We start from the raw sequence: 144,179 nt of genomic DNA on the forward strand, positions 1-144,179 counted from the left end.
ACCAGTTAGGGGCTGATTTTCCCATTGGCCTACCAGTTAGGGACTGATTTTCCCATTGGCCTACCAGTTAGGGACTGATTTTCCCATTGGCCTACCAGTTAGGGACTGATTTTCCCATTGGCCTACCAGTTAGGGACTGATTTTCCCATTGGCCTACCAGTTAGGGACTGATTTTCCCATTGGCCTACCAGATAGGGACTGATTTTCCCATTGGCCTACCAGTTAGGGACTGGCGGTTAGGGACTGTGTAACGGTGGCAGGGTTAGCTTCTGATTCAGTAGTAGTGCCAGAGGATAGATTGGCTGATAATAGATGATATGAGACTATTCTCACAGCTCAGCCAAGTCTCTCTTCTTACAATTATCCCTCAATCTCTGAATATAGCCAGTGTCTATTTCACACAGTGTATTAGCAATACAGTCATTGATAATATCTATAACAAGTAACCATAGTAAAGACCATAGTTTCACCAAAGTAGGTCTTAGGTATCGCAACCGTTAGATGTGGTTTATCTGTGTAGTAATGTCTAAAGAGAAGCAGGTAGTGTCATGATTATAGTTACACACCAAAGGTCAGAGCCTCTCAGAAACCTGCTTTTTCTGGTGTAGTGACAACCCACTTGTGTACACACCAGAGCCACGCTACAGCAGCCACATTACAGCCACATGAAAGCAGTGCCTCAGTGGTCTCAGAGCGGTATATGAATAGTATCAATGATGCAGTGTGCTGTAGTAGATGGCATTACTAAAGACTCCAATCTGTGGTCCAGAGAGGAGCCTGGGTAGCAGGATGGGATGCTAGCTATGGCATTCCTACAGACAATCCCTGACCCTTGGCTGCCTTTCCTGGACGAGAGAGCAAAGCAGGGAGGTGGTCCTATTGGCTGGCTATTATTTGTAAAGTGAGAATCTGTGAATCCCTAGACTTAGTCCCTCCAGCGCTTCCGACAGGGGTCGCCCAACTGTGGCTATTTCCTGCCCAGGAACGGAGAGTTATTTCAGGGTACATCAGAGGCCTGGGAAGGACCTCAGTGAGTCAGGACTTATGTCCCAAATGGCACCCTATTTCCTATATACGGTGCACGTCTTTTGACCAGGCCCCATAGGGCTCTAGTCAATAGGGAATAGGGCCCTGGTCAAAAGCAGTTTACTATATAGGGAATAGGGTGCCATAGAGCCATAGGGCTCTCGTCAAAAGTAGTACACTAAATATGGAATAGGGTTCCGTTTGGGAAACAACCAGGATGTTCCTAGAGGAAAGCCAATCAGCACAGCTGGTGTCGAACTTACTTCCTTTACTTTTTACTCCTACTGAAGCATTAGCAAGACCATGGACAACAGCTTTCAGCTTGTGTCAAAGCCACAGGGAAACGCCACTGCCAGCCCAGACGTGTATGTGTGGTCTGGTGGTGGTGGGCACCTCTGCTGCCAGCTTAGCCGTGCCAAGTGGGCCTCTTACAGTATCCTTGTGGACCATGTCCTTAGGTGGTCTGATCAGGTGTGGAGGGTCTATCCGGTATAAATCCTAAGAACCCCTGGTCGTGACCACCTAAAAACAGATGCACAATGAAACCCAGCTGTGTCACAGAATGACTCTAAACTTGCATTCCAAATGGCACCCTAGTCCCTATTTAGTTAAAAGTAGTGCACTACATAGGGTATAGGGTGCCATTTTAGATACTCACTAATACTGCACATACTAATACTCTTCTGTACTTTCTTTAAGTAGATATAAGATATGATTACATTTGAAGCCTCTACAGTTCCTTTTAGTCTGACTTTGGTATTGCCTACAGCGTTAACCTGATCCATACATCTAGCCTCCTTTACTATGGTATCACTGAGAGGTCAGACAAAACAAAGGTCAAGACAAAGTAGCACCAACTGAACAGACTTCATTGAGTTGACTAGACAAAAGCTAGTTGTTAGTGTTGCACACAGTGGCACTCAGCCCATTGACCCTCAAGCACCTCCTCTTTATGGTCCAAGCCCTAGCTGCTAGCGTCACTTTCAGTCTGGTGCAGACGTTAGTTAGACACTGGGTTAGTAGCCCTTGTCTGACCCAGCCCTCCGATTATGGCCTTCTTCCTGTGTTCACTCTACCATCGTCTGGTCAGTGTAGTGGTCTGGCTGTGTTTTAAAATCCACTGTTGCGCAAATAACAGAGATATGCACATTAAACCACTCCTGTGTCTAGCCAAGCCAAGCACACAAAAGGCACTGAGGCAGACATGAGGTTGAAGGGCTCTTGAAGTGTCTCAGAGCATTGAAAGATGTATTAATTCAGGGAAAGCTGCGGTGTGGAAGAGGATGAAGTGTCTTTGATTATTTCAAGATCCTCACGTGAAGGAAAGAGTGTTGAGACTGTGTTTGAGACTGGTTGAGATGGTTGAGAAGTGTTTATTTGTCAGGATACTTTGTTTCTATTCCTATACTTACTCCTTATGGTACTAAATCTTTACGTTCCCGTCTGTTTGGGTGACTAACCACCTCTGCAGCTCTCTCCTCTTCCGCCCGCCTCTATTTTTAAAACCGGAACATATTTAATCATTTATACTTCAGAGGGGAATTGAACTGGCTGTCTGGCTGGGGATACATCTTCCTGTGAATGAAGGAGGGAGGAAGGGAAAGGAAGGGTAGGAGGAGAGGAAAGGAGTGGGTTGGTAGGGTGATTAGAGAGATGTATGCTTCCAATGGAGGTCTCTCCGTCCAGTTTGTACTCAGCTGCGCTGTGGCTGGCTACAGATTACTTTATTCCGTTTCAGCTTCCTTCCGTGCGGCATCCTCCTCCTTAAACCTCTTAGCCGTTGTAATAGAAGTGGAATCACATATTGATGACCTCAATACAAAGGTTATAGTTGATGCTTCTCAAATGACATGCACTGTGTGTGTGCGGGCGTACCAGAGTGTGTTTGTGTGTGCGTGCATGCATGTACGCAGTCATTCTGGATCCACAGGTTCCAAGGTGAGAGTGAAACCTGGCAGACTGTTCGCTCTTAAACAGTCCCAGCACCCAGGCAGTCTCTTTCTTACTACATACTGTACAGACCCACTACAGCCCTGTCCTCTCAGGCAATTTCTTTATTGCTATGGACCAATTAGTGTTGTCACGATACCAGAATTTTGACTTTGATACCGATACCAGGTTTAGTATCATAATACTCGATACCGTCACGATACTCGATTCCAAAACGATACTACAACAAAAAAAAGAAGGCACATTAGCCAAAGTCACCGAATAGCACTTGATAGCATGGATTCCCTGTGGCTCAGTTGGTAGAGCATGGTGTTTGCAATGCCAGCATGGTGTGTGCAACGCCAGGGTTGTGGGTTCGATTCCCACGGGGGGCCAGTACAAAAAATAAATAAATAAATAAATGCATGAAATGAAATGTATGCATTCACTACTGTAAGTCGCTCTGGATAAGAGTGTCTGCTAAATGACTAAAATGTAAAAAAATGATCCAGACAGATGAACTCAGCTTCTGGTCTGTTCAATCATTGGGCATCTTTTGAGTTCAATATTTGAACATTTGTATGTCTTTTTTTGTTGTTGAGACAACCATGTATGCATTAATGAAACAATTATACAATCAATTTGTTTTTACCAATCTAACAACAAAATCACATAATGGTTTTCATTTATTTAATAGGTAAATATATTGATAAACTGAGTAAATCAAGATGTAGCATAGGTCTTTTCACAATACAGGTGAGTGCATATTATTCAATAGGAGTGTGTACATGCAATGAGTTATTGAGCTTGTTTTAGCTGATTTCATGGGGCTACAGATGACAAACAATTCCTTCCATTTAGGACTTATTTCAATGGCAACTGCTAGGAGAACATATTATTTGATTGTACTGATCAACAACATTGATCACCGTGTGCTAGCTAGCTAACTAGCAAGCTATTACACGGTGTCGCTAACTAACAAGCTAGCTAGTTAGCTAACACACGGTGTCGCCCCTGCCTCCCACATACCATAGCTAGCGGGAGGCAGGGAGACCGGTAGACAGTATCCTTTGCCCCTGCATGTCGGGCACTGTTTTTCCGCAGTTCTCTTAACGAATGTGAGGGCAGGTGTTCAGCAGGCGAGAGCGAAGGACACTGTCTACCGGTGTTGCCCCTGCCTCCCGCTAGCTAGTAAGGAGGATGCCAGTACACAGCAGACGTGCTAGCTAGCTAGCTAGCTAGCTAGCAAGGAGAACTCCGGTACATAGGAGGCGGGGGCGATAATGCTTGTATTTTCCTTTTGACCCACATTCAAAAGTGTCACACAAGCATGAAGATGTCATGATCAAGGGGGGGGGGGCATTTATGCAGGAACCAATGAGATGCTCGAGGGGGGATGTTTATGAAGGAACCAATGGGATGCTCAAGGGTGTTCCTGTATGCAGCCCGCATTCACACACTATTGGATTTTACTGGAAACCAGACTGGAAGTGAGGGAGTGAAGAAGTGAATGAGTTTTTGGTGGCGAGGGAGACGAAGTGAATTAATGTTTTTTTGTGACAATCAATCAGCTTTGAAATCAGCATATTTTGCAGTATGGTTTGCACAAACAAAGTACTAGGGTAGTGAATTGATGTTGCTTCAGCTGTAAGCTAGCAAGGAACGTTAGCCTACAATTAAAACCGGAAGCTACCGGCATCGTCTTGCATTGTTCTAGCCTGTATGGACATTGTTTTGCGAACAGTTTCAACACTTCTACATGCCGTGTTGCATTATTCAACTGTGTTAATTTCTGTGCAGCATGAGTGGGGAGCTAACAATGCAGCCCAGACAGCTCTAGCAATGAATGAGTTAGTGGAGCAGGCACTTTGCTCTTCACGCTATGAAGGGGCTGCATTTATACACAGACTTGATCCTCTCAATCACGTGAGACACATTTGACAGAAGTATCAAATGTAATTTTTTTGTATTTTTTGTGTTTGTATGTTCTGTTAGGCAGCTTGTCAAAGTTATGTTCCTGGCACTTAACCGTCTTGGGTTATTCTCCAACACACCATCTGCTGTACAAAGACGTAAGACATGCCTGCTGATGTAGCTGGGATATCTTTTATGAGACTGTTATACAGGGACTGGCTGTTCTGCTGCCCTATATGGATGTACCAATGATGATTTAATGATTGTTTATTGTACTTTTCTTTAGTTTTTCCAGATAAAGCCACACACAAAAATTGCCAGTACTCCAGAATTGTGGAAGGTATATTCATTCATTTATTGTCAGTCATTCTTTTCCATAGTGTTATACAGTACTGAGTCCAGTATGTGTGTTTTAACACAGGTGTGTGGAGACCATCATGTCTTCAAAGATGCAGAGTTCCAATAACACTGCCCATGCCAGGAGGACAGTCCAGCAGCTGAGAATAGAGGCCAGCATTGAGAGGATTAAGGTACGCTTCTCAAACATAACCCATAATTACCTAAATAGACTGTACGTATATGATATTACATTGTTCATCCTGCAAGAACTGCCTTTGCTGACCTTCTCTTTAACAATTCCACAACGTATCCACACTACCGTTCAAAAGTTTGAGGTCACTTCGAAATTTCCTTGTTTTAGAAAAAAAGAAAAAGAAAAAAAAGTCCATTAAAATAACAGAAAATGGATCAGAAATACAGTGTAGACATTGTTAATGTTGTAAATTACTATTGTAGCTGGAAACCGCAGATTTTTTATGGAATATCTACATAGGCGTACAAAGGCCCATTATCAGCAACCATCACTCCTGTGATGGCACGTTGTGTTAGCTAATCCAAGTTTATAATTTTAAAAGGATACAGACGCCTCACAAGTCCTCAACTGGCAGCTTCATTAAATAGTACCCGCAAAACACCAGTCTCAACGTCAACAGTGAAGAGGCGACTCTGGGATGCTGGCCTTCTTTTGTTCATTAAATGTGTGCTTTGCTTTCAAAAACAAGGACTTTTCTAAGTGACCCCAAACTTTTGAACAGTAGTGTACATACGAGATGAGTAATGCGAGATATGTAAACATTATTAAAGTGGCATTATTAAAGTGACTAGTGTTCCGTTTATTAAAGTGGACAATGATTTCAATTCTGATTGTAGGCAGCAGCCTCTCTGTGCTAGTGATGGCTGTTTAACAGTCTGATGGCCTTGAGATAGAAGCTGTTTTCAGTCTCTCTGTACTGACCTCGCCTTGTGGATGGTACCGGGGTGAACAGGCAGTGGCTCGGGTGGTTGTTGTCCTTGATGATCTTTTTGGCCTTCCTGTGACATCGGTGCTGTAGGTGTCCTGGAGGTCAGGTACTTTGCCCCCGGTGATGCATTGTGCAGACTCCACCACCCTCTCGAGAGCCCTGCGGTTGTGGGTGGTGCAGTTGCCGTACTAGGCGGTGATACAGCCCGACAGGATGCTCTCAATTGTGCATCTGTAAAAGTTTGTGAGGGTTTTAGGTGACAAGCCAAATTTCTTCATCCTCCTGAGGTTGAAGAGGCACTGTTGTGCCTTCTTTGCCACACTGTCTCTGTGGGTGGACCATTTCAGTTTGTCAGTGATATGTACGCAGAGGAACTTAAAACTTTCCACCTGCTCCACTGCTGTCCTGTCTATGTGGATAGGGGGTTGCTCCCTCTGCTGTTTCCTGGAGTCCACGATCATCTCCTTTGTTTTGTTGACGTTGAGTGAGAGGGTATTTTCTTGACACCACTCCGAGAGCCCTCACCACCTCCCTGGAGGCTGTCTCGTTGTTGTTGGTAATCAAGCCTACTACTGTTGTGTCGTCTGCAAACTTGATGATTGAGTTGGAGACGTGCATGGCCACGTAGTAATGGGTGAACAGGGAGTACAGGAGGGGGCTGAGCACGCACCCTTGTGGGGCCCCTGTGTTGAGGATCAGCGAAGTGGCGATGTTGTTTCCTACCTTCACCACCTGGGGACGGCATGTCAGGAAGTCCAGGACCCAATTACACAGTGTGGGGTTGAGACCCAGGGCCTCAAGCTTAATGATGAGCTTGGAGGGTACTATGGTGTTGAATGCTGAGCTATAGTCAATGAGCAGCATTCTTACATTGGAATTCCTCTTGTCCAGATGGGATAGGGCAATGTGCAGTGGGATGGTGATTACGTCGTCTGTGGACCTATTGGGGCGGTAAGCAAATTGAAGTGGCTCTAGGGTGATAGGTAAGGTGGAGGTGATATGATCCTTGACTAGTCTCTAAAAGCATTTCATATTGACAGATGTGAGTGCTACGGGGCGATAGTCATTTAGTTCAGTTACCTTTGCATTCTTGGGTACAGGAACAATGGTTGCCATTTTGAAGCATGCGGGGACAGCAGACTCGGATAGGGAGAGATTGAATATGTCTGTAAACACACCAGCCAGCTGGTCTGCGCATGCTCTGAGGATGCGGCTAGAGATGCCATCTGGGCCGGCAGCCTTGCGAGGGTTAACACATTTAAATGTCTTACTCACGTCGGCCACGGAGAAGGAGAGCCCACAGTCCTTGGTAGCGGGCCGCGTTGGTGGCACTGTATTATCCTCAAAGTGGGCAAAGAAAGTGTTTAGTTTATCTGGAAGCAAGACGTCGGTGTCCATGACGTGGCTGGTTTTCCTTTTGTAGTCCGTGATTGTCTGTTGACTCTGCCACATATGTCTTGTGTCTGAGCCACTGAATTGCAACTCCACTTTGTCTCTATGCTGACATTTTGCTTGTTTGATTGCTTTGCGGAGGGAATAACTACTCTGTATTCTGCCATATTCCCAGTCGCCTTGCCATGGTTAAATGCGGTGGTACGCACTTTCAGTTTTGCACGAATGCTGCCCTCTATCCACGGTTTCTGGTTAGGGTAGGTTTTAATAGTCACAGTAGGTACAACATCTCCAATACACTTCCTTATAAACTCACTCACCGAATCAGCATATACGTCAATATTATTCTCTGAGGCTACCCGGAACATATCCCAGTCTGCGTGATCAAAACAATCTTGAAGCGTGGATTCCGATTTGTCAGACCAGCATTGAATAGTCCTTAGCACGGGTACTTCCTGGTTGATTTTCGGCCTATAGGAAGGGATTGAGCAAAATGGAGTTGTGGTCAGATTTAGAATGCATCCCCAGTACATTGCTTCATAATAAGTAGTAAGCAAGTGTATATTTCCACTACATAATGTGTTGAGGATCGATTTAGGGTAGTCAGTCTTTACCAAGGATGTGCATCTCTCAGGGACACAAACTACATTCCTTGGTGAGCCTCCTGACTGTTTCTTTGTGTTCATCTGAGGCTGACAGTAACCTGCTGTATGATTCTCTCCCGTAGGTGTCCAAGGCCTCAGCAGACCTGATGCACTATTGTGGAGAACATGCTAAATACGATCCTCTACTCATGGGCATCCCAGCCTCTGAAAACCCCTTCAAAGACAAGAAGCCGTGCACTATATTATAGTAGCGGGACAGCTGAAATCTCTTTGCTTTTTTATTTGTATATTATTTTATAGAGAGAAATATGACATTAATACCGGTACACTATTTGCCTTAAGGCCAGCCCAGCCCCACTCCCCCTATTGCCTTGTGCTTTCGGTTGATTTCCAAATGTTATCCTTGGGCCCATAGGGCTCTGGTAAAAAAAATGGTGCACTATATAGGGAATAGGGTGCCATTTTTGGACTCTTGTAAACAAGTGCCATTTTGGTAGGATCAGAAACATTGGTGTGCTCTCTCTTCATCAGATACAACTAAGACCAAATAGCACCATGAGCCAAAATGTAACAGGTCATCGGTAACCCAGAAACAATGTTTTAGTTTAGTTCAATCAGTCATGAATGAATGAAAGCTCATTCTGAGGCTCCTCTCAACAGAGACAGGTGTTCTTTCAGATTGTTATCTCATGTTATGCAGACTAAATACTGGCTTGGTTTGAACTAGGGGTTCCCAACTCTGTAATGTTCACATCAGCCAGAGCATAAATAATGCCAATGGCCCTAAAGTATAAAGCATTGCACTTGCACCACACTCTAGTTAAACCTTTCAGCTCCTGATTTTGTCATCAGTCCCCACACAGTAGCTTTTTTGGGAAACAATCAGTCTAGTTTGTATGGTATAAGCCTGTAATAACCCCATTATGTAAATCACCCAGTCCCATGACACAGGAGGACTCTAAAACCAGTGCTGATGGGCTGGTAAGCTATGTCTGTTTCCCAAATGGCGCCCTATTCCCTATAGAGTGAACCACTTTTGATCAGAGCCCTATGGGCCCTGGTTAAAATGTGTGCTCTAAAGGGAAAAGGGTGCCATTTGGGACTCAGCCTGTGAATGTCCCGTCACAACAAGAGAGGGTGCCTGTCGTTTTGTAAGGGAAAGCATATGGCTTGCAGCAATAGCCTCATAAACTGGCAGGTTTAACCAGCATTGTTTTGTTTCTGCAAAGATGTCAGATCGTTTCATTTTCAGGTGGTAGTAGATTCAAACTATCCCACTGTCTATGTCTTTTGTTATGAAAGAATGACTCTTTAAACTTTAAGACTAATATTTATCTCTTGTGAATTTGCCATGCCTTTGCCTTACAAACTTTGTGACTTTGCATAGTTGTCTTATTTGTATGTGGTACAGTAGATAGGTAATGTAGCAGCAATATAAAGTGTTGCAGATACCATGTAACCCTTTAAATTATTTTACTATGCCTTACATTGATGTAAAAGTTGTTATTCCATAATGATGTCTCTACTTGGCTGAAGGAGAAGAAGTTAAGATCACAATCACGTCTATCCAATGTACAGATGTAGGATCATAATTTGATCACCCTGTTGTTGCAGGACATTTCCTGCACAGCAAACTTGCAGTGTATTTGAGGTTTAAAAAGGGTTCTAACGTTTATAATTTCCACTTTAAAATGTCAGATTTGATTAAAAATGTATTTAAAATGTCCATGAACTATAATCCACATAATAATTCACATTTCCTGTTGCTGCAGGATTATTTTCCTGCTGTGAAAAACTGTTCAAATTAAGATCCTACATCTGTACCAGCACCAGAGGAAACTGGGTGCTAATCTGTTTGTGCTATCATGCCAACTCCTTCACTCATTGTAGTGGCAAACAAAGATAAAAACTGGCTTGACAAGGACATCAATGGAGTAAGCAAGAGCACAAACAGATCTGGTACCAAGCTAGAAATGTAAAGGTTTTCTGATATGTATTTTATTGCCAGTGCTTTTAAAGTGTTTCACTGTAATAACTTTTTATTGATAGATGTACAACTTCTATTCTGACAGGGATTCTGTGATCCATCATGAAATTTGTCACAACTGTTATTATGATCTCTTCTTGAGTGTGAACATTCCATGTTTACAATAGCTGCTCCATTGTCTTCTTTTCAACTCTCAGAATGGTCATGCGTTGAATAATAATTGTTATTGTGTGTTTGGGAGAATTGTTTTTTTTGTCTGTGCACGTGACTGTCAAAAGCAACTCGGAGACCATGGTCGTGTTCATTGGGGCGGACAATAGCAAAACCGAAAACTAAAACAATTAGACAAGTTCAGGTAGTACATCCCTGGCTCGCTTCGTTTTCTACCTAATGAACATGACCCAGCTTAACCAGCCAGGGCCTTAGTATTAAAGTAGTCTCGTTTCGACATCTCACCACTACTTTTTAGCCACACTCCTCAAACAACACTATACTAATACCGTGAACAACTGAATCAATACATCCCCAGTGGATGCAGGGAGCACATCTTTGAAGTGCTTGTCGCTATTCATCTGTCCGTATCATTATTGGCAATACAATAAGTTGCTCTTATACCTGTGGGTTAAAGCCTATAATTACTATAAACTGCTATATAGAGAGACAGATGGCAGCACCAACTGAAACGTCCCCTCATAGTAGGCTATTTGCCTCCATATTCTGTGTAATCTTGGCAACCTACAATCGAAAATCTCACGTAAAATACTATTTACGTTACATAGTCTGTCCACAAGAGATTATTTTCTGTGTGGCTTTGAAAGCTAGCTTAAAGTTGCGTGTTCCTGTATGATGTGTTTCTGCACTTGCTTCTTCTCACTGTTATGTCACTGCATATACATTTACAATAAAAGGCCTATGCTATTTTGATGCATCTGTTGCATTGATTTTTTCCAACTTAATTCATGTTGCAAATGGATTTTGCAGTTTTAAAGAAAAACATGTTTATTTTTCTCTGTGACACATACTGGATGCTGGATTTGGTCTCTAGTGCGTACTGTCTATGTGGATATATTTCCTATTTCAAGTGATTACAATTTTATTCCCAATTTTGCCTTCTTAAATTTAGTAGATCTTAATGAATTTATTTAAATACATAATATTAATGATTTAGTAGTGATTTGTAAATGCATCTGGCACAATAAAAACTGTGTAGAAAATAATACTTGTCTTACAATGATTATCAGATACATTTGAACAAGTGGAGAGGATAGATTGTTGAATTGTCACAACCACTAATACACTAGCTAATGCCACGTCAGTGAGTCACCTGGCTGTAATCATTCCCATTTTGCTCTGATTTCTGCCATATTTTGTCCTTTTCTCTGCCCAAATGTCCAGGCAGGTCTGGTTGTTATGTAACGATCCCTGTGCTTCAGTGGTCTCTCTCTCTCTCTCTCTCTCTCTCTCTCTCTGTCTCTCTCTGTCAGTCTCTCTCTCTCTCTCTCTCTCTCTCTCTCTCTCTCTCTCTCTCTCTCTCTCTCTCTCTCTCTCTCTCTCTCTCTCTCTCTCTCTCAGGGTCTGATGTTACAGGCAAAAACCAGGTCAGGCCATATATGTTGGCTCACATTGATGTATTGGCCACTCTCCCCTCTGATATTAGATGGCACTGGGCTTTGTGGAGATTATCTGTGATTGTGTTACCTGTCCGCTTGACAGAAAAAAGTATTTATTTGCACTACCCACTCCCTTACAATTTCCTTTCTGTACTCCACCTGGTTAAAGATATGCTTGTGTTAAGAATATTTCACCTGCCCCCTGATACTTACTCCAGATATGCATATTTGCACAGATCAGGATATTTATGAAATGAGTCGGCTCTGTTGGCATTGCGGTTAAGCCTACAGATCCATGGTAAAAACCTACAGAAACAGTGTATTCAGAGTTCATCAGAGTAATGTTCCAGTGTTCTGTCCATAAGTTATGCTTGCTCCTCCTAGTTGCATTCCTGTCATTTGTGTCATGTGTGTTTAGTTTGACTGGTGGTGCCCCCAGCCTAGCAATTCTTCCATGACTCTTGTGGAAATTCAGAGGAGTGAGGTTGCAGTGTACTGATCTTCTCCTAACCTCCAGTCCACACTGTTTCACCCACAGGACAGAAGCCCCATTCCTGACCTACAGTTCATTTGGACCTTTATGGTTTTATAGTTAGTTCCTATATCCAGTAAAACCACTAGATTTCTACCTCAGGAGAAGGTAGTAGCCCACCTGCAACTTTCCTCTATTCTCACTCACTCCAGGTCAAATCAGCATAGCGTTCTACTGCTTAGAGTTGATCTGATGACTGGAGATGTGGGCTCACACCCATGTTTCTCATGCAAAGACAGCTATGGTGACTTGCCCTGAAACATACAATGCTGTGAAAGGAAAGGTTGGGAAAGCTAAATGACCAAAATGTATCATTGAATGTTCCGTTGTGTTAAGGTGCCACAGGAGTACAGCTACATTTCAGGTGGAAGACGTGGCCCTCCAGATGCTGAAGTGACATTAGGTGGTTTGTGGTTAACAGCCTGCACTGCTTGTGTTGTCTTCTAATTAGTAACACTATTATTACTATCAGTGCGTCACTGTGAGTGTGATTGCATCACCTCCATTCATAGGGTCTATTTATAGCCATGATGAAATCAGTGGTCAGTAGTACCCCCACTGTGAGGGTGTGAATGGGCCTTGACTCAGTCACACACATTGTTTCATCAGCTGCTCTTTGAGGGCTTTGTCCCCCTGCTTTGCTCTGCTGCACACACACACACAATCACTTCTGGTGTCCTCTGAGTGTGCTGGTTAGTAATATATATTTTCTTTCCTCTCTAGCTATTTTTGTCCCTGCCAGGTGTGTTTGAACAGAGGGTGTTTCTGTGTTCGAACAGAGGGCCTCGGTGACAGCAAGGGTTGTCATGGTGATCACACAAACACCCTGATGCTGCTCATCACACAAGGAAACTAAATGTATGTGGAAATTCTCCTTCTCCCTCCTGTGTGACGTTTTTTTATAAAAAATGTTGATGTGAATGCAGGGTGTGGAACTGTTGTTACATGGGCTTTGTGTCCTTGGATGTAAATAACCAACACTGTAGTGTTTACCATCGGTGTCAATGGAGTGATGTATTGTTGAGACATGGTGTATGTTACATAATAAATACACACAAAACTAAGTACTAGCTTTTTGCACCCGGTTAAACAGTGCACCTTTCTTTATTCAGCTGAATGTGAAAGATCACTTGAAAGTGTTGCATTCCATTCCCCCTGAACTGAGGCTTGCAGTTAACACCTGCAGCTGAGAAAGAAAACACTACCTTCGTGAAATGACAAAAGGTGCTGCAGCTGGAATTGTGCTGGATTATCTAGTGACCTCGGTGAAAAGCCTCTTTGACCAAGCTTGGTGCAAACATAATCCTTGTTCAATGCCTGTTTTCCACTGCCTTGACAGAGATGGAGAAACCAGTACGGAGAAAAAATGTATGAAATGTATGCATTCACTACTGTAAGTCGCTCTGGATAAGAGCGTCTGCTAAATGACTAAAATGTAAATGTAGATGCATTATTAGTCCTGTGAGTGATGTTGCTTACAGGTTAATGAAAAACCTGCAGAATGATACCCATAACTCACTGCATTAATTCCAAACAAGCAAACCAATTAAATGTTTAGTTCAGTTCTGTTTATTTCTCTACAAAGGTAGCTGTTGATGAACATTGCAACATAAATACAATTCATTAAATTAACGCAAACATATTAATTAAAACAAAACAAGTTAATGTTTAAGTCAATACATTGCTTTTTCCTGACAATATCTTCCCTTTTTTTATTTAAATAATTCTCAAAACAACAATTCAGGGATGATCAACATCATATAAATTACAGTTGAGATTTGTCCACTTTCCTTGAGGCATTATCCAACCTGTAGTCCAGACTACTCCAGTCCAGTTCAGTAACATCCTGTCCGGTTAAATTGAGTCCGGTCCAGTCCTTGGAGTCAGTTTTCTGATCCTTCAGTAGATTCCAATCCCCTGCTGCCTAGTGTTCTCTGCTCTGCTCACCACCGCCTGTGTCTTGTGTGTTCTGTTGTGTGTGCTCACATGATTCAGCTTCCTGTAATGGCTTTCTTCCCGGAAAGGAGGGCACAGTCATCCCAATGACCAACCGTTGCCTTGTGATTACAGTCATCATTGTTACCATGGCAGTCTTGGTACCCAGAACGCTGAATCACTCTTCCTCAGCCGAAACCTCTGCATAAAATCCACACTGATCCAGCAAGTTTTGTTGGAGTTGGAGATTTTCTTGTTATTTTTGGGGAGATTTCCTGGTCCTCTATCTCCCTCTGGCAGAATCAAGGTTGTTCATGAGAGGTCCAACAAAGGGGTTAATACACAGATCTAGTGCAGTGTGCGATGTTTCCATATAAAGTGCCCAACATGGGTAGAGTCATCAGTCAGGTAGGTTGATGATGGGGACCCACTGGTCCAGGATTCGACTGTCTCTACAGAAGAGATTCACTTTGCTCAGTGCTGGGTCCTTCCACGTGGTCAACTGGGGGTTCTGTGAAGAGGAAGGGAAAACACAGTCAGGCTAATGCTGCTTTCTAAAAACATATGCATTCAAATACAGACCTAATACATGTGTAAGAACAACCCTAATCAGTTAGGCGTAAGGGGTTCTCTGCAAGTGAGTATGGTTACCATAACTGCTTACACAGTTAATCAGCACACATCTACTGCTGTGCTTTCTAAATATATTCATCAAATATAGGGATAACAAGTGATTTCTAACAACCATAATAAGATAAGGGTTCTCTGCAACTGGTGTGGTTACAGTGACAAGTAGAGCCAGTTTGCTACAGCAGGAAAAATATTCCTGTAGCAACAGGAAATGTAAAGTATTATGTGGATTATAATTCATTTACATTTTTGTAGGGGTTGATAGGGGTTGATACAAGGGAAAATCAAGTCTGACATTTCTAAGTAGAAATTACAAAACTTCAGAAGCCTTTTTAAACCTCAAATACATTACAAGTTTTACATTTCTTGAATTGCAGGAAGGTTCTGCAACAGGGGGATCAAATTAAGATCCTATATGATCTGTATGGCCTGCTAGTGTGCTTCATAGATCAGATCACTACTAAGGAAGTGTATGAGCAGGGCATAAAAATGTCTCCATGCTGACTTCTGCATTCTAAGAATCGCTCTGCAAACATGCAATCATTCATCCTTTTTCTCAGCTTCATTTCCTGGAATGTGTGTTTGAAGAAATACTACTGGCCCACAGGAAGAGCAGCTAGAGTACACATCGCTCTGCCAACTCAGCCACAAATGTATAGATTACATCCCAAATGGCACCCTATTCCTATGCCATTTGGACGCAGTCCGAGTAACTGGAGTCAGATCCCTTGCAGTACTGCAGTCAGCGTAAGCTACGTCAGACCACTACGCATCACATCACTACAGATCAGGTGGTTGCAGTCAGCTGGATTCAATTTAAAAGAGCAGAGCAATGAATGAAGACATAAAACTACTAGACCAGATGTTGTGGCCATTAAAATCAAATATTTGTTTGCATCTAGGCCTTTGATTCTGTATTCAAAGCCCTTGACCTGCAAATCTTGAGCATCCACAAATAAAAATGAATAACCTAGCTGGCATAATGAACTCGGTCCAGGTTAAAAGTGCCACACCTGCAGAGATCCCAGCTGAGTAACTGATATAAAAGTCTAGCACTGTTTAGTGCAGGGATATGGGGAGTATGAATAATGTAATGACACGTACAGTAACTAGTACACAGTGCATGTCCATTGGCTCTCCTCCTGACTTCACTCCTCCAAGGATCTCAGCGAGGCGCCTCATGTTGCTGACCCGCAGGATGTTGATGTCGTTCTCGCAGCAGAACGCCTGGATAAGGGTGAAGTGGATCTGGAGGGCCACGTCTTCTACCTGTTCCTCGTCCGTAGCCAGGAGGCACAACACCACATTATCCGGGTCACTGATGATTTAAATGACAACACAATTTGTTAAAACAAGCAGAATATATTAATTTAGTTGCCAGAATGTTTATTACAGTTTCATTGCGTAAGGATATATTGAAACATAATGTACTTCACTCCTTGCATTTAGTTATTTCACAATGGATTTATTACTAGCTAATAACGTTATAATATTGCTGAATGTGCTTCATTTGCTATCTACTTACACATTGAGTGATTTGGCTGCCTCGTATACCCCGACAGTGATGCAACCCTGAGGTAACGCGGAGCTGAGGACCTCCTCCAGTGCTTTAGCCACCGAATCCATCCTGAGGTTGCACAACAACAAAGAAGCATATTGATGGTGGGTGATACATGGACAAAAAACTAAGTATCGATATTTAGTCAGTTTGCAACATTCTAGAAAGTATATAACTACCTACCTATCTAGCTAACTGCATAGCTAACTAGGTTAGCTTAGACATGCTCAGCCAAACGCTCGTCCATACCGGGACATTGACATCACATAGCTGCTATAACTGGCTTGCTTGCCAAATGAAGTAAATTTAGCTGAAAACTGAAGCTTTCATTTTCAAAAAGTTGCAAAAAATTATCTCAGCTAGCTACCTTTCTGTAGAGTTTTCTCCGCTGGTTTCCTCAAAAGTCATATTGCACATTAGAAAATATCCACGTTGAAGACAGGATATCCACAGATGGTCTCTCCACGTCGGAGTTAAGTTCGCGACCTTGTGTCTGCTCTTTTCTCATATTTCCCCACAGTTCACCGTGGAAGGTGGAGTTCGACGCCTCATATTTGCATATCAAACCCCATTGGTCACATGCTAATTCCACGGTGTTTGACGTGAATGAGGAGCGCCCCCCAGGTATCAGTACACCTATGTAACTTCCTTGGTAAACTGCGACGACTGCTGGAAAAACAATGAAATTCATCAGTGGCTAACTATTTCATTGTATATTCGTGGTAAATGCACACTGATACTGTGCAGAGTTGTGGACAATACGTTTTATTTACAGTTGTTATTATAGCCTACATATTTTATACCCGTTTGCTTTGAAGGCTAATTCACCATTCTAAACTTTCTGAAATGTCATCGCATCACAACCCACTGGGCACAGACGTCAATTCAACGTTAATTCATTGAAATTACGTGGAAACAACGTTGATTCAACCAATGAGTGGGGAGAAACTCAAGCAGAGCACATCAAATAGATGTGATCTCCATTTGCTGTGATTCCAACAATGATCTCATAGCGGATGTATACAAGACGCCTTGCCAAAGCGTGTATAGAAGGCCTATGGTTTAGAAACTCCTTGCCTTCTCTTGAAATAGCTCATTTAAATTTGGTCAGCACACTCTTTTAAGATATTTGATATACACTTGATATAATAACAGCTATGCAAAAGTTCATAGTGATTTGTCCACAGAAGACACCAACCAGTAGACCTACACATGGTCCTCCCTAGTCTCATTTCATAGCCACTCTGTGCTTTCAGGTCCTCACTTATGTGGGAGACAGTCCTCTAACTTTTTCCCTTCCCAATATGGAGGTTTTAGGATACCAACATCCAGCTAAATGGTATGCGCTGGTGGGTGTTTTTTTTCCCCATTTCCACTGTCAACCGCCCGGTGTTCAACGCAACGTGGCATGTCCAGACATCCAAATAATAAAAAAAAATGTAAACATGCAAATGGATACAGTTATCTTTCACAGACACAAAATATCGCAAATGATACATATAGAGACATGATGTAAGTAATTCAAAGTAGCCTAATCTCTTCTTAAAAGTAATCTCATGTTTATTACAACGGTTCTGCTGTCAAGGGTGTGTGCCAGTATATGTTTACTAACAATTGTTTGAACAACGTGCATCGGGATTTTGTCGGGGCCACAGATTAGACATTTGTTTAGAAATACATTTTGATAGATGGGTACAATATTTTATATATCTTTTTTCTATCAATGAAACGTTTATTATATATATATATGAAACTATTTTACATTTGCGCAAATGCAAGCTCTAATTGTAATGCGCAATTTGGCCCTTGTTATCTACTGAACATACCTCGCTTACGCCATGCTTTTATTTACCTGCTCATTTGGACTGTTGGACTTTGTACCCCTGAGAACTTTATCTGTCAAGTTCGGGTCGGTTTATTTAATGTTGTGTGTTTCTTTTCCAGTGAAATTATGTGGCAGATGAACTTTGACTGCGACTGGCTGGGTGGAAGCGCTTTGAAAAGATGTGAACTGTAAGTTTGAACTTTACAAATATATTTGGTATTTTTTTGTTAAGAAAATTATTAATAGAATGTTAAATGCGCTGTCAAGGAAAGACAAAGTACGTGTGCATGTATGTATTGGTAGGTAGCTATAGTCTTGTTGGTTTATGTTGCAGAAATCAAGATTGACAGTTCTCTCTCGAAAATAGGTTCTCAATCTCAATTTCAAGATATCTCTCGTTTAGACAAAGGACAAATGCCCTTCACAGGCTTTTATTTTATTATCTGTAGGCTACACATGATATTGACCAAATGTGAACATGTATGGTCTAAGTTAGCCTAACCATGTAGCACTAGTATTCTGCCAGAAGCACAAATGATGATGTCAAGTTTGTATGGTAATGACCCAACCTTCAAAATAAAAGCCCGCATTTCAAAACATTGCAATGTGGATAACTCATTCAAAATATATGTAATTTTAATCAATGGCCACTTTTATTTTGCCAACAAGAAAAGGCAATGAGTAATTTATTAAAACAAATAACAAATATGGTTAAAAAAATATTTTTACCATTAATGAAAAAAGTACTATATTGGCACTGGTATGTTGAAAATATTGGTCTGTAGAGATAACTTTTCTACCTGTCTCAGCTATAGTAAGGTGGAAAATACTCAGTAGGTTCTCTAATAACCAAATATGTGTAGTTTTGGAGGGGTACTGTGTCCTACATATCCAACAGCACCTTGTTCTCCACCCCTTCCATAGCCCCCAATGCAATACACTGTAATACTGTACATGGGATACATATTGGGTTGTCGAGAGATAACTTTTCTACCTGTCTCAGCTAAAGTGGGGTGGGAAATACTCAGTAGGGTCTCTAATAACCAAACATGTGTAGTTTTGGAGGGGGACTGTGTTATACATGTCCAGCAACACAGCTTTAAATGATCTGGTGCTATCCATGGTCCTGACGTCAATAAAGACAACAACAAAAAACACACAAAGGCAACACTATTTTATCAAAATGAAAATCAATTTTATTTATATGTTAAATGTAATGAATATTAACCCAGCTATTAGGAAACAGTATAATCACACTTTCTAAACAGCAATGGAGAAAATGATAAATGATTAAGTTGTAGGCCAATATGTGAAGGTTATTAGACCTATTAAATGGTTTTACAAATTATAACAGAGACAAGATTATTTACAAGCTATATTGTAATGATTATTGATTAAGGTCAGAAAAGGCAGTTTTTGTAGAGTTTAAAATGCATTACATGAGACAACAAGGCTACAAGGCTAACACTATACTGTATAATCAAGCATTCAGAACAACAATAGAGAACATTATTTACAAGTTATATGCCTCTGTGTTTTGTATCTCTATCAATGTTAGCAGTATACAGTAAAGGCCTATTAACCAAGTTTTCAAAACCAATATCAGAGACAAGATTATACGATAATACATACAACAGATATGTGATGATTATCTATCAAGGCCAGCAAAGGCATTTTCTGTAGAGTTTAAAATGTATTACGTTGTAATTTTCTCTCTGATCAGTCATATAAAACATTCTCTCGCATGCCATTGTGACAACGCGTATTCACGTTTCCCTCTAATAAGACTGTTTATGAGAAAAAGCACACATAAACACCACAACTACTACCATCTGACTGTTTTCTAAAATAGGGACACCGATGAGAAAATGTCACATCTACCACAACACCATGCATTGCCAGATACTGTAATGCCAGGTATTTCTGAAGTAGAAGTAGTGTATCCTTTAATTCTCGTTCTTTCTGGCTTAAGGAATACATCATTTTAAGATTTAATGTAATGCAATTACTGCTACTAAATACACAGAGTACACAAAACATTAGGAACACCTGCTCTTTCCATGACATAGATTGACCAGGTGACTCTACTGTAGGTGAAAGCTATGATCCCTTATTGATGTCACCTGTTAATGAAGGAGAGGAGACAGGTTAAATAATGATTTTTAGGCCTTGAGACAATTGAGACATGGATTGTGTATGTGCCATTCAGAGGGTGAATGGGCAAGACAAAAAATGTTAAATGTCTTTGAGCACTCAACAGTTTCCCGTGTGTATCACGAATGGTCCACCACCCAAAGAACATCCAGCAAACTTGACACAACTGTGGGAAGTATTGGAGTCAACATGGGCCAGCATCCCTGTGGAACGCTTTCGTTCATGCCCCGACTAATTGATATTAGGAAGGTGTTGCATATCTATGACTATAACTGTCTAATGTGACTTTACGTTCACAGGCAATATCACATGCTCAAAATGCCACCAATTGTTCACCGTTCCAGGCACATTTGGCATAACCTCTTTGCTCTCACAAAATAGACTGTAATTCCTGACTCGCAAAAGACAAAGGGGACATTAACGCATATTGTTCCTTCACATGCGGCTTCAAAAGACCATTGTACCCCTCAAGTATTCGGTCATTGAACCAGTTGTAGTCATTGCTTAACCTTTTACTGCAGTGGGTTAAATCAGGGTCACCCTGAGTGTTTCTTGGTAGTCCTAAACAAATCTACTTTGAAACAGAAGTATACACCTCACACACATGGTTATGGGCTTTAAAAAAGAAGACACCTGTACCATGTCAGTTATAGAGTTGAAATGTATTCAATGTTGAGTTTGCACTACATAATTGCACTTTATATACATCACAGAAGTCTGAAAAATATAAAAACCATTTGACATAGAAACACCGGATTAATAATTTAATAATCCCTTGTATTTTCTCACAAATGACAATTGCGACCAAAGTGGGTTTAAGAAAATGTTTGAAAGGCTATGCATAACTGGGTTGATATAAATCTATAGCAACATTATTTTACTACGATACTACCTAAAAAATATCTTTTATTTGTCAGTTCAAGCGATTGACCTGATGCATTTTTTGGCACAAGTCAAAAGTGGCCTTGGGTTGATTTAAATGTGTTAAATGGTCCATTACCATCACCATTAGGTTCATCTAGGTCGTTAACAGGTATGTCAGTCCATCATTGTTTACATTGTGTCTTTGACTTTGTTTACATTTTTGTCACACTGGAAGCTAACATAGTAAGATAACAAAGTGTCAAAGTGTTATATCTTTACAACTGATATTCAACACAACAACAGTACATTCAGTTATTGTTTTGGGATTAATATAACATGCAGGACAAATGTATATGTCTATGACCCAGTCCCCCTTCAAAACTACACATCATTCGTAAGTAGAGACTCTACTGAGTATTTCCCACCCCACTTTAGCTGAGACAGGTAGAAAACGGATCTCTCTACAAGCCAATATTTATCCCATGTACAGTCTATTACAGTGTATTGCATTGTAACTGGTTGTGTTTATGCCACACAGAAAAGGTAAAACATTTAAAAAGTTAAACTACAAATATTTAGGCTATATTGAAGCGTTAGGTTCTAGGTCGAGGAATAGCCTCTCCGATTGGACAGGAGGCTGACACACTGCACTAGAGTGCTAAAGAAAATCAATATTCCCTAAAGTCACTGTGTCTTTGCAGGGGGACTCTTATTTTGAGGAAAAACATCTGCGATTGTTCTGCCAGCATAATATCCTGCTGCTAGGAGAACAGTAATCCATTTCCTGAATATCTGGGCCTGATTGGAAAATAGGCCTATGTGTCTGCACTATATAGGACAACTTGGGAGAGTGATGATCGGTAACAGGCAGCGCATAAGTATCAGAAGTTAAAATACAGCTAGACTGTCCTCTACTGTTCCTTTCTAGACCTTAAAATCTGTCGAGATTACAATTTGGGTCGCTAGTGTGAAAGACAAACACCCTACGCATCATGCCAATAGGGTTAACCCACTTGCTTGGAATTGTAACGTGGCTCATAGCAAGGTTTGCAACACTGCCCCCTCCTCCTTTTTACACGAACAAAGTGCATGTTGAATAAAAAATGTCATGACAGGCCTGATGGAAACTTGCCAAATGTCGACAAAACAAAGTACACTAGAAAAGGTGGGATCTTTTTCTGTTGGTAAAAGGAATTGTGCGTGAAATGTCGGTGGAAACGCTTTTATGTTGAAATATTGATATAATAACCCTCATATCAAAGTAATCTTGGAGTCACGCGATGACATGTAGTGTGGTCCTCCCACTACGACTCCTCTGGGAAAGCATGCCGTTTATTAGGCTACAGATGAAATAATTTATGATGAATTTCACAGGGTGGTGAAAGTGCAAGGCGATGAGCTTGATGTTCCTTTCCAATAAATATTGAGGGTCTTATTCTGGTGATGTTATGATCAATGCTTGTCTGCCATTTGACAAATAAAAATATACTTGGTCTTTTGCCCATAATAATCTCATAATGTAGGATATACGTGCACTCTAGCCAACAGCACCCAATCTGCGCCCTGCACCCTGTTGGCTGGCTAGAGCGCATATGCCAATACCAGAGTGAGCACACTCACTATATAACAAAAAATAATTGTGAGAAAACAATCAGTAGACTTGAAAATGCGATGGAAACCCATTTTACTTTTATTTTTTTATTCGGTACATGGGAATTTAACTGCAAAAGTTATTTTTATGTGCACTCTGTCATCATGCACAGCCTTTTATCTGCAACAAGTCAATCTGATGGAAACATCTCTGGTGGGAAAATGTGCAAATAGTTTTTATGCAGATTTTTAACTACAATTGTGAAGCACATCATTCAATTTGTCAAAAAGAATCGTTTAAAAATTATATTTTCATATGAATTAAATGAATCAAATTATTATAATTTTTTTTACTATTTTGAGAAATGTGAAGAGGGGCATCTGCTATCTAGTTAATTTAGAGATCAATAGGGGAGCTGTTTGAGCTGCATGTCTCATGTCTTGACTGATCTTTAAGGCGCAATGACACACCAAAAAGGCACTACCCTCCCCAAAGCAAAAAAAAAACTTTGGCAACCTTCCCCTATTTTGGACCAGCCCTCCACCCAAGTCAATTTTGATCTGTCCTTAATTGATTGTAATGCTCCAGAGATTTCCTCAGAGAGCTCTACCAATCCTTTTCATGTGAAAGTACTGATGATCCATTATTCTTCTCAGGTATTGAAGCATTCTCCTCTCAACATAAAGAGTGGTCATCATGGACCCCAAAAGTCACCACTGGACCAAGCCAGGCCCTGGTCGTCACCCACAGAGACCCAGGGAGAGAGAGGACTACCATCGGCCTGCTCACCCTCACCAGGGGACTGGAACCGGGCACTACCCACCAGCACCAAATGTTGGGGACGCTATCGCTGGGCACTACCCACCACCACCGGACCCCAGGGAGAGGCAGTGGTCCCACCAGGACCCTCGCTACAGGGTCTACCTCACCAGCCCTCCCCCTTCCAGACCGCCTCTAGATTTCTCTCTCAGCTCTTACAGCACTCCCCACTACAGAACAGCTTATGACAGACCCCATTCCACGATGGGTTACATCAGACCAGAGCCACAACACTCCAGACCCCATTCAAGGTTTGTACACAGAAACTGACTGTTACTTATTATATTATTGTCAAATGTCAATGTCTCTATGTCTCAATTTGAAAACTTACAAATAAAGTATATAAAAAAGAAAAACTGACTGTAACTGTAACTATCCACTATTCATTGAGGAAAATGTTAAACTACTGGATCTCTCAGTATTAGTTGTTGTGGTTTGGTGGTGACACATGTGAAATGCCAGCTATTTATTATGTGGACCTTAACATGCTGACCAGACCGCTCGCGCACGCGTCCGCCATCGTGCCCATGTTGATTTTGTCCACCCACACCAGACATGATCAGGACACGCAGGTTGAAATATAAAAACTAACTCTGAACCAACTATATTCATTTGGGGACAGGTTGAAAAGCATTAAACATATATGGCAATTTAGCTAGCTAGCTTACTGTTGCTAGCTAATTTGTCCAGGGATATAAACATTGGGTTGTTATTTTACCAGAAATGCACAAGGTCCTCTACTCCGACATAATCCACAGATAAAAGGGTAAACCGAGTTTGTTTCTAGTAATTTCTCCTCCTTCAAGCTTCTTCTTCTTTGAACTTTAGATGGCGGTTGGCAACCAACTTTAAGGTGCATTACCACTACCAACTGGACGGGAGTGTGGACCTCAGTTCATCTTTCAATTACCCACGTGGGTATATGCTCCTAAAAACCAATGAGGAGTTGGGAGAGGCGGGACTTGCAGCGCGTCAAGTGTCGCAAATAGAACCAAGTTCTATTTTAGCGCCTGGCTACGTAGATGCTCATTTACACACGCGAGCAGTGTGGGTTGCAATGATTGAATAATATGTATGTGTAAATGTATTTTGCAACTCGAGTGGTGTGGTCAGCATGTAAGATACAGTTTTTAATAAATTATTCATCTTTATATGATCAGAAATGGATCTATGATATCTTTATATTATCTTATTGTTTACAGGCAAGCATATGACTACCCACCCCAGATTTACTGGGACCATAGTCAGGACTATGGCTACTATGACCAGGGCTATTACAAAGGACATTACCCAGGTACTGACATATTGTTATCAGTGGATTACACTGATGAATTATATTACTCAAGTATTACACTCCTGCTTGCCAAGCAACTTAAGCTATTATCAGAGTTATAAATAGGGTGGCAGGTAGCCTAATGGTTAAGAACATTGGGACAGTAACCGAAAGGTTGCTAGTTTGAACCCCCGAGCTGACTAGGTGAAACATCTGTCAATGTCACCTTGAGCAAGGCACTTAACCCTAATAGCTCTTGTAAGTCACACTGGATAAGAGCGTCTGCTAAATTGCAACAACACCTCCCCTACGCTGATCCTCAACATGGAGGCCCCACAAGGGTGCTTGCTCAGCCCCCTCCTGTACTCCATGTTAACCCATGACTGCGTGGCCACGCACATCAGCAACTCAATCATCAAGTTTGCAGACGACACAACAGTAGTAGGCCTGATTACCAACAATGACGAGACAGTCTACAGGGAGGAGGGGAGGGCCCTGGCAGACTGGTGCCAGAAAAATACGTTAACTGAAACAAAGGAGCTGATCGTGGTCTTCAGGAGACAGCAGAGAGAGCACAGAGCTGCAGTGGAGAGGGTGAAAAGATTCAAGTTCCTTGGTGTGCACATCACTGACAACCTGAAATGGTCCTTCCACACAGAGAGTGTAGTTAAGAAGGCGCAACAGTGCCTCTTCAACCTCAGGAGGCTGAAGAAATTCAGCTTGGCCCCTAGGACACTCACAAACTTCTACAGATGCACCATTGAGAGCATCCTGTTGGGCTGTATCACTGTCTGGTACGGCAATTGCACCGTCCGTAAACATAGGGCTCTCCAGAGGGTGGTGCGTTCAGCCCAACATATCACTGGGGGCACAGTGCCTGCCTTCCATGACACAGGAAGGCCATGAAGATCATCAAGGACCTCGGCCACCTGAGCCATGGCGTGTTCACCCCGCTACCATCTAGAAGTCAGAGAAAGTACAGGTGCATCAAAGCTGGGACTGAGAGACTGAAAAACAGCTTCTATCTCCAGGCTGTCAGGCTGTTAAATAGTCACCGCTAGCCAGCCTCTGCCCAGTACCCTGAACTGAACTTAGTCACTGTTACTAACCGGCTACTACCCGGTACTCTACCCTGCATCTTAGAGACTGCTGCCCTATGTATATAGACATTGAACACTGGTCACTTTAATAATGTTTACATACTGTTTTACCCACTTCATATGTATATACTGTTTTCTAGTCAAGGCTCATCGTAAATAACTACTGTTGTACACACCTTTTCTAATCATATACTGTCCATACTGTCTATACACACTATCATATACATATATATTCATGTTCCGGACTCTGACATTGCTCATTCTTATATTTCTTAATTCCTTTCTTAGATTTTGGGGGATTTGTGTGTATTGTTTTGTATTGTTAGGTGAGCTAGAAACATAAACATTTCGCTGCACCTACGATAATGTGTGTACGCGACCAATAACATTTAATTCAATTTTATTTCAACATATGCAGCACAGTACAAAGGTAATTAATGTGTAAAGAAACAAAACTAAACAATAACTATGTGCAAGTAAAGCAACATGATTGATACAATTCTCTGTAATTGATATGATCCAGATGCAGGTCAATGGCCTCCCCAGGAACAGTGGAGATCTGACCAGTATCAGGAGAGGAGATATGAGCAGGACCAGACTGGCAGTGGCTACCCAGAACAACAAAGGTTAGACAGAAAGATGTGAGATTCATGATATTCCGTTCATTGAAGGGCATGAATTCAACCCTATTTCTTCTTCTTCTTCTTCTAATTATTTTTCAGGTATGACCAGCGAAGAGCGAGCTCTCAGCATGACTTCAGAGGTTCTGATGAAGATCGTTCTAAAGAGAATGGGGATGCTGGTGGAGATTTGCCCACTTTGGTGAATATTTACTTTGTGAACTTAGTCGTATGATGTTCTCCATCCCTGCCCATTCTCCTATCTTGATTTGACTGATTTTGTTTCCCAGGCCTGCTGTTATGCCGAAGGGGCTCTGGCCATCTCCAAGGCCTCAGGCTTGTCCTCCAGTAGCTATGAGTTGAGCCAGTACATCAACGGTGCTGAACAGACTGAGCCTGCCCCACAAACCACCTGGAGCATAGCAGACACAGGTAATCATTGAGTTACAGGTCTGTCTCTTAGAAACAGGGATCACATTCTAATGTCATGCTCTTCTCTGTAGGGTTGGTTGTATTCCGCTAATAACAAAAGACCACAATGAGGCTAACTTGCCATCCTCAAGTCTAATGAGCACTCATTACAGCACAATGAATATCTCCCATGAAAGGGATAATATTATGAATGATAATAATGCATGTTCTCTCCTTAGAGTATGCAGCTATTCCCCAGGTGACTGCCCCTCTGAAATACACTTTGCCCCATGCTCTGGTCAGCTTTGGTCCAGCTGGACAGTTGATCCGGGTCAGTCCTGGTCTGGCCATGCAGGGAGACCCAGGGAAGGTGGAACTACACAGTCTCGAGGTATAGTTCTAGGTTAAAGGAGCAGGACAGAATCAGTACGGAGAATAGTAGGATATATCTACATGGCAGAATTGTTGTGGTGAACTAGCAGGTTATAGGAAGAGGCCGCTATCATTCTAGTGAATAGAGTAATCATCAAGGAATGGCTAAATTACTGGCCGATTAGTTTCGGTTTTGAGGAACTGTTGAGCTGTTTTTATCAGTATTGAGCTGGTGTGTGAGAAGTTTCTGTTAATGTGTTACTGAGAGGCTGTCTGTGTGTTCTGTCTGCAGATCATTCTGGGGGAAACACAGGAGCAGCAGGACATGAGAGAATTTCCTGGGCCACTGGCTAGGTATTTTACACTCTTAAACACAATATCCAAACATCCATGCTACTCTGTATGTGATCATGTATTGTCTATGCATGCAAAGTAGGAGACACTGACGAAATAACTACATAAAACTGTTCTAGAGACAGTAAAAACAGGCACACAAAATGGATTGACAACAACGAAGGTTTACTGTCATAATGGTGGCTATTAGTATTATGTGTGTATTTCTTTCAACTGGCGTTTTTTCTCCTCCTTCAAAGGGAAGACCTGCACAAAGTAGATGCCATCTCTTTTGCCCACCAGAAGGCAGAAGCCTGCATGAAAAATGAAAAGCTACAAGACAAGGGCTCTGCTGCCCTCCTTTGGAATCTACTGGTACTGCTGTGCAGACAGAATGGAGTAGGTGTACCATAGACTGTATCTCTTCACACTCTTATAGTAGGTGTACTATATATCTCCTCACACTCTTATAGTAGGTGTACTATATATCTCCTCACACTCTTCTAGTAGGTGTACTATAGACTGTATCTCCTCACACTCTTATAGTAGGTGTACTATATATCTCCTCACACTCTTATAGTAGGTGTACTATATATCTCCTCACACTCTTCTAGTAGGTGTACTATAGACTGTATCTCCTCACACTCTTATAGTAGGTGTACTATATATCTCCTCACACTCTTCTAGTAGGTGTACTATATATCTCCTCACACTCTTCTAGTAGGTGTACTATATATCTCCTCACACTCTTATAGTAGGTGTACTATATATCTCCTCACACTCTTCTAGTAGGTGTACTATATATCTCCTCACACTCTTCTAGTAGGTGTACTATATATCTCCTCACACTCTTCTAGTAGGTGTACTATATATCTCCTCACACTCTTATAGTAGGTGTACTATATATCTCCTCACACTCTTCTAGTAGGTGTACTATATATCTCCTCACACTCTTCTAGTAGGTGTACTATAGACTGTATCTCCTCACACTCTTCTAGTAGGTGTACTATATATCTCCTCACACTCTTCTAGTAGGTGTACTATATATCTCCTCACACTCTTATAGTAGGTGTACTATATATCTCCTCACACTCTTATAGTAGGTGTACTATATATCTCCTCACACTCTTCTAGTAGGTGTACTATATATCTCCTCACACTCTTCTAGTAGGTGTACTATATATCTCCTCACACTCTTATAGTAGGTGTACTATATATCTCCTCACACTCTTCTAGTAGGTGTACTATATATCTCCTCACACTCTTCTAGTAGGTGTACTATAGACTGTATCTCCTCACACTCTTATAGTAGGTGTACTATATATCTCCTCACACTCTTCTAGTAGGTGTACTATATATCTCCTCACACTCTTCTAGTAGGTGTACTATATATCTCCTCACACTCTTATAGTAGGTGTACTATATATCTCCTCACACTCTTATAGTAGGTGTACTATATATCTCCTCACACTCTTCTAGTAGGTGTACTATATATCTCCTCACACTCTTATAGTAGGTGTACTATATATCTCCTCACACTCTTATAGTAGGTGTACTATATATCTCCTCACACTCTTATAGTAAGTGTACTATATATCTCCTCACACTCTTATAGTAGGTGTACTATAGACTGTATCTCCTCACACTCTTATAGTAGGTGTACTATAGACTGTATCTCCTCACACTCTTATAGTAGGTGTACTATATATCTCCTCACACTCTTCTAGTAGGTGTACTATATATCTCCTCACACTCTTCTAGTAGGTGTACTATATATCTCCTCACACTCTTATAGTAGGTGTACTATATATCTCCTCACACTCTTCTAGTAGGTGTACTATATATCTCCTCACACTCTTCTAGTAGGTGTACTATAGACTGTATCTCCTCACACTCTTATAGTAGGTGTACTATATATCTCCTCACACTCTTCTAGTAGGTGTACTATATATCTCCTCACACTCTTCTAGTAGGTGTACTATATATCTCCTCACACTCTTCTAGTAGGTGTACTATAGACTGTATCTCCTCACACTCTTATAGTAGGTGTACTATATATCTCCTCACACTCTTCTAGTAGGTGTACTATATATCTCCTCACACTCTTCTAGTAGGTGTACTATATATCTCCTCACACTCTTATAGTAGGTGTACTATATATCTCCTCACACTCTTATAGTAGGTGTACTATATATCTCCTCACACTCTTCTAGTAGGTGTACTATATATCTCCTCACACTCTTCTAGTAGGTATACTATATATCTCCTCACACTCTTATAGTAGGTGTACTATATATCTCCTCACACTCTTCTAGTAGGTGTACTATATATCTCCTCACACTCTTCTAGTAGGTGTACTATAGACTGTATCTCCTCACACTCTTATAGTAGGTGTACTATATATCTCCTCACACTCTTCTAGTAGGTGTACTATATATCTCCTCACACTCTTCTAGTAGGTGTACTATATATCTCCTCACACTCTTATAGTAGGTGTACTATATATCTCCTCACAGTCTTATAGTAGGTGTACTATATATCTCCTCACACTCTTCTAGTAGGTGTACTATATATCTCCTCACACTCTTATAGTAGGTGTACTATATATCTCCTCACACTCTTATAGTAGGTGTACTATATATCTCCTCACACTCTTATAGTAAGTGTACTATATATCTCCTCACACTCTTATAGTAAGTGTACTATATATCTCCTCACACTCTTATAGTAGGTGTACTATATATCTCCTCACACTCTTATAGTAGGTGTACTATAGACTGTATCTCCTCACACTCTTATAGTAGGTGTACTATATATCTCCTCACACTCTTATAGTAGGTGTACTATAGACTGTATCTCCTCACACTCTTCTAGTAGGTGTACTATATATCTCCTCACACTCTTCTAGTAGGTGTACTATATATCTCCTCACACTCTTATATTAGGTGTACTATATATCTCCTCACACTCTTCTAGTAGGTGTACTATATATCTCCTCACACTCTTATAGTAGGTGTACTATATATCTCCTCACACTCTTATAGTAGGTGTACTATATATCTCCTCACACTCTTATAGTAGGTGTACTATATATCTCCTCACACTCTTATAGTAGGTGTACTATATATCTCCTCACACTCTTATAGTAGGTGTACTATATATCTCCTCACACTCTTATAGTAGGTGTACTATAGACTGTATCTCCTCACACTCTTATAGTAGGTGTACTATATATCTCCTCACACTCTTCTAGTAGGTGTACTATATATCTCCTCACACTCTTCTAGTAGGTGTACTATATATCTCCTCACACTCTTATAGTAGGTGTACTATATATCTCCTCACACTCTTATAGTAGGTGTACTATATATCTCCTCACACTCTTCTAGTAGGTGTACTATATATCTCCTCACACTCTTCTAGTAGGTGTACTATATATCTCCTCACACTCTTATAGTAGGTGTACTATAGACTGTATCTCCTCACACTCTTATAGTAGGTGTACTATATATCTCCTCACACTCTTCTAGTAGGTGTATTATATATCTCCTCACACTCTTCTAGTAGGTGTACTATATATCTCCTCACACTCTTCTAGTAGGTGTACTATATATCTCCTCACACTCTTATAGTAGGTGTACTATATATCTCCTCACACTCTTCTAGTAGGTGTACTATAGACTGTATCTCCTCACACTCTTATAGTAGGTGTACTATATATCTCCTCACACTCTTCTAGTAGGTGTACTATATATCTCCTCACACTCTTCTAGTAGGTGTACTATATATCTCCTCACACTCTTCTAGTAGGTGTACTATAGACTGTATCTCCTCACACTCTTATAGTAGGTGTACTATATATCTCCTCACACTCTTCTAGTAGGTGTACTATATATCTCCTCACACTCTTCTAGTAGGTGTACTATATATCTCCTCACACTCTTCTAGTAGGTGTACTATATATCTCCTCACACTCTTATAGTAGGTGTACTATATATCTCCTCACACTCTTCTAGTAGGTGTACTATATATCTCCTCACACTCTTCTAGTAGGTGTACTATAGACTGTATCTCCTCACACTCTTATAGTAGGTGTACTATATATCTCCTCACACTCTTCTAGTAGGTGTACTATATATCTCCTCACACTCTTCTAGTAGGTGTACTATATATCTCCTCACACTCTTATAGTAGGTGTACTATATATCTCCTCACACTCTTCTAGTAGGTGTACTATAGACTGTATCTCCTCACACTCTTATAGTAGGTGTACTATATATCTCCTCACACTCTTCTAGTAGGTGTACTATATATCTCCTCACACTCTTCTAGTAGGTGTACTATATATCTCCTCACACTCTTATAGTAGGTGTACTATATATCTCCTCACACTCTTATAGTAGGTGTACTATATATCTCCTCACACTCTTCTAGTAGGTGTACTATATATCTCCTCACACTCTTCTAGTAGGTGTACTATATATCTCCTCACACTCTTATAGTAGGTGTACTATATATCTCCTCACACTCTTCTAGTAGGTGTACTATATATCTCCTCACACTCTTCTAGTAGGTGTACTATAGACTGTATCTCCTCACACTCTTATAGTAGGTGTACTATATATCTCCTCACACTCTTCTAGTAGGTGTACTATATATCTCCTCACACTCTTCTAGTAGGTGTACTATATATCTCCTCACACTCTTATAGTAGGTGTACTATATATCTCCTCACACTCTTATAGTAGGTGTACTATATATCTCCTCACACTCTTCTAGTAGGTGTACTATATATCTCCTCACACTCTTATAGTAGGTGTACTATATATCTCCTCACACTCTTATAGTAGGTGTACTATATATCTCCTCACACTCTTATAGTAAGTGTACTATATATCTCCTCACACTCTTATAGTAGGTGTACTATAGACTGTATCTCCTCACACTCTTATAGTAGGTGTACTATAGACTGTATCTCCTCACACTCTTATAGTAGGTGTACTATATATCTCCTCACACTCTTCTAGTAGGTGTACTATATATCTCCTCACACTCTTCTAGTAGGTGTACTATATATCTCCTCACACTCTTATAGTAGGTGTACTATATATCTCCTCACACTCTTCTAGTAGGTGTACTATATATCTCCTCACACTCTTCTAGTAGGTGTACTATAGACTGTATCGCCTCACACTCTTATAGTAGGTGTACTATATATCTCCTCACACTCTTCTAGTAGGTGTACTATATATCTCCTCACACTCTTCTAGTAGGTGTACTATATATCTCCTCACACTCTTATAGTAGGTGTACTATATATCTCCTCACAGTCTTCTAGTAGGTGTACTATAGACTGTATCTCCTCACACTCTTATAGTAGGTGTACTATATATCTCCTCACACTCTTCTAGTAGGTGTACTATATATCTCCTCACACTCTTCTAGTAGGTGTACTATATATCTCCTCACACTCTTATAGTAGGTGTACTATATATCTCCTCACACTCTTATAGTAGGTGTACTATATATCTCCTCACACTCTTCTAGTAGGTGTACTATATATCTCCTCACACTCTTCTAGTAGGTGTACTATATATCTCCTCACACTCTTATAGTAGGTGTACTATATATCTCCTCACACTCTTCTAGTAGGTGTACTATATATCTCCTCACACTCTTCTAGTAGGTGTACTATAGACTGTATCTCCTCACACTCTTATAGTAGGTGTACTATATATCTCCTCACACTCTTCTAGTAGGTGTACTATATATCTCCTCACACTCTTCTAGTAGGTGTACTATATATCTCCTCACACTCTTATAGTAGGTGTACTATATATCTCCTCACAGTCTTATAGTAGGTGTACTATATATCTCCTCACACTCTTCTAGTAGGTGTACTATATATCTCCTCACACTCTTATAGTAGGTGTACTATATATCTCCTCACACTCTTATAGTACTATATATCTCCTCACACTCTTATAGTAAGTGTACTATATATCTCCTCACACTCTTATAGTAGGTGTACTATATATCTCCTCACACTCTTATAGTAGGTGTACTATAGACTGTATCTCCTCACACTCTTATAGTAGGTGTACTATATATCTCCTCACACTCTTATAGTAGGTGTACTATAGACTGTATCTCCTCACACTCTTCTAGTAGGTGTACTATATATCTCCTCACACTCTTCTAGTAGGTGTACTATATATCTCCTCACACTCTTATATTAGGTGTACTATATATCTCCTCACACTCTTCTAGTAGGTGTACTATATATCTCCTCACACTCTTATAGTAGGTGTACTATATATCTCCTCACACTCTTATAGTAGGTGTACTATATATCTCCTCACACTCTTATAGTAGGTGTACTATATATCTCCTCACACTCTTATAGTAGGTGTACTATATATCTCCTCACACTCTTATAGTAGGTGTACTATATATCTCCTCACACTCTTATAGTAGGTGTACTATAGACTGTATCTCCTCACACTCTTATAGTAGGTGTACTATATATCTCCTCACACTCTTCTAGTAGGTGTACTATATATCTCCTCACACTCTTCTAGTAGGTGTACTATATATCTCCTCACACTCTTATAGTAGGTGTACTATATATCTCCTCACACTCTTATAGTAGGTGTACTATATATCTCCTCACACTCTTCTAGTAGGTGTACTATATATCTCCTCACACTCTTCTAGTAGGTGTACTATATATCTCCTCACACTCTTCTAGTAGGTGTACTATAGACTGTATCGCCTCACACTCTTATAGTAGGTGTACTATATATCTCCTCACACTCTTCTAGTAGGTGTACTATATATCTCCTCACACTCTTCTAGTAGGTGTACTATATATCTCCTCACACTCTTATAGTAGGTGTACTATATATCTCCTCACACTCTTCTAGTAGGTGTACTATAGACTGTATCTCCTCACACTCTTATAGTAGGTGTACTATATATCTCCTCACACTCTTCTAGTAGGTGTACTATATATCTCCTCACACTCTTCTAGTAGGTGTACTATATATCTCCTCACACTCTTATAGTAGGTGTACTATATATCTCCTCACACTCTTATAGTAGGTGTACTATATATCTCCTCACACTCTTCTAGTAGGTGTACTATATATCTCCTCACACTCTTCTAGTAGGTGTACTATATATCTCCTCACACTCTTATAGTAGGTGTACTATATATCTCCTCACACTCTTCTAGTAGGTGTACTATATATCTCCTCACACTCTTCTAGTAGGTGTACTATAGACTGTATCTCCTCACACTCTTATAGTAGGTGTACTATATATCTCCTCACACTCTTCTAGTAGGTGTACTATATATCTCTTCACACTCTTCTAGTAGGTGTACTATATATCTCCTCACACTCTTATAGTAGGTGTACTATATATCTCCTCACAGTCTTATAGTAGGTGTACTATATATCTCCTCACACTCTTCTAGTAGGTGTACTATATATCTCCTCACACTCTTATAGTAGGTGTACTATATATCTCCTCACACTCTTATAGTAGGTGTACTATATATCTCCTCACACTCTTATAGTAGTGTACTATATATCTCCTCACACTCTTATAGTAGGTGTACTATATATCTCCTCACACTCTTATAGTAGGTGTACTATAGACTGTATCTCCTCACACTCTTATAGTAGGTGTACTATAAATCTCCTCACACTCTTATAGTAGGTGTACTATAGACTGTATCTCCTCACACTCTTCTAGTAGGTGTACTATATATCTCCTCACACTCTTCTAGTAGGTGTACTATATATCTCCTCACACTCTTATATTAGGTGTACTATATATCTCCTCACACTCTTCTAGTAGGTGTACTATATATCTCCTCACACTCTTATAGTAGGTGTACTATATATCTCCTCACACTCTTATAGTAGGTGTACTATATATCTCCTCACACTCTTATAGTAGGTGTACTATATATCTCCTCACACTCTTATAGTAGGTGTACTATATATCTCCTCACACTCTTATAGTAGGTGTACTATATATCTCCTCACACTCTTATAGTAGGTGTACTATAGACTGTATCTCCTCACACTCTTATAGTAGGTGTACTATATATCTCCTCACACTCTTCTAGTAGGTGTACTATATATCTCCTCACACTCTTCTAGTAGGTGTACTATATATCTCCTCACACTCTTATAGTAGGTGTACTATATATCTCCTCACACTCTTATAGTAGGTGTACTATATATCTCCTCACACTCTTCTAGTAGGTGTACTATATATCTCCTCACACTCTTCTAGTAGGTGTACTATATATCTCCTCACACTCTTATAGTAGGTGTACTATAGACTGTATCTCCTCACACTCTTATAGTAGGTGTACTATATATCTCCTCACACTCTTCTAGTAGGTGTACTATATATCTCCTCACACTCTTCTAGTAGGTGTACTATATATCTCCTCACACTCTTATAGTAGGTGTACTATATATCTCCTCACACTCTTCTAGTAGGTGTACTATAGACTGTATCTCCTCACACTCTTATAGTAGGTGTACTATATATCTCCTCACACTCTTCTAGTAGGTGTACTATATATCTCCTCACACTCTTCTAGTAGGTGTACTATATATCTCCTCACACTCTTCTAGTAGGTGTACTATATATCTCCTCACACTCTTATAGTAGGTGTACTATATATCTCCTCACACTCTTCTAGTAGGTGTACTATAGACTGTATCTCCTCACACTCTTATAGTAGGTGTACTATATATCTCCTCACACTCTTCTAGTAGGTGTACTATATATCTCCTCACACTCTTCTAGTAGGTGTACTATATATCTCCTCACACTCTTATAGTAGGTGTACTATATATCTCCTCACACTCTTATAGTAGGTGTACTATATATCTCCTCACACTCTTCTATTAGGTGTACTATATATCTCCTCACACTCTTCTAGTAGGTGTACTATATATCTCCTCACACTCTTATAGTAGGTGTACTATATATCTCCTCACACTCTTCTAGTAGGTGTACTATATATCTCCTCACACTCTTCTAGTAGGTGTACTATAGACTGTATCTCCTCACACTCTTATAGTAGGTGTACTATATATCTCCTCACACTCTTCTAGTAGGTGTACTATATATCTCCTCACACTCTTCTAGTAGGTGTACTATATATCTCCTCACACTCTTATAGTAGGTGTACTATATATCTCCTCACAGTCTTATAGTAGGTGTACTATATATCTCCTCACACTCTTCTAGTAGGTGTACTATATATCTCCTCACACTCTTATAGTAGGTGTACTATATATCTCCTCACACTCTTATAGTAGGTGTACTATATATCTCCTCACACTCTTATAGTAAGTGTACTATATATCTCCTCACACTCTTATAGTAGGTGTACTATATATCTCCTCACACTCTTATAGTAGGTGTACTATAGACTGTATCTCCTCACACTCTTATAGTAGGTGTACTATATATCTCCTCACACTCTTATAGTAGGTGTACTATAGACTGTATCTCCTCACACTCTTCTAGTAGGTGTACTATATATCTCCTCACACTCTTCTAGTAGGTGTACTATATATCTCCTCACACTCTTATATTAGGTGTACTATATATCTCCTCACACTCTTCTAGTAGGTGTACTATATATCTCCTCACACTCTTATAGTAGGTGTACTATATATCTCCTCACACTCTTATAGTAGGTGTACTATATATCTCCTCACACTCTTATAGTAGGTGTACTATATATCTCCTCACACTCTTATAGTAGGTGTACTATATATCTCCTCACACTCTTCTAGTAGGTGTACTATATATCTCCTCACACTCTTCTAGTAGGTGTACTATATATCTCCTCACACTCTTATAGTAGGTGTACTATATATCTCCTCACAGTCTTATAGTAGGTGTACTATATATCTCCTCACACTCTTCTAGTAGGTGTACTATATATCTCCTCACACTCTTATAGTAGGTGTACTATATATCTCCTCACACTCTTCTAGTAGGTGTACTATATATCTCCTCACACTCTTCTAGTAGGTGTACTATATATCTCCTCACACTCTTATAGTAGGTGTACTATAGACTGTATCTCCTCACACTCTTATAGTAGGTGTACTATATATCTCCTCACACTCTTCTAGTAGGTGTACTATATATCTCCTCACACTCTTCTAGTAGGTGTACTATATATCTCCTCACACTCTTCTAGTAGGTGTACTATATATCTCCTCACACTCTTATAGTAGGTGTACTATATATCTCCTCACACTCTTCTAGTAGGTGTACTATATATCTCCTCACACTCTTCTAGTAGGTGTACTATATATCTCCTCACACTCTTCTAGTAGGTGTACTATAGACTGTATCTCCTCACACTCTTATAGTAGGTGTACTATATATCTCCTCACACTCTTCTAGTAGGTGTACTATATATCTCCTCACACTCTTCTAGTAGGTGTACTATATATCTCCTCACACTCTTCTAGTAGGTGTACTATATATCTCCTCACACTCTTATAGTAGGTGTACTATATATCTCCTCACACTCTTCTAGTAGGTGTACTATATATCTCCTCACACTCTTCTAGTAGGTGTACTATAGACTGTATCTCCTCACACTCTTATAGTAGGTGTACTATATATCTCCTCACACTCTTCTAGTAGGTGTACTATATATCTCCTCACACTCTTCTAGTAGGTGTACTATATATCTCCTCACACTCTTATAGTAGGTGTACTATATATCTCCTCACACTCTTCTAGTAGGTGTACTATAGACTGTATCTCCTCACACTCTTATAGTAGGTGTACTATATATCTCCTCACACTCTTCTAGTAGGTGTACTATATATCTCCTCACACTCTTCTAGTAGGTGTACTATATATCTCCTCACACTCTTATAGTAGGTGTACTATATATCTCCTCACACTCTTATAGTAGGTGTACTATATATCTCCTCACACTCTTCTAGTAGGTGTACTATATATCTCCTCACACTCTTCTAGTAGGTGTACTATATATCTCCTCACACTCTTATAGTAGGTGTACTATATATCTCCTCACACTCTTCTAGTAGGTGTACTATATATCTCCTCACACTCTTCTAGTAAGTGTACTATATATCTCCTCACACTCTTATAGTAGGTGTACTATATATCTCCTCACACTCTTCTAGTAGGTGTACTATACATCTCCTCACACTCTTATAGTAGGTGTACTATATATCTCCTCACACTCTTATAGTAGGTGTACTATATATCTCCTCACACTCTTATAGTAGGTGTACTATATATCTCCTCACACTCTTATAGTAGGTGTACTATATATCTCCTCACACTCTTCTAGTAGGTGTACTATAGACTGTATCTCCTCACACTCTTATAGTAGGTGTACTATATATCTCCTCACACTCTTCTAGTAGGTGTACTATATATCTCCTCACACTCTTCTAGTAGGTGTACTATATATCTCCTCACACTCTTATAGTAGGTGTACTATATATCTCCTCACACTCTTATAGTAGGTGTACTATATATCTCCTCACACTCTTCTAGTAGGTGTACTATATATCTCCTCACACTCTTCTAGTAGGTGTACTATATATCTCCTCACACTCTTATAGTAGGTGTACTATAGACTGTATCTCCTCACACTCTTATAGTAGGTGTACTATATATCTCCTCACACTCTTCTAGTAGGTGTACTATATATCTCCTCACACTCTTCTAGTAGGTGTACTATATATCTCCTCACACTCTTATAGTAGGTGTACTATATATCTCCTCACACTCTTATAGTAGGTGTACTATATATCTCCTCACACTCTTCTAGTAGGTGTACTATATATCTCCTCACACTCTTATAGTAGGTGTACTATATATCTCCTCACACTCTTATAGTAGGTGTACTATATATCTCCTCACACTCTTATAGTAAGTGTACTATATATCTCCTCACACTCTTATAGTAGGTGTACTATATATCTCCTCACACTCTTATAGTAGGTGTACTATAGACTGTATCTCCTCACACTCTTATAGTAGGTGTACTATATATCTCCTCACACTCTTATAGTAGGTGTACTATAGACTGTATCTCCTCACACTCTTCTAGTAGGTGTACTATATATCTCCTCACACTCTTCTAGTAGGTGTACTATATATCTCCTCACACTCTTCTAGTAGGTGTACTATATATCTCCTCACACTCTTCTAGTAGGTGTACTATATATCTCCTCACACTCTTCTAGTAGGTGTACTATATATCTCCTCACACTCTTATTGTAGGTGTACTATAGACTGTGTCTTCTCACACTCTTATAGTAGGTGTACTATATATCTCCTCACACTCTTCTAGTAGGTGTACTATAGACTGTGTCTTCTCACACTCTTATAGTAGGTGTACTATATATCTCCTCACACTCTTATTGTAGGTGTACTATATATTTCCTCACACTCTTATAGTAGGTGTACTATATATCTCCTCACACTCTTCTAGTAGGTGTACTATATATCTCCTCACACTCTTCTAGTAGGTGTACTATATATCTCCTCACACTCTTATAGTAGGTGTACTATATATCTCCTCACACTCTTATAGTAGGTGTACTATAGACTGTATCTCCTCACACTCTTCTAGTAGGTGTACTATATATCTCCTCACACTCTTATAGTAGGTGTACTATATATCTCCTCACACTCTTATAGTAGGTGTACTATATATCTCCTCACACTCTTATAGTAGGTGTACTATATATCTCCTCACACTCTTATTGTAGGTGTACTATAGACTGTGTCTTCTCACACTCTTATAGTAGGTGTACTATATATCTCCTCACACTCTTATAGTAGGTGTACTATATATTTCCTCACACTCTTATAGTAGGTGTACTATATATCTCCTCACACTCTTATAGTAGGTGTACTATATATCTCCTCACACTCTTCTAGTAGGTGTACTATAGACTGTGTCTCCTCACACTCTTATAGAAGGTGTACTATATATCTCCTCACACTCTTATAATAGGTGTACTATATATCTCCTCACACTCTTCTAGTAGGTGTACTATATATCTCCTCACACTCTTATAGTAGGTGTACTATATATCTCCTCACACTCTTATAGTAGGTGTACTATATATCTCCTCACACTCTTATAGTAGGTGTACTATATATCTCCTCACACTCTTATAGTAGGTGTACTATAGACTGTATCTCCTCACACTCTTATAGTAGGTGTACTATATATCTCCTCACACACTTATAGTAGGTATACTATATATCTCCTCACACTCTTATAATAGGTGTACTATAGACTGTATCTCCTCACACTCTTATAGTAGGTGTACTATATATCTCCTCACACTCTTATAGTAGGTGTACTATATATCTCCTCACACTCTTATAGTAGGTGTACTATATATCTCCTCACACTCTTATAGAAGGTGTACTATATATCTCCTCACACTCTTATAGTAGGTGTACTATAGACTGTGTCTCCTCACACTCTTATAGTAGGTGTACTATATATCTCCTCACACTCTTATAGTAAGTGTACTATATATCTCCTCACACTCTTATAGTAGGTGTACTATATATCTCCTCACACTCTTATAGTAGGTGTACTATATATTTCCTCACACTCTTATAGTAGGTGTACTATATATCTCCTCACACTCTTATAGTAGGTGTACTATATATCTCCTCACACTCTTCTAGTAGGTGTACTATAGACTGTGTCTCCTCACACTCTTATAGAAGGTGTACTATATATCTCCTCACACTCTTATAATAGGTGTACTATATATCTCCTCACACTCTTCTAGTAGGTGTACTATATATCTCCTCACACTCTTATAGTAGGTGTACTATATATCTCCTCACACTCTTATAGTAGGTGTACTATATATCTCCTCACACTCTTATAGTAGGTGTACTATATATCTCCTCACACTCTTATAGTAGGTGTACTATAGACTGTATCTCCTCACACTCTTATAGTAGGTGTACTATATATCTCCTCACACACTTATAGTAGGTGTACTATATATCTCCTCACACTCTTATAATAGGTGTACTATAGACTGTATCTCCTCACACTCTTATAGTAGGTGTACTATATATCTCCTCACACTCTTATAGTAGGTGTACTATATATCTCCTCACACTCTTATAGTAGGTGTACTATATATCTCCTCACACTCTTATAGTAGGTGTACTATATATCTCCTCACACTCTTCTAGTAGGTGTACTATAGACTGTGTCTCCTCACACTCTTATAGAAGGTGTACTATATATCTCCTCACACTCTTATAATAGGTGTACTATATATCTCCTCACACTCTTATAGTAGGTGTACTATAGACTGTGTCTCCTCACACTCTTATAGTAGGTGTACTATATATCTCCTCACACTCTTATAGTAAGTGTACTATATATCTCCTCACACTCTTATAGTAGGTGTACTATATATCTCCTCACACTCTTCTAGTAGGTGTACTATAGACTGTGTCTCCTCACACTCTTATAGTAGGTGTACTATATATCTCCTCACACTCTTATAGTAGGTGTACTATATATCTCCTCACACTCTTATAGTAGGTGTACTATATATCTCCTCACACTCTTATAGTAGGTGTACTATAGACTGTGTCTCCTCACACTCTTATAGTAGGTGTACTATATATCTCCTCACACTCTTATAGTAAGTGTACTATATATCTCCTCACACTCTTATAGTAGGTGTACTATATATCTCCTCACACTCTTATAGTAGGTGTACTATATATCTCCTCACACTCTTATAGTAGGTGTACTATATATCTCCTCACACTCTTCTAGTAGGTGTACTATATATCTCCTCACACTCTTCTAGTAGGTGTACTATATATCTCCTCACACTCTTCTAGTAGGTGTACTATATATCTCCTCACACTCTTCTAGTAGGTGTACTATATATCTCCTCACACTCTTCTAGTAGGTGTACTATATATCTCCTCACACTCTTATAGTAGGTGTACTATATATCTCCTCACACTCTTCTAGTAGGTGTACTATATATCTCCTCACACTCTTATAGTAGGTGTACTATATATCTCCTCACACTCTTCTAGTAGGTGTACTATATATCTCCTCACACTCTTATAGTAGGTGTACTATATCTCCTCACACTCTTCTAGTAGGTGTACTATATATCTCCTCACACTCTTCTAGTAGGTGTACTATATATCTCCTCACACTCTTCTAGTAGGTGTACTATATATCTCCTCACACTCTTATAGTAGGTGTACTATATATCTCCTCACACTCTTCTAGTAGGTGTACTATATATCTCCTCACACTCTTCTAGTAGGTGTACTATATATCTCCTCACACTCTTCTAGTAGGTGTACTATATATCTCCTCACACTCTTATAGTAGGTGTACTATATATCTCCTCACACTCTTCTAGTAGGTGTACTATATATCTCCTCACACTCTTCTAGTAGGTGTACTATATATCTCCTCACACTCTTATAGTAGGTGTACTATATATCTCCTCACACTCTTCTAGTAGGTGTACTATATATCTCCTCACACTCTTCTAGTAGGTGTACTATATATCTCCTCACACTCTTCTAGTAGGTGTACTATAGACTGTATCTCCTCACACTCTTCTAGTAGGTGTACTATATATCTCCTCACACTCTTCTAGTAGGTGTACTATATATCTCCTCACACTCTTCTAGTAGGTGTACTATATATCTCCTCACACTCTTCTAGTAGGTGTACTATATATCTCCTCACACTCTTCTAGTAGGTGTACTATATATCTCCTCACACTCTTCTAGTAGGTGTACTATATATCTCCTCACACTCTTCTAGTAGGTGAAACCCCTTTTGTCTTAGCACTCTTGAAATATCAGGAGTTGGCCAAGATGGTCCAAAACGAAACTAAACGCCCACCCACATTCTCATTCTAACATTACTTTCCTTTTTTTCTCCCTGGATTCATTCAGCGTATCGTTGGTTCAGACATAGCAGAGCTGCTGATGAGGAACTCTCAGGGCCATGGTGGTTTAGGGGGCAGTGAATCAGAGGCCCCTACACTCATAGGTAAAACCTTTTTTTAAGCGTCTGCTAAATGGCATATATAGGTAAAGGACTCTACACCACACGTACTGAGGAAGACATGCTGTTTTTTGTCTGTTCGACGTGTTGCTATGAGTTAAAAAATAAATCAAACAAAGCTTGTAAATAATTGCAAATTATATCCAAGTGAGTCCTGGCCTTTTTTTCACTTTTTATACCATCCTCATAGACCTGAGTGAGGGCCCCAGTCCTGAGACAGACCCCTTGGATGGAGCAGATCTGTTGACAGGGACAGCCACTGGTGTCTGTACGGCTGAGTCCACAGAGAAGGACATGCAGGGATACACCAAGCTTCTCCTGGCTGGACGAAAGAAGGTCAGGGTGATCTTTTGAACAACATATAAGAATATATTTTAAAATGATAAAGTAATCTCCTATTTATTCTGAAATTAATAGATAGTGTCTATGAATAACGCCATGGAGACAGCATAGTGATAGCTGTCTGACTAATGTTACACCGGGGCTATCCTCTTACTCCTCCAACACTGACCCCTGACCCTGTGTTCTTCTACAACTCCTCCATATCTCTTCCATGTTCTTTCATACTTCCTTCATCCCTGCCTATGCCTCGCCTATAACTCCCCCGCTCCTCCCTAACACCTCATGTCTCCTCCAGATACTTCAGTTCTGGGACAATGTAAAGTCCATGGAGAATAAGAGCACCTCCTCCCAGCTGCCCACTGCACTGAGGCTAGGAAACACTGTCACCACTGATAAATCCACAATAATTGAGACCTTCAATAAGCATTTTTCTACGGCTGGCCATGCTTTCCACCTGGCTACCCCTTCCTCGGTCAACAGCCCTGCACCCCCACAGCAACTTGCCCAAGCCTTCCCCATTTCTCCTTCACCTAAATCCAGTCAGCTGATGTTCTGAAAGAGTTGCAAAATCTGGACCCCTACAAATCAGCCGGGCTAGACAATCTGGACCCTGTCTTTCTAAAATTATCCGCCGCAATTGTTGCAACCCCTATTACTAGCCTGTTCAACCTCTCTTTCGTATCGTCTGAGATTCCCAAAGACTGGAAAGCTTCTGTGGTCATTCCCCTCTTCAAAGGGGGAGACACTCTAGACCCAAACTGTTACAGACCTATATCTATCCTACCCTGCCTTTCTAAGGTCTTCAAAAGCCAAGTTAACAAACAGATCACCGACCATTTAGAATCCCACCGTACCTTCTCCGCTATGCAATCTGGTTTCCGAGCTGGTCATGGGTGCACCTCAGCCACGCTCAAGGTCCTGAACGATATTATAACTGCCATCGATAAAAGACAATACTGTGTAGCCGTATTCATCGACCTGGCCAAGGCTTTCGACTCTGTCAATCACCACATTCTTATCAGCAGACTCAACAGCCTTGGTTTCTCAAATGACTGCCTCGCCTGGTTCACCAACTACTTCTCAGACAGAGTTCAGTGTGTCAAATCGGAGGGCCTGTTGTCCGGACCTCTGGCAGTCTCTATGGGGGTGCCACAGGGTTCAATTTTCGGGCCGACTCTTTTCTCTGTATACATCAATGATGTCACTCTTGCTGCTGGTGATTCTCTGATCCACCTCTACGCAGACAACACCATTCTGTATACTTCTGGCCCTTCTTTGGACACTGTGTTAACTAACCTCCAGACGAGCTTCAATGCCATACAACTCTCCTTCCATGGCCTCCAACTGCTCTTAAATGCAAGTAAAACTAAATGCATGCTCTTCAACCGATCACTGCCCGCACCTGCCCGCCCGATTCTGACTTAGAATATGTGGACAACTACAAATATCTAGGTGTCTGGTTAGACTGTAAACTCTCCTTCCAGACTCACATTAACCATCTCCAATTCAAAATTAAATTTAGAATCGGCCTCCTATTTCGCAGCAAAGCCTCCTTCATTCATGCTGCCAAACATACCCTCGTAAAACTGACTATCCTACAGATCCTTGACTTCGGCGATGTCATTTACAAAATAGCCTCCAACACTCTACTCAGCAAATTGGATGCAGTCTATCACAGTGCCACCCGTTTTGTCACCAAAGCCCCATATACTACCCACCACTGCGACCTGTATGCTCTCATTGGCTGGCCCTCGCTTCATTTTTGTCACCAAACCCACTGGCTCCAGGTCATCTATAAGTCTTTGCTAGGTAAAGCCCCACCTTATCTCAGCTCACTGGTCACCATAGCAGCACACACCCGAAGCACGCGCTCCAGCAGGTATATTTCACTTTCACCCCCAAAGCCAATTCCTCCTTTGGCCGCCTTTCCTTCCAGTTCTCTGCTGCCAATGACTGGAACGAATTGCAACTTTAAGCATCAGCTGTCAGAGCAGCTCACAGATCACTGCACCTGTACATAGCCCATCTGTAAATATCCCATCCAACTACCTCATCCCCATATTGTTATATATATTTTTTGCTCCTTTGCACCCCAGTATCTCTACTTACACACTCATCTTCTGCACATCTATCACTCCAGTGTTATATGCTAAACTGTAATTATTTCGCCACTACGGCCTATTTATTGCCTTACTTCCCTAATCTTACCTCATTTGCACACACTGTATATAGATTTTTTTATATTGTGTTATTGACTGTACGTTTGTTTATTCCATGTGTAACTATGTGTTGTTGTTTGTGTCGCACTGCTTTGCTTTATCTTGGCCAGGTCGCAGTTGTAAATGAGAACTTGTTCTCAATTGGCCTACCTGGTTAAATAAAGGTGAAATAAAAATAAAATAAAAAGGCTCAGGCTTGAGTTTCACAGAGTTTCGCCTCCCCGTGCCTCCCCAACTGTTCCTTCACCCCTCCCTAAGCCTCCTCATGCCTCCCCAAATCTCCCCTATGCCTTCCCCCACGGTTCCACCGCCCCTCACTCGCGTCTCCTCCACACCTCCTTTATGGTTCTTTCACAGGAGGCCCTCGAGTCGGCCATGAAGAGTGGACTGTGGGGCCACGCCCTGTTCCTGGCCAGCAAGATGGACAACAGGTCCTATACCACTGTGTTGAACAGGTAAGCGCATGGAGCAACATTATCTTTGAGACAATACAGTGCTTTTAGAGATAATTCACTATTGATCCAAGGTTAGTGGGTTGGGTGTATGTGGGTGGGGGGCGGGGGGGGGGGTAAAGAATAGGGGGAGACTGCGGGGAGGAGGAGTGAAGCTTGGGGTGAGGGATAGGGACGGGGAGGACGGAGGACGGAGGAATGCCTGGTCTCTGGGCAGATCATTGGTCTGGACCTCACGCAGTTTGTTAGCAGTTCTGTGGGCAAAACCTACATCCTCACTTACATGATCTGATGATCGGTGTCGGGGTTGTCACCATACTCAGCACATAGCGCAGCGTTACATATTCATATACCATTACATTTTCAGTATTTCGGTAGGTGTTTCTTTTTTGTAATATTTTACTTGACTTTTGTTTTACAATAAACAAAAAAACATGAGCTTTTCTATTTCTATTACCCTGAACAGGGGTGGATTTTTCCATGTACAGTGTAGCCTTACATGTTCATAACAATTACATATTAATATCACATTACATATTCAGTATTCTGAATTTCCATTTCGTGGGTGGTTCTATTTGCAGCACTCAGTGACTGGAACTATGCATGGGCGGGATTCTTTCCATGTACAATGATCTTACATATTCATATCTATTACATATAAATATTGAATATTACATATTTAATATTTCCATGGCGTGGTCATCTCTATGGCAGGTTTACAGGCCAGCTAGCTCCCAACGACCCCCTACAGACCCTGTTTCAGATGCTCTCTGGAAGGATCCCTGCTGTTTCCACGGTAAAACAATGCTTAATAAATACATAAACATACCACAGAACAATAGTTGTCTATTCTAATGTGCCCTTCCTTCCTTGTGTAATTGGGGCTGGTCTTGGCATATTTACTGTAGTTGACCAGTTTATGTTTTCAGTGGCTGTTGTGTTTATTGTACTGTAGTTGACCAGTTCATGTTTTCAGTGGCTGTTGTGTTTATTGTACTGTAGTTGACCAGTTCATGTTTTCAGTGGCTGTTGTGTTTATTGTACTGTAGTTGACCAGTTCATGTTTTCAGTGGCTGTTGTGTTTATTGTACTGTAGTTGACCAGTTTATGTTTTCAGTGGCTGTTGTGTTTATTGTACTGTAGTTGACCAGTTCATGTTTTCAGTGGCTGTTGTGTTTATTGTACTGTAGTTGACCAGTTTATGTTTTCAGTGGCTGTTGTGTTTATTGTACTGTAGTTGGTAATTATGCTAACAACGTACAGTACATTTACAGTATTTTGCACCAAATTGTAATATAACAATCTGGTAATAGACTGACTGTGTGTGTGTGTGTGTGTGTCCTCAGTGTTGTGGAAGTGACAAATGGAGAGACTGGGAGCCTCATCTGGCCGTCATGCTGTCCAATGAGACGGGAGATCCAATCGGGCACCAGAAGAGCATCATTACCATGGGAGACACGCTAGGTATACATACATACATACATACATACATACATACATACATACATACATACATACATTACATACATACATACATACATACATACATACATACATACATACATACATACATACATACATACATACAGTTGAAGTCAGAAGTTTACATACACTTAGGTTGGAGTCATTAAAACTTGTTTTTCAACCACTCCACAAATTTCTTGTTAACAAACTATAGTTTTGGCAAGTCGGTTAGGACATCTACTTTGTGCATGACACAAGTAATTTTTCCAACAATTGTTTACAGACAGATTATTTCACTTATAATTCACTGTATCACAATTCCAGTGGGTCAGAAGTTTACATACACTAAGTTGACTGTGCCTTTAAACAGCTTGGAAAATTCTTTAGAAGCTTCTGATAGGCTAACTGACATCATTTGAGTCAATTGGAGGTGTACCTGTGGATGTATTTCAAGGCCCACCTTCAAACTCAGTGCCTCTTTGCTTGACATCATGGGAAACTCAAAAGAAATAAGCTAAGACCTCAGAAATCAAATTGTAGACCTCGACAAGTCTGGTTCATCCTTTGGAGCAATTTCCAAATGCCTGAAGGTACCACGTTCATCTGTACAAACAACAGTACGCAAATATAAACACCATGGGACCACGCAGCCGTCATACCGCTCAGGAAGGAGACGCGTTCTGTCTACTTGAGATGAACGTACTTTGGTGCAAAAAGTGCAAATCAATCCAAGAACAGCAGCAAAGGACCCTGTGAAGATGCTGGAGAAAACAGGTACAAAAGTTTCTATATCCACAGTAAAACAAGTCCTATATCAACATAACAAAGGCCGCTCAGCAAGGAAGAAGCCACTGCTCCAAAACCGCCATAAAAAAGCCAGACTACGGTTTGCAACAGCACATGGGGACCAAGATCACACTTTTTGGAGAAATGTCCTCTGGTCTGATGAAACAAAAATATAACTTTTTGACCATAATGACCATCGTTATGTTTGGAGGAAAAAGGGGGAGGCTTGCAAGCCGAAGAACACCATCCTAACCGTGAAGCACGGGGGTGGCAGCATCATGTTGTGGGGGTGCTTTGCTGCAGGAGGGACTGGTGCACTTCACAAAATAGATGGCATCATGAGGGAGGAAAATTATGTGGATATATTAAAGCAACATCTCAACATATCAGTCAGGAAGTTAAAGCTTGGTCGCAAATGGGTCTTCCAAATGGACATTGACCCCAAGCATACTTCCAAAGTTGTGGCAAAATGGCTTCTGGACAACAAAGTCAAGGTATTGGAGTGGCCATCACAAAGCCCTGACCTCAATCTCATAGAAAATGTGTGGGTAGAACTGACAAAGCGTGTGCGAGCAAGGAGGCCTACAAACCTGACTCAGTTACACCATCTTTGTCAGGAGGAATGGGGCAAAATTCGCCCAACTTATTGTGGGAAGCTTGTGGAATGCTACCCGAAACCCAAGTCAAACAATTTAAAGGCAATGCTACCAAATACTAATTGAGTGTATGTAAACTTCTGACCCAATGTGATGAAAGAAATAAAAGCTGAAATAAATCATTCTCTTTACTAATATTCTGACATTTCACATTCTTAAAATAAAGTGGTGATCCTAACTGACCTAAGACAGGGGCTTTTTACTAGGATTAAATGTCAGGAATTGTGAAAAATGTTGTTTAAATGTATTTGGCTAAGGTGTATGTAAACTTCCGACTTCAACTGTACATACATGCATACACTGCTCAAAAAAATAAAGGGAACACTTAAACAACACAATGTAACTCCAAGTCACACTTCTGTGAAATCAAACTGTCCACTTAGGAAGCAACACTGATTGACAATAAATTTCACATGCTGTTGTGCAAATGGAATAGACAACAGGTGGAAATTATAGGCAATTAGCAAGACACCCCCAATAAAGGAGTGGTTCTGCAGGTGGTGACCACAGACCACTTCTCAGTTCCTATGCTTCCTGGCTGATGTTTTGGTCACTTTTGAATGCTGTCGGTGCTTTCACTCTAGTGGTAGCATGAGACGGAGTCTACAACCCACACAAGTGGCTCAGGTAGTGCAGTTCATATAGGATGGCACATCAATGCGAGCTGTGGCAAGAAGGTTTGCTGTGTCTGTCAGCGTAGTGTCCAGAGCATGGAGGCGCTACCAGGAGACAGGCCAGTACATCAGGAGACGTGGAGGAGGCCGTAGGAGGGCAACAACCCAGCAGCAGGACCGCTACCTCCGCCTTTGTGCAAGGAGGAGCAGGAGGAGCACTGCCAGAGCCCTGCAAAATGACCTCCAGCAGGCCACAAATGTGCATGTGTCTGCACAAACAGTCAGAAACAGACTCCATGAGGGTGGTATGAGGGCCCGACGTCCACAGGTGGGGGTTGTACTTACAGCCCAACACCGTGCAGGACGTTTGGCATTTGCCAGAGAACACCAAGATTGGCAAATTCGCCACTGGCGCCCTGTGCTCTTCACAGATGAAAGCAGGTTCACACTGAGCACATGTGACAGAGTCTGGAGACGCCGTGGAGAACGTTCTGCTGCCTGCAACATCCTCCAGCATGACCGGTTTGGCGGTGGGTCAGTCATGGTGTGGGGTGGCATTTCTTTGGGGGGCTGCACAGCCCTCCATGTGCTCGCCAGAGGTAGCCTGACTGCCATTAGGTACCGAGATGAGATCCTCAGACCCCTTGTGAGACCATATGCTGGTGCGGTTGGCCCTGGGTTCCTCCTAATGCAAGACAATGCTAGACCTCATGTGGCTGGAGTGTGTCAGCAGTTCCTGCAAGAGGAAGGCATTGATGCTATGGACTGGCCCGCCCGTTCCCCAGACCTGAATCCAATTGAGCACATCTGGGACATCATGTCTCGCTCCATCCACCAACGCCACGTTGCACCACAGACTGTCCAGGAGTTGGCGGATGCTTTAGTCCAGGTCTGGGAGGAGATCCCTCAGGAGACCATCCGCCACCTCATCAGGAGCATGCCCAGGCATTGTAGGGAGGTCATACAGGCACGTGGAGGCCACACACACACACACACTACTGAGCCTCATTTTGACTTGTTTGAAGGACATTACATCAAAGTTGGATCAGCCTGTAGTGTGGTTTTCCACTTTAATTTTGAGTGTGACTCCAAATCCAGACCTCCATGGGTTGATAAATTGGATTTCCATTGATTATTTTTGTGTGATTTTGTTGTCAGCACATTCAACTATGTAAAGAAAAAAGTATTTAATAAGATTATTTCATTCATTCAGATCTAGGATGTGTTATTTTAGTGTTCCCTTTATTTTTTTGAGCAGTGTACATACATACATACATACATACATACATACATACATACATACATACATACATACATACATACATACATACATACATACATACATACATACATACATACATACATACATACTCACCCATATTTCTACTTGAATATAGTGGCTGTGTTTCTATTCTCCTCAGAAAGGTTTTGTCTTAGTCCCAAATTGTGCCATTTTGCCTATATAGTGCACTATATAGGAAATATGGTGTCATTTGTTACATAACCTTAGTGTTGTCTCTCCCCAGCCTCCAGAGGGCTGTTACATGCTGCTCATATCTGCTATCTGACAGCTTACGTTCCTTTTGGCGTCTACACAGCCAAGAACGAGAGACTGGTGCTTCTGGGCAACTGCAACAGGTGAGCTCAGCTGTAATATGACCCAGATTCTATTAACGCTCCTTTCACATGTCATCTTTCTGGGTGGTGATCCCCTCTTTCACTCTTATGTCTTCCTAACGAGTGGGAATGTCCTCTGGGACTCACTGTTGAACAGCACAGCAACGGTCATTTGAGACGCAACCAATCTGAATAGAAAGGAGCTCCTTGTGTTGGAAGAAGAGGACACCTATCTTTAAATTTGGTTATACAGTTATAGTTCCTGATTGCGGGTATCAGTATTTGGGTGATCCCTGTAATGTTTTCTTAACAAGGTGTCCTCTGGGACTCACAGTAGAACAGCACAGCAATGTGTTTGTAATGAGTGCACTAGGAGTCAGGAAGCAAGCTCAGGGAGTGCATAATTTAATAAACAGATGAACGAAACACGAACAACGCACAGACAGGAAACTGAAACAATAACACCTGGGGAAGGAACCAAAGGGAGTGACATATACCCCCCTTTGACATATACCCCCTCCCTGGCGCATTCGGCTCCAGACACAGGACGCCAACCAAAGGGACAATCCCGGGGATCCGGAGTGGACCGGTCGCCTCCGCTGAGGTGCAGAAACCTGACGAACCGGCTGAGGCGTGAGAGCCTAATGAGCCGGCTGAGACCTCCCCGGTTGCCTCGGTCGAGGCACGGGAGCCTATTGAGCTCGCTGAGGTATGGAAACCCGTTGAGCCAGCTGAGGCAGGGGAACCCGACAAACTGGCTGAGGCCTCCCAGGTAGCTCCGGTTCGGACACCCAGACCCGAAATCACCTCCAACACAAAAAAATACAAATAAAAAGCACCCCCTGATGCTTCCCTCTGGTGAGGCGTTATTCTGTAATGAGTACGCTGGGAGTCGGGAAGCAAGTTCAGGGAGTGCATAATTGAATAAACAAATGAACGAAACAAGAACAACACACAGACAGTAAACTGAAACAGAAACAATAACGCCTGGGGAAGGAAGCAAAGGGAGTGACATATATAGGGAAAGTAATCAGGGAGGTGATGGAGTCCAGGTGAGTCTGATGAGGCGCAGGTGCGCATAACGATGGTGACAGATGTGCGCCATAACAAGCAACCTGGTGACCTAGAGGCCGGAGAGGGAGCACAAGTGACAGTCTTGCCATGCTGAAAGGAAACGAGCTGCTGATTTTCGAAAAGCAGAATAGGGACGTCATGCACCCAATTCTTAGTGGTACACACGATGGAGGTGTCGATGTGAGGGGGATGCCCCTATAGGCATGAAAGTAATAGCTATTGTTTGCGGGAACTAATGCCACAACATAATGCTGGTATTATCGTAGCATGACTGGTATGAAAACCACTTAGTCCTACTTAAAGGCCCAGCACAGCCAAAAACTAGATTTTCCGGTGTTTTATACACTGCCTTCGGAAAGTATTCAGATCCCTTGACTATTTCCACATTTTGTTACATTACAGTGTTATTATAAAATTGATTAAATAAAAATAAAAAACTCAGTAATCTACTCACAATACCCCATAATGACGAAGCAAAAACAAGTTTTTAGATTTTGGAAATGTATTAAAAATAAAAAACAGTTTCCATTGATCATCCTTGAGATGTTTCTCGACTTGATTGGAGTCCACCTGTGGTAAATTCAATTGATTGGACATGATTTGGAAAGGCACACACCTGGCTATATAAGGTTCCACAGTTGACTGTCCATGTCATAACAAAAACCAACCCATGAGGTCAAAGGAATTGTGCGTAGAGCTCCGAGACAGGATTGTGTCGTGGCACAGATCGGGGGAAGGGTACCAAAAGATTTCTGCAGTATTGAAGGTCCCCAAGAACACAGTGACCTCCATCATTCTTAAATGGAAGAAGTTTGAAGCCACCAAGACACTTCCTAGAGCTGGCCGCCTGGCCAAACTGAGCAATTGGGGTAATAAGGCCCTAGGTCAGTGAGGTGACCAAGAACCCGATGGTCACTCTGACAGAACTCTAGAGTTCCTCTGTGGAGATGGGAGAACCTTCCAGAAGGACAACCATCTCTGCAGCACTCCACCAGTCAGGCTTTTATGCTAGACTGGACAGACAGAAGCCACTCCTCAGTAAAAGGCACATGACAGCCCGCTTGGAGTTTGCCAAAAGGCACATAAAGACTCTCAGACAAAGATTGAACTCTTTTGCCTGAATACCAAGCATCACGTCGGAGGAAACCTGGCACCATCTTGACGGTGAAGCATGGTGGTGGCAGCATCATGCTGTGGGGATGTTTTTCAGCGGAAGGGACAGGGAGACTAGTCAGGATCGAGGCAAAGATGAACGGAGCAAAGTACAAAGAGATTCTTAATGAAAACCTGCTCCAGAGCGCTCAGGACCTCAGACTGGTGCGAAGGTTCACCTTCCAACAGGACAATGACCCTATGCACACAGCCAAGACAACGCAGGAGTAACACGCCTCTGAATGTCCTTGAGTGGCCCAGGCAGAGCACGGACTTGAACCCTATCTAACATCTCTGTAGAGACCTGAAAGTAGCTGTGTAGCGACACCCATCCAACCTGACAAAGCTTGAGAGGATCTGAAGAAGACTTGAGGGTGTAATCGCTTCCAAAGGCGCTTCAACAAAGCTCTGAGTAAAGGGTCTGAATACTTATGTAAATGTGGTATTTCAGTTTTTTTATTTATAATAAATTTGCAAACATTTCTACAAACCTGTTTTTGCTTTGTCATTATGCGGTATGGTGAGTAGATTAATGATGGGGAAAAACAATTTAATAAATGTTAGAATAAAGCTGTAACATAACAAAATGTGGAAACCCTGAGTTAATAGACCAATAAGAAAGAGTTCTAAACCTTTCTGTCAACAGCTAGGGTTCAGTTTTCCCCTCCCCACTCAGACCACTCCCAGACAGTCATATCAAAATTCTTGCTGGAGAAATTGCTCTTTGCTAATAAGCAATTTCTGTTAGTTTTTAGCATTTTAATTAAAAACAATCACAGTAAGGTAGTTAATTGTTACCCAGAAATCCTTTGATATTGAGATTAACACAGTTTTAAAGTAACTGTCTAGTGTTTCCAGATTTCTATGAAATATTACTTATTATTAATAAAAATATGAGTGAAATAGTTTTCCTTCCAAACGTTTTTAATTAAGTATGTTAAAAAGCAGCTTTTCTGTGTTGGAATGGTGTGGGCGTACTCCAACAACAGAATGGTGTGGACGTACTCCAACAACAGAATGGTGTGGGCGTATACAGGTTCTTAAAATGACATGTTCTATGAGGAAACGGTGTTGTTGAGACAAGTTTGAGGTGGGATATTTGAAGTGTTTAAAAAAAATAAAAATGATGCTTTGGCCAAGAATACGAATATAGGACAAGTCAACAACATTATTTGGGTATGAGTTAACAGAATATGGACTTTTAAAAGTGAGATTTTCACTGGATAGTTACTTTAAGACTTAGGTAGCAAGTAGTTGTAGTCCCAATTGTAACTTTTTAATGTTTAAAACAACGTCTGCTAAGAACTGAATGTATTTCCTCCCCTACAGTCTCTCATTCAAAGAGTTTGCTCAGAATTCTGCCATTCGGTGCACAGAGTTATTCGAGTACTGCCAGAGACTTGGAGATAAATTCTTCTGTATCCCCCCCTTCCAGGTAGTTTATATTCATTTTTTTGTGCTTTTTTATGACTAGTATGATTCGTCCATAATTTGCCAGATTTGGAACTCATAAGTCAATACAGAGTTTTGATTCCATCTGTATTTTGCTGTTAAGCTTTCTCTAGTCCAGGACACAGTGAAATTATGTTTAGCTTTTTCCATGTGGCTACGGTAGGTGGTGCTGTTGTGTTGTTGTCTTGTTACAAGCTGTTGTGTCATTCCCAGGTGTATAAGTTCCTGTATGCGTGTCGTCTGCTGGATGCTGGGCTGGCGTCCCAGGCCTTCCACTACTGTGAGGTGATAGGGATGTCTTTACTCAGACTGCAGGAGCCCAGCATGGTGCTGCTGGGGGAGCTTATCAAGGTAAAGCACTTTATCATGATACTCTGACATATACACATCATATGTAGCACTTCGGCGGTAGGTAGCCTAGCGGTTAAGAGCGTTGGGCCAGTAACCGAACGGTAGCTGGTTAGAATCCCTGAACTTACTAGGTGAAAAATCTGTCAATGTGCCGTTGAGCAAGGCACTTAGGCAGATGCTCTTATGCAGAGCAATTATGGTTATCTATGCACTTCCATACATACGCTAAACACAGTCTGCAGGGAGAGCTTATAAAAGTAGCGTACTCTGACTTGTAGTGTATGTATCATACACACATTTTATGCCATATTGCATTCCTAGTATCCAATCACTTCAGGGCCTGTATTCATAAAGCATCTCAGAGTAGGAATGCTGATCTAGGATCAGTTTTCCCTTTTAGGTGATAATGAATACCATTACATGGACAGGAACGACCTGAGCTCACGAGTGGCGCATTGTTCTAAGGCACTGCATCTCAGTGCAAGAGGTGTCACTTCAGTCCCTGGTTTGAATCCAGGCTGAATCACATCCGGTTGTGATTGGGAGTCCCATAGGGCGGCGCACAATTGCCCCAGAGTTATCTGGGTTTGGCCGGGGTAGGCCGTCCATTGTAAATAAGAATTTGTTCTTAACTGACTTGCCTTGTTAAATAAAGGTTAAATAAAAAAATACAAAAAGGACCTGTTCCAGAGGGTATCAGATTAGGCACTAATCTACTGTACAGTAGTGCCTTAAAAACACTGTGTGTGTGTGTGTTTGCTTAGCACTTTCCCTGTTTGTGTGTGTGTCCTCCCCTCCCAGCTGGCAGAGCGGCTGAAGCAGTGTGAGGGAATGGGACAGCTCAGTGACACAGTTGACGACAGGCCTGGACAGGAGCCTTACTGGCTACAGCAGCTGAGATGCAGACAGCAGGGCATACAGGTGACCACACCACAATGCATCACCATTGTACTCGTCATGTCTCTCTCTGTCACATTTTCACATGTTCCTCTGTTTGTGTTGGAGATGATTACCTATTTACTGGTTACAAACATCCTTGTATAGAGATATACTTTGTTGATTTTGATTGAATAATGATAGTAAATGGGACTCACTGTAGTTGGATCTTAAGATTCACCTAAATTGGATATTAGCCTACTGATATTGGTACTGGTAGGTTGTCAAGTGAGTGAAATTATGTCAGTTGGCACTTTTGTCAAGGTTGCTGAGGTGGTAAGTACCTACTATAGTCCAGCTGGCAAGACTAGACTCAGGTTTTTAACTTGCCTCAGTCAGCACAATGGTTGACACTGGTAACATTTTTCTTACTACATTAGAATCCCTTTGTCCCATTTAAATGATATATTTCAAACAATACCAGACCGTTTGAAATTCTTCAATTGGCTCATATGATCTTAATTGTGTATTTTTTGTCTCTTCCAAAACATTCTCTACACATTATGATGCTATGGTTAAAACATATCTATTTGCTTAGATGGGGAGCAATGGTTGCAGTGATACATACCAGCCACCAGCAGACGGGAGTGCATTGGCCCATGAGGAGAGCAGTGTGTATTCAGGTAAACCTACAGTCCCAGATCATTATTTCAATGGACAATTAATAACAATTTATTGGACTCATATAGCACTTTTCCTGATGCTCAAAGCGGTTACATAGTAAGGGGGAACTCACTTCATCCACTTGGGTGATGTACGGCCACCATTTGTGCCACATCCAGTATTTCTCTGCTCTGTGTTTGTGTCTGTATGGTGTGGTACACTCTTATTCCACCTGGGGGGAGTGTCTCATGTATCAGAGTTGCATGATGACTCATCAGAGGGCTCCTCCTATCAACCAGTTGCACAGTGTTTGAACCATGTCCCAGGTCGAAAGTAGTGCATTTGATAGGGAATGGGGTGCCATTTGGGACGCACTCCAGTGTTGTAATCTTTGTCTTCACTCCTTTGGTTTCGCTGTAGAATCAGACACCGATGACCTTTCTGCAAGGGGAGATGACCAGAGACTGGATGCTAAATTCCTCTCTCACAAAGCAGCAGAAGAGCAACAACAACAGCACGTGCAGGCACAGCAGATCAACACTCAGCCTCCGCTGCCGGTCATGGCTTCTAACACTCAGCCTGCAGTGCCACTTGTGGTGGGAGGCCAGGACCACAGTTACCACTACACAGACACTGCCCAGCCTTTGCCTCAGCCTCAGCCTTCACCTCAGCATCCTACACTGGACTGTCCTCCTTCAGCAAGGGAAGGTGAGAAAATGGATGAAGGCCCTGGTTTTTATTGATCCAACATACTAGGGATTCAACCCTGTTTCTGGTGGTTTACAATGAAACATGTCTCATTTAATGTAACTCCTTTTTACTAATTTTATGAATCTTCTTACATGTTTCTGTTGTTAACTGTTATATGAGGACCTCATGCTTTGATATCATTGTATTGTTGTAGGGGCTGATCCTTTTGCTGGCCCAGGCATGGTGAGTGCTCAGGAGAGTTTTATTGGCTACCAAACATACATTACAACTATATACAAGAACATACCCCCTATTGGGGCATACAAATTTAATCTCTCTAAAGATGTCCAGTGATTTATTCCTGAGCACCTGCTGTTTCTGTCAGTGGTGCTGTATTTTATATGTAAAACATAAATAAAAAAAATAAAAAAATAAAAAAATTGGTCAAGCATGTGAAATCGTTTGATAAATGTATTTGTGCGACTCAGATGAGATCATGTGTCTTGTTTGTGTCCATGGAGATGTCAAATGACAGTCTGTATATCTGTCTGTCCTATGCAGATAGGGGTCCATGTGAATGCTGGCATGATGCCGGTGGCAGAGTATGGTCAGCACTATGGCCAGGAGTATGGTTATGGAGATCAGCAGGCATGGCAGCAGGGAGGGCACCAGGCCACCATCACGCAGGAGGGCAAGGCCTCAGAGCCGGACAGAATCCAACCAAAACAGGTGGGTGGAGCCTGAAGCCTGAAGCCTGTCGTCTTGTCGACAGCATCAGATAAGAACCAGAGTTAGTTTAAATAAGCCTCTTTCTCTCTCTCTCTCTCTCTCTCGCTCTCTCTCTCTCTCTCTCTCTCTCTCTCTCTCTCTCTCTCTGTGTCTCTCTCTCTCTGTGTGTGTGTCTGATCAGAGCACCAAGTCAGGGTGGTTTAGCGGCTGGTTCAAACACAAACCCAAAGAGGAGCAAAGTGAGGCGTCTCAGGATGCAGACTCAGCTGACCCAGTTCTCACTATGGTAAGGGTCAAGCAGACCTACTGTTAACTCTTACCTAGCCGTTAGATGGGGGACATAACAGTCAGTCAAGTCAGTGATCTCAAGTTTAGGTTTTGTAGTTTACCGTCCAACAAATGATGTCGATGGACATAATAACATTTTGATGATGATGGGCAAGAACATTATGAACTTAGTTGAAAACAATCTTTTAAAATGAAAAGGATTCTTCAAATTAACCACTAAGGCAGTTTTGGCTATTATTGTTATTATGATATTCAGAGAATTTGATCTCCTTGTACTTCTCATAAGACCCATTGGAGGTGGTGACGATGTTTAGTTTGAATGTAGACTCATTGAACCTTTTTAATGAAGGTTAGCCACTAAGTAGGGTATGGTATTTGCTGTCGGTCACCAACTAGCTCTAAGTAGGGTATGGTATTTGCTGTCGGTCACCAACTAGCTCTAAGTAGGGTATGGTATTTGCTGTCGGTCACCAACTAGCTCTAAGTAGGGTATGGTATTTGCTGTCGGTCACCAACTAGCTCTAAGTAGGGTATGGTATTTGCTGTCGGTCACCAACTAGCTCTAAGTAGGGTATGGTATTTGCTGTCGGTCACCAACTAGCTCTAAGTAAGGTATGGTATTTGCTGTCGGTCAACCAACTCTTTCCAGTTCATTGGCAATGTTTGCAACACATTCTGCACAAATACTGTAGTTTAGCAATTTTGTTGTCCATAGCATTTGAATTGTACAGCTACGATCCATAAGTTACAATGATAAAGCATAAGTTACAATGATACAATAACTATTTGTGTCATAAATGGTAGAGGTTTAACCTACTACTTTCCTGAGAGCATTGTATTATGCAAGGTAGATTAAAACGGTGATTTTTAAAACTTGCTCTAAATATGTCAATAAGTCAAGTCAGAAGTAATTTGAAGGATTTTATTGTTTTTTTTGTTATTAAGTGATAACAGTATTTTAAAATGTTTGAGACTAACTGGCTGATAAATTGTTGTAAGTTAAATATAGTTTTTAACAATGCAAAATATAACCTACCAATTGTCAAAGTAAAGCTTTTCAGAAACATCTTAAATACATGATTACATAATCAGAAACAAGTAGCTTTCCTTATGTCAATGACAGTAAACTCTAAAAATTCACCACAGAGAAGCTATTGAGTCTATGTATGCCCCTTAAACTGGAGGTTCTGAGAGATAAGCAAACCTAACGCATCCTAGTGCCGTAAAATGAATTCAGAGTAAGGTCGTGACTTTCCGAGTGATGACCCCTTAGTACAGCTGTAGGTTCTTAATTTTATCACTTTTTTGTTGCAGATGAGCTTCGTGATTTATATAAATTCATTGAAAATCTGCACTAACACAAGTTAAATTAACAGTATTGCACTTTTCATGTAGCCAACTTTTGTCCAGCTAATAGCCTAACCACCGATCAAGCAACATTATGGACTAAACGTTCAAACCCTGTTGCTGCAGGATTATTTTGCTATGACAATACTGGTCAAATTAAGATCCTACATCTGCATCCTTAGTGCCCCTCGGTATGTATTCGTCGGTTACGTCATTGTGCAATACTAGGTCAGTGGGTCTTGGGCGTTAATGTAACATCATTCATGTGTATTTCCTCAGGAGATGCCTCCCACTTCCCTATTTTCTTTCCCTCCCACTACCAACATCCCTGCAGCCAATTTTCCTACCCAGCCTGCATCTACTGGTATCAACGCCTTTTCTCGGAAAGCGGGTGAATAACAGGCCGGAATGCATTGGACAACACATAGACTAAAGTTTTTATGTTTTTCTGCAACCACCCACCATACATCATACACCTGTACACATACACAAATCATTAATGATAATAAAATATTTGTGGTGACAATTGATATTGATATTTAATGGATTACTGCATGTTGGAACTGCAGAAATGCATGAATAATGTGCAGAACAGTGTCCAATATTGTCCAGAGTTGTGGACAGGAGGCTGCAAATCTCACTTATCACTGTATCTAATTCTCCCGGAAGCGAATTTGGGCTGGTTTTCTATTTATCTTTCACCTACACTTTGATGAAGGCTCTATGCTGAAACATGTTGGGCACTTTACATTTTTTGAACTGCTCTATGCCCTGTAGATAAAGTTTTTTTTAATGTAAAACCCATCTGGAGTGCCTGGAACTTAGACTCGTCAAACAATTTTACACTCTTTTGTTGGATTTTTCCTGTTTTTCAGATTTTTAATTCCCCACTCCAGAGTGATGGTGGATGTTTTTGTGGGATACTTGTAGTGCTCCCGATATATTGGTTCCTGTCGGGCTGGTCTTGAACCAGACATATTCATGCTGAATGACTACTGTATGCTTGTCTAGGCTAACATGAAGTGAGGAATTTTGACTGGTGCTTCTTTGTAATGAAATACCCAACATGCTCTACCATATAGTGATAGTGCTTCCATTGATAGTCTTAGTGCTTCGAGTGTTAGTGCCATTGAGTGATAGAGAACACCATTGAGTGATTGTCTGAACTTTGGTCTGCTGTAGAATCCTTTCAGTAGTCTTTAAACAGCAGAATGAGTACAACAGAGAAATACAAATGGTTTATAAAAATGCTTTTTTGTGAATATATTTTTCTCAATCAGAAAACAGTGCTCATGTGCTACTTGACCTGAATGCTATTGTATATGAGACATAACCTTGATTTCTATGAGTATTCCTCCCTTTTATCATTATCTAAACTATAGATGAATATGGTTCACTTGTTTAAACTATGATTTATAATTGTCATATTATTCACGAACAAGTTGTATACAACTTGTTGCTAAATCCTTGCTGCCCTTTGAGCTTTGAATCTGTAGCAAAGTATGCATTTCAACCATTGCACTACCCTGCATAACCCTGACAAACTCTGCAACACATACTGTAAAAAAAAACTTTAACTAACCTAATAATACTTTTTAAGTACCATACATTCTGTCATTAATCTAGATAGGTTGCAGCCAATGATTTTTTTTCCTATGTCCAACATGAGTGTGATATTCACACACGCATACGCAAACACACACCAGCACACACACTCTGCACAAACATACACTACCGTTCAAAAGTTTGGGGTCACTTAGAAATGTCCTTATTTTTTAAAGAAAAGCAAATTTTTTGTCCGTTAAAATAACATAAAATTGATCAGAAATAAAGTGTAGACATTGTTAATGTTGTAAATGACTATTGTAGCTGGAAACGGCAGATTTTATTTTATGGATATCTACATAGGCGTACCGAGGCCCATTATCAGCAACCATCACTCCTGTGTTCCAATGGCATGTTGTGTTAGCTAATCCAGGTTTATCATTATAAAAGGCTAATTGATCATTAGAAAACCCTTTTGCAATTATGTTAGCACAGCTGCAAACTGTTGTTCTGATTAAAGAAGCAATAAAATTGGCCTTCTTTAGACTAGTTGAGTATCTGGAGCGTCAGCATTTGTGGATTCGATTACGGCCTCAAAATGGCCAGAAACAAAGCTATTTCTTCTGAAACTCGTCAGTCTATTCATGTTTTGAGAAATGAAGGCTATTCCATGCGAGAAATTGCCAAGAAACTGAAGACCTCAGAAAAACCCTGTGCACTAATCCCTTCACAGAACAGTGCAAACTGGCTCTAACCAGAATAGAAAGAGGAGTGGGAGGCCACCTCACCTGAGAAACAGACACCTCACAAGTCCTTAACTGGCAGCTTCATTAAATAGTACCCGCAAAACACCAGTCTCAACATCAACAGTGAAGAGGTGACTCCGGGATGCTTGGCTTCTAGGCAGTGTTCCTCTGTCCAGTGTCTGTGTTCTTTTGCCCATCTTAATCTTTTATTTTTATTGGCCAGTCTGAGATATGGCTTTTTCTTTGCAACTCTGCCTAGAAGGCCAGCATCCCGGAGTCGCCTCTTCACTGTTGATGTTGAGACTGGTGTTTTGCGGGTACTATTTAATGAAGCTGCCAGTTGTTAGGCATCTGTTTCTCAAACTAGACACTCTAATGTACTTGTCTTCTTGCTCAGTTGTGCACCGGGGCCTCCCACTTCTCTTTATATTCTGGTTAGAGACAGTTGCGCTGTTCTGTGAAGGGAGTAGTACACAGCGTTGTACGAGATCTTCAGTTTCTTGGCAATTTCTCGCCTGGAATAGCCTTAATTTCTCAGAAGAATTCAGAAGAAAGATCTTTGCCATTTTGAGCCTGTAAGTGAACCCACAAATGCTGATTCTCCAGATACTCAACTAGTCTAAAGAAGGCCAATTTTATTGCTTCTTTAATCAGAACTACAGTTTTCAACTGTGCTAACATAATTACAAAAGGGTTTTCTAATGATCAATTAGCCTTTTAAAATGATAAACTTGGATTAGCTAACACAACGTGCCATTGGAACACAGGAGTGATGGTTGCTGATAATGGGCCTCTGTACGCCTATGTAGATATCCCATAAAAAATCTGCCATTCCCCGCTACAATAGTCATTTACAACATTAACAATGTCTACTCTGTATTTCTGATCAATTTGATGTTATTTTAATAGACAAAAATAGTGCTTTTCTTTAAAAAACAAGACAATTTCTAAGTGACCCCAAAATTTTGAACGGTAGTGTATACATCTCATATACAATAGAGCTCAATATCACTCAGGAATAACCCTGAACCGGAAGAGAAGCACAACAAAATCTACAGAAGGCCAGCATACTGACCCCTTAAATGTCTGAACTGGGATTGTATGAATGTATGAACACTGTGCAGGACCCCAATTCCAACCAGGCCACAACCCACATATCTATTCTCAGATGCCCTTTCAGCCGGACAGTATTTTGACATCATGTGTTGAGTTGGTAGGCTACGCAGGCAGGCAGGGGGAGTGAGTGGGCTTTTAAGGGCTCAGTGTTCACTGAGAACTTAACAGCTGATATCTGGTTCCCCTGAGCTGACAGATGGGGAGAATGACTAGCATCGGACGCTGCAAAGTAGTGGAAGTAGTAAAGCTGGTCAAGTAAATCTCACAAAAAATCTCAAGTCACAAGTAAAGGATCCAAGAAAAGTTATGTTTGGAGCAAGTCTCAGGTCTCATTGGTCATATTTTGCAGCTATATGCAACAATGACTCATGTTTAGATAGACCTATCTTTGTCTAATCATTGATTTCGAGTCACAAGTTAATTTCAAGTCCTAAAGTCCAAGAAAATGTATGTAGAAAAAGTCTCAAGTTGTGACATGTAAGATCAAATCAAGGCAAGTGCAAGTCCTAATGTTTTATGCCTCAAGTCTCAAGTTCTTGATAATTCAGTATCTTCTAGACATTTGCGTTAACTCATGTGTAGTTACCAATGCATTTTATACATAAAATAACACTTTTATGACAAACTCCAATGCAAGCTTGTAAATCATGCTGTGTGATAAGTCAAGCTATCAATTTCTAGCTGTATACAGTGCCTTCGGAAAGTATTCAGATCCCTTGACTTTTTCCACACTTTGTTACGTTACAGCCTTATCTTAACATGGATTCAATAAAAACAAATCCTCAGGAATCTACACACAATACCCCATAATTACAACGTGAAAACAGGTTTTTAGAAATTGTTGCAAATTTTATTACAAATAAAAAACAGAAATACCTTATTTACATACATTTCAGACCCTTTGCTATGAGACTCGAACTTGAGCTCAGGTGCATTCTGTTTCCATTGATCATCCTTGAGATGTTACTACAACTTGAATGGTGTCCACCTGTGGTAAATTCAATTGATTGGACATGATTGGAAAGGCACACACCAGTCTATATAAGGTCCCACAGTTGACAGTGCATGTCAGAGCAAAAACCAAGCCATGAGGTCAAAGGAATTGTCCGTAGAGCTCTGAGACAGGATTGGGTTGAGGCACAGATCTGGGGAAGGGGACCAAAACATGTCTGCAGCATTGAAGGTCCCCAAGAACACCGTGGCCTCCATCATTCTTAAATGGAAGAAGTTTAGAACCACCAAGACTCATCCTAGAGCTGGCCGCCCAGCCAAACTGAGCAATTGGGGAGGTGACCAAGAACCCGATGGTCACTCTGACAGCGCTCTAAAGTTCCTCTGTGGAGATGAGAGAACCTTCCAGAAGGACACCCATCTTGTCAGCACTCCACCAGTCAGGACTTTATGGTAGCGTGGCCAGACGGAAGCTACTCCTCAGTAAAAGGCACATGACAGCCCGCTTGGAGTTTGCCAAAAGGCACCTAAAGACTCTCAGACCATGAGAAACAAGATTCTCTGGTCTGATGAAACCAAGATTGAACTCTTTGGCCTGAATGCCAAGCGCCACGTCTGTAGGAAATCTGGGACCATCCCTACGGTGAAGCATGGTGGTGGCAGCATCATGCTGTGGGGATGTTTTTCAGCGGCAGGGACTGGGAGACTAGTCAAAATCGAGAGAAAGATGAACGGAGCAAAGTACAGAGAGATCCTTGATGAAAACCTGCTCCAGAGTGCTCAGGACCTCAGACTGGGGGCGAAGGTTCACCTTCCAACAGGACAATGACCCTAAGCATGCATCCAAGACAACGCAGGAGTGGCTTTGGGACAAGTCTCTGAATGTCCTTGAGTGGCCTAGCCAGAGCCCGAACTTGAACCTGATCGAATACCTCTGGAGAGACCTGAAAGTAGCTGTGCAGCAACACTCCCCATCCAACCTGACAGAGCTTGTGAGGATCTGCAGAGAAGAATGGGAGAAACTCCCCAAATACAGGTGTGCGAAGCTTGTATCATCCTACCCTCGAAGACTCAAGGCTGTCATCACTGCCAAAGGTATTTCGACAAAGTACTGAGTAAAGGATCTGAATACTTATGTAAATGTCATATTTCAGTTTTTTTATTTGTTATAAATTAGCTAAAATTTCTACAAACCAGTTTTTGCTTTGTCATTATGGGGTATTGTGCGTAGATTGATGAGGGAAAAAAACTATTTCATACATTTTGGAATAAGGTTAACAAAATGTGGAAAAATTCAAGTGATCTGAATACTTTCCGAAGGCACTGTATTTTTTTATTCAGTAAAACCATATTATCTTAGGTGTCGCCGGTTGCATGAATTATTCTGATATCTTGACCTTGAAAGGCCTTTATGTTGGTTATTGGCTGAAAGATTTGTGCACTGCTGTTGCTGCCTAGCTTGCAAATTATAATTTGAAGTTTAATTCAAAGTAAATAGCTGATGATGCTAACACTGTATTGTGTAAAAAATGTGATCAGTGTGATTCTATGATAGTTGCTGGTTGAAAATAGATCTATACAGGAACTTCTTTTCAGCAGGTTCTGTATAGGTGGATGTTTTTCCCCTAGACGTCAAGATTGAGACTGATTTTAATAGACCATGGTCTATGGTTGTTTCTCAATTGTCAAAAAATCTGTTCTCTTTGTCTGCTTTCCTTCATCTGCACTGATATCTGTATAGTATATTACATTATTAGATATACCCTATTGTCTTGTTGTTAAGATGAGTGCATTACTGTAAATCAATCTGGATGTGGGCCTGCTATATGACAAATATGTAAATGTTCACAGAAATGTACTTTTCATAAAGATAATGCAATGCGTTAAATTCACAACTTAACAGGGACATGGAATAAACAGTTAAACAGACACAGGCCTACAAAACATTAATGGAAAAGTCTTGACAGGTGAAAGTTCACCATTAGGCAGGCTGTCTCCTTTCACCTGGTCAGTTCTTTCAGATTAGTGCAATGGAGTTGAGGAGAGGACAGCATTTATAGGAAAAAAATGAGAGTGAAAGAGAAAGAGCCTGTGATGTGTAATAACAGCCACCTCAGCTTTACCTCAGCATCAGTTCTGTTATTTTACATGTCTGTTGTAATCCTGGTTACAGGATAGATACCCTAGGTATGGTGTATAGGACTGAACGTTTTTATTTAGTTTGTTTATAACTCACACTAAGGCATAGGTCAGGCCCCCTGAGAAATGTTCTGGTTACGTCAGGAGTGGTGACGTGATGTCAGAGAAGATTTCCCTTTGGTGACATTGGATGGTGCAAAGTAGTGGGAGTAGTACAGGGTTGGGATATACTGTACCTCAATCAGGACACCATCCAAACCCTATTGATCAACCGGAGCCTGTATAATGAGGCCAAACAGCCAGGACCACAAGGGCAAACTTTTCCTTAGGGGTATGTGCCACAGTATCAGCCAAAATATAAATCTGGCTCTGAGACAGTATGGCACATGTTAGGATTGAGGGGAAACTGTATTCTATAAAAAGCATGAGCTGACACACCCCAAAATATTTGTAAAGGTGCTGACTAACGGAGAATAAACTACAGTACCAATGAAAAGTATGGAGGATCTGAAATCTAAAATATATTTTGATTTGATTAACACTTTTTTGGTTACTACATGATTCCATATGTGTTATTTCATAGTTTTGATGTCTTCACTATTATTCTACAATGTAGAAAATGGTACAAATAAAGAAAAACCCTGGAATAAGTTGGTGTGTCCAAACTTTGGACTGATACTGTTTATAAAAATGAAGAAAGTCGCACACTATAAACTGTATTCTGTGACACAGATACACATACCCATGTGGAACAGTCTGGCCCTGACCACATGGCCTACATAACAGGTACCATTAACAGGATATTATTCCATAGAGGTATTCTAAACTAGACTATCACTAGAAGGGATATGCAATATGTATGATTATTTTCATTTGACTTCTCTCAGCGAACAATGCCTTGTCATTGTATTTGTAAATGCAAACTGTAAATGTAAGAAAATTCCTTCAGGGTCTTATCAATGTTTTTTATTTAATTTAATCAGACAAGTATAGGCCCAGAAACCAGTGTGCAAACATGTATTATATTTTAGGTAAGACATTTATGGCCATAGTAATTTGTATATGGTTCGCTTAATACAGAAACTCATTCATTAAATCTCTTGGTTATGTTTTACAAGAAATATTAATTGACAAGTGTTTTATTTAACTTTGGTTTGATATACTTATAAGTGTTATTCAATCATGTTACTATATCTATTTATGATAGACAATTATTTACCACTGTGTTTTACATAAATATATTGCAGTTAAGGCCCAGTGAAACTGAATCTTGTGAAAATGTTCATTTACATGGGAATAGCCAGTCCATAATTGAAATGTCATATGATGCCTTTCAAGCAGGAGTAAAGCATTTTGCAATATGCCTGGTCCCATCTCCTTTTACCATTAGTCAACACTCCTGGCTCTAGGGCTGGGAATAGTGACCCAGTGTCCAGCCAACGTGTTCTACCATACCCTGTTCAAAGGCACTTAAATCTTTTGTCTTGCCCATTCACCCTCTGAATGGCACATTATACGCAATTCATGTCTCAATTGTCTCAATGCTTAAAAATCTGTAGCCCTTTCCTGCAGTCAAATGACCAAATCGCCCTCTAGTGCCCTCATTGGTGGAATGTTATTCATATTTTTAATAATTTAAGCATTAATAAACATTATATATAAAAAAGCGGTTTTGCTATATTTCAGTCTTTTGTGATGTACAGTAAGTGCAAACTCAACATTGAATACATTTCAACTCTATATCTGACATGGTACAGGTGTCTTCTTTTTTAAAGCCCATAACCATGTGTGAGAGGCGACTTTGTTTCAAAGTAGATTTGAACTAGCCCACTACAGTAAAGGTTTAACTTGTCTCTTCCCCTTCATCTACACTCATTGAAGTGGATTTAACAAGCAACATCAATAAGGGATCATAGCTTTCACCTGGTCAGTCTATGTCATGGAAAGAGCAGGTGATCCTAATGTTTTGTGCACATCAAGCTGCTTCACACTACCGAAACAGGAGACAGGGACCTGCTCCTATGAGCTGTTTCGGCTGGCACAAACCAAGGCTCGTGCAAGGCTACTGAGGCTGCCAGTGTAATGGATTCCAGGACACGTTGGCTGGACACTGGGTCACTATTCTCAGCACTAGAGATAGGAAAGACAGCTGCTAGTAAGATTCCCAGCCATGTCACCGGTCTGGACCACATCTCGACAGTGAAAACTATCCCTCATTCCTGATTGTGTTGTTTTGCATCACCCTAAAGGCGTGGCGAAACGTGACTTTTTAAATAGACTGATATAAAGTGGCCTACATGTGCTGGATGATGTAGTGTTGTCTCCATGTTTTGAAGGGGGGGACACTGACTAAATGCAATCCTCTGATGTCACGTGAGAGTATTTCATGGACAAATAAGATGGCAATGGTGCTGGTAATTCTAAAGTAAGTTCCACAATGGAAAATGTATAACACACTTATGAATTTAAAAAAAATTACTATGAAAATGTGACTCAGAATTTATAAAAAGGCCTATTGTTATATGATGTTTCTTTCTGTTTTCTTTTTTCTTTGTCATCTTTATTTTCAGGGTCTTGTAGGGTGAAATAAATGTACAGATAACAGCTGAAATAAAGAAATGCCAACAATTAAGTGTCTTAAAGGTCCAATGCAGCTGTTTTTACTTAAATATCAAATAATTTCTGGGTAACAATTAAGTACCTTACTGTGATTGTTTTCAATTAAAATGGCCAAAAATAAACAAAAATAGGTTCTTAGCAAAGAGAAAGTTCTCAAGCAAGAATGTTGCTAGGACTGTCTGGGAGTGGGTTGAGTGGGAAGGGGAAAACTGAAAACTAGCTGCTATTGGCAGAGAGGTTTGGAATTCTCTTTCTTAATGGTCTATTAACAAATTTACCACCTGGCAATGTTACTAGGCAGGCCAAAACTCCATCCCACCAAAGCGAGCTGTAATTTCAGGCAGTCTTTTCGAACAGCTCTTACACTAAAGGGGCATTATCATAATGTTCACAATTTCACAGTATTATTCCAACCTCTTAATGTGGAAATATATATATATATATAAAAGACAGGAAAATCATGTTTAATAGGGCCTTTAATAGGGTGCTGGGCCAAGGACACCATGAGCTGCCAGAACAGCTTCAATGCACATTGTCATTGATTCTACAAGTGTCTGGAAATCTATTTGAAGGATAAGATAACATTCCTCCATGAAAAATGTCAGAATTTGGTCTTTTGTTCATGGTGGTAGAAATTGTTTTATGAGGTGTGGTTCCAGAATCTCCTATAAGTGTTCAATTGGGTTGAGATCTGGTGACTGGCACGCACACAGGCACGTACACACACACCCCCCCACAGCTACACATCCTCTTTGAGACCCCTCTTTCAGAGACACTGAGATCTCTTCTTCTAGCCATGATAGCCAAAATAATGGGCAACTGGGCATTTTTATACATGATCCTAAGCATGATGGGAAGTTAATTGCTTAATTAACTCAGGAGCAACACCTGTGTGGAATTACCTGCTTTCAATACACTTTGCATCCCTCATTTATTCAAGTGTTTCCTTTATTTTGGCAGTTACCTGTATGTTGTGCCTGTCATCAGTTCCATACATTCTGTAATGTCTACTGTACTGTGACTCTTGAACTGAAAATGAACGTGTGTACATTTAAAGTATGTGTGTGGTAATGGTATTTTTCTACTTCAGTGCTACTTTAGTAGTGCTCTATATAGGGAAAAGAGTGCCATTTGTGACACAGCCTGAGACACACTAACTCAGTGGCCTTGTGGTTAGTGTCCACACTGATATTGGAAGGTTGGGAGTTTGATCCCCAGCTGAGTCATACCAAAAACTGTAAAAATGAGACCAGATGTGTCTCTGCCTGGCACTCAGCATTAAAGAAAAACTCCATTGTTGACATAGTCCCAAAATGTTTTGCTTATCCGATATAAAGTCTTCAAAATACATAAATCATCCCCTTATGATGCATTTTTCATCATATGATTCGTTATGCATCATATAATGCAAAATGCATCATAAGGGGATGATTTATGTATTTTGAAAGTTACAAATCTTGAAAACTTGATTGCTGACAAGCAAAACCTTTTGGGACTATGTCACCAATGGACTAATGAAACAAATACCAATATATATATTTTTTTGTGGAGTTTTCCTTTAATTAGATAGATTGTGGGTAAGGCACTGCAATAGACTAGTGTCCTGTCCAGCGGGTGTACTTGTACATCAAGCTGCCTCACGCTACAGAAACAAGCGATAGGCACCTGTTCCTATGACCAGTTCCGGCCCGCACAAACCAAGGCTCGTGCTAGGCTACTGAGGCTGCCAGTGTAATGGGTGGGGGCCAGGACACATGGCTGGACACTGGGTCACTATTCTCAGCCCTAGAGCCAGAGACAGGAGAGACAGCTGCTAGTAAGATTCCCAGCCAAGTCACCGGTTTGAACCACATCTCAACAGTGAAAACTATCGCTCATTCCTGATTTTGTTGTTTTGCATCACCCTAAAGAAGGCATGGCAAAACGTGGCTTTTTAAATAGACATATAAAGTGGCCCACAATATGCTGGATGATGTAGGAGATAGTGTACCATTTGACATTTATCCATGTGTTAAAGGGGGGGGGACACACTGAATAAATGCAATCAAATCAAATGTATTTATGAAGCCCTTTTTACATCAGCAGATGTCACAAAGTGCTATACAGAAACCCATCTTAAAACCCCAAACAGCAAGCAATGCAGATGTAGAAGCACAGTGGCTAGGAAAAACTCTCTAGAAAGGCAGGAACCTAGGAAGAAACCTACAGAGGAACCAGTCTCTGAGGGGTGGCCATTCCACTTCTGGCAGTCCCCTCTTTCAAAGTCACTGAGATTTCAAACGAAGGCTCGTGCAAGGCTACTGAGGCTGCCAGTGTAGGACACATTTGCTTGACACTGGGTCACTATTCTCAGCCCTAGAGCTGGAGAGACAGCCACTAGTAAGATTTGGCTTATTTCCATGTGCCGAAGGGGAGGACACTGACTAAATGCAATCCTGTGTTGTCACGTGAGAGTATTTCATTGGTAAACAAATAAGATGGCAATGGTGCTGATAATTCTAAAGTAAGTTCCACAATGGAAAAGGTATAACACACTTATGAACAAAGTGTACATAAATAATTTATAAAAAGGCATATTGCTGTATGCAATCCCGTGTTGTCATGTGAGAGTGTTTTATGGGTAAACAAATAAGATTTTTTTATTTAGATTTTATTCATCAAATCTAATTTTATTTGTCACATGCGCCAACTACAACAAGTGTTTACCATGAAATTCTTACCTACGAGCCCTTTCCCAACAATGCAGAGTTAAAAAGTACAAAGAATTTGGTGCAAATAAAAAAAGAAATGGTCACATAATAAAACAACAATAACGAGACTATATACAAGGAGTACTGTTAGATAGTCAATGTGCAGGGGTACGAGCTAATTGACGTAATGGGGATATTAGGATCCCCATTAGCCGACACCAATGGCGACAGCTAGTCTTTCTGGGGTCCAACACATAACGAAAAATAATTACAGACAAAATACTTTACAACTGACATCCATTTAAAACCTTAACATGTAGTATGTGTTTGTGCATCTATCAGTTCCACATACATGTCAGTACATACACACAACAAGTAGGTCACATGGTGGAGAGGCGTTGGGCCGTGAGGTGTTGCTTTATTTGTTTTTTGAAACCAGGTTTGCTGTTTACTTGAGCTATATGAGATGGAACGGAGTTCCATGCAATCATGGCTCTGTATAGTACTGTATGTTTCCTTGAATTTGTTATGTACCTGGGGACTGTAAAATGCTCCTGGTGGCATGTCTGGTGGGGTAAGTGTGTGTGTCAGTGCTGTGTGTAAGTTGACTATACAAACTATTTGGAATTTCCAACACAATGTTTCTTAGAAAAACAAGAAGCAATGCAGTCAGTCTTTACTCAACAGTTAGCCAAGAGAGACTGGCATGAATCATCAACATACAGTACATGGACACACAGGCTTTGTTTAATGCCAGTGGCAGGTCATTGGTAAAAAATAGAAAAGAGTAGAGGGCCAAGAGGGCTGCCCTGCGATACACCACACTTTACATGTTTAACATTAGAGAAGCTTCCATTTAAACCCCCTAGAGTCTATTGACGCACCGATGCATAAATCTAAGTAACATAATAAAAAAATCCCCATCAAAATCCATCAGTTTAAGCTAGAGATACAGTATCAGTTTTTCTGCATGGGCTGCTTCTCAATCCACCACATCCGCCTATGTCACACTTTCACATCTGCGGTGGCAGAGCTACAGCGCTATTTGTCAGACCAGGAGGCATTTCGAAAATCTGTCTTCTCACAAAAACATTTGTAGCATCCGAACGGCTTGGCCTTTAGACTCATCTAAAGGTAACCCATACAAATGAATGGAAGTATGGAGGTAGTTTTGTGCCAACAAAAATAAGGGGTTAAATATGTGTAAAAAAAAAATTAAAAATACTGAGCTTTCTTATATCTCCAAGATATAGGACAGACACATCAAAACCTTATTCTTTAGGATACATTTTTTGATTGTCTGTTTTGCCATTAGTAAAGGTCAAATTCAATATATTTTATCAAATAATGAACTTTTTTTACCTAAAGGGGTCCTAAAACTCCAAATCAAATAGCTAAATGATCCATGGTATGACCTTTTTTAAAACGATTCCATGTGTGAGATTAGAACCCTTCCCCCTCATTTTATTATAAGGGGAAATGTATGTGCATGTCACCACTTCCATAGATTCTGTAATGTCTACTCTGCTGTGACTCTTGAACTGTATAAATATATGTGTGTACATTGAAAGTATGTCTGTGGTAATGGATATGTGCTAATGTAGTTTGAGAAATTAAACCTGTCACTAACAAGGATCATCAGCAAGAGAAAAAACTAAATTATGATGAGTTATTTGCTATCTGATTCTGGTGGGTTGCTGGGGTTCAAATTCCCAACTCCTGTCAAACGCCTTGTCCAATATATCTTATAAGTAATACAAGCTCCATTGCCAATGTAACTGTGTGTCATAGTTGAACGAGAATTCTCAAAACCAAAAATTATTCCACTGAATCAATAACATATCATGATTTATGCTTAGAGATTTCTGCTTGTACTGTTAATGAACATTTCAGCGCTTTACAAATAAAATGTACTATAATGTTTACATTAAACATTTTCAAAAAACACAAACAATTGATTGTTATTCGCATTCTCTTTTATTTAAATTCGTGTTCTCTTTTACTCAAATCCAATTATACACATAACATCTGTGTGTTACTGCAGCAGACAGCTACAGAAATCAGGTCCATTGAGCTTGTACAGTACAAATTATATATTGTTTTCATACCTGCAATATTCAGTAGACTTTTGGTCTTCAAATAGAATATCAACTTGACACTTGAAATAACATTCTACATTCTTCTGACATCTAGCAAATATTCACACAATATTTCTTGACACATAAACAAACATAAAATGTGCCACCCTGGGCAAGAGGGCAAGGATGCCTCGTGTCAAGATTTTTTCTCACTAATGTATCTACACTAGGAAGTGAACACACTAGGAAGTGAACACACTAGGAAGTGAACACACTAGGAAGTGAACACACTAGGAAGTGAACACATAGGAAGTGAACACACTAGGAAGTGAACACACTAGGAAGTGAACACACTAGGAAGTGAACACATAGGAAGTGAACACACTAAGAAGTGAACACACTAGGAAGTGAACACACTAGTGACCAGAGCCTTGTTTATACCGGGCTCTAACATGCATCCAATTATTTGATTAATATTCTTTCAAAATAATATAAATGTACTTATTGTAAAACACAAATCGATGTCATAAGTCAATGGTGCCACCTGTCAATGATTTTAGAAGGTGGGATAATTATGATTCAAATGGTTTCACTGTCTAGATATGTCTACATTTGTAAGATATCCAGACACAATGCATGCCTGTCCATGGCCGTGGGAAGATGTTTGAGGGTGGGGGTGCTGCACTACAGACGGCTATATAAGTCCGTTAATATCGTACTAGTAAAGGCCCAGTGCACTACTTTTGTGAAGAAGAAATCGGGGTGCTGCGGTACTTCCCACGGCTATGTGCCTGTCTACCTCTGGAGGTGGTCAGGAAGATCACAATCAGATCACAATGTGTTTTTTGATTCTTCTACAAATGTGGGTACAATCAGGATGTGGACACAATCAGGACAAAGGGGGCTTGTTAGCACCAGGTATTAACAGTACTTTTGTAGTATCACATAAACTCCTGTCAGTCGAACAGCAGCTCTGAATGACTCCGCTCTGGTTTTCATTCAACCCAATCTCTTGATTATTGCATAGAAATAGTGAGTGAGTCTCTTACTGTACATTCTCATGTGACTGGATGGCACTGATGGTATCTGATGGTATCAAAACTGTATTATTGAGTAAGTTGTGGATTGTAGTAAGACTTAAGGTTAACTACAGAGCACAGGCAGCGAGTGGCACTTTAATTGGGGAGGACGTGCTCATAGTAATAGCTGGAAGGGAATGGAATGGTATCGAACACATCAAACACATGGTTTCCATGTGTTTGATACCATTCCATTCACTCCATTCCAGCCATTATTATGAGCTGTTCTCCCGTTAGCAGCCTCCTGTGCTACAGAGGTATTGGTGGACCAATTTTCACAACGGATCACCTGTTCTTAGTAAGACAAATTACTGGACTTTCAAACTCATTTAAGGTCCCTGCTGTGAGCTTTAAAGTGCTTCAAAGGACGTCCATTGAATTCAATCTTGCTGGTCTAGATTTTCAGAAAAGGATGGCGCTTTCTGCATTATGTTATTCTGCACTCCTTTGCAATCAAGGTCTCCATACTCTTCATCAAAGAACACCAAAAAACACAGGTAAAAAATACAAAAACAAAACCTGCCAAATCCATAACAAACAAAAATGTTATAAATTCCATTCCATATTGTACTTTCAAAGATTCCGATTGTTCCCATATGATTAACCTTAGAACTGCACCCTCCACTTCATATGCTACTAGGTGTGCTTGCCAAAAGGCAACCTATTCCCTATATAGTACATTCTTTTTGACCAGGACCCATAGGTGCCATTGCACTTGATAGGCTACTAGGTGTTCTTCTTAGAGGTGCTCATGTGTACAGTCGTGGCCAAAAGTTTTAACAATGACACAAATATTAATTTTCACAAAGTCTGCTACCTCAATTTGTATGATGGCAATTTGCATATACTCCAGAATGTTATGAAGAGTGATCAGATGACTTGCAATTAATTGCAAAGTCCCTCTTTGCCATGCAAATGAACTGAATCCTCCCAAAAAACATTTCCACTGCATTTCAGCCCTGCCACAAAAGGACCAGCTGACATTATGTCAGTGATTCTCTCGTTAACACAGGTGTGAGTGCTGACGAGGACAAGGCTGGAGATCACTCTGTCATGCTGATTGAGTTTGAATAACAGACTGGGAGCTTCAAAAGGAGGGTGGTGCTTGGAATCATTGTTCTTCCTCTGTCAACCATGATTACCTGCAAGGAAACACGTGCCGTCATCATTGCATTGCACAAAATGGGCTTCACAGGCAAGGATATTGCTGCCAGTAAGATTGCACCTAAATCAACCATTTATCGGATCATCAAGAACTTCAAGGAGAGCGGTTCAATTGTGGTGAAGAAGGCTTCAGGGCGCCCAAGAAAGTCCAGCAAGCGCCAGGACCGTCTCCTAAAGTTGATTCAGCTGTGGGATCGGGGCACCACCAATACAGAGCTTGCTCAGGAATGTCAGCAGGCAGGTGTGAGTGCATATGCATGCACAGTGAGGCAAAGACTTTTGGAGGATGGCCTGGTATCAAGAAGGGCAGCAAAGAAGCCACTTTTCTCCAGGAAAAACATCAGGGACAGACTGATATTCTGCAAAAGGTACAAGGATTGGACTGCTGAGGACTGGGGTAAAGTCATTTTCTCTGATGAATCCCCTTTCCGATTGTTTGGGGCAACCAGAAAAAAGCTTGGTGAGCGCTATCATCAGTCCTGTGTCATGCCAACAGTAAAGCATCCTGAGACCATTCATGTGTGGGGTTGCTTCTCAGCCAAGGGAGTGGGCGCACTCACAATTTTGCCTAAGAACACAGCCATGAATACAGAATGGTACCAACACATCCTCCGAGAGCAACTTCTCCCAACCATCCAGGAACAGTTTGGTGATGAACAATACCTTTTCCAGCATGATGGAGCACCTTGCCATAAGGCAAAAGTGATAACTAAGTGGCTCGGGGAACAAAACATCGATATTTTGGGTCCATGGTCAGGAAACTCCTCAGACCTTAATCCCATTGAGAACTTGTGGTCAATCCTTAAGAGGCACGTGGACAAACAAAACCCCACAAATTCTGACAAACTCCAAGCATTGATTATGCAAGAATGGGCTGCCATCAGTCAGGATGTGGCCCAGAAGTTAATTGACAGCATGCCAGGGCGGATTGCAGAGGTCTTGAAAAAGAAGGGTCAACACTGAAAATATTGACTCTTTGCATCAACTTCATGTAATTGTCAATAAAAGCCTTTGACACTTATGAAATGCTTGTAATTATACTTCAGTATTCCATAGTAACATCTGACAAAAATATCTAAAGACACTGAAGCAGCAAACTTTGTGGAAATTAATATTTGTGTCATTCTCAAAACTTTTGGCCACGACTGTATAATCACTCCTCTACGGTTTAGCCTTCACTAACCTACCGTAAGCTACATGCTGTCAAACTATGAAACTGTCCAATTTTGATGCAACTGAATTGCTTTTTGGGGACAATAAAGATGAATTGTATAGTATTGTATTCTACTCTACTCCATTCTAAGTCAAATACTGTATTGCAGAATAATAGAGATTTGAATAGAACTATGGGTCTCCAGAAAGAAGACATGCTCAAATTATGAAAACAAGAACAAACTGACACACTTTAAAAATAAATTGATGAAAAAAAGCTGTTGCTTTTGTTAATTAATCAGAGTGATCTATTTTATAAGAACAGATAAAAAAGAAAGTACATTTCAAACATATTGATACACTCCAACTGTCATTCAGGGCAAAGTAATGCCTGGTAGTATATATTTTTCAGACAGTCTTTGTCAAGTTCACACAGAATAAAGAAACTATGTAACCACAGTGTAGTAAACTAAATCCAATACTCTCCATCATTGAGGATGACAGATGACAGTAGATTTTTGTAGGTATTTCACCACATTCCTTATTTAAGAGATCAGAAATATTACAGAAAGCAGCAAACAATTCCTGACCATCATACATCTTCCTAAACAATTTAGCTTTTTTGTGCCAAACTCATGCTTGCATTAGCAGATGTTTTTTAGAATAGATTTTAGAATATTTTCAGAGGATGCTTAAGTAACTGTCCAGTCCCTTTTAAACGTTCATATTCTGTTAACGCATACCCAAATTATGTTGTTGACTCATCCTATACTCGTATTTGTGGCCAAAGCATAAAAATAATATATATATATATATATATATATATATATATATATATATATATATATATATATATATATAACAAAAACTCCACCTCAGACTTGTATCTCAAACAGACCATTTCAAAAATGCTTGTTATTTCCTCATAGGGAATGAGGAGTCTACTTGAATATTTTTAATGACTAGTATACACCCACACCATTCTGTTGTTGTGGTACGCCCACACCATTCAACACAGAAAAACTGCTTTTTAAAATTAGCATTTTTAGGAAGGAAAACCTTTTCACTCATATAGTAATTAATTACAGGTTGTATTTCATAAAAATCATACTCCTTGACTTATTCCACATCTTGTTGTGTTACAGCCTGAATTGAAAAGGGATTAAATAGATTTTATTATCACCCATCTATCTACACACAATACCCCATAAGCCAAAGAGAAAACTTATTTTTAGAATTTTTTGCAAATTTATTGAAAATGAAATACAGAAATGTGTCATTTACATAAGTATTCACACCCCTGATTCAATACTTTGTAGAAGCACCTTAGGCAGTGATTACAGCTGTGTCTTTCTGGGTAAGTTTCTAATAGCGTTAAAAAACTGGATTGTACAATATTTGCATATTATTCTTTTTAAAATTCGGTTAAGTTGTTGATCATTGCTAGACAGCCATTTTCAAGTTGCCATAGATTTTCAAGACGATTTAAGTCAAAGCTATAACTAGGCCACTAAGGAACACTCAATGTCGTCTTGTATGCAACACCTTTGTATACAGTAGCTTGCGAAAGTATTCACCCTCTTGGCATTTTTCCTATTTTGTTGCCTTACAACCTAGAATTAAAATAGATTTTTTGGGGGTTTGTATCATTTGATTTACACAACATGCCTACCACTTTGAAGATGCTAAATAATTTTTATTGTGAAACAAACAAGAAATAAGACAAATAAACAGAAAACTTGAGCGTGCATAACTATTCACCCCCGCAATGTCAATACTTTGTAGAGCCACCTTTTTCAGCAATTACAGCTGCAAGTCTCTTGGGGTATGTCTCTATAAGCTTGGCACATCTAGCCACTGGGATTTTTGCCCATTCCTCAAGGCAAAACTGCTCCAGCTCCTTCAAGTTGGATTGGTTCCGATGGTGTACAGCAATCTTTAAGTCATACCACAGATTCTCAATTGGATTGAGGTCTGGGCTTTGACTGGGCCATTCCAAGACATTTAAATGTTTCCCCTTAAACCACTCAAGTGTTGCTTTAGCAGTATGCTTAGGGTCATTGTCCTGCTGGAAGGTGAACCTCCGTCCCAGTCTCAAATCTCTTGAAGACTGAAACAGGTTTCCCTCAAGAATTTCCCTGTATTCAGCGCCATCCATCATTGGTTCAATTCTGACCAGTTTCCCAGTCCCTGCCGATGAAAAACATCCCCACAGCATGATGCTGCCACCACCATGCATCACTGTGGGGATGATGTTCTCGGGGTGATGGGAGGTGTTGGGTTTGCGCCAGACATAGCGTTTTCCTTGATGGCCAAAAGCTCAATTTTAGTCTCATATGACCAGAGTACCTTCTTCCATATGTTTGGGGAGTCTCCCACATGCCTTTTGGCGAACACCAAACATGTTTACTTATTTTTTTCTGGCCACTCTTCCATAAAGCCCAGCTCTGTGGAGTGTACGGCTTAAAGTGGTCCTATGGACAGATACTCCAATCTCTGCTGTGAATCTTTGCAGCTCCTTCAGGGTTATCTTTAGTCTCTTTGTTGCCTCCCTGATTAATGCCCTCCTTGTCCGGTCCTTGAGTTTTGGTGGGTTGCCCTCTCTGGGCAGGTTTGTTGTGGTGCCATAGTCTTTCCATTTTGAAATAATGGATTTAATGGCGCTCTGTGGGATGTTCAAAGTTTCTTTTTTTTTAACCCAACACTGATCTGTACTTCTCCACAACTTTGTCCCTGACCTGTTTGGAGAGCTCTTTGGTCTTCATGGTGCCACTTGCTTGGTGGTGCCCCTTGCTTAGTGGTGTTGCAGACTCTGGGGTCTTTCAGAACAGGTGTATATATACTAAGATCATGTGGCACATCATGTGACACTTAGATTGCACACAGGTGGACTTTATTTAACTAATTATGTGACATCTGAAGGTAATTTGTTGCACCAGATCGTATTTTGGGGCTTCATAGCAAAGGGGGTGAATACATATGCACACACCACTTTTCTGTTTTTAAATTTTTTTTATTTTTTGAAACAAGTAATTTTTTTTCATTTCACTTCACCAATTTGGAGTATTTTGTGTATGTCCATTACATAAAATACAAATAAAAATCCATTCAAATTACAGGTTGTTATGCAACAAAATAGGAAAAATGCCAAGGGGGTGAATACTTTTGCAAGCCCTTGTGTTTTAGGTTATTGGCCTTGTGTTTTAGGTTATTGTCCTGCTGAAAGGTACATTTGTCTCCCAGTGTCTGTTGGAAAGCAGACTGAACCAGGTTTTCCTGTGCTTAGCTCTATTCCATTCCCTTGTCCTTACCGATAACAAGCATACACATAACATGAAGCAGCCACCACCATGCTTGAAAATATGAAGAGTGGTGCTCAGTGATGTGTTGTGTTGGATTTGCCCCAAACATAATGCTTCGTATTCAGGACAAAAAGTGAATTGCTTTGCCACATTTCTTGCAGTTTTACTTTAGTGCCTTATTGCAAACAGGATGCATGATTTGGAATATTTTTATTCTCTACAGGCTTCCTTCTTTTCAATCTGTCATTTAGGTTAGTATTGTGGAGTAACTACAATGTTGTTGATCCATCCTCAGTTTTCTCCTATCACAGCCATAAAAGGAAAAGTCCACCCCAAAACCATCTTTTGGTATTTGTTTCATTAGTCCATTTTTTATATAGTCCCAAAATGTTTTCCATGTCAGCAATCAAGTTTTCAAGATATACAGCTTCATAAAATACAGAAATACAACGTGTATGATGCATTGAGCATCATATGATGCAAAACGCAACATCATATGATGCAAAATGCATCATACCGGCTGAGGGCACTTGTGAATACTTTCTGAAGACACTGTATTTTAAGGCTTAGCAGCCTAGCAGGATGTTGTCCTTCAAAAAAGTTGCTATCTACCTGGAACCAAAAAGGGTTCTCCTATGGGGACAGCCGAAGAACCCTTTGGGAACCCTTTTTTCTAAGAGCATAGCATGTAGAGATCAGTAAGGTTGATTAGACCAACTGTTTGTACTGTATGAGAGGGTAGCTCCCAAACAGCTTAAATCAGTCTTCAGTGCTTTCAACAACAGAAGCAGCAGTAGCAGCAGTAGCAGTAGGGTCATTCATGGCACACCATGTGCTCTGTGAGCTGAGAGGCACACTGGAAAGCCTTGTCACACTCCACACAGACAAAGATCCTCCCGGCACACGTCTGCTCTTGGTGGCGCTTCAGAGCAGCTGTGCGGCTGAAGGACATGCTGCAGCCTGTGCAGTCGTAGGGCCTCTCTCCGGTATGGACACGCTGGTGACGGACCAGGCGGGACACCATGGCGAATGCCACCCCGCACTGAGGACACTTGTGGGGGCGGATGCCGCTGTGTACGGCCTGGTGCTCCAGCAGGTTGGAGGACTTGGTGAAGGACTTGGTACAGACCAGGCAGGTGTAGGGTCTCACCCCGGTGTGCACCTTCTGGTGCTCTGCCATGCGGCTGGCCACGGCAAAGGCTTTCCCACAGATGGGACAGCAGAAGGGCCGCTCGCCCAGGTGAGTGCGCTCATGGCGGAGCAGGGACAGTGGCTTGTTGAAGGTCTTGCCGCACTGCGTGCACGGGAAGGGTTTGTCATTGGTGTGCATGTTGCGCTCATGCTTCCGCAGGTCCGAGGAGCGCACAAAGTCCTTGCTGCAGGTCTCGCACACGTATGGTTTCTCTCCGGTGTGCGTGCGAATGTGCTTGCGGTAATCGGAGGACCAGATGTACGTCTTTTCACAGAAGGGGCAGTGGTACGGTCTCTCTCCAGTGTGCAGGCGCTTGTGCTGCTGCAGTGTGCCTTGGTGAGAATAGGCTTTGCCACACAGGTCACATATATGAGGCTTCAGGCCACTATGAGTATCCAGATGACTCTGCAGATTGCTGGACTTCTTAAAGGCCCAGTTGCAGTGAGTGCACTTGTAGGGCCGGTTCTCTGTGTCTCCCTCCACTCCACGTTTCTTCATGGCAGCAAAAACTATAGGCACCTTGTCCTCACAGGCATCAATCATGGCCATAGCCTTGTTTAGTGGAGGGGGAATGACTAGCGGTTCTCTACCTTTCCAACTCCCCTTGTTCCCACGTACATCACACACATCACGCACATCATGACGCACATCAGACTGAGCCTCCTTGGTTTTGGGCCTGATCTCTCTCACCAGACGCAGCTTCAGATCGGAAGGATCACCACTACACACTTTCCTCTGCAGAAGTCTTTTAGTACCATTCTTGATGTTGCCTTCCTCCTGTTGTGACGAGTCTGAGTAGACCCCCTCCAGACCTGTAGAACCTCTCCTATTGGCAACATTATGTTCAGTGGCTGCGGGTGAACCTTGAGGACTACAGAGGTCCTGATTGGGAGACATTCTCTTGTCTTTTCCAGAGTTGAGCAAAGCAAACTTCTCAGCCAGAGTCCATGTAGGTGTTTGTGGGTTTAAATAAATCATCCCAGTGTAGCTACTACCTGAGAGGGAGTCGGTATCGTCATTATCAGATGGGTTAGAGTCACTTTCCACTTTGTGAGCAGTGTTGACTTTTACACTCTCCGAGGGCACGTGGGAAACGTAGTGCATTTTGTTTGTTAAGTTTTTCCTGATACTTCTCTTTGAAATGTACACTTTATCAACAAACCTTTCTGAGGTCCATGAAGGCATTTCTTCAGCCATACTTGATATTATAGAGGTGGTGAATGTGGCTTGAGGCTGAAAAGGGATTTTCCCTGAACTCACATCCTTGGCAGTGCCTGGAAGAAAAACACAAAAACAAATAGTGTTTACTATCCACCAAAGTGAAAATAAAAATTGTAATGCTATATGACCAAAGGTTTCACAATAAGTAGTAATGTTATTGAGTGCATCACACATGCAAAATGTGAGTTTAGTAGGTGTTATAAAGCATCTATGAATGTTTGTAAAGCATCTATGAAGGGTTTATTAAAGTTTTAGGCTCTGCGAATACTGCCACTATACAAAACTGCCTAAGAAGAGACAAGCTGTCTGTGTGCAGCTCATAACAGGCTCATATGAAGCATATGAATTCCAATAACTGGTGCTGTTTGTCGTGAAATAACCAAGTGTCAGCCGAAGAAGATGTGGATGTGGGGTGGTTCAAAATAGAAGAGAAATGAAATATGTAATAAAATATAGATTACTTTATGAAATCAATTAAATATACAGAATATTGGACACACCTACTCCTTCAAGGGTTTTTCTTTATTGTTACTACATTGTAGAATAATAGTGAAGACATCAAAACTATGAAATAACACATATGGAATCATGTAGTAACCAAGAAAGTGTTAAACAAATCAAAAGTAGCCACCCTTTGCCTTGATGACAGCTTTGCACACTCTTGGCATTCACTCAACCAGCTTCACCTGGAATGCTTTTCCAACAGTCTTGAAGGAGTTCCCACATATGCTGAGCACTTGTTGGCTGCTTTTCCTTCACTCTGTGGTCCAACTCATCCCAAACCATCTCAATTGGGTTGAGGTCGGGTGATTATGAAGGCAGATCATCTAATGCAGCCTTCCATCACTCTCCTTCTTGGTCAAATAGCCCTTACACAGCCTGGAGGTGTGCTGGGTCATTGTCCTGTTGAAAAACAAATTATGGGATGGTGTATTGCTGGTGAATGCTGTGGTAGCCATGCTGGTTAAGTGTGCCTTGAATTTTAAATAAATCACAGACAGTGTCACCAGCAAAGCACCCACACACCATAACACCTCCTACTCCATGCTTCACGGTGGGAACCACACATGCGGAGATCATCCGTTCACCCACTCTGCGTCTCACAAAGACAAAGTGGTTGGTACCAAAAATCTCAAATTTGGACTCATCAGACCAAAGGACAGATTTCCACCGGTCTAATGTCTATTGCTCGTGTTTCTTGGCCCAAGCAAGTCTCTTCTTATTATTGGTGTCCTTTAGTAGTGGTTTCTTTGCAGCAATTCGACTATGAAGGCCTGATTCACGCAGTCTCCTCTGAACAGTTGATGTTGAGATGTGACTGTTACTTGAACTCTGTGAAGCATTTATTTGGGCTGCCAATTCTGAGGTGCTGGTAACTCTAATGAACTTATCCTCTGCAGCAAAGGTAACTCTGAGTCTTCCTTTCCTGTGGCAGTCCTCATGAGAGCCAGTTTCATCATAGAGCTTGATGGTTTTTGCAACTGCACTTGAAGAAACTTTCAAAGTTATTTAAATGTTCCGTATTGGCTGACCTTCATGTCTTAAAGTAATGATGGACTGTTGTTTCTCTTTGCTTATTTGAGCTGTTCTTGCCTTAATATGGATTTGGTATTTTACCAAATAGGGCTATATTCTGTATCAAATCAGATCAAATCAAACTTTATTTGTCACATGCGCCAAATACAGTGTAGACCTTACCGTGAAATGCTTACTTACAAGCCCTTAACCAACAGTGCAGTTCAAGAAGAGTTAAGAAAATATTTACCAAATTAACTAAAGTAAAAAAATAATAAAAAGTAACACAATAACATAACAATAACGAGGCTATATACAGGGGGTACCGGTACCGAGTCAGTGTGCGGGGGTACAGGTTAGAGGTCATTTGTACATGTAGGTAGGGGTGAAGTGACTATGCATAGATAATAAACAGCGAGTAGCAGCAGTGTACAGCAGTCTTATGGCTTGGGGATAGAAGCTGTTAAGGAGCCTTTTGGTCCTAGACTTGGCACTCTGGTACCACTTGCCGTGCGGTAGCAGTGAAAACAGTCTATGACTTGGGTGACTGGAGTCTCTGACAATTTTTGGGGCTTTCCTCTGACACCGGCAATTATATAGGTCCTGGATTGCAGGAAGTTTGGCCCCAGTGATGTACTGGGCCGTACGCACGACCCTCTGTAGCGCCTTATGGTCAAATGCCGAGCAGTTTCCATATCAGGCGGTGATGCAACTGGTCAGGATGCTCTCGATGGTGCAGCTGTATGACTTTTTGAGGATCTGGGGACCCATGCCAAATCTTTTCGGTCTCCTGAGGGGGAAAATGTTTTGTCGTGCCCTCTTCACGACTGTCTTGGTGTGTTTGGACCATGATAGATCGTTGGTGATGTGGACACCAAGGAACTTGAAACTCTCGACCCTCTCCACTACAGCCCCGTCGATGTTCGACCCGCCTTTTCCTGTAGTCCACGATCAGCTCCTTTGTCTTGCTCACATTGAGGGAGAGATTGTTGTCCACGCACCACACTGACAGTTCTCTGACCTCCTCCCTATAGGCTGTCTCATCGTTCTCGGTGGTAAGGCCTACCAATGTTAATGATGGTGTTGGAGTCGTGTTTGGCCACGCAGTCGTGGGTGAACAGGGAGTACAGGAGGGGACTAAGTAAGTACACACCCCTGAGGGGCCCCAGTGTTGAGGATCAGCGCGGCAGACGTGTTGTTGCCTACCCTTACCACCTGGGGCGGCCCATCAGGAAGTCCAGGATCCAGTTGCAGAGGGAGGTGTTTAGTCCCAGGGTCCTTAGCTTAGTGATGAGCTTCATGGGCACTATGGTGTTGAACGCTGAGCTGTAGCCAATTAACAGCATTCTCACATAAGTGTTCCTTTTGTCCAGGTGAGGAAGAGCAGTGTGGAGTGCGATTGAGATTGCGTCATTTGTGGATCTGTTGGGGCAGTATGCGAATTGGAGTGGGTCTAGGGTATCCGGGAGGATGCTGTTGATGTGAACCATAACCAGCCTTTCAAAGCACTTCATGACTACCGACGTGAGTGCTACGGGGCGGTAATCACTTAAGCATGTTACCTTGGCTTCCTTGGGCACAGGGACTATGGTGGTCTGCTTGAAACATGAAACATTAATTTTGTCCCATTCCTCCTGACAGAGCTGGTGTAACTGAGTCAGGTTTGTAGGCCTCCTTGCTCGCACACGCTTTTTCAGTTCTGCCCACAAATGTTCTATAGGATTGAGGTCAGGGCTTGTGATGGCCACTCCAATACATTTATTTGTTGTCCTTAAGCCATTTTGCCACAACTTTGTAAGTATGCTTGGGGTCATTGTCCATTTGGAAGACCCATTTGCGACCAAGCTTTAACTTCCTGACTGATGTCTTGAGATGTTGCTTCAATATATCCACATCATTTTCCTACTCATGATGCCATCTATTTTGTGAAGTGCACCAGTCCCTCCTGCAGCAAAGCACCCCCACAACATGATGCTGCCACTCCTGTTCTTCACGGTTGGGATGGTGTTCTTCGGCTTGCAAGCCTCCCCCTTTTTCCTCCAAACATAACGATGGTCATTATGGCCAAACAGTTCTATTTTTGTTTCATCAGACCAGAGGACATTTCTACAAAAAGTTCGATCTTTGTCCCCATGTGCAGTTGCAAACCGTAGTATGGCTTTTTTTATGGCGGTTTTGGAGCAGTGGCTTCATCCTTGCTGAGCGGCCTTTAAAGTTATGTCGATATAGGACTCGTTTTACTGTGGATATAGATACTTTTGTACCTGTTTTCTCCAGCATCTTCACAAGGTCCTTTGCTGTTGTTCTGGGATTGATTTGCACTTTTCGCACCAAAGTACGTTCATCTCTAGGAGACAGAATGCGTTTCCTTCCTGAGCAGTATGACGGCTGCGTGGTCCCATGGTGTTTATACTTGCGTACTATTGTTTGTACAAATGAACGTGGTACCTTCAGGCATTTGGAAATTGCTCCAAAGGTTGAACCAGACTTGTGGAGGTCTACAATTTATTTTCTGAGGTCTTTGCTGATTTCTTATGATTTTCCCATGTCAAGCAAAGAGGCACTGAGTTTGAAGGTAGGCCTTGAAATACACCTACAGGTACACCTCCAATTGACTCAAATGTTGTCACTTAGCCTATCAGAAGCTTCTAAAGCCATGATATCATTTTCTGGAATTTTCCAAGCTGTTTAAAGGCACAGTCAACTTAGTGTATGTAAACTTCTGACCCACTGGAATTGTGATACAGTGAATTATAATTGAAATAATATGTCTGTAAACAATTGTTGGAAAAAAGTACTTGTGTCATGCACAAAGTATATGTCCTAACCGACTTGCCAAAACTATAGTTTGTTAACAAGAAATGTGTGGAATGGTTGAAAAACGAGTTTAATGACTCCAACCTAAGTGTATGTAAACTTCCGACTTCAACTGTAGGTATTACAGACTCAGTCAGTGAGAGGTTGAAAATGTCAGTGAAGACACTTGCCAGTTGGTCCGCGCATGCTTTGAGTACACGTCCTGGTAATCCATCTGGCCCCGCGGCTTTGTGAATGTTGACTTGTTTAAAGTTTGACCTGTCTGGGTTTCCCTTTGTAGTCCGTAATAGTTTTCATGCCCTGCCACAATACAAAGAGCGTCAAAGCCGGTGTAGTAGGATTCAATCTTAACCCTGTACTGACGCTTTGCTTGTTTGATTGTTCGTCTGAGGGCATAGTGGGATTTCTTATAGGCGTCCGGATAAGTGTCTCGCTCCTTGAAAGCGGCAGCTCTAGCCTTTAGCTCGATGCAGATGTTGCCTGTAAACCACCCCTACCTTGTCACAACACAACTGATTGGCTCGAACACATTAAGTGTCACAGATCCCTCAGAAATGTTCATTACGCACACCTGACCCCTATTCCCAGTGATTAGTAATTGTATAAGTGTGCCCTTGGTTTACCAGTGTCCTGTCGATTATTGTTGCAATGTCTGTTGGTGCGTGTGAGTACCTGTGCTGTGTTTTGGCTTTCGTGCCATTGTGGATTGCGCATATGATTACGGGTCTCGTCCCGTGTGTTAATCATTGTGCGCTAGTGTTATTTATTTGAGGTACTCCTCTTTCTTTTGTTTGGGTTTCAACCCTGTGTGTTGTATACGTGTTTGTTTGGTCTTCGTTCCTGTGCCATTACACTGCATGCTTTAATTTGGGTAAGAAATAAAAAAGCCTATTACACATTCATGCACCTGTCTCCTGAATCATTCATACCAGCATGACATTAAGAAGGAAAGAAATTCTGCAAATTAACTTTTAAAAAGGTACAGCTGTTAATTGAAATGCATTCCAGATGACTACCTCATGAAGCTGTTTGAGAGAATGCCAAGAGAGTGCAAAGCTGTTATCAAGGCAAAGGGTGGCTACTTTGAAGAATCTCAAATAGAAAATATATTTTGATTTGTTTAAAACTTGTTTGAGTACTACATGATTCCATATGTTTTATTTCATAGTTTTGAAGTCTTCACTATTATTCTACAATGTAGAAAATAGTAAAAAATAAAGAAAAACCCTGGAATGAGTAGGTGTGTCCAAACTTTTGACTCGTACTGTATATGAAATAAAAATAAATAAGGGGCAAAAATGACGTGAACTGAAACAAAACCAATTACTTTACACAGTGCTTATTGACAGATTTCAAAACAGTTCTGCCCCCTGGCTTGTGCATGATGATTTGAAAAACCTTTATATTATAAGACTGTTTGTGTTGGCAATGCACTTATGAATTTCTAACATTTAATATCATTTTAAATAAAAACATATTTTAAAATATTACAAATATTTCATAAATCATTTATCTTAAAATAATCATGTCTCTTAATGGCATTTTGCTCCATATGTTTCTAAATACATAACAGTCTGTAACAGTCTAGCTACTTTAAGTATAGATGCACAGTAGCCTATGGCTCAAGCTGTCTCTGTGGCTCTGGAATCCGGAATCAATTAACTGTCTATTCATGGGTTGCACATTTCGTCACTATATAGTTTTGAACGTTAGTTTTGGGACTGATGCCCAGCTGAGCATTCTACTCAATGCAGTATCAATTGGTGCTGATGAAGATTTGATCTAAAGTGCATTACTGTGGCTTGGAAACATGATGTCATTTCGAAAGGAGGCAAATAATTAGTAGGACAAGCTTTAGTCATCATTGTGATGTCTCCAGATTGATTTAAGATGCAGTATAACTTTAGCTAGCTAGCTAAGATTAAGGGGAGAGCACCGACATTTAGCTAGCTAACGTTAGCATTGCTTGCTATTTTTGACGAACTTTGCTAGCTCATGGCAACATAGCCATCTCTCTATAGTAAACTTGACCACATCATAATGATGGCAAAGTTGTTTTTGACTAATTATTTGTCAACTTTATATGTCTAGTAATTATTTATCTTGAGTCAATAAGTATTCAACCCATTTGTTATGGAAGGCCTAAATAGATTCAGAAGTAAAACATTGCTTAAAAAGATATTTCATAAATGTGCAACAAATTGCAACAAAAACAATTCCATTTGTTAGGTTTGTATGGCATTGTCATCGCCATTGACCTCCAGCTGGTAATACACTTGTGTCCCCTGTCTACCGGTTCATACATAAAACATTCAACCTCCATCCAGGTTGCAAATGCGTCTGTTTCCTGCTTAACTCGATTTAATGGCTCGCTGGCCAAAAAATACAGAGAAAATATGCACAATTTTCCACCACCGTTTTCGGATTTTCTGACAGCTTCCTGATGTTGTATATCACGTTTAGACATTCAGTTGCAGCAGTCTGTTGTTTACCCCTGGCTGAACAAGGTGCGCAACATTTGGAAGTAGCATTTTTTTTAAATTAAAGTTGCAATATGCAGAAATTGCTCCGCCATTTCCTGGTTGCTAAAATTCTAATAGTTTGCCTAATTTCAGTTTATGTGACAAAACAAGCAATGTATAGTGTACAGAATCCTTGTACCATCTAAACCGCTGAAAAATATATTTTCAATAACCCCAAATATTGTATTTTCAGCTTTTTGAATCTGGTGTACAAAACTGAAAGTAAAAGACACATAAGAGTTCACATAGAACTGATCAACCACTTCTTAGACTTGCTTTCAATGATAATGACAGATCTATAACTCATATTTCTATGTGAATTTGGAGGATCGCCCAAAAATGTACATATTGCAACTTTAAGAAAGTAGGGGAGAGTGGGATAAGAAAGTAAGGGAGAGTTGGAGAGCCAAAGGATTAGTTGAGCCACCCATTGTTGTCACGACTTCCGCCGAAGTCGGCTCCTCTCCTTGTTCGGGAGGCGTTCGGCGGTCGATGTCACCGGCTTTCTAGCCATCGCCGCTCCATTTTTCCATTGTTCCATTTGTTTTGTCTTGTTCCCTGCACACCTGGTTTACATTTCCCTAATCACACTGCATGTATTTATTCCTCTGTTCCCCCCCATGTCTTTGTGTGAAATTGTTTGTGTTACGTGTTTGTTGTTACGCGCCAGGCTGGTTTTTCCCTTGTATTCCGTGGTATTTCACGACGATGTTTAATTGTTAAACATTTGCTTATTTTGTGACTGTTTCGCGCCTTGCACTTTTTACCTTTGGCTGGAGGTTTTGACGCAGTGGCGTCTGTCTGTTTTATTGCTCTGCCTAAATAAAGTGTGCGCCTGTTCACAACTCTCTGCTCTCCTGCACCTGACTTCTCCACCAGTAGCGCACAACATTGACAGAATTTCACACCACCCATGGAGTCAGCAGGAGCAGGTACCCCAGTCAGAGGAGTTGAGGAGCGCGTCCGGGAACACTCGGCAATGCTGCAACATCTCGGTGCCACGATGGATCGTGTTGTCCAGACCATGGACCGCTGGGAGAGACAGGAAGTCTCTCCAGCGCCTCGACCAGCGCAACCAGGGTTACCTCTACCCGTCCCTCCTGGATCCAGTCCCAGTGGGATGCGTCTCTCCCTTCCCAGGGAGTATGATGGGACGACAGTACGGTGCCAGGGGTTCCTATTACAGCTGGACCTATACCTGGCCACCGTTCACCCAGCTCCCTCGGGAAGGGAGAGGGTGTCTGCCCTCAACTCATGCTTCTCGGGGAGAGCTTTGGACTGGGCAAACGCCGTGTGGGGAGAAGGAGACGCGGCGTTAGACCACTTTGAGGGGAATGGCTCTTCCACTTGAGGCAGGGGACGAGGAGCGCCCAGGAGTTCGCCCTATAATTCCGGACCTTGGCCACCGGAGCAGGATGGAACGACAGGTCCCTTATCGACCACTACCGATGCAGCCTGCGCGAGGACGTCCGACGGGAGTTGGCCTGCAGGGATGCCACCATCACTTTTGACCAACTAGTAGATCTGTCCATCCGGTTGGATAACCTGCTGGTCACCCGCGGACGTCCAGAGAGGGCTCTGTCGGTTCCATCTTCCAGCACCCCCGCTCCGGTGCCTATGGAGCTGGGAGGGGCTGCGCTCAGGGAGGCTGGAGGAGGGGCCTTCACATGCATTATCTGTGGCCGCAGAGGGCACACTGCCAGTCGCTGCTGGGTTGGTCCCTCTGGGAGTCGAGGCAGCAGGCAGGGCACTCTGCCGTCACCCCAGGTGAGTTTGCACCACTCTCATCCAGAGTCCTCTGTTGTCCACCTGTTTGTACCTGTTTGTTTTCCTGAGTTTTCCCCGCATTCCCAGCATAAGGCGCTCGTCGATTCAGGCGCGGCTGGGAATTTTATCGACAGAGCGTTCTCCCTTAGTTTAGGGATCCCCATTATTCCTGTGGTTAGACCTTTCCCGGTACACGCTCTGGACAGTCGACCATTAGGGTCCGGGCTAGGAAGCCACCATCTCCCTGGCCATGGTGACGCAGGGGGGTCAAGAGGAGAGAATCAGTCTCTTCCTCATTGACTCCTGCGTTTCCCGTGGTACTAGGCCTTCGCTGGTTAGCTCGTCATGACCCCACCATTTCATGGCAACAAAGGGCTCTCACGGGGTGGTCACCAGAGTGCTCAGGGAGGTGTGTAGGGGTTTCCGTTGGTGCTACCACAGTGGAAAGTCCAGACCAGGTCTCCACCGTGCGCATCGCCCCAGAATATACCGATTTGGCTCTCACCTTCTGTAAAAAGAGGGCGACTCAATTACCAACCCATCGACGAGGGGATTGTGCGATAAATCTCCTGGTAGATGCTGCACTTCCCAGGAGTCACGTGTATCCCCTGTCGCAAGCGGAGACGGCGGCTATGGAGACATATGTCTCTGAATCCCTGCGTCAGGGGTACATTCGGTCCTCCACTTCACACGCCTCCTCGAGTTTCTTTTTTGTGAAGAAGGAGGGAGGTATGCGCCTGTGCATTGACTATCAAGGTCTCAATCAAATCACGGTGAGGTACAGTTATCCGCTACCTCTCATCGCCACGGCGATTGAGTCAAATGCATGGGGCGCGCTTCTTCACTAAACTGGATCTCAGGAGCGCGTACAACCTGGTGCGTATCCGGGAGGAAGTCGAGTGGAAGACGGCGTTTAGTACCACCTCAGGGCATAAATGAGTACCTCGTCATGCTGTACGGGTTGATGAATGCTCCATCAGTTTTCCAATCCTTTGTAGACAAGATTTTCAGGGACCTGCACGGGCAGGGTGTAGTGGTGTATATTGATGACATTCTGATATACTCCGCTACACGCGCCGAGCATGTGTCCTTGGTGCGCAGGGTACTTGGACGACTGTTGGAGCATGACCTGTACGTCAAGGCTGAGAAATGCCTGTTCTTTCAGCAGGCCGTCTCCTTCCTAGGGTATCGCATTTCCACATCAGGGGTATAGATGGAGAGTGACCGCATTTCAGCTGTGTGTAATTGGCCGACTCCCACCACGGTAAAGGAGATGCAGTGGTTTTTAGGGTTTGCCAATTACTGCCGGAGATTCATCCGGGGTTTGGCCAGGTGGCTGCTCCCATTACCTCACTGCTGAAGGGGGGTCCTGTACGTCTGCAATGGTCGGTTGAGGCAGACAGGGCTTTTGGGCACCTAAGAGCTCTGTTTACCTCGGCTCCCGTGCTGGCCCATCCGGATCCTTCTTTGGCGTTCATAGTGGAGGTGGATGCGTCCGAGGCTGGGATAGGAGCCGTGCTCTCTCAGCGCTCGGACACACCACTCCTGTGCTTTCTTCTCGAAGAAGCTCCTGTGCTTTCTTCTCGAAGAAGCTCAGCCCGGCGGAGCGGAACTATGGTGTGGGGGACAGGGAGCTGTTGGCTGTGGTTAAGGCTTTGAAGGCGTGGAGACATTGGCTTGAGGGGGCTAAACACCCTTTTCTCATCTGGACTGACCACTGCAACCTGGAGTACGTCCGGGCAGCGAGGAGACTGAATCCTCATCAGGCAAGGTGGGCCATGTTCTTTACCCGTTTTGTGTTTACCCTGTCCTACAGACCAGGTTCCCAGAATGTGAAGGCAGACGCACTGTCCCGGCTGTATGACACAGAGGAGCGGCCCATGGATCAGACTCCCATACTCCCGGCCTCCTGCCTGGTAGAGCCGGTCGTGTGGGAGCTGGACGCGGACATTGAGCAGGCGTTGCGTTCAGAGCCCGCTCCCCTCCAGTGTCCCGCCAGGTGTCTGCACGTTCCGTCTGCTGTCTGTGACCAGTTGATCTATCGGGCCCACACGTCACCCTCCTCTGGTCATCCGGGGATCGGTCGGACGGTGCGCTGTCTGACTGGGAAGTACTGGTGGCCCACCTTGGCAAACGATGTGAGGGTTTATGTTTCTTCCTGCTCGGTGTGTGACCAGTGTAAGGCTCCTAGACACCTGCCCAGAGGTAAGCTACATCCCTTACCCGTTCCACAACGACCTTGGTCACACCTGTCAGTGGACTTTCCGACCGATCTTCCTCCCTCACAGGGAAACACCACAATCCTGGTCGTTGTGGATCGTTTCTCAAATCCTGTCGTCTCCTCCCTCTGCCTGGTCTCTCTACGGCCCTACAGACTGCGGAGGCCTTGTTTACACACGTCTTCCAGCACTACGGGGTGCCTGAGGATATAATGTCTGATCGGGGTCCGCCGTTCACTTTGAGAGTCTGGAGGGCGTTCATGGAACTTCTGAGGGTCTCGATCAGCCTCACCTCTGGTTTTCACCCCGAGAGTAATGGCAGGTGGAGAGAGTGAACCAGGATGTGGGCAGGTTTCTGCGGTCTTATTGCCAGGACCGGCCTGGGGATTGGGCGGCATTCGTGCCCTGGGCCGAGATGGCACAGAACTCGCTCTGCCACTCCTCCACTAACCTCTCCCCCTTTCAGTGCGTATTGGTGTACCAGTCGGTTCTGGCGCCATGGCATCAGAGTCAGACCGAGGCTCCTGCGGTGGATTACTGGTTCAGGCGCGCGGAGGACACATGGGAAGCCACCCATGTTCACCTCCAGCGAGCCACGCTGCACCAAAAAAACAGCACAGACCGTCACCGCAGTGAGGCCCCAGTGTTTGCACCAAGGGACCGGGTCTGGCTCTCGACCTGAAACCTGCCCCTCCGCCTGCCCTGCCGGAAGCTGGGCCCGCGGTTTGCAGGGCCATTCAAAGTCCTGAGGAGAGTGAACGAGGTGTGTTAACCTCTCTGGGCTAGGTGGGACGTTTGCATCCCACCCTAGTCAACAGCCTGTGGAATCCTGTGGCGCGATATTCAAATACCTTAGAAATGCTATGACTTCAATTTCTCAAACATATGACTATTTTACACCATTTTAAAGACAAGACTCTCCTTAATCTAACCACACTGTCCGATTTCAAAAAGGCTTTACAACGAAAGCAAAACATTAGATTATGTCAGCAGTGTACCCAGCCAGAAATAATCAGACACCCATTTTTCAAGCTAGCATATAATGTCACAAAAAAACAAAACCACAGCTAAATGCAGCACTAACCTTTGATGATCTTCATCAGATGACACGCCTAGGACATTATGTTATACAATACATGCATGTTTTGTTCAATCAAGTTCATATTTATATCAAAAACCAGCTTTTTACATTAGCATGTGACGTTCAGAACTAGCATTCCCACCGAACACTTCCGGTGAATTTACTAAATTACTCACGATAAACGTTCACAAAAAAAATATATATATATTTTAAGAATTATAGATACAGAACTCCTTTATGCACTCGCTATGTCCGATTTTAAAATAGCTTTTCGGTGAAAGCACATTTTGCAATATTCTGAGTAGATAGCCCAGCCATCACGGCTAGCTATTTTGACACCCACCAAGTTTGACCCTCACCAAACTCCGATTTACTATTACAAAAGTTTGATTACCTTTGCTGTTCTTCGTCAGAATGCACTCCCAGGACTGCTACTTCAATAACAAATGTTGGTTTGGTTCAAAATAATCCATAGTTATATCCAAATAGCGGCGTTTTGTTCGTGCGTTCAAGACACTATCCAAGGGTGACGAAGGGTTACACGCCCGACGCGTTTCGTGACAAAAAAATTCTAAATATTCCATTACCGTACTTCGAAGCATGTCAACCGCTGTTTAAAATCAATTTTTATGCTATTTTTCTCATAAAAAAGCGATAATATTCCGACCGGGAGTCGTTGTTTACGTTCAAAGACGAAAGAATAAAAACATGGGGTCGCCTTGTGCACGCGCCTCCAGTCTCTGTTCTCTGATCGACCACTATCAAAATGCGCTAATGTTTTTCAGCCAGGGCCTGCAAAGCCCCCATTCAGCTTTTTGCCGCCTTCTGAGAGCCATGGGAGCCGTAGGAAGTGTCACGTAACAGCAGAGATCCCCTGTTTTGGTTAGAGATGATCAAGAAGGCCAAGAAATGGTCAGAGAGGGCGCTTCCTGTTTGGAATCTTCTCAGGTTTTGGCCTGCCAAATGAGTTCTGTTATACTCACAGACACCATTCAAACAGTTTTAGAAACTTTGGAGTGATTTCTATCCAAAGCTAATAATTATATGCATATTCTAGTTTCTGGGCAGGAGTAATAATCAGATTAAATCGGGTACGTTTTTTATCCGGCCGTGAAAATACTGCCCCCTATCCATAACAGGTTAAAGGTCTTACTCACATCGGCAGACGGAAGCCACTCCCCAGTAAAATGCACATGAAAGCCCGCTTGGAGTTTTCCAAAAGACACGTAAAGACTCTCAGACCATGAGGAAGCCTGATGAAACCAAGATTGAACTCTTTGGCTGTCACGACTTCCGCCGAAGTCGGCCCCTCTCCTTGTTCAGGCGGCGTTCGGCGGTCGACATCACCGGCTTACTAGTCACCACCGATCTATGTTTCCCTGTTCGTTTGGTTTTGCCTTAATTGTACACACCTGTTTATGATTCCCTGATTATGTTCATTATTTAACCCTCTGGCTTTCCTGTTTGTCTTGTCCGTGATTGTTTCCTGTTTTGTGGTTGTTGGAGGTGTTTCTCCCAGCCATGTATTATTGCTGTGGGAGAAGTGTTATTGTGGTTTTGAGTAAACACGTTTTGTTTGCACTCATCCCTGTGTCCTGTGCCTGACTCCGATACTTCTCTAAACGAAATCATTACATTGGCCTGAATACCAAGCGCCACGTCTGGAAGAAACCTGGCACCATCCCTACAGTGAAGCATAGTGGTGGCAGCATCATGCTGTGGGGATGTTTTTCAGCGGCAGGGACTGGGAGACCAGTCAGGATTGGGGCAAAGATGAACAGAGAAAAGTAAAAAGAAATCCTTGATGAAAACATGCTCCAGAGCGCTCAGGACCTCAGACTGAGGCGAAGGTTCACCTTCCAACAGGACAATGACCCTAAGCACACAGCCAAGACACCTCAAGAGTGGCATCGGGACAAGTCTTTGAATGTCCTTGAGTGGCCCAGCCAGAGCCTGAACTTGAACCCAATTGAACATCTCTGGAGAGACCTGTAAAGCTACGCTCCCAATCCAACCTGACAGAGCTTGAGAGGATCTGCAGAGAAGAATGGGAAAAACTCCCCAAATACAGGTGTGCCAAGCTTGTAGAGTCATACCCAAGAAGACTCAAGGCTGTAATCGCTGCCAAGGGTGCTTCAACAAAGTACTGAGTAAAGGGTTTGAATACTTATGTAAATGTGATATTTCAGTTTTTATGTTTAATAAATTAGCAAATATTTCTAAAAACCTGTTTTTGCTTTGTCATTATGGGGTATTGTGTGTAGACTGATGAGGGAAAAAAATGTTTTAATACATTTTTGAATAAGGTTGTAACATAACAAAATGTGGAAAAAGTCAAGGGGTCTGAATACTTTCCCAAGGCACTGTATATCTGAACATATGCATAGATTTAATATATGCAATACACCATAATGTCATTCCATGAATTATCTTTGGCCTACTAGCAGCATCACAGGACAATATTACCCACTTACCCCCAAGGTGGCTCAATTTACCCTATGCTTAATTTACACTATACATACACCATAAATTGTGCCAAGAGACCAATTTTTTGGGACTAGCTATGTTTTCAAAACTGTTATGTTTATATTAATTCTGATTATTTCAAGGGATACACAACATCCTGAAATATATGTAGATATATTTGTTAGAAAGAATACTATATTTCCCTTGACTTAGTGATGCTTAATGTAAAAAATGGCGCAAAATACCCCACTCTACGCATATTTTCCCCATTTATTTGTGTCCTGCGGGCCATGAATAAATCAAGTTAAGGAGGAAACCAACCTTTACAGCCTGAATGGAGGATGTTTTATGTACGAAATGGTCGCAGGGGTACACGAGCAGGAAGTCAATGGCAATGACTAGGACGTAAGGAATAATAGCGCCATTATTCTTAACAGGGCTAGATCTTTTGACTAGGAGGTTAACTGTAACCTCATAAAGTTCTCAAAGCTTCTGTGGCACTGGCCCAAAGTCATGCAATGCATACAACGCATTTCTAACACAATGTAGGCATAATGTGCATAATTAGAATTGATAACATACTTTAAGTCAAATGCAGTGCAGAAATAAATCACATTTGGACAATAAATATCTAAAATTACAGTAAACCAACAGGTTGCCCAACTCTTATTTTGTGGGGACACCATGCGATGAACTCTATATAATGCAACGTATATGATGTATATTTACAAGTTTCATCCGATTTTACTCTATTGTATGCTAATATTAATTCCGTATGTAATATTTCTCAATAAAAGGCTACTGTTTGCTAACACGCTACTTAGATATAAACGACAATAATGACAGCAGTCAAATGCGCTGATGGGGGGACAAGTTATGGGCAAGTTATATTTACCCGCTGATGAGGGGTATCCTAGTAATCGGGTAGGAGGGGATCCTAATAAATAATACATGCACTGATGATCCTTAAAATCTATATAAGACTTTAATAAATAAAAAGCTCAGCGCCTTCAGGCCATTTCATAAACTGTCAGCATACATGCCACCTCTTCTCACTACAACGTTTAGTCATCAGAGCTTGATCTGTCCATTCATTCAGTCATAGGCTGCATTCTGCCGCTTACCTCGACAACGTCCTCCTATCTCCCCGTAGGCAAACCATAAGCATCCTCCTGTCGGCGTGCGAACCATAGTCATTTAGAGCTGTCCACTTGGAGTGGGCGGAGTCAAAATGAAAGAACGTGGGGACAGCAGTGTCACTTACGCCTTTAGCAAGCAGTTTTATGCCGCGTTCAAAACAATTTGGAACTTGGAAGTCGACTTCAGAGCGTTCAAGACAACTAGGAACTCGGGGAAAAACCTTGTGAACGTTCATCCAACTCAGAATTCCAATTCGGAAACTCGGAATCTTCCTAGAGCTCCTCCTTTCCGACGTGAAGATCACTGACGTCATTATTTGACCTCATTTTCCCCGTGTTCCCAGTTGTCTTGAAAGCACCATTAGACTCTTGCAAGCCGACACCAACATTAAGTCATGATCCTAGTTCAAGATCTGTATGCCTATACCAGGGTATTTATGTGACCCACTGACCCATATTTGATGAAGACATATTGACACTGCGGTTTCTCCCGTCATTTGTCCGTATTTTTACAGTGATTGACTTTATTATAGGTTGTATTAACTTATTCATACTGTATATAGACCCTATATATATCATATTCACCGCAATTTCGTTAATTGTTTTATTTATACATAGCCTAGAAGTGAGACAGATTAATGAATGTTGCTTGTTACACAGTTAGGCCTACATAGCCTAACCATCACAAAGTGTACTATGTAGACCTAGATATTCAACCTTTTAGTATTTTCTTTATTTAAAGTTGAACGTTTTTATGTCATGTTCACAAGTACAGTGAAAGGCCTTTCTTACCAACTCAATGCCCCAAATGCAATAATCAATTACAATGTAGCTTAATATTAAAAAAAACACAAGAAATTAGAAGAAATATGAAGAACACAATAAGTAAGTAACATACAGGGTCAGTTCCAATACCATATTTACATGTGCAGGGTTGCTGGAGTGATGGAGGTAGATATGTACAGGGGTAAGGGCTAAGGGCAACAGGATATAAGATAAACAGAGTAGCAGCAACTTGTATGTGAGTGGGTGTGCGTGTGTGTAGAGTCAGTATAAATGTATGTGCATATTATGTGTGAGTGAGCAGATGATGGAGTGTGTGTTTGTGTGTGTGTGTGTGTGTGTGTGTGTGTGTGTGTGTGTGTGTGTGTGTGTGTGTGTGTGTGTGTGTGTGTGTGTGTGTGTGTGTGTGTTGAAGTGACAGTGTGTGTGTGTGTGTAGGGCCTTGTGAGTGTGAATAAAGACTGCAAAAATAAAAATAAGATAATAAATACAGTTTAATTTAGATAGTCAATGTAGCTATTTTGTTAGCTATTTATCAGTCTTATTGCTTGGAGATAAAAGCTGTTCAAGAGCCTGTTGTTGTCAGACTTGATGCACCGGTACGGCTTGCAGTGCAGAAGCTGTGCTCGCTTCATAGACTTCATGTGAGGCTGTGACTAATTAAATAATAATTGTGGCTCCTTCTCTCTGTCAGATAGGATTTGTGGTGCAGGGGCGGAAATCCCGGGGGGGACGGGGGTACACGACCCCCCCATCCTGGGAAAAATATGATTTGTCCCCCCCAATATATCACTGAAACATAACTATGTAATTTAAATAATATTAATAATACGCAATGAAAGCAATTGTGCTGATTATAGACACTTAATAGGGCGTTTTTAAGTTTCAAAAGATTGCGATCCCCCCACCCTTTGCCTCACAATGGTTTGATCCACTGCCAGTTCCTTAGCTTGCTAGGTAACGTAGAGGTCGTATCTACTGTCTGAAAGGCACTCAATGCACGTAACTGACGTGAGGTTAATCCAGTCAATCGCGCACACACACACTAGCTGAATATGCAGAGCTAGCGCGCAAATATTAACTATTAAGCTAGCTAGTACCTATTCCATTTATTGCGTCGTCAAAGATGGAATCTTTGCTATCGTCAATTTATTCCAAGATCAGCATGCATGTAAGTTAGTGCTTCAAAGTCCCTGTGATAAGGTTAGCGATAAACTGAACAGAACTACACTCTCTTCTACCATTGTTTTAAATATATTTAATGGTCTCGTTGCAAAAGCTAAATTGTCGCAAGGGAACTTTTATTTATATATTTTATTTCACCTTTATTTAACCCGGGTAGCAAAGATTATAGCAAACACCACTGAATTGGTGCTCGCTAGCTTTGCAAATTCAGCTATTGTTAGAAGCCAGCCAATATGAAACAAACGATTAAAATTACAAAAGGTTGCAGCATATGTTGTGTAAATGGTGAACTCATACAGCTGTCAACTTTTGTCACTGCAATCCGTTTCACATTTGCTAGCTACCTTTTAGATCGAAGCCCATATAGAATGATAGAAGATAAGATGATAGAAGCCCATCTCCTACTGTAAATAACCTACATGCTGTGTGTGTGTGTAGCCAACCAAGTAGAAAAATGGCAGAAAAATGGCAGAAAAAAGACAGACATCAGAGTATTTTTCAGTACACCAAAACGCAAAGTAAGAACCCTAGTAGCCTAATTTCTCAGACTAGTTGATAAAATGTTCATAAGAAAGAAGTGAAATGCTAATGGAATGTTTCACAATGATGTCATTAGGCAGAGCAGGCAACAGATGGCACACAGACAGCAGAGTTGGGGACAGATATGCAGGGACAGACTGGCAGAGACAGGGAGTCTCAGGTAAGTTTGTTGAGTCTTTGTTTGGCAACATTATGAAAGGTTCTCAATTTTTTTAACTTGTAAAATAGGAACATAATTGGAAAATGCCATGGATACCCCCACTCTCAACTTAAACTGGTGACTGAACTAAGATTTGTTAAAGGCAATGGTATTGCTGTTGTGATAAGTTCTGTAGTTTTGGGTACCGGTAGTTAGGAGTACGGCAAACACCTTAATTCTTTGGTTCCTCAATATACATTTACCATATTAAACGTAGGCTATGTGTTACAGCACTACTTTTGGTGTCCCCCTCAGGAATTGCTCTTGAGAAAATGTAATGTAATTGTCCCCTTCAAAATTGATATCAGATTTTCGCCCCTGTTTATCATATAGAGCCCCAGAGTAAAGGTGTCATAATACCCATAAAACCTAGCGGTCAAACGCAGAAATGGTTTCAATTGTTTTTCCACCATTCAATTTTGAATATATTTGGCCCCTAGGTTTTATGGGTATTATGACAGCTCTACTATGGGGCTCTATATGATACGCCACAAATCCTATCTGACAGAGAGAAGGAGCCACAATTATTATTTAAGTAGTAACACCATCACGTGAAGTCTATGAAATAGGTGGTGAGGGTAGGCAACATCCCCTCTGCCATGCTAACCCTCAACACAAAATTTGTTGAAAAATGCATTTTTCAACACATTTTTGATCTAAATCCAATGTCATGCTAAAATGTTTTGTTGATTTCATGTTCATTTCACTTTATTTGACAACTCAACTCAATGTAAATCAAAAATATGAGAAGGAAAAAAATGTCAAGGGAGGTTCTCTTCTGCATTGTTCAACAAATCAGTAAATGTGGAGGAGTTAAGATGGAGTTTCCTTGTGAAGTCCAAAAGCGGAAGACATGTCACAGGCTCACAGGCTCATTTACTTTCTAGTGTAGGCCTGATGTAACTACAAGGTTGCAGTGTAATGCATATTCCTGACTGCGGTCACTGCTCCTCATGTGTTGTCGTACTACAGCTACTTAATGAGGACAGGGAGACATTCAGCTAAGAAAACAACACTTGCAGCCCATCCTTAGAACAGACTGCCACCGTGTGGATTTATTTCATAAAGACATTTCCGGAGAGAAAATCTGGATTACACAGCGGAATTGTTTATAATCTACATAAACAAAATACACAATTGGTCAACATTATTATTATAAAAAATAAAGGGTCAACAGTAAAACTTTTTGTGAACCTTTTGAGATATTCCAGTAATAAGTCAGTTACTTAATAAATAAATAAACAATTCACTTAAAACACATTGTTTCTTCATAGCTGATGTTCCCATGCTGGTTTTGCACTAAGATATGCAAAACTATTAGTGACAGAAATACATTTTAATTTCCCTTCTTTTTAATCACACCAAAAAGATTGAGAAATCAATGCAGTTCGCAGTCGGTCAGAATGAGACCAACGCATTTCATAGCATTCGGGCATTCATTTACATTATATCCACAGGGTTGTTATTCAGAGTCTCTGTTTTAAATTAGCATAGGTACAGTATGTGTTTTATAAATTGAGAAACAATGTTACAGTATAACCAACATGAGGAAGGAGGAGGGGTGTCAGTAGACTAGAATTGTGCCATATGGAGAGAAGATTCTGTACAGTTTCACCCGTTCTGAATATCTACAGTTTCCTACTTTGGTTTAGACCAGAAGCGCTCTGGATCTTCCAACAGGCGAGGAAAACAACTTGCAGTACCACCCATAACCACTAGAGGACTAACTGTTTCAACATATCTGGCTTTTATAATCTTGTTTTCTGAAGACCTAGGGACAGCTCAGAATGAATGAAAAATAGAATCTTTAACTATTCATTAATTGAACAATTTATTAATGAAAAAGCACAATTGATTTTAGCCTGGTTCCAGATCACTTTGTACTGTGTAGCCAACTCCTATGGTCATTGTTATGCAGCATTTGTCACACCCTGATCTGTTTCACGTGTCTTTGTGATTGTCTCCACCCCCTCCAGGTGTCGCCCATCATTCCATTATCCCCTGTGTATTTATATTTATACCTGTGTCCTCTGTTTGTCTGTTGCCAGTTCGTTTTGTTCATCAAACCTACCAGCAGTTTTCCCCCTGCGCCTGTCTTTCCCTGTTTTGACCTATTCTGCCCGCCCTGAGCCTGCCTGCCGTCCTGCACCTTTGCCCCACTTCTTTGGATTACCGACCTCTGCCTGACCTGAGCCTGCCTGCCGCCCTGTACCTTTGCCCCACTACTCTGGACTTTCGACCGCTGCCTGCCTTGACCTGTCGTTTGCCTGTCCCTGTTGCTGTAATAAACATTGTTACTTCGACACAGTCTGCATTTGGGTCTTACCTGAAACGTGATAGCATTTGGTGTGACAATGACCAAGCGTTGACAAGACAGCATGAACGGATCTGGAACTAGACGAACCTATTCCCCACAAGGAGCCTGTAATTAAATACCCTGAAATACCCCTGCCCTTGTCACATATAGGTCCTGGCCAAAAGTAATACACTAAACAGGGAATAAGGTGGCATTTAGGACACAGACAAGGAGGAGGCCCTGTTAAGTAATTTAACTTTCCGTGAGAGAGAGAGAGACAAGGCTACTCAATTACAACTCAATTAAAGCTTAAGGGAGGAGAGCAGGACTGTGTTCTTTGTCAAGGTCTTTCCAATGGATAGGCTTATGTGTTTGCAGCATAGAGTTTCCCTCACCTGAGCCTGAGAAGATGACCCCTGTCATTCATTTGCTCCAGGACACAGATGCAGAGATAGGATGCTTCCCAAATTGCACCCAATTCCCTATATAGTGCATCATTTTTGACCAAGGCCCATGTCAAACAGGTTGATGAAAACATTTTCATCCTTTAAAGAAATGTTGTAACTTTCCTTGTTTCGCAATACTGCTACCACTTACCCAGAAACGTCCCTTCCCATGCAAGATCAGGTTGCTCAACACCTGAGGCGGGGAGAATGAAGTGCGTCTTTGTCTCCTTTGATGATGTCATGACAATTAGGCCCTTTGCCTTAATCCAATTAGACCATTAAGATTAAACTATTCTCATCACAGCATCTACTGACAATGACTTTAAGCTTAACCAACCACATTGGTTGTATCCCAAATGGCACCCTATTCTCTATATTTTGCACAAGTAGTGCACTATAAAGGGAATACAGTGCCATTTGGGACAACATCCTTGTCTGTCTGTGGTGTGCTTCACTCTGGGAGTGAATGTAAGTTCAAATATTTCACTGGTGTATATTTCACTGGTCACCCCCAATTCCTCCTTTGGCTGCCTTTCCTTCCAGTTCTCTGCTGCCAATGACTGGAACGAATTGCAAAAATCACTGAAGCTGGAGACTCATATCTCCCTCACTAATTTTAAGCATCAGCTATCAGAGCAGCTTACAGATCATTGCACCTGTACATAGCCCATCTGTAAATAGCCCATCCAACTACCTCATCCCCATATTGTTATTTATTTATTTTATATATATTTTTTTTTCTTCTCCTTTGCACTCCAGTATCTCTACTTGCACATTCATCTTCTGCACATCTATCACTCCAGTGTTTATTTGTGAAATTGTAATTATTTCGCCACTACGGGCTATTTATTGCCTTACTTCCCTAATCTTACTTCATTTGCACACACTGTATATAGACTTTTCTATTGTGTTATTGAATGTATGTCTGTTTATTCCATGTGTAACTCTGTGTTTGTGTCACACTGCTTTGCTTTATCTTGGCCAGGTCACAGTTGTAAATGAGAACTTGTTCTCAACTGACTTACCTGGTTAAATAAAGGTGAAACAATATAATATAAACAAAATGGGATAAAGAGGTAGAATATTCATTTTTCCACAATGCTGAATATGTCATTAGGAAGCTGTGTAAACAAAGCTGTCAGAAGGGGGCTGTGACTGTGGTCATATTGGTCAGCTATAAGCACAGCTCAGCAAGATGTTCAAGCTGAACTAACAACTAGGTATGCATCCCAAATTGAAAACTATTCCCTACATATTGCACTGCTTTTGAAAAGTAGTGCACTAAAAAGGGAATAGGATATCATTTGGGATGCATTCCAGGAGAGAAAATCTCATATGTTTCATTGAGGAGGTCCCGGTTGTTTTGATAGATTCAACGGAGGATTGTTAGTGTACTGAGTGTTTCTGTTTCTAGTAGATCTTAGGATCATTTTACAGCCAGCTGGGAATGTAGAGGTTGTACATGGTCCGATAGTCAAGTAAAAGTTCACCCTTAGGTGAGTTTGTTTTGATCCTAGTTGTTTTGGTTCAACTAGCTGTTTTGGTCAGGCTTGTTTTGTCCAGCTATCTGTTTTGGTCAGGTTTGTTTGGTCTAGCTAGCTGTTTTGGTCAGGCTTGTTTGGTCCAGCTAACTGTTTTGTCAGCTTGTTTGGTCCAGCTAGCTGTTTTGGTCAGGCTCGTTTGGTCCAGCTAGCTGTTTTGGTCAGGCTTGTTTGGTCCAGCTAGCTGTTTTGGTCAGGCTCGTTTGGTCCAGCTAGCTGTTTTGGTCAGAATGGTTTGCATGTACTGCACCTGTATGTATGCATTCACTACTCTAAGTCGCTCTGGATAAGAGTGTCTGCTAAATGAGTAAAATGATTTTTTTTAAATGTACCTGTCTAGATATTTGGTACCAAGACTAAAGCTATGTATAGATTTGTTTTCATTGTGCATGTATTGTAACAGAATAAGGTGAGTTGAATTTCAGGGTTAGAAGCATCTTGTAATGATACAAACATTTCTTAACTTGAAGTTTATGTGAAATAGGGTTAGAAAGAGTCTAAGAAACATGAATGAGTAGCTATACTGGAATATATAGCTCACCAAAAAGTGCAAAGTCATCCTAGCTAGGGCTGGTTCTTGAATTATGCAGTCAAGGAGACTGGGCCTTAATTGAGAACATACCCTGTCCTGGAAATTGAATTTTCCACAGTTCTCCACTTCTGCAAGAGCAGTTTAGAAATTGGGAGTTACGGGGTACATTACAGAATATATGGCCAAAACATGCTGTTACGTAAACCCTTGACCTACATCTACACACACTGTCACTTGTCTTCCTAATACTATACCATTTAAAACCAGAAACAGGTTACATTATGAGTGAAATATGAAGTACTATGACCAGTTGACCACACAACTCTATATTGACAATCTCCTCCAATCTTGAAATTGTGTTTTTCTCCAACAGTGTTGGCCTAATGGTTGCGCAACATGCCTGCATACTAATAAATACACACACACACACAACATTGCATTTTGTATTCATCAAGACACAAAATTCTCTCAAGTTGGCAACCCACGCTTTATGTGTTGAAATCCATGCAAGTTTCACAAACTTCCACCAAACAACAATGCTGTAACTTGAATAGGTGGTTAGTATCATTGAGAGTTGATGCAAGACAAGACATTGGAATGGATAGGTTAGGCATGCTTCTATCCCCCAACTAATGTCTTGAGGATAGAGTTCTCTGTGCTTTAGACAATGAGATTGTGTCCCAAATGGCACCCTATTGACAATCTAGTGCATTCATTTTGACCAGGGCCCATAGCGTAGTGCACTATGTACTGTAGGGAATATTGTGCTAGATGGGACACAACCAGGGAGCAGGAGAGTGCCACGTTTTTGTTCTCCGTCTCTGTCCCATGCGCCATCGCCTGTGAACATCAAGATTAGACTGCCCTCAGGCCACAATGCTCAGCAGCCTCTCTGCGCAAACACTGTGTTTACTTCTGTCTTAGATCAATATGGAATCTTTGGCACAATGCCTTAGGGGGTACAGAGGTTAACTAACAGCAACTTGTTTTTGTCTTTCACTCTGTACAATAACCACTGAATGCCTTTTACTATCATGTCCAATAACCATTGAAATCATTTCTTTGAGCAGTCTGTGTTGCTTTTAGATCTACATGATAATTGTAAGGATGATGGAAAACATCTTGGCCAACATGTTGACACTCATTGGATGCGTCCTAAACGGCACTCTATTGTTAATATAGTGAACTGCTTTTTGCAATAGCCTAACCATAGGGCTCTGGTCAAATGTAGTGCACTATATAGGGAATAGGATGCCATTTGGGACGAATCCCGTGTCTTATCAGGACGCCTCCGAGGCGTGAACCATCATCAGTCTCACGTGGAGCAAGGAGGATAGTTGGCAACCACAGGAGGCTGGTGGCACCTTCATTGGGGAGGACGGGTTTGTGGTAATGGCTGGAGTGGAATGAGTGTAATGGCATCAAATACAACAAACACATGGTTTCCATGTGTTTCAGGGCATTCCATTTGCTCCGTTCCAGACGTTATTATGAGCCGTCCTCCCCTCAGCAGCCTCCACTGTTGGCAACGCCACAACCACAGAGTGGGAGGAATAGTTATGTAACTGGCTATGGCTACAGTTCACTGAAGCTGAAGACACTCTTTGTATCCCAAATGGTACCCTATTCCCTCTGTAGTGCACTACTTTTAACCAGGCTCCATAGGGTCAAAAGTAGTGCACTATATAAGGAATAGGGTGCCATTTGAGACATAACCACTGTGTAGACTAGAAAAGCCGAGGTAAACATAGCTAGTAGAGAGCATTTGAAAATTGAGGGAGGCAAAGCGGATGTCTAGGGAGACTAAAGGGAGACTAAAGAGAGACAGAGGCAGGGAGAGGAGGGAGAGAGACACAGGCAGAGAGAGGATGAGGAGAGAGAGAAAAGCCTGTGAGGTCAGGTCACTATGACGTCATGGGAACAAGAGAGTACGTCTTCTTAGATCTAGGATTATTCTCCTTCTCAAAAGGCTACATAGTTGGCCTTTAGCCCACCTTTCACATCATCCAAGGAGACCAGACATCATCTTTCCCATTTTACATAGGGGTGTAATCTTCTTCCTTGTCATTTCATAAATGTATATATTTATAGAAGATGTTGGGAGTCTTATTAACATACTGTAGATTATTATCATATTCGAGAAAAATTATAATCTTTGACTTCTGCTGCAATGTAGCATATTTCTATGGAAATCTGTCACAGTGTACCTTTCTCCCATGTCTTTTCACAGGGATGCTGTAATCAAAATGAAGGTACAGTCATGGTGTGAGCATGATTATGTAAGAGTAGGACTCCATAGGACATTGCACATCAGATTCTGTCTTCACTTGAAGCCAAGCCAGGATATCAAATTAGACAGATTTTATGTAGTTATGCAATTGGAAGGGAATTAGCCGCCAACGTAAATTCTCCCTGTAATTCTCCTTTGTTGTTACAGTGTAACAAGGAACCTAGTCTCAGATAAAGACGTGCAATACTATATGTCCTCCAAGACGTGTGATTAGTTACGCCATCCAATTCATATGCATATGCTAAGACAAATGACATTATACGTCCTCTAATTCATATTATATTGTACGACCGCTATTCCATTCATAATGTAACCTACATTATATAAATATCATACTACATGGAGTTCACAGATTTACATACAGAATAATATGAATTTACCTGAAACCACATTGATCAGTCAGTCAGTGGTGGTCTGTACTGTTCTGTCTGTGTTCCTGATTTGATTAACTCCATCAGGAACAGGAACTGCTGGCGGAGGCTGTCAGTCACACCAGAGTCCTGGTACACACCTGAGCTCTGTGAGCTTATGTGTTGTTTTAGCCGGTACCTGCTTCACCTGCCTGCGTCATCTGTTTTCATGGGCTGTCCCAGACATGATGTTTCAATGGAAGTCTGCTGCCTAAGTGCCAGCTCCTCAGGGCAAGCTGGAATTTGCCCAAGAGAGGTTTATCAGCATGTTGCCATCATGTAGAGTGTAGACCTTGGGAAAATGCTGCCACAGCAAGACTCAGCAGCAGGTTTATTAATGTGCTTCAAGTAAATACTTTCTGTATTCAAGCACGACATACGTAGTTCTTTACTTTTAGCATCCCATTGTCATTCGTTCTGCCCCTTTTATTTAACTAGGCAAGTCAGTTAAAAACAAATTCTTATTTACAATGACGGCCTACCCCGGTCAAACCCGGACGACGCTGGGCCAATTGTGATTGGGAGTCCCATACGGCGGCGCACAATTGGCCCAGCGTCGTCCGGGTTTGGCCGGAGTTATGCTGTAATCAAAATGAAGGTACAGTCATGGTGTGAGCATGATTATGTAAGAGTAGGACTCCATAGGACATTGCACATCAGATTCTGTCTTCACTTGAAGCCAAGCCAGGATATCAAATTAGACAGATTTTATGTAGTTATGTTTTTACCTATATTATGTTGTTACGAAACTACCCTAAGAATGTACATTTATTGTATTGCTTGATGTACCTTTTGAGCATGAGAGCCAAGTAAGGTAAGAACCAGGGGCGGAGCTTAACTTTCACTCCTATAGGTGCAGGCACAGCCAGAGGCCCCCTTCATGTGCTTAAAAACTACTCAGTCCAGACAATTGCTAACTGATTTCCCAAGTCGAACATGTACAGAGATTATTGTTTTTTAATATAATTTACGAATGACTTAAGCAAGTGTTATCTACCATGATAAATACAAGCTTGTAATAGGCAACAGAAACCAGTTCCTGGAGTTAAAAGGCAAGGGCTAAACTATATTGCTACATATAGCATAACCATGCAGTAAATAGTATGCACAGACAAATGACGTGTTGTAGCCAATAAATGGCAAAATTGTATCACAAATAGCTTTGAAAATTGGCTCAAGCTATGATGTATTGCATTGAATAACTGTTTTACTGTTAATTTGTATCTGCCCCAATTTATTGAAATAAATCAATTTGAAGTGATCAGGCTGAACTTGGAAGAGGCTACCACCAAACTTTTTGCTCCCGGCTTTTACATGACCATCCATTCTGGTCTGTATTTTAGCAATTTTATTACCGTTCTGGTTTTGTTTTCAACCGACGGTTATTTTAACATCTATTGTATCCCTGGATGTCTGCTTAGTTGAGGGTCTCTCTTTGGTCTCATCCTGTTACCTGCTGCACTGCTCCCCGCCTGCCCTGGTCTGTCTCTCCCAGTCTGGTTCAGGTGCCCCCGCCACTCTCTCTCTCCCCGGAGCTTTGCTCGCTTACATCATACGCTGACTTTTTACTGATCTGCTGTTGGACTATTTGATTAGTGATTCTTTCTATGTTTGTATTTTAATTTAGGAACGCTTTTATATGAAGTCGTAGCTACTTTAATATTAGTGTTTAGAGTTGTGTTGGCTACATATCTTAGATTGTTCTGTTGACTTTGTATGTGCTTAGCACTGTGTTTTCTCTCATGTTAATCGATAGGGCAATAAACGAACACGCTGCTGTTTCTCATTTTGCTGTTGCCTACCCTTGGCTTTTACAATGTTGGCGATACTTGTAGAGCCCTTTTTTCTGTGAATGAGGAAATATGGTTGTTTCCCTCTCATGCCTGGGAGAAACCACACGCTTGCTCTGTAAACGCACGCGAGAACTCTGCACATTTCTCCCAAACAACATGGGAGCATTCAGACTCTTGCGCTTACATGTCAGAACTGTTCTCTTGGTACTTAACCATGTTTCCGGACTTCACACATATCCTGACATATGTGGCGTTAAAGACTCTCTGGTGACTGTGGATTGTCGTTAAAGTGCTGTCTGTAAATCCAAATGTGGTAACCGCGATCTAGACTTTCCATTATCTTGCTGCTTCTGTCTGGAAATGTGCAATCTAACCCAGGTCCTGACATTTTTACCCCTGCCGAATTAAGTAGTCAGAGTGGCCTGAAGTTTCTGCATATAAATGCAAGAAGTCTTCTGCCGAAGCCGGATTTTGTGAATATATTGATAAAAACTGCCGACCCTGACGTATTTATGCTTTCTGAAACCTGTCTCAAAAAACCTATTACAGATAAAAATATTGGCATAAATGGTTACAATGTTTTTCGTGCTGATCGTAAATATAGGGGTGATGGTGTTGCTGTATAGGTAAAATACGTTTTCGGCGGTCGTTCTGAATTCTGTTACTAAACCTATGCAATTTCAATATCTGTCTTTGAAACCTCAGCTCATCTTTAAATATTGTTGTATCTTGTTGTTATAGACATCCATCTGCTACTGCTGGCTCTCTGGATTGTATTGTTATCACAGCATGTCAACTCTGAGTTTCTCTTGATGGGTGATCTGAATCAGGATTGGTTAACATCTGGCTCTGATCAACTCAAAATTCTATGCACTAGGCTACTGTACGACACATATCAAAATTGTATGTACTGTCTAAGGTATTGGAGTCCTTAGTTAGTAGGCAGTTGAAGGCCTAGCTCCAAGAAAACAACATCTTTAAATAGAATGCAATCAGGTTTTAGGTCTGGCCACAGCACTGTTTCAGCAACATTGAAGTTCGTAAATGACATCCACTGTGCTCTTGACAAGAAGTTACTGTCACGGCTGTCTGAAGAATGGGACCAAAGTGCAGCGTGTGTATCGTTCCACATATTTTATTGAACTGTGAAACTATGCAAGATACAGAAATAAACTAAAGAACAAAAACAACAAACCGTGACAAAGAGGTGCAACATACACTAACTCAAAAACAATCTCTCACAAACCCAGGTGTGAAAAACAACTACTTAAGTATGATCTCCAATTAGAGACAACGATGACCAGCTGCCTCTAATTGGAGATCATCCCAAAAAAACAACAACATAGAAATACAAAAACTAGAACATAACAACATAGAAAATCTAAACTAGAAAAAAAAACTGTCACGCCCTGACCTACTCTACCATAGAAAATAACAGCTTTCTATGGTCAGGACGTGACAGTTACATTGTGTGTCTGTCTTTATTGATTTGTTGAAGGCATTTGACACCGTGGACCATGTTGTTGCAAATGTTAAAATGTTGTGGAATTACTGGTCATGCTCTAGCTGGGTTTATAAATTACCTATCAAATCGTACACAATGTGTAATGGCGGATGGTTGTAAATCCATAGATTTGTGCTCATTTGTTCCGTAAGGTTCTATTTTGGGCCCACTGTTGTTAATTTTGTATGTCAACAACATTGAGGATTATATTGAAAGAGCGGATGTTAATTTCTATGCAGACTATACTGTTCTTTATTCAAGTGTAGTTTATCTTTAGTTTTTGATAATGCCCAAAGAGCATTTAACACCATACAACAGAAGCTGTATGATTTGAAGCTGGTTCTGAATTTGGGTAAAACAATATGCATGGTATTTTCAAATGCCAGGCATGTTACTAATCATGTCATTGCTACATTGGATGGACATACTATTGAGTTAGTCAAAGTGTACAAATATTTGGGAATGTGGGTGGATGACAAGCTGAGCTTCACTGTTCATGTGGAGAACTTGATAAGGAAGCTCAAGCTGAGAATAGGTTTTTATTACCGGCATAAGGCTTGTTTTTCTCTGGAGGCCAGGAAGGAGTTAGTACGATGTGCATTACTGGCGGCTTTAGATTTTAGTGATGTTATACAGTACCAGTCAAAAGTTTGGACACACCTACTCATTCAAGGGTTTTTCTTTGTTTTTACAATTACTATTTCTACATTGCAGAGAAGACATCAAAATTATGAAATAACACATACGGAATCATGTAGTAACCAAAAAATTGTTAAATAAATCAAAATATATATTAGATTTTAGATTCTTCAAAGTGGCCACCCTTTGCCTTGATGACCGCTTTGCACACTCTTGGCATTCTCTCAACCAGCTTCACCTGGAATGCTTTTCCAACAGTTTTGAAGGAGTTCCCACATATGCTGAGCACTTGTTGGCTGCTTTTCCTTCCCTCTGAGGTCCAACTCATCCCAAACCATCTCAACTGGGTGATTATGGAGGCCAGGTCATATGGTGCAGCACTCTGTCACTCTCCTTGGTCAAATAGCCCTTTTCACAGCCTGGAGGGGTGTTGGGTCATTGTCCCACTAAGAGCAAACCAGATGGGATGGCATATTGCTGCAGAATGCTGTGGTAGCTATGTTGGTTAAGTGTTCCTTGAATTCTAAATAAATCACAGACAGTGTCGCCAGCAAAGCACCCCCACACCATCACACCTCCTCTTCCATGCTTCACAGTGGGAACCACACATGCGGAGATCATCCATTCACCTACTCTGCGTCTCAGACAGACATGGTGGTTGGGACCAAAAAATCAAATTTGGACTCATCAGACCAAAGACAGATTTCCACCTGTCTAATGTCCATTACTTGTGTTTCTTAGCCCAAGCAAGTCTATACTTCTTATTGGTGTCCTTTAGTAGTGGTTTCTTTGCATCAATTCGACCATGAAGGCCTGATTCACGCAGTCTCCTCTGAACAGTTGATGTTGAGATGCGTCTGTTACTTCAACTCTGTGAATCATTTATTTGGGCTGGTAACTCTAAGGAACTTATCCTCTGCAGCAGAGGTAACTCTGGGTCTTCCATTCCTCATGAGAGCCAGTGTCATCATAGCGCTTGATGGTTTTTGCGACCTCACTTGCAGAAACTTTCAAAGTTCTTGAAATTTTCCGCATTGACTAACCTTCATGTCTTAAAGTAATGATGGACTGTCGTTTCTCTTTGCTTATTGGAGCTGTTCTTGCTATATTATGGACTTCGTCTTTTAACAAATAGGGCTATGTTCTGTATACCACCCCTACCTTGTCACAATACAACTGATTGGCTCAAACGCATTAATTCCATAAATTCACTTTTAACAAGTCACACCTGTTAATTGAAATGCATTCCAGGTAACTACCTCATGAAGCTGATTGAGAGAATGCCAAGAGTGTGCAAAGCAGTCATTAAGGCAAAGGGTGGCTACTTTGAAGATGAACACTTTTTTGGTTACTACATGTGTTATTTCATAGTTTTGATGTCTTCACTATTATTCTACAATGTAGAAAATAGTACAAATAAAGAAAAACCCTTGAATGAGTAGGTGTGTCCAAACCTTTGAATGGTACTGTATATATGCAGGCCTCAACCACTACCCTGAGAGCACTTGATTCAGTGCATCATGCGGCCCTCAGGTTCATTACCAATCAAAACGTCGAACACATCATTGTGATCTGTACAGCACCGTTGGCTGGTCGCCATTGACGTTGCGTAGGCTTATACTTAACTGGTATACATTGATTTTATTTATTTAACCATTATTTAACTAGGCAAGTCAGTTAAGATCAAATTCTAATTTACAATGATGGCCTACCCCGGCCAAACCCTAACCCGGACGATGCTAGGCCAATTGTGCTCCACCCTATGGGACTTCCAATCACGGCCGGTTGTGATACAGCCTGGAATCGAACCAGGGTCTGTAGTGACGCCTCTAACACTGAGATGTAGTTTCTTAGACTGCTGTGCCACTCGGGAGCCCACTCTGGATTTATAAGGCTATATTAGGTAAAATGGCACTTTATCTCTGTTCTTTTTTATTCAGGTCAGTAAATAAATGTCAATTACAGTCCCATTCTCATTTGCTTTTAACAGTACCAAGAATTAGAACAGGTCATGGTAGAACTCGTTTTAGTTACTCAGCTCCGTGGTCCTGGAATTCTCTCCTGAACATTTAAAAGTTTGATGATCTAGTCACGTGTGTGAAGTTTAAACACTTAGTCGATGTAAATATCATAGAAGAGTGTCATTTTCTTTAGGATAGCTGTTTATTAGTTATGACATTAGTGTTTCGTTATGTAATATGTAATTGTTGTACTGTATGTGTGTCTACAGTTTTGTTCAATGTTATGTTAGTGTATGTAAGTTCTTATGTCTAAAACGTTGTTCCCCATGCTGCTGTTGGACCAGGTCTCTCTTGAAAAAGAGATTTTATCTCAACGAGAAAAACCTGTATAAATAAAGGTAAAAAAATATTGATCCATATTCAAGTTAGATACATGTTCAGTGGTAACTCCCCTCCAAGGAATTTTTGTTCCTCTCCAAGTTGAAGCTGATTTACTGCATTTCTACACAATTTAAAAGCTCTAAAATGCTATTAGGAGAACAGCAAAAAGAAGTAAAAATATACTCCAACCATTTTTTCATTTAACCAGGCAAGTCAGTTAAGAACAAATTCTTATTTACAATGACGGCCTACCCCGGCCAACCTGGATGAAGCTGGGCCAATTGTCCGCCGCCCTATGGGACTCCTAATCACGACCGGATGTGATTGGGAGTCCTATACGGCGGTGCACAATCGGCCCAGCGTTGTCCGGGTTTGGCCGGAGTTATGCTGTAATCAAAATGAAGGTACAGTCATGGTGTGAGCATGGTTATGTAAGAATAGGACTCCATATGCTGTCTTCACTTGAAGACATGCCAGGATACCAGACAACGCTGGGCCAGTTGTGCGCTGCCCTATGGGACTCCCAATCACGGCTGGTTGTGATACTCAATATGCTCAATATGCCTTAACCAACCATGTTGTTCCACCTCCCACATATGCGATGACATCACCTGGTGTAAATGTCTCTAGAGATTATATCTCTCACATCAATTCTCAATGCCTAGGTTTACCTCCAATGTACTCTCTTCCTACCATACCTTTGTCTGTACATTATGCCTTGAATCTATGCTATCGTGCCCAGAAACCTGCTCCCTTTATTCTCTGTTCCTAACGTGCTTGACAGCCAGTCCTTCTAGCCTTTAGCCGTACCCTTATCCTACTTCTCCTCTGTTCCTCTGGTAATGTAGAGGTTAATCCAGGACCTGCCGTGCCTAGCTCCACTCCTACTGCCCAGGTGCTCTCATTTGTTGACTTCTGTAACCGTAAAAGCCTTGGTTTCATGCATGTTAACATTAGAAGCCTACTCTCTAAGTTTGCTTTATTCACTGCTTTAGCACATTCTGCCAACCCGAATGTCTTAGCCGTATCTGGATCCTGGCTTAGGAAAACCACCAAAAACCCAGAAATTTCCATCCCTAACTATAACATTTTCCGCCAAGATAGAACTGCCAAAGGGGTCTGTGTTGCAATCTACTGCAGATATAGCCTGCAGAGTTCTGTCTTACTATCCAAGCTTGATGTCCTCAATCTCACACAAATTATCAATGAACCTACCAGGTACAACCCCAAATCCGTAAACACGGGCACCATCATAGATATCATCCTAACTAACTCGCCCTCCTGTTTTCAACCAAGATCTCAGCGATCACTGCCTCATTGCCTGCATCCGTAATGGGTCTGCAGTCAAACGACCACCCCTCATCACTGTCAAACGCTCCCTAAAACACTTCAGCGAACAGGCCTTTCTAATCGACCTGGCCGGGGTATCCTGGAATGACATTGGCCTCATCCCGTCAGTAGAGGATGCCTGGTTATTCTTTAAAAGTGCCTTCCTCACCATCTTAAATAAGCATGCTCCATTCAAAAAATGTTGAACTAGGAATAGATATAGCCCTTGGTTCACTCCAGACCTGTCTGCCCTTGACCAGCACAAAAACATACTGTGGCGTTCTGCATTAGCATCGAATAGCCCCCGTGATATGCAACTTTTCAGGGAAGTCAGGAACCAATATACACAGGCAGTTAGGAAAGCTAAGGCTAGCTTTTTCAAACAGAAATTTGCATCCTGTAGTACAAACTCTAAAAAGTTCTGGGACACTGTAAAGTCCATGGAGAATAAGACCACCTCCTCCCAGCTGCCCACTGCACTGAGGCTAGGAAACACTGTCACTACCGATAAATCCACTATAATTGAGAATTTCAATAAGCATTTTTCTACGGCTGGCCATGCTTTCTACCTGGCTACCCCTACACCAGTCAACATCCCTGCGCTCCCCACAGCAACTCGCCTAAACCTCCCCCACTTCTCCTTCACCCAAATCCAGATAGCTGATGTTCTGAAAGAGCTGCAAAATCTGGACCCCTACAAATCAGCTGGGCTAGACAATCTGGACCCTCTCTTTCTAAAATTATCTGCCGAAATTATTGCAACCCGTATTACCAGCCTGTTCAACCTCTCTTTCATATTGTCTGAGATTCCCATAGATTGGAAAGCTGCCGCGGTCATCCCCCTCTTCAAAGGGGGAGACACTCTAGACCCAAACTGCTACAGACCTGTATCTATTCTACCCTGCCTTTCTAAGGTCTTTGAAAGCCAAGTTAACAAACAGATTACCGACCATTTCGAATCTCACCATACCTTCTCTGCTATGCAATCTGGTTTCAGAGCTGGTCATGGGTGCACTTCAGCCACGGTCAAGGTCCTAAACGATATCATAACCGCCATCGATAAGAGACTGTGCAGCCGTATTCATCGACCTGGCTAAGGCTTTCGACTCTGTCAATCACAACATTCTTATTGGCAGACTCAACAGCCTTGGTTTCTCAAATGATTGCCTCGCTTGGTTAACCAACTTCTTCTCCAATAGAGTTCAGTATGTCAAATCGGAGGGCCTGTTGTCCGGACCTCTGGCAGTCTCTATGGGGGTGCCACAGGGTTCAATTCTCGAGCCGACTCTCTTCTCTGTATACATCAATGATGTCGCTCTCGCTGCTGGTGATTCTTTGATCCACCTCTACGCAGACGACACCATTCTGTATACCTCTGGCCCTTCGTTGGACACTGTGTTAACAACCCTCCAGATGCGCTTCAATGCCATACAACTGTCCTTCCGTGGCCTCCAACTGCTCTTAAATGCAAGTAAAACTTCAACCGATCGCTGCCCGCACCTGCCCGCCCATCCAGCATCACTACTCTGGACGGTTCTGACTTAGAATATGTGGACAACTACAAATACCTAGGTGTCTGGTTAGACTGTAAACTCTCCTTCCAGACTCACATTAAACATCTCCAATCCAAAATTAAATCTAGAATCGGCTTCCTATTTCACAACAAAGCATCCTTCACTCATGCTGCCAAACATACCCTCGTAAAACTGACTATCCTACCGATCCTTGACTTCTGCGATATCATTTACAAAATAGCCTCCAACACTCTACTCAACAAATTGGATGCAGTCTATCACAGTGCCATCCATTTTGCCTCGTTGGCTGGCCCTCGCTTCATACTCGTCGCCAAACCCACTGGCTCCAGGTCATCTACAAGTCTCTGCTAGGTAAAGCCCTGCCTTAGCTCACTGGTCACCATAACAGCACCCCCCGTTAAACACGCGCTCCAGCAGGTATATCTCACTGGTCACCCCCAAAGCCAATTCCTCCTTTGGCCGCCTCTCCTTCCAGTTCTCTGCTGCCAATGACTGGAACGAACTGCAAAAATCTAAACCAGGGTCTGTAGTGACACCTCTAGCACTGACATGCAGTGTCTTAGACCGCTGCACCACTCGGGAGACCTTAAAATACCTTGACTGCTGTAGCTTCATTCACCTCACCTACATGTTTAATTTAACCTTTATTTAACTAGGCAAGTCAGTCAAGAACAAACTCTTATTTACAATGATGGCCTACCGGGGAACAGTGGGTTAACTGCCTTGTTCAGGGGCAGAACAACAGATTTTTACCTTGTCAGCTCAGGGATTTAATCCAGCAACCTTTTGGTTACTGGCCCAACTCTCTAACCACTAGGCTACCTGCCACCCCTGATACTGGGGCGCCTGGCACCTACTGTTCAAAGGCACTTAAATCTTTTGTCTTACCCATTCACCTTCTGAATGGCACATACACAATCCTTTTCTCCATTGTCTCAAGGCTTAAAAAGACTTCTTTAACCTGTCTCCTCTCCTTCATCTACTTTGATTGAAATGGATTTAACAGGTAACATCAATAACGTATTAAAGGTTTTATTTGGATTCACCTAATGTTTTGGACACTCGGGCGGCAGGTAGCCTGGCAGTTAAGAGCTTTGAGCCAGTAACCGGAAGGTCACTGGTTGGAATACCCAAGCCGACTACGTGAAATCTGTTTATGTGCCCTTGAGCAAAGGCACTTAACCCTAATTGCTCCTGTAAGTTGCTCTGGATAAGAGCATCTGCTAAATGACAAAAATGTAAATGTAAAAATGTGTATAAAGGCGGGCAGGTTTATTTGCATAGAGAGGGTATGTGGGCTAAACATACACGACCGTGAGTTCAAATGAAATTGTATTCGTCACGTGCCGAATACAACAGGTGTAGATTTTACCATGAAGTGCTTATTTACGAGCCCTTTCCCAACAATGCAGAGTTAAAAAGTAAGAAAAATGTGCTCAAAAGGAAATACTAACACAATAATGACACTATATACAAGGAGGACCGGTAACAGTCAATGTGCAGGGTACTGAGGTAATATGTACATGTAGGTAGGGGTAAAAGTGACTAGGCAATCAGGATAGATAATAAACAGAGTAACATCAGCATATGTGGACATCTTCTACTTCTGCTCCTCCACCATCTCCAATCATACATAGTGTATCTATGTATGATTGTGTATGATTGTGTTGGAGTGTCTGTGTAAGTATGTGTGAGTGTGTGGGTAGAGTCCAGTGAGTGTGCATAGAGCAGGTGCAAGAGAATCAGTGCAAATACAAAGGGGGTCAATGAAAGTAGTCAGGGTAACCATTTCAATAACTGTTAAGCAGTCTAATGGCTTGGGAGTAGAAGCTGTTCAGAAGCCTTCCTTAGTGTGTAAATATACCATGGCTTATGTTACATTTAACATTTACATTTAAGTCATTTAGCAGACGCTCTTATCCAGAGCGACTTACAAATTGGTGCATTCACCTATAATATCCAGTAGAACAACCACTTTACAATAGTGCATCTAAATCTTTTAAAGGGGGGGGGGGGGTTAGAAGGATTACTTTATCCTATCCCAGGTATTCCTTAAAGAGGTGGGGTTTCAGGTGTCTCCGGAAGGTGGTGATTGACTCCGCTGTCCTGGCATCGTGAGGGAGCAGTTTCCCGTGTGTCACACACTAAAATAGTGTCACTCTTCTAGTTTTTGACACAATAGAGATCAGGCCTATGTTGACTGTCTGTTTTTCTCTCTTCCTGTCTCTTTGTAATAACTGCAGACATAAATGTTCATAATTTCACCGATGTGTATTGACACCACTCTCTCAATGCTAAAAACAACCTGAGATCTCCAGTATTTTTCCACTTCCCTTAACTTGTTTTCCTGGTGGATTTTAAAGACAGCCTATCCCCCATGTTACACCTCCCCCCTTCTTCCTCCTCCTGCTTCCTGGCACCATCCCCTAATTTACTACCAACCACCCCCCCAACCCCTCTGCCTTGAAGCTTTGTCTGCAGATGGCTCAGAGCTGGCTTTTTTTTCTTACTATGGAGTGCAGCTGCCGTGAAAGAACAGCAGACCTCTCAGTTTCAGTTGAGTTGATGAAAGCAGTGCAGAGATGGAAAATGGCTAGGTAACTGTTGTTTGATTTGACAGGAAACTAAACTACAGTTTTTAATCCCGGTGCTGAGCTACTGTGTAGCAGTTTATTGTTGTAGGCTATGGCATGTATTTGTTCCAGAATGTTATGTATGTCCATTAGTAGGCTGTCATTGTAAATAACAATTTGTTCTTAACTGACTTGCCTAGTTAAATAAAGGTTAAAAAATTGCGACGCTGTTGGGTTTTTAACGCTCAACAGTTTCCCGTGTGTATCAAGAATGGTCCGCCACCCAAAGGACATCCAGCCAACTTGACACAACTGTGGGAAGCATTGGAGTTAACATGGTCCAGTATCCTCATGGGACGCTTTCGACACCATGCCCTGACAAATCGAGGATGTTCTGAGGGCCAAAGGGGTGCAACTCAGTATACGGAAGGTGTTTTGTACACTCAGTGTTTATGTAAGGCTCACAAAGATCCGACACAATGTTGCAATCCAGAAAACTCATAGGCGTTCAGTTGCTTGGGGAACAGTTACACAAATGCATGAGTGAGAACATTTTGTTCCCATTGAGGGTGAGCAATCTGACACCAGGTGGTTTTACAGAAAAACAGGACGGAAGAAAAAAAACTGCCTGGGAAAGGGGAGGTACAGGAGAAGGAGAGGAGGAGGAAGAGGTGTAGATGGAGGAGGAAGAGGTGTAGATGGAGGAGGAAGAGGTGGAGGAGGAAGAGATGGTGGAGGAGGAAGAGGTGGAGATGGTGGAGGAGGAAGAGGTGGAGATGGTGGAGGAGGAAGAGGTGGAGATGGTGGAGGAGGAAGAGGTGGAGATGGTGGAGGAAGAGGTGGAGATGGTGGAGGAGGAAGAGGTGGAGATGGTGGAGGAGGAAGAGGTGGAGATGGTGGAGGAAGAGGTGGTGATGGAGGAGGAGGAAGAGGTGTAGATGGAGGAGGAAGAGGTGGAGGAGGAAGAGATGGTGGAGGAGGAAGAGGTGGAGATGGTGGAGGAGGAAGAGGTGGAGATGGTGGAGGAGGAAGAGGTGGAGATGGTGGAGGAGGAAGAGGTGGAGATGGTGGAGGAGGAAGAGGTGGAGATGGTGGAGGAGGAAGAGGTGGAGATGGTGGAGGAAGAGGTGGAGATGGTGGAGGAGGAAGAGGTGGAGATGGTGGAGGAGGAAGAGGTGGAGATGGTGGAGGAAGAGGTGGTGATGGAGGAGGAGGAAGAGGTGGAGATGGAGGAAGAGGTGGAGATGGTGGAGGAGGAAGAGGTGGAGATGGTGGAGGAGGAAGAGGTGGAGATGGTGGAGGGGGAAGAGGTGGAGATGGAGGAAGAGGTGGAGATGGTGGTGGAGGAGGAGGAAGAGGGGGAGATGGTGGAGGAGGAAGAAGAGGTGGAGATGGAGGAAGAGATGGAGGTAGTGGAGGAGGAGGAAGAGGAAAAGATGGAGATAGTGGAGGAGGAGGAAGAGGAAGAGGTGGAGATTGTGGAGGAGCAGAAGCAGAAGAAGTACAACCTGTCAACTTTCACCATCCACAGTTGAGGGAAATAGATGTTTACAACCTCCAGTGGCGGCATCAGCCTTTTAAAGGAGCATAGGGCAGCCTGTGTGGAAGACATTAGACATCCCTACTAGCATTATCACCACAGATTAGATTTACTGTAAAGAAGAGAGAGACTGTTTGTTGCTTTCATCAATATTTGTTGCTTACCCAAATATTGAAATATTGGCTTAACTGAAAACAACATATGGCCTTTCACGACCTGTTTTTAATGACCTCCTAGCGTCTTTCTTCCCAGACCTCTGAACTCTAACCTGTAACATAAGCAGTTTCCCTGAGGCTGTAAAGTCTAAACAGAGTGTGACTGTGCAAAACCAGACCTCTCATAAAAAAACACCAGCCTATAGACACCAACTGAGGAGAAACCTTTGGTGATTTAATTAACAGCTGAACCAGCATTATCATATTTGGGTTGGGATGAACCATCCGGCCATATTCTGTACCAGTCTGGGTTACATACAGAATATGTTTGGATACCGGTATGTTACTCATAAGTTACAAAATATAAAGTATGAAGCACTGACATCAACATGATGTAACATGGGTGTGTAATACAGGAGGTTGGTGGCCCGTTAATTGGGGTGGACGGGCTCATGGTAATGGCTAGAGCGGGATTAGTGGAATGGTATCATATACACTACATGACCAAAAGTATGTGGACACCTGCTTGTCTAACATTCCAAAATCATGGGCATTAATATGGATTTAGTCCCCCCTTTGCTTCTATAACAGCCTCCACTCTTAAGGGAAGGCATTCCACTAGATGTTGGAACATTGCTGCGGGGATTTGCTTCTATTCAGCCACAAGAGCATTAGTGAGGTCGGGCACTGATTATGGGCGATTAGGCCTGGCTCGCATTCCAATTCATCCCAAAGGTGTTCGATGGGGTTGAGGTCAGGGTCCTGTGCAGGCAAGTCAAGTTCATCCACACCGATCTCGACAAACCATTTCTGTATGGACTTTGCTTAGTGCACAGGGGCATTTTCATGCCGAAACAGGAAAGGTCCTTCCCCAAACTATTGCCACAAAGTTAAGCAGTATCTCTCTAGGCTGGGTAAAGTCCTATTTATCAGGTAAGGAGCAAGTAGTAGAGGCTAATGGTTCACTGTCTCAGGCAAAACCAATGAGTTGTGGCATTCCGCAGGGGAGCGTGCTTGGGCTTTTATTTTTTACTGTAAATAAACGATATGAAAGATGCTTGTTATTTTCCTTTATGTGCATGATTCTACACTTCTTGTGTCTCACAAAAGTAAAACTATGTTGCAGAGCATACTTAGCTTATTATCTCCAACATCTGTGCTGTCTCTGCACTTAGGTAAAACTGAGGGAATTCTTTTTGCATCCAGACCTAACTTGAGTAGGTCCTCTGAAATCAGAGTGTAGTTAGGGGGTGAGGTGCTGACTACTAAAACCTCTGTTAGCTACCTGGGATGCATCCTTGATGGAAGCTTGGGAGGTGTGAGCATGGCCACTAAAGTGCAAGGGAAGGTTAATGACAGGACTACGTTTTTGGCTAGAAAGTCCAAGCTGCTTGATAAGGACTCCATGAAAGTGCTAGCCAATCGCCACATTCAATGACATTTTGACTACCCTAGTACTTCCTGGTTTGGGGGCTTATCTTAGCTTATGAAAGGAAGCTCCAGATAGCCCAGAATAAGCTGATCAGGGTAGAATGTGAGTCAACGTACTCACATAGGCAAGAGCTGCTTTCAGGAACTCAACTCTCTGCCTGTTGAGGCTAGGGTATCCCAGATTAGAATGGGTTTGGTTTACAGGAGTATTTATGGTTCTGCGCCCAGATATCTAACTGTTTACTTTCCCTGTGTTAGGAATGCACACAACCACAGCACCAGATCAGGTGTTGCTAATGTGTTCTTATACAGGTTCAGGAGTAATGCTGGGAAAGGTACTTTATTGTATACTGGAGCCTCAGAGTGGAATGAGTTGCCTCTGCCCATAAAAACGAGATTCTCTCTGGGCAGCTTTAAAAATAAAGTAAAAAACGGGTTGATGTCTTCTGTGCCCATATGAATGACCCCTATGATGTAACTGTAATGTTGAGGTAGATGTTCTTCTTCTTTGTTTTTTGTTTTATTATCTCGCTGTCATACTGTTTTCAACCGTGTTCGATCTTGACTAGCCATCTTGTTTCAAGAGGACCACAATGGAAATAAGTCCCAGACTTTATTGTGTGTTATCCAAAGTGATTTTACTCATTTGCATGTATGGCTTTTTCAAGTTTTATGTGTGCTTGATTTTTTTATAATGGTCAAATTAATTAACTAAACTAAGTTGGAAGCACAGAATCGTCTAGAATGTCATTGTATGTTGTAGCATTAACATTTCCCTTCATTGGAACTAAGGGGCCTAGCCCCAACCATAAAAAACAGCCCCAGACCATTATTCCTGGTCCACCAAACTTTACAGTTGGCACTTTGCATTGGGGCAGGTAGCATTCTCCAGGCATCTGCCAAACCCAGATTTGTTCGTCGGATTTCCAGATGGTGAAGCGTGATTCATCACACCAGATAACGTGTTTCCACTGCTCCAGAGTCCAATGATGGCGAGCTTTACACCACTCCAGCCGACTCTTGGCATTGCGCATGGTGATCTTAGGCTTGTGTGCGGCTGCTCGGCCATGGAAACCCATTTCATGAAGCTCTCTAAGGAACAGTTCTTATACTGACGTTGCCTCCAGAGGCAGTTTGGAACTCTGTAGTGAGTGTTGGAACCGAGGACAGACGATTTTTACGCACTATGCGCTTCAGCACTCAGCAGTCCCATTCTGTGAGCTTGTGTGGCCTACCACTTCGGGGCTGAGCCATTGTTGCTCCTAGACATTTCCACTTCAAAATAAAAGCACTTACAGGGCAGCTCTAGCAGAGCAGAAATGTAAAGAACTGACTTGTTGGAAAGGTGGCATCCTATATTGAAAGTCACTGAGCTCTTCAGTAAGGCCATTCTACTGCCAATGTTTGTCTATGGAGATGGCATGGCTGTGTGCTCGATTTTATACGCCTGTCAGGAACAGGTGTGGCTGAAATTGCCTAATCCACTACTTTGAAGGAGTGTCCACATAATTTTGTATATATAGTGTACATTGATGCCATTCAATTAGCTCAGTTCTAGCCATTATTATGAGCCGTCCTCCCTTCAGCAGCCTCCTATGGTGTGTATACATCAGTGTATTGCTACTGTACATTTCCAGTTGTCACCCTGTAATCAAAGGGGCGGGGCTCTAACACCCATTGTTAGAATGCCAAGTAACTACTGACTCTATCAAGTTAGATGTCTGCAAAGATTGTCTATTATATTGGCAGGATAGTTGATTGACCACTCTAACAATGGAAATACATGTCCTCAAAGATGGAAGGTAGGCGGGAGGAGATGAGATCAGGTAGGACCATTCTATCCAGTGAGAGGGCAGATACTTGTGTGAACAACAGGCCATGGATATAGATAGAGATCTTGGCCCGGTTGCATAAAACATTAAGGTGAATTTCCCCCTTAAATTAAGTGACAAAGTTAAGGGTGCCCATGAGGTCCCTTAAGTGCTTCATTATGTATGGATATCAATGTAAAAAGTATTTATGAAGGTGAATGTTGCTTTCTTCTGCCCTGGTTGCAAAAGGAAAACATCAAACAGGTAGCTAGCTAAATGGCAATACTAACTGCTACTTACAGTGCCTTCAGAAAGTATTCATACCCTTTGACTTACTCCACATTTGTTGTGTTACAGCCTGAATTCAAAAAGGATTACCAATACCCCATAATGACATAGGGAAAACATATTTTTTGAAATGTTTGCAAATGTATTGAAATACAGAAATATCTAATTCACATACTGTAAGTATTCACAATCCTGAGTCAATACTTTGTAGAAGCACCTTTGGCAGCAATTACAGATTACAGTCTTTCCACACCTGGATTGTGCAACATTTGCCCATTATTCTTTTCAAAATACTTCAAGCTCTGTCAAATTGGTTGTTGATCATTCTAGACAACCATTTTCAGGTCTTGCCATAGTTTTTCAAGTAGATTTAAGTCAAAACTTTAACTCGGACACTCAGGAACATTCACTGTCTTCTTGGTAAGCAACTCCAGTGTATATTTGGTCTTGTGTTGTTGTCCTGCTGAAAGGTGAATTCATTTCCCAGTGTCTGGTGGAAGCAGATTAAACTGTTTTAAAGTCACCATTGGCCTCATTGTGAAATTCCAAGAGCGGTTTCCTTCCTCTTTGTCAACTGAGTTAGGAAGGACGCCTGTATCTTTGTAGTGACTGGGTGTATTGATACACCATCCAAAGTGTAATTAATAACTTCATCATTCTCAAAGGAATATTCAATGTCTGCTTTTTTATTTTTACCCATCTACCAATAGGTGCCATTCTTTGTGAGGCGTTTGAAAACCTCCCTGGTCTTTGTGGTTAAATCTGTGCTTGAAATTCCCTGCTCGACTGAGGGACCATACAGACAATTGAATGTGATCATCCTTGCGTTGTTTCTACAACTTGATTAGAGTCCACCTGTGGTAAATTCAATTGATTGGACATTATTTGGAAAGGCACACACCTGTCTATATAAGGTCCCACAGTTGACAGTGCATGTCAGAGCAAAAACCAAGCCATGAGGTCAAAGGAATTGTCCTTAGAGCACCGAGACAGGATTGTGTCGAAGCACAGATCTGGGGAAGGGTACCAAAAAATGTCTGCAGCATTAAAGGTCCCCAAGAACACAGTAGCCATCATTCTTAAATGGAAGAAGTTTGGAACCACCAAGACTCTTCCTAGATCTGGCCACCCGGCCAAATTGAACAATCGGGGAAGGAGGGCCTTGGTCAGGGAGGTGACCAAGAACCCGATGGCCACTCTGACAGAGCTCCAGAGTTCCTCTGTGGAGATGAGAGAAACTTCCAGAAGAACAACCATCTCTGCAGCACTCCACTAATCAGGCCTTTATGGTAGCGTGGCCAGACAGAAGCTACTCCTCAGTAAAAGGCACATGACAGCCGCTTGGAGATTACCAAAAGACACCTAAAGGACTCTCAGACCATGAGAAACAAGATTCTCTGGTCTGATGAAACCAAGATTGAACATTTTGGCCTGAATGCGAAGTGTCACGTCTGTTGGAAACCAGGCACCGTTCATCACCGGGCAGAATCATGCTGTGGGGATGTTTTTCAGCAGCAGAGACTGGGAGACTAGTCAGGATGGAGGGAAAGATGAACAGAGCAAAGTACAGAGGGATCCTTGATGAAAACCTGCTCCAGAGCGCTCAGGACCACAGACTTGGGCGAAGGTTCACCTTCCAACAGGACAACGACCTGAAGCTCACACCCAGACAATGCAGGAGTAGCTTCGGGACAAGTCTCTGAATGTCCTTGATTGGCCCAGCCAGAGCCCGGACTTAAACCCGATCAAGAGACCTGAAAATAGCTGTGCAGGGACGCTCCCCATCCAACATGACAGAGCTTGAGAGGATCTGCAGAGAAGAATGGGAGAAACTCCCCAAATACAGGTGTGCCAAGCTTGTAGCGTCATACCCAAGAAGACTCAAGGCTGTAATTGCTGCCAAAGGCGCTTCAACAAAGTACTGAGTAAAGGGTCTGAATACTTATGTAAATGTATTTATATATATATATATTTTTTTTATTTGCTAACATTTCATTTTAAAAATGTCACTTCTCCGGCTGACGGGACTCCCCCATGGGGTCTGGGCGTGTGCTCCATCATTGAAGTAAAACTTCTCACCTCGTCTCTTTCTCTGATGCCAGTATCTTTCTCTCATTCAGAAGCTCCCGGAGAGGTGTGTCTTGAGAGCATCGGAGGTCTATTCTCCTTCTTCCATTGAAGTGTTGTGTGTGTGTAAATGTGTGTGTGTGAATGTGTGTGCATTACCATGTTAGTGTTCCTTCACCTCTCTTGTGTTCATTGTCTCTTATCTCCCAGTCAGTCAGCTGCACATGCTGTGGTCTACAGTGTTTTCAGTCAACATCGTGTGTTTGTGTGTGTGTGGTCAGTCAACAGACTTGACCCAGATCTTCTCCATGGGATCAACACAAACACAATGCCTTTACTTATCTGCCTCTCCCATTTAGATGTTTATTTGTCCTAACTAAGATAGGATCACTTTTGTGTAAATCATGCATTGAGGTCAATGTGAGATTCATACAAAAACTTGGACTACACGTGCAAATCTCAAGTTAGGACTCCAGACTTATCGAAGTAAGTAGAAAGCCTGAGTAAGAAATAAGAAAAAAATGGTGGTACCTTTGCCTTTCAGATATAGTGCCTGGAAGCGTGATGAAGCGTGATGAAAACACAGCTTTCTCAGACCATTGCTGAAATGTTCACTATGGGGGTCCTGAGTAAGGTGGTCGGTGGTGGTGTCCCCTATAGCTTTATAGCTGTCCCTTGATCTCTCCCAAACCACCACGTCATGTGTCTGCTTTTACAGCTGCTGTCGTTTCCCAACACTCACTATCTCAGTGTGTGTGTGTGTGTGTGTGTGTGTGTGTGTGTGTGTGTGTGTGTGTGTGTGTGTGTGTGTGTGTGTGTGTGTGTGTGTGTGTGTGTGTGTGTGTGTGTGTGTGCGCGTGTGTGTGTGTGTGTGTGGCCCTGCCATGGTCATTTTCACAACAGACTGCTCTAGGAGAGATTGGGACTGGGGATTGTTCACAAACAACACAAGACCAGTCTGTTGTCAACAACATGATCGGTGGTGGCTGGAGGGCTCTTTAGTTGCCCACTAAAAGTAGTGCATTATATAGGAAATAGGGTACCATTCGAGACACAAGCTATGGCACAGTCATAGTGAAGCCTTTTCTCCTCCATACAAATACAGACCCAGACCAGTGATGGGGCCTTTTTTGTGTTAAAACCATCTGACTTTAATTTGAACCCAGCAGATCTTGTTTACTGTAGCATTATAAAGGAATACCTAATCAGTTGCACAACTGAATGTATTCAACCGAAATGTGTCGTCCGCATTTAACCCAAACCCTCTGAATCAGAGGTCCACGTCATCAGCGCCCAGGGAGCAGTTGTTGTTGGGGGTTAACTGCCTCGGGCAGAATGGCTGATTTTTCCACCTTGCCAGCTCTAGGATTTGAACCAGCGACCTTTCAGTTACTGGCCCAACACTCTATTAACCGCTAGGCTACCTACTGCCCGCTGAGTACAAAAGACCCTATATTGTTGTTGTTTTTGAACGTCAAATATATGGTCCATCTAACTGGAGGTCTTTGTTTAGAAGGGGGCATATAGAGGCTCTGTTGGAGGAGGGGGATGCAATGCAGGCTATACGTTAGAGGAGGGTTATGCAATGCAGGCTATACGTTAGAGGAGGGGGATGCAATGCAGGCTGTACGTTAGAGGAGGGGGATGCAATGCAGGCTGTACGTTAGAGGAGGGGGATGCAATGCAGGCTATACGTTAGAGGAGGGGGATGCAATGCAGGCTGTACGTTAGAGGAGGGGGATGCAATGCAGGCTGTACGTTAGAGGAGGGGGATGCAATGCAGGCTATATGTTAGAGGAGGGGGATGCAATGCAGGCTATATGTTAGAGGAGGGGGATGCAATGCAGGCTGTACGTTAGATTAGGGGGCTGCAGGCTATACGTTAGAGGAGGGGGATGCAGGCTTTATGTTAGAGGAGGGGGATGCAGGCTATATGTCGTTCTGCCCCTGAACAAGGCAGTTAACCCACTGTTCCTAGGCCGTCATTGAAAATAAGAATTTGTTCTTAACTGACATGCCTAGTAAAATAAAGGTAAAATAAAAAATAAAAGAGGAGGATTTTAACAAATATACACTGCTCAAAAAAATAAAGGGAACACTTAAACAACACATCCTAGATCTGAATGAAAGAAATAATGTTATTAAATACTTTTTTCTTTACATACTTGAATGTGCTGACAACAAAATCATACAAAAATAATCAATGGAAATCCAATTTATCAACCCATGGAGGTCTGGATTTGGAGTCACACTCAAAATTAAAGTGGAAAACCACACTACAGGCTGATCCAACTTTGATGTAATGTTCTTAAAACAAGTCAAAATGAGGCTCAGTAGTGTGTGTGGCCTCCACGTGCCTGTATGACCTCCCTACAACGCCTGGGCATGCTCCTGATGAGGTGGCGGATGGTCTCCTGAGGGATCTCCTCCCAGACCTGGACTAAAGAGACATGATGTCCCAAATGTGCTCAATTGGATTCAGGTCTGGGGAACAGGCGGGCCAGTCCATAGCATCAATGCCTTCCTCTTGCAGTACCTGCTGACACACTCCAGCCACATGAGGTCTAGCATTGTCTTGCATTAGGAGGAACCCAGGGCCAACCGCACCAGCATATGGTCTCACAAGGGGTCTGAAGATCTCATCTCGGTACCTAATGGCAGTCAGGCTACCTCTGGCGAGCACATGGAGGGCTGTGCGGCCCCCCAAAGAAATGCCACCCCACACCATGACAGACCCACCGCCAAACCGGTCATGCTGGAGGATGTTGCAGGCAGCAGAACGTTCTCCACGGCGTCTCCAGACTCTGTCACGTCTGTCACGTGCTCAGTGTGAACCTGCTTTCATCTGTGAAGAGCACAGGGCGCCAGTGGGGAATTTGCCAATCTTGGTGTTCTCTGGCAAATGCCAAACGTCCTGCACGGTGTTGGGCTGTAAGCACAACCCCCACCTGTGGACGTCGGGCCCTCATACCACCCTCATGGAGTCTGTTTCTGACCGTTTGAGCAGACACATGCACATTTGTGGCCATGCTGGAGGTCATTTTGCAGGGCTCTGGCAGTGCTCCTCCTGCTCCTCCTTGCACAAAGGCGGAGGTAGTGGTCCTGCTGCTGGGTTGTTGCCCTCCTACGGCCTCCTCCATGTCTCCTGATGTACTGGCCTGTCTCCTGGTAGCGCCTCCATGCTCTGGACACTACGCTGACAGACACAGCAAACCTTCTTGCCTCAGCTCGCATTGATGTGCCATCCTGGATGAGCTGCACAACCTGAGCCACTTGTGTGGGTTGTAGACTCTGTCTCATGCTACCACTAGAGTGAAAGCACCGGCAGCATTCAAAAGTGACCAAAACATCAGCCAGGAAGCATAGGATCTGAGAAGTGGTCTGTGGTCTCCACCTGCAGAACCACTCATTTATTGGGGGTGTCTTGCTTATTGCCTATAATTTCCACCTGTTGTCTATTCCATTTGCACAACCACGTGTGAAATGTATTCTCAATCAGTGTTGCTTCCTAAGTGGACAGTTTGATTTCACAGAAGTGTGATTGACTTGGAGTTACATTGTGTTGTTTAAGTGTTCCCTTTATTTTTTTGAGCAGTATATTTCACCTTTATTTAACCAGGTAAGCTAGTTGAGAACAAGTTCTCATTTACAACTGCGACCTGGCCAAGATAAAGCAAAGCAGTGCGACACAAACAACAACACAGAGTTACACATGGAATAAACAAAACATACAGTCAATAACACAATAGAAAAAAAAGAAAGTCTATATACAGTGTGTACGAATGGCGTGAGGAGGAAAGGCAATAAATAGGCCATGGTGCGAAGTAATTACAATTTATCAGATTAACACTGGAGTGATAGATGAGCAGATGATGATGTGCAAGTGGAGATACTGGTGTGCAAAAGAGCAGAAAAGTAAATAAAAACAATATGGGGATGAGGTAAGTAGATTGGGTGGGCTATTTACAGATGGACTATGTACAGCTGCAGCGATCGGTTAGCTGCTCAGATAGCTGATGTTTAAAGATAGTGAGGGAAATATTAGTCTCCAGTTTCAGCGATTTTTGCAATTCGTTCCAGTCACTGGCAGCAGAGAACTGGAAGGAAAGGCGGCCAAAGGAGGTGTTGGCTTTGGGGATGACGAGTGAGATATACCTGCTGGAGCGCGTGCTACGGGTGGGTGTTGTTATCGTTACCAGTGAGCTGAGATAAGGCGGAGCTTTACCTAGCAAAGACTTATAGATGACCTGGAGCCAGTGGGTCTGACGACGAATATGTAGCGAGGGCCAGCCGACTAGAGCATACAGGTCGCAGTGGTGGGTGGTATAAGGGGCTTTAGTAACAAAACAGATGACACTGTGATAGACTGCATCCATTTTGATGAGAAGAGTATTGGAAGCTATTTTGTAGATGACATCGAAGTCGAGGATCGGTAGGATAGTCAGTTTTACCAGGATAAGTTTGGCGGCATAAGTGAAGGAGGCCTTGTTGCGAATACAAAGCCGATTCTGGATGTGATTTTGGATTGGATATGTTTAATAGGAGTCTGGAAGGAGAGTTTACAGTCTAGCCAGGCTATATGTTAGAGGAAAAGGATGCAGGCTATACATTAGAGGAGGGGGATGCAGGCTATACGTTAGAGGAGGGGGATGCAGGCTATACATTAGAGGAGGGGGATGCAGGCTATACGTTAGAGGAGGGGGATGCAGGCTATACGTTAGAGGAAGAGGATGCAGGCTATATGTTAGAGGAGAGGGATGCAGGCTATATGTTAGAGGAGGTAGGTTATATGTTAGAGGAGATAGATGCAGGCTGTATATGTTAGAGGAGGAGGATGCAGGCTATATGTTAGAGGAGGCAGGCTATATGATAGAGGAGGAGGATGCAGGCTACATGTTAGAGGAGGGGGATGCAGGCTATATGATAGAGGAGGAGGATGCAGGCTATATGTTAGAGGAAGGGGATGTAGGCTATATGTTAGAGGAGGAGGATGCAGGCTATACATTAAAGGAGGGGGATGTAGCCTATATGTTAGAGGAGGAGGATGCAGGCTATACATTAAAGGAGGGGGATGTAGCCTATATGTTAGAGGAAGGGGATGTAGGCTATATGTTAGAGGAGGCAGGCTATATGTTAGAGGAGGAGGATGCAGGCTACATGTTAGAGGAGGGGGATGCAGGCTTTATGTTAGAGGATGCAGTCTATATGTTAGAGGAGTGAGATTCAGGATAGATATTAGAAGAGGCAGACTATACGTTAGAGGAGGAGGATGCAGGCTATATGTTAGAGGAGGAGGATGCAGGCTATATGTTAGAGGAAGGGGATGTAGGCTATATGTTAGAGGAGGCAGGCTATATGTTAGAGGAGGAGGATGCAGGCTACATGTTAGAGGAGGGGGATGCAGGCTTTATGTTAGAGGATGCAGTCTATATGTTAGAGGAGTGAGATTCAGGATAGATATTAGAAGAGGCAGACTATACGTTAGTGGAGGAGGATGCAGGCTATATGTTAGAGGAGGGGGATGTAGGCTATATGTTAGAGGAGGAGGATGCAGGCCACATGTTAGAGGAGGGGAATGCAGGCTTTATGTTAGAGGATGCAGTCTATATGTTAGAGGAGTGAGATTCAGGATAGATATTAGAAGAGGCAGACTATACGTTAGTGGAGGAGGATGCAGGCTATATGTTAGAGGAGGGGGATGTAGGCTATATGTTAGAGGAGGGGGATGCAGGATGAATATTATAGGAGGCAGGCCGTACGTTAGAGGATGAGGATGCAGGTTATACGTTAGGGCAGTAGGATGCAGGCTATACGTTAGAGGAGGGTGATGCAGGATTAATATTAGAGCAGGCAGGCAATACGTTAGATGAGGGGGATGCAGGCTATACGTTAGAGGACAAGGATGCAGGCGAAACATTAGAGGACAATACAGGCTATATGTTAGAGGAGGCAGACTATACGTTAGAGGAAGGTGATGCAGGCTATATGTTAGAGGAAGGTGATGCAGGCTATATGTTAGAGGAAGGTGATGTAGGCTATATGTTAGAGGAAGGTGATGCAGGCTATATGTTAGAGGAAGGTGATGCAGGCTATATGTTAGAGGAAGGTGATGCAGGCTATATGTTAGAGGAAGGGGATGTAGGCTATATGTTAGAGGAGGAGGATGTAGGCTATATGTTAGAGGAGGAGGATGCAGGCTATATGTTAGAGGAGGAGGATGCAGGCTATATGTTAGAGGAGGGGGATGTAGGCTATATGTTAGAGGAAGGGGATGTAGGCTATATGTTAGAGGAGGAGGATGCAGGCTATACATTAGAGGAGGGGGATGTAGGCTATATGTTAGAGGAGGAGGATGCAGGCTATATGTTAGAGGAGGAGGATGCAGGCTATATGTTAGAGGAGGGGGATGTAGGCTATATGTTAGAGGAGGAGGATGCAGGCTATATGTTAGAGGAGGAGGATGCAGGCTATATGTTAGAGGAGAGGGATGCAGGCTATATGTTAGAGGAGGTAGGTTATATGTTAGAGGAGATAGATGTAGGCTGTATGTTAGAGGAGGGGGATGCAGGTTATATGTTAGAGGTGGATCATGCAGGCTATATGTTAGAGGAAGAGGATGCAGGCTATATGTTAGAGGAGAGGGATGCAGGCTATATGTTAGAGGAGGTAGGTTATATGTTAGAGGAGATAGATGTAGGCTGTATGTTAGAGGAGAGGGATGCAGGCTATATGTTAGAGGAGGTAGGTTATATGTTTGAGGAGAGGGATGCAGGCTATATGTAAGAGGAGGGGGATGCAGGTTATTTGTTAGAGGAAGGGGATGTAGGTTATATGTTAGAGGAGGCAGGCTATATGTTAGAGGAAGGGTATGTAGACTATATGTTACATGAGGAGGATGCAGGCTATATGTTAGAGGAAGGGGATGTAGGCTATATATTAGAGGAGGAGGATGCAGACTATACATTATAGGAGGCGATGCCAGCTATATGTTAGAGGAAGGGGATGCAGGCTATATGTTGAAGGAGGAGGAGGCAGGCTATATGTTAGAGGAGGAGGATGCAGGCTACATGTTAGAGGAGGGGGATGCAGGCTTTATGTTAGAGGATGCAGTCTATATGTTAGAGGAGTGAGATTCAGGATAGATATTAGAAGAGGCAGACTATACGTTAGTGGAGGAGGATGCAGGATTAATATTATAGGAGGCAGGCTGTACGTTAGAGGATGAGGATGCAGGTTATACGTTAGGGCAGGAGGATGCAGGCTATACGTTAGAGGAAGAGGATGCAGGCTATACGTTAGAGGAGGGGGATGCAGGATTAATATTACAGAAGGCAGGCAATACGTTAGAGGATGAGGATGCAGGTTATACGTTAGGGCAGGAGGATGCAGGCTATACGTTAGGGCAAGAGGATGCAGGCTATACGTTAGAGGAGGGGGATGCAGGCTATACGTTAGAGGAGGAGGATGCAGGATTAATATTAGAGGATGCAGGCTATACGTTAGGGCAAGAGGATGCAGGCTATACGTTAGAGGAGGGGGATACAGGCTATACGTTAGAGGAGGAGGATGCAGGCTATATGTTAAAGGAGGAGGTTGCAGGATATATGTTAGAGGAGGAGGATGCAGGATATATGTTAGAGCAGGCAGTTAGAGGAGGGGGATGCAGGCTATACATTAGAGGAGGGGGATGCAGGCTATATGTTAAAGGAGGAGGATGCAGGCTATATGTTAGAGGACGAGGATGCAGGCTATATGTTAGAGGAGGGGGATGTAGGCTATATGTTAGAGGAGGAGGATGCAGGCTATATGTTAGAGGAGGAGGATGCAGGCTATATGTTAGAGGAGGAGGATGCAGGCTATATGTTAGAGGAGTGGGTTGCAGGCTTTATGATAGAGGAGGGGATGCATGCTGTTTGTTAAAGGAGGGGGATGCAGGCTGTATGTTCAAGGAGGGTGATGCAGAATATACATTAGAGGAAGAGGATGAAGGCCATACTTTAGAGGAGAACGAAGCAGGCTATACGTTAGAGGAGGAGGATGCTGGCTAATGTTAGAGGAGGCAGGCTATATGTTAGTGGAGGTTGATACAGGCTGTACGTTAGAGGAGGAGGATGCAGGCTGTATGTTCAAGGAGGGGGATGCAGGCTATATGTTAGAGGAGGAGGATGCTTGCTAATGTTAGAGGAGGCAGTCTATATGTTAGTGGAGGTTGATGCAGGTTATACGTTAGAGTAGGATGATGCAGGCTATATGTTTGAGGAGGAGGATGCAGACAGTGTGTTAGAGGAGGGGGATGCAGGCTATACGTTAGAGAAGGAGGATGCAGGCTATATGTTTAGAGGAGGAGGATGCAGGCTATGTGTTCGAGGAGGGGTTTCAGGATATACGTTTGACCTGGTGTTCTATTTCAGACAAGGCCTATAGAAAGTCTACACCTACTTTAACTTTTTACAGATTTTGTTGCGTTACAAAGTCAGCTTGAAATAGATTTAATTGTCATTTTTGGTCATTGATCTTCACTAATGTCAAAGTAGATGTTTACAAATAAATAAAACCTAAATATCTAAAATATAATTATTCATCTCCTTTGTTTAGGCAAGCCTAAATGAGTTCAGATGTTGTAGGAGTTGACATGATTTTTGAATTACTACCCCTTCCTCTGTCCCCCATACATACAACATCTGTAAGGTCTCTCAATAATTTATTGAATTTTCAAGCACAGATTCAACTACAAAGACCAGGGAGCTTTTCAGAGCCTCTTAAAGAAGGGCAGTGATTGGTAGATGGTTAACAATACAGTTGAAGTCGGAAGTTTACATACACCTTAACCAAATACATTTAAACTCAGTTTTTCACAATTCCTGACATTTAATCCTAGTAAATATTCCCTGTCTTAGGTCAGTTAGGATCACCACTTTATTTTAAGAATGTGAAATGTCAGAATAATAGTAGAGAGAATGATTTATTTCAGCTTTTATTTCTTTCATCACATTCCCAGTGGGTCAGAAGTTTACATACACTCAATTAGTATTTGGCAGCATTGCCTTTAAATTCTTTAACTTGGGTCAAATGTCTCGGATAGCCTTCCACAAGCTTCCCACAATAAGTTGGGGGAATTTTGACCCATTCCTCCTGACAGAGCTGGTGTAACTGAGTCAGGTTTGTAGGCCTCCTTGCTCACACATGCCTTTTCAGTTTTGCCCACACATTTTCTATAGGATGGAGGTCAGGGCTTTGTGATGGCCACTCCAATACCTTGACTTTGTTGTCCTTAAGCCATTTTGCCACAACTTTGGAAGTATGCTTGGGGTCATTTTCCATTTGGAAGACCAATTTGTGACCAAGATTTAACTTCCTGACTGATGTTTCGAGATGTTGCTTCAATATATCCACATAATTTTCCTCCCTCATGATGCCATCTATTTTGTGAAGTGCACCAGTCCCTCCTGCAGCAAAGCACCCCACAACATGATGCTGCCACCCTCGTGCTTCACGGTTGGGATGGTGTTCTTCGGCTTGCAAGCCTCCCCCTTTTTCCTCCAAACATAACAATGGTCATTATGGCCAAAAAGTTATATTTTTGTTTCATCAGACCAGAGGACATTTCTCCAAAAAGTACGATATTTGTCCCCATGTGCAGTTGCAAACTGTAGTCTGGCTTTTTTATGGCGGGTTTGGAGCAGTGGCTTCTTCCTTGCTGAGCGGCCTTTCAGGTTATGTCGATATAGGACACGTTTTACTGTGGATATAGATACTTTTGTACCTGTTTCCTCCAGCATCTTCACAAGGTCCTTTGATGTTGTTCTGGGATTGATTTGCTCTTTTCACACCAAAGTACGTTCATCTCTAGGAGACAGAACGCGTCTCCTTCCTGAGCGGTATGACGGCTGCGTGGTCCTATGGGGTTTATATTGCATACTATTGTTTGTACAGATGAACGTGGTACCTTCAGGCGTTTGGAAATTGCTCCCAAGGATGAACCAGACTTTTTTTTGGGAGGTCTTTGCTGATTTCTTTTGGTTTTCCCATGATGTCAAGCAAAGAGGCACTGAGTTTAAAAGTAGGCCTTGAAATACATCCACAGGTACACCTCCAATTGACTCAAATGATGTCAATTAGCCTATCAGAAGCTTCTAAAGCCATAACATCATTTTCTGGAATTTTCTAAGCTGTTTAAAGGCACATTGAACCTAGTGTATGTAAACTTCTGACCCACTGGAATTGTTGTACAGTGAATTATAAGAGAAATAATCTGTATGTAAACAATTGTTTGAAAAATGACTTGTGTCATGCACAAAGTAGATGTCCTAAACGACTTGCCAACACTATAGTTTGTTAACATGAAATTTGTGGAGTGGTTGAAAAACAAGTTTTATTGACTCCAACCTAAGTCTATGTAAACTTCCGACTTCAACTGTAGGTCAAAACTGTAAATTCAACCCCTCAGAAACATTCACTGTCTTCTTGGTAAGCAACTCCAGTGCATATTTGGCCTTGTGTTTTAGGTTATTATCCTGCTGAAAGGTGAATTAATCTCCAAGTGTCTGGTAGAAAGCAGACTGAAACAGGTTTCCTTTAGGACTTCCTGTGCTTAGCTCCATTCCGTTTCTTTTCTATCCTGAAAAACTCCCCAGTCCTTAACGATTACAAGCATACCCATAACATGATGCAGCCACCACTCTGCTTGAAAATATAGAGAGTGGTAATATGTAATATGTTGTATTGGATTTGCCCCAAACATAACACTTTGCATTCAGGACAAAAAGTGAATTGCTTTGTCACATTTTTTTGCAGTTTTTATTTTGTGCCTTGTTGCAAACAGGATGCATGTTTTAGAATATGTTTATTCTGTACAGGCTTCCTTCTTTTCCCTCTGTCAATTAGGTTAATATTGTGGAGTAACTACAATGTTGTTGATCCATCCTCAGTTTTCTCCTATGCCAGCCATTAAACTCTGTAACTGTTTGAAAGTCACCATTGGCCTCATTGTGAAATCCCTGAGCGGTTTACTTCCTCTCTGGCAACTGAGTTAGGAAGGACGCTTGTATCTTTGTAGTGACTGGGTGCATTAATACACCATCCAAAGTGTAATTAATAACTTCACCATACTTATAGGGATAATCAGTGTCTGCTTTTTTTATTTGTACTTATCTACCAATATGTGTTCTTCTTTGCGAGTCATTGGAAAACCTTCCTGGTCTTTGTGGTTGAATCTGTGTTTGATATTCACTGCTCGCCTGAGGGACTTTACAGCCAATTGTATGTGTGGAGGTACAGAGATGAAACGATCATGCTAATCACTATTATCGCACACAGATCCATGCAACTTATTATGTGACATGTCAAGCACATTTTTACTCCTGAACTTATTTAGGCTTGCCATAACAAAGGGGTTGAATACTTAATGACTCAAGACATTTCAGCTTTTCATTCTTAAAAAAAAAAATGTATTTCACCTTTTTTTTAACCAGGTAGGCTAGTTGAGAACAGGTTCTCATTTACAACTGCACCTGGCCGATATAAAGCAAAGCAGTGCAACACAAACAACAACACAGAGTTACACATGGAATAAACAAACATACAGTCAACAATAAAATAGAAAAAGTCTATATACAGTGTGTGCAAATGAGGTAGGATAAGGGAGGTAAAGGCAATAAATAGGCCATAGTGGCGAAATAATTACAATATAGCAATTAAACACTGGAGTGATAGATATGCAGAAGATGAATGTGCAAGTAGAGATACTGGGGTGCAAAGGAGCAAGATAAATAAAATAAATTATGTTTTGAAAAACATAATTCCACTTTGACATTATTGGTATTGTGTGTAGGCCAGTGACTAAAGATCTAAATGTAATCCATTTTAAATTCAGGCTGTAACACAACAAAATGTGGAAAAAGTGTGAATACTTTCTGAAGGCAATGTAGACTTTCTATAAGCACTGTAACAGCATGCAGGCTACCCCACCCCCTCTCTTTCACCACACACACACACACACACACACACACACACACACACACACACACACACACACACACGCTCTCTCTCCTCCATACAAACACAACACGCATATTGTCTGGGCTCAGAAGGTGGGTGCCATGGCAACCAAGCTGCAGCATCTCTCTACCTTCACATTGCTATTATGTTTACTCTCCTGATTTGTTCTTAACCCCTCTATAATTTTAATATTTTTTTATTTGGCTTGGCTTTCAGCATCATTCTCTATCCCCTATCTGTCCCTCTCCTCCTCTCCTCCTCCCATCTCTCTCATGCACAAACACACATGCGTGCATGCTCTGCAACATCACCTACAGCTCTGTGTGTGTCTGATGGACTGGGTGGATGGGATGTCCTCCATGCTTCTAAACAAGAGTAGATATTTTAATTGCATTTCCTCCAGAGCACGCTCTATAGAGCATGCAGTAAGGAGAGTCATTTGGTGTGCACATGACTGCCCCAGACCCAGACCATGCCTCTGTCCATTACTAATCTGCTTGAGGAAGGCAGAAGAAGATAAAGGGGCTGAGCATCGGCCTTCACTTGCTCAGTCGTACCCAATTTGCCCCTATCCCTTCCCCTTGGCCCTAACCATTCAATGATTGTAGGTGAAGGGGTAGGAAGCAATTTGGCACTGGCTGATTCAGTCATGGTTAGGCAACAAACTACCACTCACTACTACATGTATGTAAGGGCACTCAACCTGTACTGTACTGACTCAGATTACTAATAGCTTAATTAAATGGGTACTAAGACGATAGTTGGAGCTATATTAATAGATTTCAGTGCAGCCTTTAATGTTATTGACTTGTTATGCCTTTACATCACATATCATCATATGGTTGGAGAGTTACTTATCCAATAGAACTCAGAAGTTTCTCTAACATCAGATATGTACAGTGCAGTATCACTCAGGGCAATTGCCTTACTCTTCTCTATTTTTACAAATGATTTGCCACTTTTATTACAATAAGTTACAATGACTATGTATGCTTAAGATTACACAAACTACACATCAGCACCTACAGCCAGTGAGCTTACTGAGACTCTAAGCAAGGAGTTACAGTCAGTGTCAGAATGGTCTTAAATACATCTAAAACAAAAAGCGTTGTATTTGGTTCAAATGATTCTCTTAGGCCTAAACCTCAACTGGAGTTGTACATAAAGGGTGTGACCATTGAACAAGTTGAATAAGCTGAACTCCTAGGAGTAACATTGCATGGTAAGTTAACATGGTCAAGTCATATTGACACAGTTGTTGTGAAGATGGGGAGAGGTACAGTACATTCGGAAAGTATTCAGACCCTTTTACTTTTTCCGCATTTTGTTACGTTACAGCCTTATTCTAAAATGGATTACATTACATTTTTCCTCATCAATCTATACACAATACCACATAATGACAAAAGTGAAAACAGTTTTTTTTATGTTTGCGAATGTATTCAAAATAAAAAACAGAAATACCTTATTTACATAAGTATTCAGACCCTTTGCTATGAGACTCGAAATTGAGCTCAAGTGCATCCTGTTTTCATTGATCATCCTTGAGATGTTTCTACAACTTGATTGGAGTCCACCTGTGGTAAATTCAATTGATTGGACATAGGGCTGTGGCGGTCACAAAATCTTGTCAGCCGGTGATTGTCAAGCAAATAAACTGTCTGTCTCACGGTAATTGACCATTAATTAACATAAACACATTTAGCATCTCCTGGCTTCCACACAGCCTTCAAGCCACTGATGCAAACCTTTGGAACATCTACATTTGAAAAAGTCTAATAAATCCATGTAATATATCCTACACCTTCACAATAAAGGGAGTGCATTCTTGCATAATTAATGCTTGGAGTTTGTCAGAATTTGTGGGTTTTTGTTTGTCCACCCGCCACTTGAGGATTGACCACAAGTTCTCAATGGGATTAAGGTCTGGGGAGTTTCCTGGTCATGGACCCAAAATATTGATGTTTTGTTCCCTGAGCCACTTAGTTATCACTTCTGCCTTATGGCAAGGTGCTCCATCATGCTGGAAAAGGCATTGTTCATCACCATACTGTTCCTGGATGGTTGGGAGAAGTTGCTCTCGGAGGATGTGTTGGTACCATGTTGGTACCATTCTATTCACGGCTGTGTTCTTAGGCAAAATTGTAAGTGAGCCCACTCCCTTGGCTGAGAAGCAACCCCACACATGAATGGCCTCTGGATGCTTTACTGTTGGCATGACACAGGACTGATGGTAGCGCTCACCTTGTCTTCTCCGGACAAGCTTTTTTCCGGATGCCCCAAACAGTCGGAAAGGGGATTCATCAGAGAAAATGACTTTACCCCAGTCCTCAGCAGTCCAATCCCTGTACCGTTTGCAGAATATCAGTCTGTCCCTGATGTTTTTCCTGGAGAGAAGTGGCTTCTTTGCTGCCCTTCTTGACACCAGGCCATCCTCCAAAAGTCTTCGCCTCACTGTGCGTGCAGATGCACTCACACCTGCCTGCTGCCATTCCTGAGCAAGCTCTGTACTGGTGGTGCCCCGATCCTGCAGCTGAATCAACTTTAGGAGACGGTCCTGGCACTTGCTGGACTTTCTTGGGTGCCCTGAAGCCTTCTTCACAACAATTGAACCGCTCTCCTTGAAGTTCTTGATTATCCGATAAATGGTTGATTTAGGTGCAATCTTACTGGCAGCAATATCCTTGCCTGTAAAGCCCTTTTTGTGCAAAGCAATGATGACGGCATGTGTTTCCTTGCAGGTAACCATGATTGACAGAGGAAGAACAATGATTCCAAGCACCGCCCTCCTTTTGAAGCTTCCAGTCTGTTATTCGAACTCAATCAGCATGACAGAGTGATCTCCAGCCTTGTCCTCGTCAACACTCACACCTGTGTTAATGAGGGAATCACTGCCATGATGTCAGCTGGTCCTTTTGTGGCAGGGCTGAAATGCAGTGGAAATGTTTTTTGGGGATTCAGTTCATTTGCATGGCAAAGAGGGACTTTGCAATTAATTGCAATTCATCTGATCACTCTTCATAACATTCTGGAGTATATGCAAATTGCCATCATACAAACTGAGGCAGCAGACTTTGTGAAAAATAATATTTGTGTCATTCTCAAAACTTTTGGCCATGATGTTCTGCGTTTTTGACACAAAGATCAACTGTACCAGTTGTTCAGGCTTTGATCTTGATTACTGTCTGGTAATATGATCACGTGCAGCAAAGAAAGACCTAGCAAAGATGCAGCTGGCTCAAAACAAAGCAGCACACCTTGCCCTTAACTGCACACACAGAACTAACATCAACAACATGCATGATAGTCTTTCATGGTTGAGGGGAAATTGACTACTTCTCTTCTAGTCTTTTTAAGAATCATTTGTGTGTTGAAAATGTCCAACCACTTGCAAAATCTACTTTTCATGCACATCAAACAGACATACCCCACCATGGGTTTACATTTGAGTCATTTAGCAGACTCTCTTATCCAGAGCGAGTTACAGGAACAATTAGGTTTATGTGCCTTGCTCAAGGTGAAGAAGAGACTCCGGGATTTTGGCCTAGGCAGAGTTGCAAAGAAGAAGCCATATCTCTGTCCAGTGTCTGTGTTCTTTTGTCCATCTTAATCTTTTATTTTTATTGGCCAGTCTGAAATATGGCTTTTTCTTTGTAACTCTGCCTAGAAGGCCAGCATCCCGGAGTCGCCTCTTCACTGTTGACGTTGAGACTATTTTTTTGCGGGTACT

General features: G+C 41.9%; 4 protein-coding genes and 2 long non-coding RNA genes across 15 annotated transcripts in view; 3 read left to right on the forward strand and 3 right to left on the reverse strand.

The window, feature by feature from the left end:
- LOC115158596 (guanine nucleotide-binding protein G(I)/G(S)/G(O) subunit gamma-12) overlaps positions 1 to 11,082 on the forward strand; it is an 80,481-nt gene extending 69,399 nt beyond the window's left edge. For 2 of the 8 annotated variants that reach the window (XR_003868692.1, XM_029707756.1), the window contains 3 exons: positions 4,951 to 5,027; positions 5,156 to 5,209; positions 5,291 to 5,576. Coding sequence is in view for 2 of the 8 variants with exons in the window: in XM_029707756.1 (XP_029563616.1) it covers positions 4,951 to 5,027; positions 5,156 to 5,209; positions 5,291 to 5,370 (211 nt within the window). In the remaining 6 variants the exon portion in view is untranslated. Of the gene's footprint in view, positions 1 to 4,950; positions 5,028 to 5,155; positions 5,210 to 5,290; positions 5,577 to 8,289 lie in introns of those variants that run through there. The other 6 variants (XR_003868690.1, XR_003868691.1, XR_003868694.1 and 3 more) reach the window with 4 other exon arrangements.
- Positions 3,581 to 4,441, forward strand: LOC115158598 (uncharacterized). The gene is made up of 2 exons (XR_003868697.1): positions 3,581 to 4,174; positions 4,206 to 4,441. It is a non-coding gene; the product is annotated as an uncharacterized LOC115158598 (long non-coding RNA).
- Positions 11,083 to 13,842: 2,760 nt separating the features above from the next.
- Positions 13,843 to 16,942, reverse strand: gadd45ab (growth arrest and DNA-damage-inducible, alpha, b). Of its 2 annotated transcripts, none has more exons than XM_029707752.1 (4): positions 16,787 to 16,942; positions 16,387 to 16,488; positions 15,966 to 16,179; positions 13,843 to 14,742 (listed from the first exon to the last, which is right to left on the reverse strand). In XM_029707752.1, the coding sequence occupies exons 1-4, from the start codon at positions 16,834 to 16,836 to the stop codon at positions 14,632 to 14,634; spliced, it is 477 nt and encodes a 158-aa protein (XP_029563612.1). In that variant the 5' UTR covers positions 16,837 to 16,942; the 3' UTR covers positions 13,843 to 14,631. The 2 variants fall into 2 exon arrangements, with proteins under 2 accessions (XP_029563612.1, XP_029563614.1); XM_029707754.1 differs by lacking the exon at positions 16,787 to 16,942 and adding an exon at positions 16,603 to 16,771.
- Positions 16,943 to 17,816: 874 nt separating this feature from the next.
- On the forward strand, positions 17,817 to 62,274 carry sec16b (SEC16 homolog B, endoplasmic reticulum export factor). Of its 2 annotated transcripts, XM_029707725.1 has the most exons (25): positions 17,817 to 17,931; positions 18,364 to 18,432; positions 23,510 to 23,923; positions 24,875 to 24,966; positions 26,569 to 26,671; positions 26,768 to 26,867; positions 26,956 to 27,097; positions 27,316 to 27,467; positions 27,741 to 27,802; positions 28,042 to 28,180; positions 43,820 to 43,916; positions 44,122 to 44,267; positions 46,850 to 46,947; positions 47,659 to 47,740; positions 48,291 to 48,408; positions 51,991 to 52,102; positions 55,637 to 55,742; positions 55,973 to 56,110; positions 56,912 to 57,031; positions 57,585 to 57,669; positions 58,070 to 58,357; positions 58,554 to 58,582; positions 58,901 to 59,068; positions 59,250 to 59,354; positions 60,983 to 62,274. In XM_029707725.1, the coding sequence occupies exons 3-25, from the start codon at positions 23,550 to 23,552 to the stop codon at positions 61,100 to 61,102; spliced, it is 2,976 nt and encodes a 991-aa protein (XP_029563585.1). In that variant the 5' UTR covers positions 17,817 to 17,931; positions 18,364 to 18,432; positions 23,510 to 23,549; the 3' UTR covers positions 61,103 to 62,274. The 2 variants fall into 2 exon arrangements, with proteins under 2 accessions (XP_029563585.1, XP_029563584.1); XM_029707724.1 differs by lacking the exon at positions 17,817 to 17,931 and having other exon boundaries at positions 18,301 to 18,432.
- LOC115158597 (uncharacterized) lies at positions 45,340 to 60,064 on the reverse strand. Its single transcript, XR_003868696.1, has 3 exons — positions 59,715 to 60,064; positions 52,140 to 52,143; positions 45,340 to 45,349 (listed from the first exon to the last, which is right to left on the reverse strand). It is a non-coding gene; the product is annotated as an uncharacterized LOC115158597 (long non-coding RNA).
- A 19,458-nt stretch (positions 62,275 to 81,732) lies between the features above and the next one.
- LOC115158587 (zinc finger protein 648) lies at positions 81,733 to 99,444 on the reverse strand. Its single transcript, XM_029707734.1, has 2 exons — positions 99,209 to 99,444; positions 81,733 to 83,750 (listed from the first exon to the last, which is right to left on the reverse strand). Exons 1-2 carry the CDS (start codon positions 99,279 to 99,281, stop codon positions 82,099 to 82,101), a joined length of 1,725 nt encoding a protein of 574 aa, XP_029563594.1. The 5' UTR covers positions 99,282 to 99,444; the 3' UTR covers positions 81,733 to 82,098.
- Between the last annotated feature and the right edge of the window lie 44,735 nt (positions 99,445 to 144,179).

The sequence above is a fragment of the Salmo trutta genome, chromosome 22 (genome assembly GCF_901001165.1).
Source record: "Salmo trutta chromosome 22, fSalTru1.1, whole genome shotgun sequence".
In the NCBI taxonomy this organism is placed as follows: Eukaryota; Metazoa; Chordata; class Actinopteri; order Salmoniformes; family Salmonidae; genus Salmo; species Salmo trutta.

Excerpts from the sequence above, each read along its gene's own strand:
- gadd45ab (XM_029707752.1), bottom strand. The coding sequence starts at position 16,836 with ATGTGCAATATGACTTTTGAGGAAACCAGCGGAGAAAACTCTACAGAA. Across the intron at positions 16,180-16,386 it reads GCAGCCAAATCACTCAATGT|TGACCCGGATAATGTGGTGT; the intron begins GTAAGTAGATAG and ends TTAAATCATCAG. Across the intron at positions 14,743-15,965 it reads TGCACTGTGTACTAGTTACT|AACCCCCAGTTGACCACGTG; the intron begins GTACGTGTCATT and ends TCCTCTTCACAG.
- sec16b (XM_029707725.1), top strand. The coding sequence starts at position 23,550 with ATGGACCCCAAAAGTCACCACTGGACCAAGCCAGGCCCTGGTCGTCAC. Across the intron at positions 27,468-27,740 it reads TGGAACTACACAGTCTCGAG|ATCATTCTGGGGGAAACACA; the intron begins GTATAGTTCTAG and ends TTCTGTCTGCAG. Across the intron at positions 48,409-51,990 it reads TACCATGGGAGACACGCTAG|CCTCCAGAGGGCTGTTACAT; the intron begins GTATACATACAT and ends GTCTCTCCCCAG.
- LOC115158587 (XM_029707734.1), bottom strand. The coding sequence starts at position 99,281 with ATGACTATGGTTCGCACGCCGACAGGAGGATGCTTATGGTTTGCCTAC. Across the intron at positions 83,751-99,208 it reads GATAGGAGGACGTTGTCGAG|GCACTGCCAAGGATGTGAGT; the intron begins GTAAGCGGCAGA and ends TTTTTCTTCCAG.